This window comes from Thermobia domestica, chromosome 1 (genome assembly GCF_964235325.1).
Source record: "Thermobia domestica chromosome 1, izTheDome1.hap1.1, whole genome shotgun sequence".
In the NCBI taxonomy this organism is placed as follows: Eukaryota; Metazoa; Arthropoda; class Insecta; order Zygentoma; family Lepismatidae; genus Thermobia; species Thermobia domestica.
The window spans coordinates 344,302,752-344,446,930 of record NC_137454.1 but is presented as its reverse complement, the minus strand read 5'-3'; the positions used below and the strand labels follow the sequence as shown (position 1 = coordinate 344,446,930).

Here is a 144,179-nt window from a genome sequence, read left to right as displayed (position 1 = left end):
CCTGTTGTGCTGTATGGTTGCGAAGCATGGTCACTGACTGAGGGAAAGTCGCAGACTGAAGGTATTCTTAAACCAGTCTTAAGAAAACAAGATTTTTAAACCAATATTCGAACTCCAAAAGGAACGGGAATGGGGAAAGGCGGAAACTTCATAAGGAGGAACTGCACAATTTTATACCGTTTACCAAACATTGTTAGGGTCATCAAATCTAGGAGGCTCAAATGGTCAGGTTATGTAGCCAGAATGGAAGAAATTAGAAACGCTTTCAAAGTTGTAACTGGAAATCCAAATAGGAAAATGACCGTTAGGAAGACCGAGGCGCAGATGGAAGGACAATATTAAAATGGTTCTCGCAGAGATTGAAATATAAGGTAGAAACTGGATCCAATTAGCTAAGGATAGAAGTCAGTGGAGAGCTTTTGTGAACGCGGCACTGAACCTCCGGGTTCCATAGGCGTGCTATATTAAGTTGTTGATACATTTAGCTTCTTTTTATTTGAGAGAAATGTTATTACAGGAAGTAAAAAGTTTTTCTGTAGTAAAGAGGATTTCGATTCGAGGTTAGCTATTTACGTTAATATTAACGTAAAACAAATTTGGTGGTGATTTTGATATAAAATGGCACCCATACTTTCTTTCAATGTCTTTCTCTCTTTCTCTCTCTCTCTCTCTCTCTCTCTCTCTCTCTATATATATATATATATATATATATATATATATATATATATATATATATATATATATATATATATATATATATATATATATATATATATTCCCGTTTGTATGGGCGCCCTTTTAGTAGACTTGTCCACCGCCCTCATTAGTATCCCAGCACGGCCCTGCAAAGAGTTGAGTTGATTTTGAGTTTATCGTCCCGTTCAGCAGCGAGGCTATATGAGACGTGGACCTACTGATTAACGTGGAATCCGAACCACATGAGCTCCCGCCGGGAATCGAACCCGGGTCTCCCGCGCCAAAGGCGTTTACGCTAACCACTTAGCCAACATACTATCTGCAATAGTGAAGAAAGTTTGCAACCAGAGGAATATATCAAGCGATACAAATTTTGCAATTCATGCAGAAAGCATTGAACAAAAACGATTTTACTATTCACGTAATATTTAATAACAATATAGTACTTCATCTAAGGTGAACGTTTAACTCCTGATATCCCAATATGAGACAATAGTGCTTGGAGTTAGCGTAAAAATATTCAACTTCCGGCTACCAGTCTGGAATTTTACACAGTTCTTATATGTGTACCAAAGAACAGAAAACCACCGGGAGGCACTCGATTCAAGGTGCAGAACTCATGTGATGACGTCATCAAAATAGCGGAGAAGTCCATTTAAGAAACGAGCTCTACCTCCGTTATTTAAGAACCGATTTTCTTCAAAATCGGTTCATTTTAAAGGAAATTAAATTTGCAAAAAAAAAAAAAAAAAAAAAAAAAAAAAAAAAAAGTTACCACTGCTCTTCCTCTGAAACTAAACTTTCCGAGTTATTAAAGAATTGCTTAATTTAACGAGTAGCTTTGTATTAAAAATAAATAAATAAATAAATAAATAAATAAATCGAAAACTGTAAGATTTAGACAAAACACTTTGGTAGCATATTTTCTTGCAAATTTAATTTCCTTTCAATTGAGTCAAATACGGAGAAAATTGGTCAAAAAATTATTGAGATATGATATATAATGCGCTAATGACGTCATGAAAATGGCGTACAAGTCGATTCAAGAAACAATCTTCTCCTTATTTATGGACCAATTTTCTTCGTTGGTAGCTCATTTTAAAGGAAATTAAATTTGTAATGATTATATTTATATTACGTAGAAAATCGGCACACAAATAATTGAGATATAACGTATAACGTGTTAATTACATTATTAAAATGGCGGTCACGATTTCTAACAGTTAGCGACAAATTCAGACAAAATACTTCACTTCCGTGTACCAGTCCCAAATTTTACACAGTACTTATATACATAATAAATAATTTTAAAAAACCTGGGAGACATTTGATTTAACACGCTGAACTCCTATGTTGGTGTCATCAAAATGGCCGCTGTAACGAAAAACATAGGTTTGCTTAAATACATCTATCTCCGTTTCTGACCATTGTCTTTCAATTATTCCACTTGAAAGAGCATGAAATAAGCTATAAACAGTTTAATTCGATATAAAATGGTTTTTGACGATGACAACGTGCAAGGGGGTGGAAAACAATGATGTTTAAATGTTTACTGTTGGCATAATACATTTTGCTATGACATTTCTGTTACTACAAGAGGCGTTAACTCAAGTAAATTCACATTCATTGCAATGCTGCATGCTTGTATAATTTTTATATGAGTGAGTCATCTTTAATTATAAATTATACCACGAAGAGCGAACATGATAATAAAAATAGTTATTTGCATCTTTCAGTGAGTCCAAGGCCCTCTTTTTCTGATTGGCAAAAATTAAAAAATATTTATTTTCTTTTTGGGGAGGGTAACAGATATTTGCAACAGTTTCTCACAATGAAAAAATGTACAATCCATATGCATCATTACTGAGGAAGGCACAACTGTTGAAAACAATGTAAACTTTAAACAAAGTGACAAAGTAAGATTAAATTTAATTTCTGCATTGACCCCTCACAACTACAAAGTAAAGTTCAAAGTTCGTGTATTTTTACGCATCAACAGCGCGTACACATCTGTTTGCACTTGCAAGCTATCAACTCTTTTAGCTTCTCCACGGTGAGGTTTGGGCTTGTCGACCAGAGGGTCCCATCCCCACTCTCAAGATCCAGGCGTTGACTGTTCCGTTGAAGACATTTCGTCCACAAAGAACATTGTAGGATGGCCCTCTTCAAGTGTTGTAACAGAACGTTGCTGGTTGACGGAATATTTTCAATGGGTCTGTTTCAATGGTTCAATGGATCTGTAAAGAGAATCCGCCTGGCCTCCTTGACGGTCTCTGCAGAACTTGATGAATGGTACATAAGGGCTACAAAGCGCTGAATGAGTAAAAACGTATCGTCATCTTCAGATATGTTGTCTAGAACTTGAGAATATGCCGAGAAAGCTTTGTCTACGTCTCGGAAAGTCATCCACGTTTTCCATGCAGTGGTTTTAGCAATACTTGCAAAACTTGACACAGTGTCAGCCCCTGCAAATGCATGGAAGAAAAGCAAAAAGTCTGAAACTCCTCGTGGAACTTTGTTGCGCAACTCGTTGATCGGAAAGTACTGGAGGTGCTTTCCACTGCCGTATTCCATCCAAAATTCTTCCAGTGTGTTGAGTCTAGAAAAGGCATACATAGCAATTACTACCATCTCACTATCAACAGTTTTCACCATGACCTTAGAACAACCCGAGTATTCTATGGCATGCCATACATGAAATAGGGACGGGCATCGGCTTCTTCATGGAATTCGGAAGAGAGATCTTCAAAAGTCGCCTCCATTTGCGATCCAATTAGCGTGTCTCTGTAGGTGCAAATGATTTGTTTCCCGGCGGGAAGATCCATTTTGAGCAGATTTTCAGCTAAAAATTCTAGTGTGAGTTCTTCTTTGTTTTTAGTGTGAGCAAGGAACTTACTGAAAGATTTGGGAATGACAACATTAGATTTTACATTTATTCTGGGCCCAGATCCTCTCGACTGTCTCGATTTTGAAGCTGCTGTGCGGTAAATGCTATTCACCAAAACGGAATGCCAAAATCATAAAGGTGAAGACAATTATTCTAGTACAGTCATCGACAAAATTTCTTTGAAAGATAATACTACTCGTATGAGACTTATCTCGTACCTCAGTGTTGCAGTTCAGATTATTCCGTAACTGTAATACAATTCGGAGAATTTCTGTTTCAATAAAATAGGACTCCACCTCATTATCAAGATCAACTGCGTCGTTACCTGAGCGAGGAACTTCAATAAATGTTTACAGATAAAATCAAACATTTAATATTGAAGTATGTTATTAAACGGGTAGATAGAGGGGTAAGTTCTATAATGCATTTAAGTAAGTAGTGATGCAACAAGACAAGACTGTCATATAACTTTCGAGACGATAAGTAATATGAAAATTGATTATAAAATTCCCTGCATTACTGCTTTTAACAAAATAGAATTTACTGGAAAGCATTCTTTAGGCAACAATGAACAGAACATACAGAAAATAATTGCATAAACTTTGCAAACAAAAATGAAGAAAATTAATACAGCTGCAAGAGTGGCATTTTTTCTTACTTTGATATCGTGATGAGTTTCAAGCATATGTATTAGATTATTTTTTTCTAACATACAAAACAAAACAAAATAGACTATTATAATAAACAAATATGTGTACAGGGCAGGGCAAGATCGCCTTCAACCACATTTATTGATTCACTTTATGGTTTCGCGCCAAACAACTGCGCTCCTGATTTCTTACACGCTATACTTCCGTTTCATTACATCACATAATTTTCATTATGATTGTGTTCCAATTCGACCCTTTTGATAGATAATTTCCATTGTTTGCTTTATTTATACGAAGTCGGCAGATATAAGAGGTGTTAGAAATACGTATTTGACTAAATGTTTTGTTTGTGGATATGAACAAGGGCGCCCATTAGGGGGGAAGGTAGGGCGCTCGCCCCCCTAAGACAAAATCATACTTGGGAATATTGAAAGCCCATTAGAATTTTTACATTAGTTATAACAAAATTTGAAACTATATTTGAAACCTCGCTTATATTTGCCCCTCCTTGGAAACAACAACATGAGCGCCCTTGGATTTGAATCTACATTGTTCTTACTGTCAATGACGTAGAGCTCTCAGTTCTACGTTGAACTACAAAATTCCGTCACCTTCTAGAAAAATACCGCTTTCAACAAAGTTGGTAGGCTAACTTTTGTAATTTTGGGCAAATTAAGGGTTTTTGATTCTAATTTCTGTTTTGAAACAATATTGAACTCAAGTATTAAAATATTTGTCATTGTTCTTTCCTACTGTGGAAATCTTCCTAAATTTCGAACATATAGAAAAAAACGTGATATTCTAAAAAAAAAAAAAAAAAAACTTCAGATTGAAGAGACCCGTCAATTATTTTGCTCATACCTGTATACAGTTGTGTCACACCAATATATATATATATATATATATATATATATATATATATATATATATACAGTGGCGTATTTAGGGGAGGCTTCCGGGCTTAAGCCCCCCCTTCCCGAAATCTTACTTACTATAGTAAAGTATATGAAATATCTTGCAGAATTTTCACATTTTCAGGCAAAGCCCTCCCCGAAAGTTAGCAAAGCCCCCCCGAAAGAAAATCGTAAATACGCCACTGTATAATATATATATAATAAGCAGAACTAGAGGGTTGCAGGGTGGGCCGGCTCTCCCCAGAAGCAAAGCTGGTCCTCCTCTGAATGTTTCTACTGGACGAAAATAATATTAATTTACCTCGATTTACGCATAACAATTTTAGCGATGCTTGCATTCAACATATATAACAGTGTCTAAATTCGTCCGCCCAACGATTTTTTTTGGGGGGGGAGAAAGATATGATCTGATGCCTGGATGTAATAAAATCCCTGGAGCAATGTGACAGTGGGCAGCATAGCGACCTCTCAACTTGCGCTATATGCGTTTCTTTTTTATTTGATAGCTTCATTAATGTAAATTATTTTCATATTGTTTCAGGTAATTAACATTATTGACGTAGTAAGTTTTTTTGTTTATATATGTATGATAAACCAGTCTTACTGTTATTATGTTATTTATAGTATAGTAATGTTTGAATAGTTAAGATTCTCAGAGCAAACTATTAAGGCACACTAATACACAACAGAAAGGAAAGAATGAAGAAACCGAATTCTTGAACTGCTAAATTCAAGCGATCGTTGCCTTCTATATAAATGCATATAATACCCATTCAAAAGTCACTATTGAATATCGTTTGTTTCTTTTTCTTATTATCATTATTTATGAACTGAAGTTTGTGGTTACGTTCTTAAAGTATAAACTGTAACCAGGAGCTAACCCAGAATTTTTTGTGCAGGATGTCGAAAGATGGGAGGGGTACAATATTGCATGACACATACACGACATTATTCTGTATTATAAACGAGTTCCAAGTAGCGAAAGTCGTGCACTCTAGGAACACTTTTTGTTTTGCGTTTCCTTTAGCCTAACCGAAATAACCGTTGGACGTAAAACATAGATTTCATTTTCATTTATTAAAAAATGAGTGTATGTATGCTGTGGTAAAGAAAAAAAAATATGTTCCTGATAACTTGATATTTTAGTTTCATACATGGGTATCGCAGCAATAAGAAGAGCCAGAGAAATTTTAACCCAGCAAGTCATGTTGTCTCTTGGTACGGGGGCATGTGCCAAGGGACTTAAATTATTGTATCTAGGAACAACCATACAGAAATCATAGTTTGATTCCTCATTCTTACTGTCAGTAGAATGGGAATTTTTGCATTGTCAAGTAACTTTGTAAATACAAGGAATATAAAACAAATAATATTATCACATTATTTACTGAAATAGCATGCAATGAGTATGGAACTAAACATATCGTCGCTGCGCCTCGAAGAATGGCTATGTGTTAAAACCACAACTTTTTAGGTGAAGCAAAAAGCATTCCACGCCTAAAATTTTGCCTAATACGCCTATATACGGAAACACTTGAAAAATATAGTAAAATTGGTTCTGCGTATATTATGCACTGGGCATTGTTGTAGCTTGCTTCAGCAATATTATATTAGTATTTTTGTGTTTATATAGCACATGTCTGTTTATCTTTTGCGCCTTTATAAGCACATACAGGATCAATACGTATGTGATAAGAACTTGAAGTCTTTAATTTCATTCCGTTATTTTTTCATTGTTGTGGCGAAACAATTGAATGTTCACTTACCACATTATTAAGGGGTGTCACGTCAGAAGGGCCCGGACAAAAGGGCGAGGACAAAAAGGCCCGAGTCAAAACGGTCACGCGTCAAAAGGGCCCAGGTCATAAGGGCCCGAGTCAAAAGGGCCCCACGTCAAAAGGGCCCCGCGTCATAAGGACCCGAGTCAAAAGGGCCCCACGTCAAAAGGGCCCGCGTCATAAGGGCCCGAGTCAAAAGGGCCCCGCGTTAAAAGGGCCCGGGTGAAAAGGGCCCTGCGTCAAAAGGGCCCCGGTCATAAGGGCCCGAGTCAAAAGGGCCCCACGTCAAAAGTGCCCCGCGTCAAAACGGCTCGGGTCAAAAGAGCCCTGCGTCAAAACGGCCCCGGTCATAAGGGCCCGAGTCAAAAGAGCCCCACGTCAAAAGGGCCCCGCGTCAAAAGGGCCCGGGTCAAAAGGGCCCCGCGACAAAAGGGCCCTGCGTCCAAAGATGCCGGGTCAAAAGGGTCCCCGGCAAAAGGGCGGGAGTCAAAAAGGCCCTGAGCCAAAAGGGGCCCCGAGTCAAAAGGACTCCGCGATCAAAGGGCCTCACATCAAAAAACCCTGAGATATAGCGTGAAAGGCATGAGAAATATAAAAATGCTTATTAGATTAAAAGTATTCAGTGGACACCACCTGCTTTGTGTTGAAAGGACGTACATGTGGATCTGTATACAGTGTTAGTCAAAGTTATTACGACAGCCCAGTTACGATTCATGTGAACAGAGAAAAGTGTTGCAGGTAGGTATTGATCAGTGCCGTGTCATGGTGCCAGTGAGCGGGGCAACGACCCTGGCTGCCGAAGTAAGGTGGCGCAAAATTCGGGAGTAAGAAATAAAAGGAAAGAAGGAAAGAAAGAGAAAGAGGAAAAATTACTTGGAATATTTTAGATCAATAGCAGATAGTGTCACTCGTGTTAGGAAAATCTAAGTACACCCAACAACAAAAGTCTCTCCACCCTAAGTGCTCTAATTCCATAACTTGGGGTCAAGGTAATTTGCAGATGTGAGAACGCCTGGACAGATGCAACCCAATTTACACGTAACTTTTCTCGGCACTGACAACAGTTGGTAGCACTGAATCCAGTCTTTATGCAAGTAAAATTGTGAGTAGATGACGCACGAAACATTTCTCCATTCTGAGATGAACCTCTCTGGTTTAGAGCGTGTTGTCCAATGAACATCATATGTTAATCTCAATATTGTTGTGTATGTAATGTATTATTTCACTATATACTGTATATTCAAAGAAATAAAAACACTGATCACACATAAATCAGAAAATGCTTGAAAGTAGACGAAAATATCAAATCTAGAACAACTGCTGGAAATAAGTTAGTAAATGATTGCATTCATTGAGAGACCTTCTCCAATTCTCCTCATTCCAATATTTTTTTCTTTCTGGAGGAGAGAAAATCTTGGTTGTCACACTGAGTATGTATTGAAATTGAAATTGAAACATTTGAAAAAGTTAGAAAATGACCGGGATTTGAACGCGGGTCCGCCGAATATTAGTTCAATGCGCTAAAAACTTACCCACCTCGTCACTTCATCTTCCGCCTAAACTATTAGCTAGTTAAAAGCATTGCATGTAAGACTATACACAAAATACCCGTACTAATACTCGTATAAGAAGATGTTCCTTATGAGTGTCACAATGACTTACTCGAGGTTTCCTCTTTTAATTCAAAAACAAGTGATATAGACCTTCGTCAATGAGGAAAATATCGCGAAGCGTTCTTCAAGATGAGGCTACCTCATTGTTTTTAACTGGTCCCGATTTATATTACTGCAATTCTTCCTCACCGTGACTTCTAATTTCTAAAGAAGAAAAGCCGGCAGACATTATTTTCGCATTCTTTGAATTGAATCAACACGTGTAGAAATAGTGTGTGCTATGTTTATGTAACATAGCTACTAGTTAATTTTCTTATCTTTGTATCAAGTATGAAAGCAGAGAACTGCCATTTCAGTGACTCGGGTTCGAATCCCAGCGTGACAGTTATTTTTTCTTTATTCGAAGGTATTGTTTACGTAATTGATATTGTAATTCTGTTATAATTATTGTTATCATTATTAGTATTCATTATTTATTATTATTATTATTATTATTATTATTATTATTATTATTATTATTATTATTATTATTATTATTATTATTATTATTATTATTTTGCGTATAACTGTATGAATTTCGATGGCAACTGTCGCCGAATATTAAAAAGTAAATATGGTAGAACTATGAAATAAAGTAAAGAGATGCGCGTAATTTTATCATAAAATTATATGGCGCAACGAATTTTATCTTATCGTAAACGGTTATCGTCGAATATACGCGGTTAAAGGAGCACTCTGTTGATCAAATTAATAGAAGTCGCTAGACAAGTATTGACCACCGGCAGAAAAAAATATAGAGTAACTGCAAGTCGAGTACGTACTATTGTACAGGAGTATACTCAAAGACCTTTAGAGAACTATCTTCGTGGCTTGGTTCACAATTTTAATTTGCAATCCACGCAAGCAGTTTGAGACAAATGTCAATTGTATTTGGCATTTGGAAAGTTAAGAAAAAATGATAATAAATTTATGTCCAATATAAGTTGGAAGAATTTCAAAACAGATTAAAGTAACCAGAATTTTTCAATGTAAGTTTACATACTTTATATATATCTGCGACTTGGGACTAAAAGGGCTAATGTCAACACGAAGTAGTTTGGAGTATATATACTATTCACATTAACATTTTCTTTTCTTGCAAAAGAAAATATCCATTTATAGGCGTTAAAATTTGACGAACATCTCATTTTTTGTCAAAAGTGACACTGGCCCTTTTAGACCCAATTTAATCGACAAGATATGAAGATTTTACTTTCTAAGGATTCATGTTAAGTAAGTACTTTTCAAATATAATAAATGTAATATGTTTATCTCAAAAATACTTTTTGTTATTAATGTCTTTTTTCACTCTTTTTATCTTACTGTAAGGCTTTATGCAAGATTGGTACTTCTAAAATATAATGATCATAGTGTAATGTTAATCAAAGTCAAGTTGTTCAAAAAATATACTGTAATGCAAAATAGTTATATATCTATAAAATCTGATCAAATGCAACAGAAAATACAAAAAAATTCTATTTGTTTGTAATGTTTGTCATTTGTCTTTCAGCTGTTTTTAAATCCTTATTATAAGGCTTCGTGTTAGGTTAGCACCGTTAATATATAATAAGAATAATGTAATGTTCACCGAAGTCAAGTTGTTAATAATATATATATATCTATATATATAATTTGATGAGATTTAGTGGAGAAAATATATATAATAGTTTTCGGTAAGGATTTTTTTATAATATACTTCTTGTTTCATTATTTTTTATTTGATTCCATGTCAGTAAGGCCTAGACAAAGAACGACGTGTACAGAAGGGGTCGTCCTCAATGCAATATCGTATATCAGTGGCTCCCAATCATGTTTACCTGGTACCCTCAATGCAAGCCCTTAATACTTCATACATTTCTTACCGCTTGTTGGCTACACGTACTTTTTCTGATCTTTTACCTGATTTTAGATACACCATTGAATTTTCAATTCGATAATAATAATAATAATAATAATAATAATAATAATAATAATCTCAATATATTTATATTTCCTCTAGCAAGACTTCTGAATACCTTTGTAGTCCAATAGTATTATTTACCAGCTGTATTCCTAATTAAACCACAGTTCGTATTCAAAAAATATTTTGCATTCCTACTTTTAATTTAACATACCTCTTATATCATTCGTAATATTTCTAATTAAGAATGTAGTTTATTTCTGTCAGTAGCTTCTGCACTTCTGTTCTTCGAAATAACATCCCATCAATGTGGGTTTTCATCGCTCCAATAGTGATAATTTTTTCGGTTCACCAGACCATATAAGGTAAATATCACTTCATCAAAGAATACCGGAGGGAGGGGCACGATGGTTCAGTGGTAGAACGATTAGCTCTGGTGGGTAGGACTACTGATTCGATTCCCGGCCAAGTAAGATCGTGGTGGACAATATTGTATAGGTGAGTTTTCCCGGGGTACCCTCGTTTCCTTTTATTTCACCCGTTCTTTCATCATCATTCACTTGCTTTAATCATCGTCATGATAAAGGGCATAATGTGGGACGTTAAACTGACAGTCTGAAAGTTACCAGAGAATACCATGTCATTTACGACAATATTGCTGTCATCGATATTTCATATCATTACTTCGCAAAACTCAATGCGGTGATCAAAGTCGTCTTCCGTTATTTCATGCACTAAACGCATTCTCTTAGGGTTTCAACTTATACCGCCTTATGCAGAGTCGTTTTGACGTATGATTAGCGTCGTACTAAAGGTTTGACTACTGCAATTAACATATGTTAATCGAACTCTTTAGTATGGTACTAATCATACTTCAGAATGACTTTACATAAAGAGCATAGTGTACAAAAATTCATTGCGCTGAACTCTGGGAAACACCTAGCTTGTTAGCAACTCTGGTTATCAATGAATGCGGAATTTCCACAAAAGATTGTAAATTAAAAGAAACTGCCAAATTGCTACATTGTTTCGGCCTTCCTGATCGCATGCGGTACCTTTCTGCAAAACATTCAATGGTCTCTTAGGCAGTTGACTTCGAAATTGGGTTATGGTCGGAAAATGTAGCATTAAATAACTGTTGTACCTCTGTATAAGATCTCTTCCTATCCTATAACCGGTGTCACGTCAGAAGGGCCCGAACAAAAGGGCGAGGACAGAAAGGCCTTAGTCAAAAGGGCCCCTGTCATAAGGGCCTGAGTCAAAAGGACCCTGGTCAGAAGGGCCCTGGTCAAAAGGGCCCCCTAACAAAAATGCCCCATGCCAAGAAATCTGAGATATAGCCTGCAAAACTTCAGAAGTATAAAAATACTTATTAGATGAAAAATATTACGTGGACATACCTGTTTATTTGTGTTGAAAGAACATACATGTGGAAAAAATATAGGGTTAGTAAAAATGTTACGACAGACCAGTAATAACGATACGCGTGGACGGAGGTAAAGTAAATATTGCAGATGGTGGATTCTGCGATATTTGATATCACACAATATCTTTTGAATGGAAAGAGGTGGGTTTGACACATCAATTTAGGCTAGAATGTTCCCACAGATGAGAAGAACTCATTTTTTAAAATCTATCTTCATTCGTTTGCGAGAGAGGGTGCTACGTTTGATATTTGTATCTAGTAGACCAAAGTATCTGGACAGGCAGAGACACGTAGACGTAGAAAAGTAAAAGGTTGCAGGTTGATGCGAAAACTACACTGAGTGAGGGCGTGGACATAATGACAGCCATCCTAGATTCGCCATATTGGATATCACATAATATTTTTAAATGGAAGAGAGTATGTTTAGCACATCAATTTAGGATTGAATTTTCCTACAAACGAGAAATTGATTCATTCTTTACCAATCCTCATTCTTTTACGAGGAAAGTGTGCTATGTTTGACATTAGTGTGTAGTAGACAAAAGTATCAGGACAATAAAATAATAATATGGCGGAGGAAAAGCAAATGTTGCAAGTGTGTGTTGTTGCAAAAACTACATTGAATGGGGATGTGGACACTGTTGATCACATAAATATTCAGATATTATTAAAAAACTACTATAAAATGTCCTCTAAAATTATTTTATTCCTCCAAGTTAATACAGTTAGTATTTATTAGCAAACACACAATGATTTTAAACTTTCTTTAAGCATTTCGGCATCGTTGTTACAATTTTCCTGGCGTAGTGTGAGGAAATATTGTTCCAATCTGTATGTAATGCTTTTCTCAAACCTTCTTTCACCGTAACTCGTATATATTGACCTTACGTTGCAATTCGCTCCAAAGATTCTCAATGGGATTAAAGCCGGTACTGTGTGGTGGGGTTTAGCGAACTTTTGGGCAGTTTTAAAGCAATATTTTCTTTACAACATAGCTATACTTTGTTTGGGATCAATATCTTGATAAAATTAGAAGTCTTTCTAAGAACGTTAAGATATATTTCTTCTGTATTTTAAAGCAGCCTGGAAGTTCTTGACATTTATTTCTGTATTTACTTCTCGAAACACTATTATTCTACCATCATATTCATGCAGGTTTAACTTAAATTCGTCGATAAAAACATTCCCACCAGTTTTTGGGTTTATTTTCAAAAGCTCTAGAAAATTTAAGTATCTTATATTTCTTAATTTAGGTAATACATGGTTTCTTTCTAGCAATTCTACCATTATATCCTTCCCGTATTAACTCTACATGGTACAATACGCTGACCAGAAGAAACATCGTTATCACCCACTACTATTTGAACGACGTTGTTGAGCTCTACCAAATATTCGAAACCACATTAAAAGCATTCTATTGCTTTATAGACGTAAAGTAACAATTAATCGCAATTATACTTACTATTAAAATATGTTATACATACGTGGTAACTTCTCAATATTTTACAAACGTAGGAAAACGAACAGAAACGTTAAGAACACAATGAAGTACTATTTATTAGTTACCTGTCTAAATACTTTCTTCTACTAGAAACAAATGTCAAACTTAGCACGCACTATCGCGTAAATGAATAGAGATCGGTCAAAAGTCGACTCAGTAAGGGATGCGCACGAGACGAGTCGGGACAGAATTTTTGTCCATTTTTCTCTTTGTTACTGCCCTGTCATACTTTTTTCTATTAGATACATTTGTCAAACACCCTGTCTCATAAACAAATGGTAATGTGTCAAAAATGAGTTCACCTTCACATTTGTGGAAATATAAAGCCTAAACTGAAGTGTAAGATCATAACCTTTTCCATTAAAAAATGTACGATTCGCAATATAGTGTAATTCAAAATGGCTTCCACGATGACCACACTCCAAGCCAATGCAGTTTTTGCAATAACACCAATTGCAGCATTTCATTTTCCCCCGTCCACGCGTGTCGTTATTATTGTTCTGTCCCAATACTTTTGACTAACTCTGTATGGAGATCCACATGTATGTTCTTACACCGAAATTAAAGAAACGTTTTCAAGATAATATTATTCATATAATACGTATTTTTCGGTAGGAGGGAAGATAAACGGGCCCTCGGATTTTCGGTTCAAAATTGATCACAACGTCTTCCTTAGGTCCCAAATAGTGTTTCCTGAAAATTTCAGACCGCGGAAACTTCAAAAAGGTGCCCAAAATTACGACAGAATTTACCATATATGGGCAGGGAAGATAAACGGGCCCTTTGATTTTCGGTTCAAAATTGATCACAACGTCTTCCTTATGTCCCAAATAATGTTTTCTGAAAATTTCAGACCGCGGAAACTTCAAAAAAGTGCCCAAAATTACTATATAATTTACCATATATGGGCAGGGAAGATAAACGGGCCCTCCGATTTTCGGTTCAAAATTGATCACAACGTCTTCCTTAGGTCCCAAATAGTGTTTTCTGAAAATTTCAGACCGCGGAAACTTCAAAAAGGTGCCCAAAATTACGACACAATTTACCATATATGGGCAGGGAAGATAAACGGGCCCTCGGATTTTCGGTTCAAAATTGATCACAACGTCTTCCATAGGTCCCAAATGGGGTTTCCTACAAATTTCAGACTGCGGAAACTTGTAAAAGGTGCCCAAAATTAGGATAGAATTTACCATATATGGGCAGGGAAGATAAACGGGCCCTCGGATTTTGGGTAATTTCAAGTGGTACCCAAAATTATTATACAATGTACCCTCTATACTCGTATAGACAGGTTAGATAAAAGGGCTCGCAGCTTTTGGGTTCAAATTTGATCTCAATATGGTGTTGAAGTGCCAAATAGTGTTTGTAGAAAATTTCAGAACGCTGAAACCCCATTTGAGACCTAAGGAGAACATTGTGATCAGTTTCGAACCAAAAATCCGAGGGTCCGTTTATCTACACAACCCATATAGTAAATTCGGTCGTCATTTTGGGCACCTTTTTGAAGTTTCCGCGGTGTGAAATTTTCTGGAGATACTATTTAGGACCTATGAATGACGTCGTGATCAATTTCGAACCTAAAATTAAAGGGCCCGTTTATCTTTGCCCATATCTGCTAAATTCTGTCGTAACTTTGTTCACCTTTTTGAAGTTTGCGCGGTCTTAAAATTTTAGGAAACACACTTTGGGACCTAAGGAAGACGTGATCAATTTTGAACCTAAAATCTGAGGGCTCGTTTATCTTCCTTGCCCATATACGGTAAATTCTATCCTAATTTTGGGCTCCTTTTTGAAGTTTCCGCGGTCTAAAATTTTTAGAAAACCCCATTTGGAACCTAAGGAAGACGTTCTGATCAATTCTGAACCAAAAGTCCGAGGGTCCGTTTATCATCCCTGCCCATATATGGTAAACTGTCGTAATTTTGGGCACCTTTTTGAAGTTTCTGCGGTCTGAATGTTTCAGGAAACACTATTTGGAACCTAAGGAAGACGTTGTGATCAATTTTGAACCTAAATTCTGAGGGCCCGTTTACCTTCCTTGCCCATATATGGTAAATTATATCCTAATCTTGGGCACCGTTTTGAAGTTTCCGCGGTCTGAAATTTTCAGTAAACACTATTTGGGACGTAAGGAAGACGTTGTGATCAATTTTGAACCGAAAATCCGAGGGCCCGTTTATCTTCCCTCCTACCTATTTTTCTATTTTGATTTAGGGGAGAAATTGAATTTTAGAACTAAGGGAACAGTCATTGATAGATAGTCTGATTGGGCTAGGTCTCGAAAATACAAACTTAGAGATATGATATGATTTTCACTTTAGCATCCCTTTCAGCAGCGAGGCTGTATGAGATGTGGACCTACTGATTAACGTGGAATTCGAACCACATGAGATCCCTCCGGGAATCGAACCCGGGTCTTCGACGTCTGCAAACTCAGAGAGACGCGGTTGAAAGCAAACTTTCATCGAGAAACGACTTAAGCGATAGGGATTGTTGCAGAACAAACAGCAACCAAACAAAATTAAGATCACCATTCAAGTTTCCTTTTTGTCTCTAATAACCACTGATATTCTTCCTTCTATTAGACAATCACTTCTACTTACTAAGGTGGAACTATCCCCTCGTGCATCTTTGATTTCCACTTCTGTTTTGATTTCAGGCTTTCTGGCCGTGGGACTATTTCTACCCGGGCTCTTTCCACTCAAGCCCTTTTGACATGAGGCTCTTTTGACTCGGGCCCTTTTCTCGCGGGGCCGTTTTGAGGGAGAGGCCCTTTAGACTCAGGTCCTTTTGTTGCGGTGCCCTTTTGACGCGGGGCCCTTTTGACCCGAGCCCTTTTGACGCAGGGCCCTTTTGACCCGGGCCCTTTTGACCGGGGCCCTTTTGACCCGGGCCCTTTTGACGCGGGTCCCTTTTGACCCGGGCCCTTTTGACGCGGGGCCCTTTTGACCGGGGCCCTTTTGACGCAGAGCCCGTTTGACCCGGGCCCTTTTGACCGGGGCCCTTTTGACGCGGGGCTCTTTTGACCCGGGCCCTTTTGATTCGGGCCCTTATGACCGGGGCCCTTTTGACGCAGAGCCCTTTTGACCCGGGCCCTTTTGACCGGGGCCCTTTTGACGCAGGGCCGTTTTGACTCGGGCCTTTCTGTCCTCGCCCTTTTGTCCGGGCCCTTCTGACATGGAATCATTATAAGGAACGCTACCTGACAGCTTTGAGCTTTATTTGCCCGGCATAACTTATTTTCGACAAAAATGTCACAAGGCGGTTCTTCGAGGCGCAGGACGATATTGGTTTTAAAAAATATAAGTTCATAAGTTTATTAGGGCTATATCAAATAGCTATCATCATATGCAAAGTATTGTCCCTTGGTACATGAAAATTCGTGTCCCTTAGTACTTGGATCTCCCTATTTATAAATAAAAGTAAATTTAACATGAATGCATAATAAATAAAAGTCATCAGAAAGTAGAAGGCATGCATAGATATCTTAAGTATGCTGAGCTTTACTTGTTACTTCTACTTATGCGCACCAAAAAAAAAAAAAAAAACTTTCCAAGTATCAGGGGAAAAAAATATGGTCTGTGCCTGGATGTAATAAAATTCCGGGACCAATGTAATGTTGGGCAGTATTCGACCTCTCGACTTGAGCTGTATGAGATTTTTTTTATTTGATAGCTTCATTAATGTAAATAATTTTTGTATTGTTTCAAGTAATTAACTTATTCACATAGTAATTTTTCTTGTTTATATATGTATGATAAATCAGTCTTATTGTTATTATTTTATTTATAGCACAGTAATGTTTGAATATTTAAGATTCTCAGAGCAAATTATTAAGGTGTATTGATATATTGGGATTGTGTGTATCGGGCAAAGCGTGTATTGGTATACAAACTTTTTCCTCATATCTATCCCGTCTATCAGTATAAAACTTGATACAGTCATTTCTTATTCCCTATAGTATTTTTCGAGATACATTTGAATTGGTTGATTTTACCCGGGACCACTCCAGAGGGGTCCAAAGTTGATGGGAGGGATTTCTGTTGGGAATTTTCCTCACATTCTTCCAATCTTCCCTGTTTAAGTACGTTATGGACCCTAATACAAAGCACATCTGAAAAGCTTGTTTCATGCTGAAGAGAATGATCTATAAACCATGATACAATAGCTATTTCACTGCGAGTCTACAATTTTCCTTATACTAACAGAGTTAGTGGGCCCAAGGGAATTACTCCGTTGTTCATGGCACCTAATTTTTTGTCCATGAACATATCTTTGTTATGTTTATCGAATGGACTAGGTTTGATTCGGAAGTCCCGATGAGAGGTTCATGTCCCTTCCTTGCGAGAACATGATAGTTAACGTTTACGAATAACGTACAGCACTTCCACTCAGAATTGCACGAGTAAAACAGTAATAGAAAATTGAGTTTTCATAATTTGAGTAGATTTTAGGTAGTTATTTAGTAGCAATTGAATATAGGAAATATACCATTTTAACGAAATGTATGATGTAATATATTTTTACTGAACTGTTACATTACAGTCTCGTATTACGAGAACTGAATAACTTGAAGAGCTTATAATGAGTGTGGAAAAGGGGGACTTAGAATTATATATACAGTGTGGTCGTGCATCAATGATGGAAAATTTGGGAGGTGAATCTACAGGTAAAAACAAGCAAAAAATGTCATATGAACATTGAGTGAATGCGGCTTCGCTTGGACGCTAGAGGCATCTGAAATATCACCTTCCGAGGCGGCAATTTGCGATATCGCAAGAACGGAGAGAAATAGGAATGTCGGGTCAAAAGATATGAAAGGAAACCCCATCCGAAAAATGCAATTATGCATAAGTGATTGCGAAACAGTGGCGGCGCCAGAGGGGACACAAAGGAAGTGAATGAAACGTGGAGAAAAGAGAACAATTTACATTGAAAAATTGTAGGAGGGGATGTTACATGGAACGTGCAGCAACAAATGTTAATGAATAAAAGGAAGCAATGGCTGCGCTGTAGGGACAGGCGGAATGTAGGAATACAGTATCATTGTAACAGAGAGAAATAGGAATGTCGGGTCAAAAGATATCAAAGGAAACCCCCATCGGAAGAGTTCAATTATGCATAAGTGATGGCGAAACAATTATGCAATTATTCACATGTACTGCGGAACAGTGGCGGCTCATGGTAGCTACAAAGAAACTGTTAAATACTTTTAGTGATGAAACGTGCAGATCGTACAAAACATGTATGGAAGATGAGACTCAGTGTACTGTAAAATCAAGGGGTATTATACTTTCCGTGGTCAACGTGATGGCGTCCTACAGAGGGTGTTTAATATGTCCTTGTTCTTCGAGACAGACAGTTACACAATGGGTAAAGATTCTCTGACTAGTGGCAATAACGCTGGCGTTTGCCGTAGTGTGGCAAATGCAGCTCATACACGCTGGCGAAGATTTACAATGTCATGCACGGGCCATGTACACACGAGACACTACATGTAAACCCACAGAAAAAATTTAGGGTATTCAGGTCGGGTGAACGTAGGAGGCCATTCTCGTTTGCTACCACGATCTATCCACTGCGTGGAAATGTTTCGTTCAGATATACACGAATAGTGTGACATGAATGGGCAGAAACGTCATCATGTACAAACCACATACACTGTCATGTCCTCAGTGGCACGTCTTTAAGCATAATAGATAGGCCCTGGGTCAGAAACTGGAGATACGATATTGCTTGCGTTCAATCGCTTTGGAAAGAAGTGTTGTCCAACAACGTTGTCCCAGCCTACACATGCAATTGGAAACGCTGATGATGTTTCGTCTTCACAATTGCATACGGCTTGTTGGTTACCTGCACAGACAAAAATCCGTTCTCCGGACAGCGGTATATTGTACAAATATACGGTATCCTCTTGCTTACTATAGAAATCAGTACGGAGCATACGTTATCCGTATGCTACATAGGCACTGCCCTTAGATGTTACATCATGCCATTGCAGGATGTCTGACATCTAACAGTTTTCCGTATATCACATACATACACTTATGTTACCTTCGTCAGCTATATGTTATATACGTCCATTTGTGTGCGAGATCCTGACCGCCTACATTGTTTCATACAGAAAGTACGTATAGATGGAACACTTATCCAGAAAGTATTATAAAACATGCGTTTTCAGTTATACGTCTGCTGCACGTTAAGTCCAAAAAGTACAGAAATTACGCATGTAACCTATCTTTTTAAGTACGCCACCTACAATGTTTTTCTCAGTGTGTATGAATGCCTCTGTGCTAGAACTTTTCTCCGCGTTTCATTCACTTTCTTCGTACCCCTTGCGCCGCCACTGTTTCGCCATCACTTATGCATAATTGGATTCTTCGGATGACATTTCCTTTGATACCTTCTTATCCGACATTCATATTTATCTCCCTTACACAGATACTGTATTCCTACATTTCGCCTCCAATAGTGTCCCTACAGCGAAACCATTGTTGCCTTTGTTCATTAACATTTGTTGTTGCATGTTTCATGTAACATCCCCTCCTACAAATTTCCAGTGTAAATTGTTCACTTTTATGTTGTTTTGTTGTTTGTTGTTTTGTTAAATTGTACATGTGCTGTTAAGCTATCAATAAGTAAAAAAAAGTGGATAATGTAAAAAGATAGTCGAAGGGCGCTCACCTATGCCGTGTGGGGTTACTGTTTCGATCCCAGATTTCGCCAAGTGGGTCTTAGAGAGAACTATCACAGAGTGCAAGGCTTTTTTCGGAGTTTTCTCGTTCCTTTCTGCTTTCTTCATTCTATCATTGTCATTCATCTCATCATCACTATCTACTTTAGCCTCGTTGGATATTCATGAGATGTTAAACTAAAATTTTAAAATATCAATTTTGCATCTCCATTAAAAATGTTGGTGTTTTCTCAGACTATCAAATAGGCGTATTCTGGAAAATCTAAATAATGGTTCTCCAATATTAGTTTTAATGTATTAGTTTAAGGCACAGAAATACTTCACAATTTTGTATGTTTGAAAGGCCTTATTGTCTTCTTAAAGTAGCGGCTACTCTAAAAACAATAAGGAATAGTTTTAGTTTCTATTATTAATTTAGGGCACTGGTATACTTCACCATTATATGCCTCTTTTAAAAAGTGTTCAGTTTTAGAAAAGCAATCTATTCAGATAAAGACACTACTATCGAGTGGTAAGCATTCATATTAGAAGTCACTCATAGACTGTCTATGGGAACTTGATCTAGAAAGAAATTCAACATGCACAAATTCTCAATCTTCACAACATAACATGCAACAGAGAGCTCGTACAATATATAATCAATTGTAAATGCTCTTTTGAAGTATATTACATGCAGTGTACGAGAAACGGAGGTAGTGTGGAGTAGTATCTTTCGTCTTCCTCTGTTGGCCTTTAGAGTATCCAACTCTGTAACTTGGTTATTTTGGATTTTCAAATTATTAGGAGTAAGTGATTTCGTCACAGTGTGTAAAAATTCTTCTTTTCCAGATTCAAGTCTTCTAAACATATTAGTTAATTAAATAGCCATAATATTCTAAAATTCTACATTTAAATATAGTAGTTATAATGATTTATGTAATTCAATATTGAATTTGTTTCTACGATTTTCTGATTATTAGGACCACACAGTGAGACACTACACACGGTAACTCGAACGAAGCGAATTAAAGAATCACCTTTTTTTTAGGTAGTTAAATAGATTATTTCGGTCGATTTCGTTAATGGAGTTAATCCGTTAACATATTAATGAGTAACGGTGACTTTAATTGTGGTTCTCCATATCCCTTTATGAAAATATTTCATGTGATCCGCACTACTGTCATTTATTTCATATAACATTTGTCACAAGGATCTTATAAAATAGAGGATCTGCCCTTACAATAAAATCCTGAAGCTATACGTCACGGTTTCGAAACCCCTGCTCTGCCCACTCCGCCCAATAGGATCGCAATGTTTTGAGCCAACAATCATGGCGGAAATGAAAGTAGCCAATCAGGCAATGGCAGAAACGAGAGTAGCCAATCAGACGTGCCGATGCTTGGTTGTTTTTTTTGGCTTCGTCGATTTAATAGGATGAAGATACATATGGGCAGATCCTCTATTTATAACATCCTTGATATGTCAGGATTATTTTCAGTCGAAATTAATTTGGGAAATCAAGATTTCCGTAATAACTACGGTTTAAAAAGTTAATATTACTGCATATTTAAACTAACTGAAATAAATGAGTTTAGCTGGAAGAAGCTATTGTAAACTTAAATGTGCGTAAGGAATATGCATCTTTCTTTGTAATATATCAGCGCTCTAAGTGAAAAATGCATTCTTCCGTGCCTGTTCCAAGGAACAAGACTACCGCCCAGGGATGAATTCAGGGGGTAGCCCGGGCGGGAATGTCCCCCCCGAAGAAAATTCATTCCCCCCCCCCGGAGAAACTCCCAAAATTTCATTCACAAATGTAGAAATTACTTCACCCAATTATTTGTTTTTCTTTCCTTGCACGTGCAGACGAAATCCGATCTCTCAATATACATATAAATGACGCAGACCCATTCTATATAAATATTAAACATGTAGTCTAACATCTAAGGTAGAATACCAAATAGTCAATAAAACCTGTATTTCTTAACTCTATGACCCAGTTTGACAGAACATGAAATTGTCAACTGTTGAAGAAAGGTTTGTATTTTAGTAGGTACTATACTTTCACTCAGTATTATATATTAGTAGGTAGCACTAGCACAGATTGAGATAGGAAAGGAAAGATAGGGAAGATCGTTTGATCATTCCATATGATCTCTGATGTCAGCAGACTTCAGTTCTTGAAAATGTACAGTTTTTGCATTATTTGAAATACAGCGTCTAAATCTCATTTCTCGCATCGGAAGTAACAGACGTAAATGTGTTTTACGATTGTTAAAGTAAACATACCTTTCTTTAACTAAAAATAAGTCAGTTAAAGGGTGAGATTCAAAGGGCGTCATTTAGAGGCATCAGGGAGGAACAGTTATATCTTCTGGGTTAAAGATTTAGATAGAATTTATCAATATAATAGTAGTATACAAGTAAAAGATTGCTATTGAAGGTGACGAAGGAGGGGCAAGCGGAGCAACGGCCCCGGGCTCCGAAGAAAGGAGCGCACGATTCGGGAGGGAAAAAGAAAAGAAGGAAAGAAAAGAGAGAGAATGAAACACATGTGCACATGTGGGCATGTGCACATATATAAAATGAAAGGAAAAATGTAATAAAAAAAGCTCAAAATCAAGGAAAAGCAGGGTTTACGAGGGTCACTACGAAAGTTTTGAGATACGCATTGTTGTAGCACAGTATTTGAATTCCAACAATTGCGTTCGGTAGTGGTATCCAGAGCGAAGAAGCGAAGTAAGTTTCAACTAGCCTCGCTTATCAGCGTGGCCCTATCGCCTTCATTTGTTTGTTGATGTAAGCAGTATTTGGCTGTCTAGAATGGAGCTCGAAAAGGAACATTTTCGGGCAATGATCCTTTACGATTTCAAAAGTGGTTTGAACGAGACACAAAGGCTTGACTGTTTGCAGAGGGCATTTGAGGACCTTGCTCCTTCCCGTGCTACAATTTTTCGGTGGTTTGGTGAATTCAAAAGAGGCCGGACATCGCTTAAAGATGAAAAGAGAGCTGGTCGTCCGGCAACAGCTGTGTCAGATGAAAACATTGCAACTGTGGAACAAATGATTCGAGAAAATCCTCGAACAACTTTCAAGGACATTGAATCTATAGTGAACATTGGATCGCCAGCAGTAACAAAAATTCTTCGTGATCATCTTCGGCTCAAGAAGGTTTCATCTCATTGGGTGCCTCACACTTTGACTGAACAGCAGAAACACATGCGTGTGGAATGGTGTGAAGAAATGCTTGCAAGATTTGATGGAGGCAATTCTCGATGCGTCTCTGACATTGTTACTGGTGATGAGACTTGGATCTATCAATTTGACCCTGAAAATAAACGCCAGTCTACAGTTTGGATCTTTCCAGACGAAAATCCACCCACGAAAGTGAAGCGACCGCGAAGTGTGGGGAAGAAGATGGTCGCAACTTTCTTCTCCAAATCTGGCCATGTTGCAACTGTTCCACTTGAAGAACAAAGGACTGTTACTGCTCAGTGGTACACCACTGTTTGCCTAACAAAAGTGTTCCAGAAGCTTTGGGAACGGCGTCCAAGAACTGGATTGCGTAGGATCCTGCTTCATCATAACAACGCGTCCGCACACACGGCCAACATCACAATTCAGTTTTTAGAATCTACGTAGGTCAAACTTATGACTCATCCGCCGTATAGCCCTGATCTGGCCCCGTGTGATTTTTTTCTGTTCCCCATGATAACAGATCGCATGCGTGGGAAGAGATTTTGCAGCCCTGAAGAAGCTGTAGTGGCTTACGAGAATGAACTTTCAACATTTGAAAAACAAGACTTGCATTATCGAAAACCACTTTTGGAAGCAGTGATGCCAAAGTGTGTACAGTGTAATGGATAATATTTTGAGAAAATCTAAGTGTTAAATTGATTTTAAGTATGTAATTTATTTCACATCTCAAAACTTTCGTAGTGACCCTCGTACTTTCTAAAATTTTCTCACCTTTCGCAGCTGGTCTGTGGACCTCACTCATATGTACGGAGGTTCCGTCGTATACTCTCGCCCCAAACGCTGATTTTCCACGACACGGCACTAATCCTACTGAAGATTTCGTAGAAACCAAGGCTAATATACTTGATTTAGAATCAGAAGTGTGAGAAAGAATGATTACTTTTTGTTAAGATATTCCTATGTATGTTTGTTTTAGAACAAAAAAAATATTTGAGTTAATTTAAAAAACTTCTACATTAGTAACAAACAGGAACTACTTAATATAGGGAAAAAATAACTAAAATAGCTACTGTAAATAGCAGTTAAAGTTTAGTTTAAAATATTTTTGCCAGTCTTTATTTAATGTTTTAGATAAAAATTAAACGATTGTTTTTTTTAAAAAAAATATATATATAATCTCACATTGAATATTTATCAGGAATTAGTCTCAATATTAGCTAAGGTGTGCATGTGAATGGAATTGTTAAATATGCTGCTTTCTTGCAAAAATACAGAAAAACAATCTTCCCCCCCCCCCCGAGGAGTTGACCTTCCCCCCCGGGTGAAAATGTCTGAATTCAACACTGCTACCGCCTAAACATGAACTTTGTGATAAAAAGAAGGCATTTATAATTGTGTGTGTAAAATTTGATAGTTTACGATTCTTATCATTCAGTATTTCGTCGTCTTAAACCGCCTATCTCCAATTTTACCGAATTTGAATTTTCGATACCATTAGAATCAGTATAGGATGGCGCACAATCTAGTTAATTTAAGTAGTACACCTATATCACGACAAATGGCTCTGTTATTCCCTCAAAGTAATGCCGTGTATAATGATTCTTAAGCTAGTTTTTTACAGTTTTTTGTTTCTCCTGTAAAATTGGTGAAATATTACTTACACGGTATTGAATCTCCGACGACGATTTCCTATATAATAACGATTTAAAATAATTTTTAAACCAGAACGAATCGGTCGTAATTATTCTATATTTCTTAGCCAGGCAATAGCCAACAATAGCACAGGCAACAGTTCTGCCATCTTATGTTCATATATGCTGACACAAGAATAACAAGTAAAGAAAACAGATGGAAGCACAGCTACCTGTGTAACTGTTGTCAGAAGGTCCGTGAACTTGCCCCCCCCCCACCACTTTGACCATTAACGATAACATTAGTGTCAATCGTCAGTGCATCATTAGTGCTTCTTAGTGCACCAACCCCTAACGTTAGTGCTTAATTAGTGTAGGAGCTACAAGCAAAAAACCTTTGGAGGGGCCAAGTTCACGCTGCCCCCCACTTCAAGCACTAACGAAATAACTAGTGCCATTCGTTAGTGAATCGTTAGTGCTTCCTAGTGCACCAACCCGTGACGTTAGTGCTTTATTAGTGTAGGCCTTAGAGCCAAAACAATGGTACACACTGCCCCCCCCCACTTCAAGCAATAAGGAAAGGAATAGTGTGCCTTTCGTTAGTGCATCGTTAGTGCTTCTAGAAAATACTAAAAGTTTTGTTAGTGCTTCACTATTAGTGTAGATATACCCAATTATAAGTCACGAAACTCCCATAAGAAATGCATGAGGAATTTTTCATTGCGTCAAATTACTGCCAAATTACAAAGCACTATTGACCTCTTCTAGTGCAATCGTTAGTGCATCGTTAGCGCTTCTTACTGCAAAACCCGCTAACGTTACTGCTTCATTAGTGTAGGAGTTATAAAGAAAAAACATTTGAGGAGCCAAGTTCACGCTGCCCCCACTTCAAGCATTAACGATAAAATTAGTGCCATTCGTTAGTATATCGTTAGTGCTTTCAGAAAATACTAATGGTTTCATTAGTGCTTCACTATTAGTGTAGATATAGCCAATTGTAAGTCACGAAACTCCCATAAGAAATGCATGGGAATTCTTCATTGCGTTAAATTATCGCCAAATTCAAAAACACTAATGATCTCTTTTAGTGCAATCGTTAGTGCATCGTTAGTACTTCCTAGTGCAACAACCCTAACGTTAGTGCTTCATTAGTGTAGGAACTACAAGTGAAAACCCTTTGAGCCTAGCGTGAACTTGGCCTCCCACTTTGAACACTGACGAAATGATTAGTGTCATTCGTTAGTATATCGTTAGTGCTTTCAGAAAATACTAATAGTTTCGTTAGTGCTTTATTAGTAGTGTAGATATAGCCAATTGTAAGTCACAAAACGCCCAGAAGAAATGCATGGGGAATTTTTCATTGCGTTAAATTACCGCCAAATTCAAAAGCACTAATGATCTGTTTTAGTGCAATCCTTAGTGCATCGTTAGTGCTTTTTAGTCCACCAAGCCTAACGTTAGTGCTTCATTTGTGAGGAACTACAAGTAAAAAAAAAAAAAAAAAACTTTGAGCCTAAAGTGAACTTGGCCCCCCAGTTTGAGCACTAACGAAAAGGTTATTACCATTCGATAGTGCATCGTTTGTGCTTGTAGACAATACTAATAGTTTCGTTAGTGCTTCACTATTAGTGTAGATATAGCCAATTATAAGCCACGAAACTCCCATAAGAAATACATGGGGTATTTTTCATTGTGTTAAATTCCCGAACGTAATAGTAACCATTACACTAATATATGGTTATTAATGCTTTTAAATTTGTTGGAAGAATTTTACAAAATGGAAAATGCTACGTGTCTAATTTTAGCCCCGCACGCATCTCAAATACTAAAAAAAAAATTTGACATGGTTAGTGCATCGTTAGTACCCATTAGTACACTAAACTCTAACGTTAGTGCTTTGATTCAACTCTATATTAGTGAACACTATTTGCAAGACTAAATTGAAACTTTTCTAATTCTACAATCATTGTCCTACAAAGGTGAGATAGACGTCAAAAGTTAGTGCATCCTTATTGCTTCCCGAAACACGAAGCATTAGTGTTAGCGCGATTATAGTTTAAGAGTTATAAAAGTGAATAACTCACTCTGTGCTAAATTTAATTTTAGCAAATTTTACAATAATTGTCCCACAAAGGTTGAATAAACGTCAAGGATTAGTACATCGTTAGTGCTCCGAAAGACACTAAGCATTAATGTTACTGCTATCATAGTTTAGAGGTTAAAAATGAATAACTCGGAGGGGGACTACTTTAGATCTTTAAATTTTGTACAATTTTACGCTAATTGTCTGACAGAAATGGACCAAACCAGCGTTTAGTCCTCCGCTGAATAAGCACTAATGCTAGTGTTTTAATTTAAGTGTTATTAACGAATAACACGCACGAGCCTAAATTCAAATTTGTCGAAATTTACAATAATTGTCAATCCAAAGGTAGGATAATCGCTAAAGGATCGTGCTTTTTTAGTGCTTCAAAAATACTAAGCATTGACGATAGTGCTATCACAGTTTAGGAGTTATCAGTGAATAACTCGGACTTAACTCAATTAAAATTTATCGAATTTTACAATAATTGTGTAAAAATTGAAAAACCTGAAGTTAGCCCCGCTCGAGTTATTTGGTAAAACTCCTAAATTGTGACGGCACTGACGTTAAGTGATTAGTGTTTCATGAAACACTAACAGTCACTAACCTTCGGCAGTTATCTTACCTTTGTGGGGCAATTAGTGTGAAGTTCGAAAATTTAAATTCAATCCTATCCGGACTATTCATGAAAGCACTAACAAGAATGCTTAATGTTTTATAGCTGTAGCAATGCAGTAAGCGCTTGTGTTTGTCCTAATTTTTTGTCACAATTAGTGTAACTACTTGTGACTACTTTAGTTTTTTCAAACTTTAGTTTTTTCAAACTGTTTAATTTGAAAAAACTAAAGTTAGACCGGGTTGAGTTTTCATTAATAAGTCCAAAAATATGATAGCACTAACGTTAGTACTTATTATTTTTTGAAGCGTTAAGGATGCACTATCCTTTAAAGTTTGTCCTACCTTTGTGAGAAAATTAGTGTTTTTCGATACTTTTAAATTCAGTCTCGTCCGAGTTATTCATTATTAATTCCCAAACTACAATTTCACTAACGTTAGAGCTTTTTGGAGTATTAACGCTGTACTAACCTTTGACGATTATTCCACCTCTGTGAGACGATTATTGTAAACTTCGATAAATTTAAATTTAGTCCGGAATGTGTTATTCACTTATAACTCCTAAATTATGACAGCAATCAGTGTTTAATAGGGTTCTATTAATGCACCACCCACTGGTGTTAGTCCCACTTTTGTGGCACAATTACTAAAAAAATGTGTAAAAGTTGAAAAATTTAAGTTAGCCCCGAACGAGTTATTCATTAATAACTACTAAAGTATGATAGTGCTATCGTTACTGTTTAGTGCACTAATGTGAAATTACTTAGCACTAAACATGTAAATAGTTTTACTAGCACTTGAGAATCGTGCGGGGCTAAATTTAGACATAGCATTTTTCATTTTGTAAATTTCCCATATATTTAAAAGCACTAATAACCACATATAGTGTAATGGTTATAGTATAGTGTAGTGTTAGTACCTCTTATTGCAGAACTCCAAACATTAGTGCATCAACAGTATGGACGGTAGAAAATAAAACTTAGGGAAAGCTAAATATACGCAAGCCAATAAAAGCATTCACGTTGAGAAGCATTAATGTTTGGTCTTGGTACACTAGCAAGCAATAACGAAACACTAACAATGCCATTAGAAGAGACAACTACTGCATTTGAATTTCGTGAGAATTTGACCTAATAAAAAAATCCTCATGTTTTTCTTATGGGAGTTTCGTGACTTAAAATTGCCTATATCTACACTAATAGTGAAGCACTAACGAAACTATTAGTATCTTACATAAGCATTAACAATGCAATAACGAATGGCACTAATCTTTTAGTTAGTGCTCAAGCTGGGGGGCCAAGTTCACGTTAGGCTCAAAGGGTTTTTTACTTGAAGTTATGAAAGCACTCATGTTAGGGTTGATGCACTAAGAAGCACTAAAAATTGCACTCAAGAAGTCATTCGTGCTTTTGAATTTGGCGGTACTTTAACGCAATGAAAAATTCCCCATGCATTTCTTATGGGAGTTTCGTGACTTACAATTAGCTATATCTACACTAATAGTGAAGCACTAACGAAACTATTAGTATTTTCTGGAAGCACTAACGATATACTAACGAATGGCACTAATATTTTCGTTAGTGCTGAAAGTGGGGAGGCCAAGTTCACGCTAGGCCCAAAGGGTTTGCACTTGTAGTTCCTACACTAATGAAGCACTAACGTTAGGGTTGGCGCACTAAGAAGTACTAACGATGCACTAACGATTGCACTAAAAGAGATCATTAGTGCTTTCGAATTTGGCGGTACTTTAACGCAATGAAAAATTCCCCATGCATTTCTTATGGGAGTTTCGTGACTTACAATTAGCTATATCTACACTAATAGTCAAGCACTAACGAAACTATTAGTATTTTCTGGAAGCACTAACGATATACTAACGAATGGCACTAATCTTTTCGTTAGTGCTGAAAGTGGGGGGAACAAGTTCACGCTAGGCACAAAGGGTTTTTTACTTGTAGTTCCTACACTAATGAAGCACTAATGTTAGGGTTGGTGCATTAAGAAGCAATAACAATTGCACTATAAGAAGTCATTCGTGCTTTTGAATTTGGCGCTAATTAACGCAATGAAAAATTGCCCATGCATTTCTTATGGGAGTTTCGTGACTTACAATTGGCTATATCTACACTAATAGTGAAGCACTAACGAAACTATTAGTATTTTCTGGAAGCACTAACGATATACTAACGAATGACACTAATCTTTTTGTTAGTGCTGAAAGTGGGGGGGAGTTCACGCTAGGCCCAAAGGGTTTTTCACTTGTAGTTCCTACACTAATGAAGCACTAACGTTAGGGAAGTACTAACGATGCACTAACGATTGCACTAAAAGACGTCATTAGTGCTTTTGTATTCGGCGGTAATTCGACGCAATGAAAAATTCCACCATGCATTTCTTATGGGAGTTTCATGACATGTAATTAGCCATAACCACAGTAATATTTAAGCACTAACGAAGCTATAAGGGTTTTCTAGAAGCACTAACGATGCACTAACGAATGGTACTAATTTTATCGATAATGCTTGAAGTGGGGGGCCACGTGAATTTGCCCCCCCCCCCAAATGTTTTTCTTTATAACTCCTACACTAATGAAGCAGTAACGTTAGCGGGTTTTGCAGTAAGAAGCGCTAACGATGCACTAACGATTGCACTAGAAGAGGTCAATAGTGCTTTGTAATTTGGCAGTAATTTGACGCAATGAAAAATTCCTCATGCATTTCTTATGGGAGTTTCGTGACTTATAATTGGGTATATCTACACTAATAGTGAAGCACTAACAAAACTTTTAGTATTTTCTAGAAGCACTAACGATGGACTAACGAACGGCACTATTCCTTTCCTTATTGCTTGAAGTGGGGGGACAGTGTGTACCATTGTTTTGGCTCTAGGGCCTACACTAACGAAGCACTAACGTCACGGGTTGGTGCACTAGGAAGCACTAACGATTCACTAACGAATGGCACTAGTTATTTCGTTAGTGCTTGAAGTGGGGGCAGCGTGAACTTGGCTCCCCCAAGGGTTTTTTGCTTGTAGCTCCTACACTAATTAAACACTAACGTTAGGGGTTGGTGCACTAAGAAGCACTAACGATGCACTTACGATTGACACTAATTTTATCGTTAGTGCTCAAAGTGGGGGGGCCAAGTTCAAGGACGTGTTGTCAGATGATTTACAGGTTTACAACATTATTATTGTGACCGATTACTGAAAACATAGAACATTATTCGTTACTTGGCAGAAGTGCCAAAGATATTTCGCAAAGTTTTGCTCATATTAAACGATAAATACCAATGCAAATTTTCTCAGGTAGTGATGTTTTTGATATGCTCGGAAGGCGATGGCTTTGTGCTGAATTGACACACAAGTAACACACTAAAGTGGTAGTCATTTTGTGTTATTTCAACACCTCATTTTTTGCTGTATAGGACAAAGAACTAAGTATCTGACTATAAAAATATCATCAAACGGGAATTCAAATTTTAAGGAGGTGGGTCTTCGTTTTCGTATTAGTTTTTACTGCTACTAACTTCAGTAGAAGAACACTACTAAGATGAAAATTTTTTATTTGGTTGTTTGTTGAAGTTCAGCGTCCCTTTTCAGTTTCGAGCGAGACTATACAAGACGTGGACCTACATTTTAAAGTGGAATCCGAATCATCATTACACGTTCAATGTTTCCCCACTCGGGATCGTGTGCATCAAAGGAATACGCGCTAGCCACTAGACCAGTGGGCAGGGTGGAATTATGAAAATATATATTTAAAAGAAACGTTTGTCGCTTCCTAGTACCTCTTTCGTTCTATGAGAAAAAAATATTGTAACCAGAGATATAGTAAGTATTAATAAGTATTTATCACTTTCGGTTGCATTAAACTTAGAGATGGAAACTACCATTGTGGCACAGAATCCATATCAAAAACTGCTTCCGGCTATCCTTTTTTATTTACTACGAAACCGGGAATGGTAGTTTCTCACTATTTCCCGTTTACATAGAGGGATAGCGAACGAGATGACAATCTTCGAATCCTGGATTCATATATATATCGGGTGTTGCAAAATAAGTGTTACAACTCTTGGGAGGTGATTCCTGCCACTGAAACAACAAAAAAGTTCTCTTGAACTTTCGGCTATCGGACATAGTTTCGGATCTACAAGGTGCCGAAGGCGTGGAAAAATGACTTTCGGACGCCAATAGTTTGGAAAATATCCAACGTAAAGACGACGGGTAAAAAATTCACTGAAGAAGTCATATCTGCTGTATTGAATTTTGCATGTTTCACAATCCTACCATGCACGAGAAAAGGATTCCCCAAAGGAACGTAGGGAGTCCCGGATAATCTGCCAAATGAAAATTGGTCTAAATGGATATGAATTGATAGAGTTTCTACCAGGTAACAATAATTCGTTTGTATTAAGTCGATATCTGGAACAAATACAAAATGGCGGACACCTTCATGCCCGTTGTGTGTGGTTGCATAATCGCCAGGTACGGATGCTGGCCAACAGTGAAGTTCTGAGTATTAAGTGTAGCGAATTTGTACTCAAATGCTCTAGAAAGACATTTCGAATGTCGGTAGAGCACAACAGATGAAGCAGAGTGATTCACATGTGTGGAAACACGTAACGAAAAATGCCCAGAAATGTACTCATACTCAGTAAACGTGAGTTCAAAGCGTCGGAAATGTAAGGATTAGCGTCAAGAACATGAAAGCCAATTCACCAATAATATTCCCTCAAACCGACGCAATATGATGTGTATGGTTGCATACCAATAAGGATGCAACAACTGAGGCCAAGTTGAAATTGTGCAAAGGGACTCACTAAGAAACTGGGTAAACTAAATGAATGTCTCTAGTGAGATCGCATGATCTATATTGAAATGTGGCCAATGTGTGTGTTGATATCGACATGTAGCTAATGGACAAATGTGAACATGTGCCACTACTGCTGGGGCACCGTCTCACGTGGGGAAAATAGGAAAATAACTACTCGGGTCTTGAATCTGAGGCCGCGGGCTCCAAGTAGGATTGGAAACTTCGACCATGCGAGCGAAAGCGAGCGTTCTAGCCCTGAGGCTCGAAGGAGTCTGACTTTCTCTGTATTCATTTCTTTAAGGAGTACCCATTTTGTTTAGCAAGCGTTCTTGTACAGACTCCCGACATGCATGTGTGTTTCATTTTGTTACTCCTACTGCACAGTCGTAAACAATCAAAGGTTTAAGACGTTTCTTCCTATTTCTCATGTCGTTTTATTTTCCATATCTATGGTGTTCCAGTTGTAGTGTTACCTGTGCCAAATTGGTTCATTTTCGTCTTTGTCTTGGCATGTGCAGTGTGTGTAAGATACACATTTCTGGAGGTAATTTTCTATATTTCGAGTACGTCGCGTCCAGAAAACGTGGGACATGATACAAGTTTGTTATTTTCACGCTCTATCAGAATTTGAACCATGGATTAAGAGATTTCTTTTCATATGTGTCGACTGTGGGACAATGTCCCAAACAAAGAGGGACATTGATACAATCGTGTTGTAGTTACGTTCTACCAAAAAGTGCACCAGATATAATAGCAGAATGTACAATCTTATTTTCCTAGTTTTCGCACATGAGACGATGTCCCAGTAGTAGTGGCACATGTTCACATTTGTCCATTAGCTACATGTCGATATCAACACACACATTGGCTACATTTCAATATCGATCATGCGATCTCACTAGAGACATTCATTTAGTTTACCCAGTTTCTTAGTGAGACCCCTTGCACAATTTCAACTTGGCCTCAGTTGTTGCATCCTTGTTGGTATGCAACCTTACACATCATATTGCGTCGGTTTGAGGGAATATTATTGATGAATTGGCTTTCATGTTCTTGACGCTAATCCTTACATTTCCGACGCTTTGAACTCACGTTTACTGAGTATGAGTGCATTTCTGGGCATTTTTCGTTACGTGTTTCCACACATGTGAATCACCCTGCTTCATCTGTTGTGCTCTACCGACACTCGAGATGTCCTTCTAGAGCATTTGAGTACAAATTCGCTACACTTAATACTCAGAACTTCACTGTTGGCCAGCATCCGTACCTGGCGATTATGCAACCACACACAACGGGCATGAAGGTGTCCGCCATTTTGTATTTGTTCCAGATATCGACTTAATACAAACGAATTATTGTTACCTGGTAGAAACCCTATCAATTCATATCCGTTTAGACCAATTTTCATTTGGCAGATTATCCGGGACTCCCTACGTTCCTTTGGGGAATCCCTTGCGCGTGCATGGTAGGATTGTGAAACATGCAAAATTCAATACAGCAGGTATGACTTCTTCAGTGAACTTTTTACCCGTCGTCTTTACGTTGGATATTTTCCGAACTATTGGCGTCCGAAAGTCATTTTTCCACGCTTTCGGCACCTTGTAGATCCGAAACTATGTCCGATAGCCGAAAGTTCAAGAGAACTTTTTTTCTTGTCTGAGTGGTAGGAGTCACCTCCCAAGAGTTGTAACACTTATTTTGCAACACCCGATATAAACATATCTCGTTATCTCTTATTATTTTTGATCTATGGTGATCAATACTGAAACCGGGAGTTGTGGTCAGGGGCGGATCCAGGACGGACTCCTGGGGGGTGGCGGTGGGTTGTAATACTGCTACTTAAAGCTGATTTTAAGAGCTCCAAACTCTGGGATGTGTTTTATTTATATATAAAATAAGAAAGTGTCCTCTTCTGGGGGGTGGTTGGGTGATCGCCCCTGGTTGTCATACATTTTTCCTACTTCCTGTTTTTGTAGAGTAACAAGTGAGTTTCGTTTCACAGTGTAAAACTACGGTAGACTTCCAATCTATGCGAATTGAATACTCAAACTTCAGTACAACAAGTAGCACAACTAAAACTCTTGGTTGGAATAGATTAATAAGATCAAAGATAGAATCTGTTCCTCGTATGCTGAATCCGTATCAAAAAGCCATTATTAGCTATCACTTATCGTTTTTGTTCTATGGCGGTAAAAATTGAAAGCAGGAATGGTTAATTTGAACCACTTCCGGCTTGAATAGAGGCTTAAGGGAGGAGATGGAATCTATTCTTAGGACGCCAAATCGATTTCAGAAAAACCTCTTCACGATATCTTTTATAGTTTTTTCTCTATGAGTATAAGTATTAGAGCCGAAAGTAGTAGTAAATTTCAAGCATTTTCGGTTACAAACGAGTGAAGCAGGTTATGATGATATGTTCTATTAAAATCCTGAATTGATTCCAGAAAATTGCTTATCGTTAACTATTACAATTTTTGTTTTATCGCGACAAGTGTTAACACCGGAAATGGTTAATTTGAACACTTTCGTTTCAAATAAAGCGTTAACGAAGATGGTGGAATATATTATTGGGATGCTGGATTGATTTTTTTTAAAATGCAACTCGACATCTCTCACCGATTTTGCTCTATGAAAATTAGTATTACCTATAAAATCAAAAATAATAATAAACTTCAACCATTTCTGCCCTTGTGGAGTGTTGCGGATTGTAATGGTATTTCCTCTTGAGACCCTGAATCGATTGTAGGTGAAGCACTTGTCGCTATCTATTAACAATTTTGTTCTGTGGCGATAAATGTTGAAACTTGTAATCGTTAATTTGAACCATTTTTGGTGTGAATAGAGATCAAGGGAGAAGGTAAATCCTATTCTTAGAACGCTTAGTCGATCGCGAAAATAGCATCACTAGGGAGGCGCACGAGACGAGTCGAGTCGAGACAGGATTTTCCTGACAAAATTCGAGTCGAGACACGGCTCTTCCAATAGAGAAATATACATTTTTCGAGTCGAGACATCACGTTTATGGCACATTTTCGAGACGAGACAGCCACGAATCTTATCTCGTGCGCATCCCTAAGCATAACGATTTCTGCAAGTTTTTGATTTATAAAAATCAGTATTGAAACCAATATACTAGTAAGTTCAACCACTTTCGGTTTCGATAGTATTGTGGGTTGAGATGATATATAGCTTATATACTCTTGAGACGCTGTATCGATTCGATTGAAAAAAAAAAAAAAACACTTGGCTATCTATTACTATTTTTGTTCTATATCGATCAATGTTGAAACCGAAAATGGTTATTTTAAACAACTTCCGATCTGAATAGAGGATTAGTGGAAAAGATAGACCTATTTCTTGGTAGCTGAATCGATTGCAAAATTTACATCTCGATATCTCGTAATTCAGTATTGAAACCGGAAATAATAGTAAATATAAACAATTTCTGGTTTTGATTGAATGTTGTGGATAGTTGTATGTTGTCTAAGACGCTAAATTGTTTGCAATAAATCGCTTCTCGCTATCTATTACTCTTTTCGTTCTATATAGATAAAAATTGAAACCAAAAAAGGAAATTTGAACCACTTACGGTTTGAATGGAGAGTTAATGGAGGAGATCGAACCTATTTTAGGGGCTTTAAATCGACCGCAAGAAACTACTTCTCAAGTCTGTTACTGTTTTTGCTCTGACACCTGTCGACAGACAGACGGACAAAGCCATTCTAAAGACTTCCGACACTTATGCATAGCTTAAGCTGCAAGTGGAATAAGGGCGAACATTGAATATATTCTTGAGACACTGAATTGGTTCTGGAAAACCGCGTCTTTCTATATATTACCGTTTGTGTTCTTTGGTGATCAACAATGTAGCAGAAAGCGATAGATGTCTACCACTTCTTAATTAAATAAAAGTCAAATGCATTAGATGAATCTATTCGCGTTGCAAAACTATGTATGCTTCTCGCTATTTCTTACCGGTCTTGCTCAGATGCCAGCCGACAGACGAACGGATGGATAGACAGACAGATGAAAATAGCCGTTCTACAACACTTCCTATACGTATGCATAGGAAGTACTAACAAATGAAATGAATTCGGTTTGTTTTGCGAAAATTATCCGTTTTCCCTTTCTCGGCAGTTTTCGTTTTTCGTATTCCGAAAAATCTTCCGTTTTTTGTTTTTCGAAAAATTTTTCGTTTTTCGTTTTTCGAAAAAAAATTGTTTCGTTTTTCGAAAAAATTTCGTTTTTCATTTTTCGTTTTCGAAAAATTCATTTTTCGAAAAAGTATTTTTCGAAAAAATGTGCCCATACCTAATCTTAAGCACTAATGAAAAAATTAGTGTCATTCGTTGTGCATCGTCAGCGCTTCTAGGAAACACTGATAGTTTCGTTAGTGCTTCATTAATGGTGTAACTATGACCAATGACACGTCACGAAACTCCCATAACAAGTACATGGAGAATTTATCATTATGTCAAATTCCCACCAAATTCGAAAGCAGTAATGACCTCTTCTAGTGCAATCATTAGTGCATAGGTACTGATTCTTATTGCACCAACCCCTAACATTAGTGCTTCACTAGTGTAAGTGCTACATGTAAAAAAAACTTTGGGGGCTAAGTTCTCGATGGCCCGCCACTTCATGCACTAACGAAAAATTTAGTGCCATTTGTTAGTGTGTCGTTAGTGTTTCTTAGTGCACTAATCCCTAACGTTAGTGCTACAATTCTACACGCTGACCCCTCACTTCATGTAACTAACGAATAAATTTGTGCCAGTCGTTAGTGCATTGTTAGCGTGGGGAATTTTTCATTGTGTCAAATTCCCGCCAAATTCGAAAGCACTAATGATTTCTTCTAGTGCAATTGTAAGTGCTTCGTTAGTGCTTCTTAGAGCACCAACTCGCAATATTAGTGTTTCAATAGTTTGCACGCTAGAATCAAAAAAGGTTATCGCCCTAAGAAAGTACTAACGATGAAACCTAGTGCAATCGATAGTGCTTCGTTAGTGCTTCTAGGAAACACTAATAGTTCCGTTAGTGCTTCAATATTAATTTAGATATTGCCAATTATGTCACGAAACTTCCATAAGAAAACCATGAAAATTTTTCATTTGGTCAAATTCTCGCCAAATTAAAAAGCAGTAATTATGTATTCTAGTGCAATCGTTAGTGATTGCTAGTGCGTCAACTCTGAACATTACTGCTTCTCATCGTGAATGCTTTTGTGGGGAGGGGCATACATGTAGTTAGCTTCCCCTAAGTTTTATTTTCTAGAATTCATATTATTGAAGCACTTATCATGAGAGTTCTGCAATAAAACCTACTAACGAAGTAGTAATCATTACACTATACATATATGGTCATTAATGTTTCTAAATTTGCAGCGTATACCATTGTTTTGGCTCTAGAATCTACACTAATGAAGCACTAACGTAATGGGTTGGTGCACTAAGAAGTATTAACGATACACTAACGAATGGTACTAAATTTTTCGTTAGTGCTTGCAGTGCGAAGCAGCATGAACTTTACCCCAAAAGGATTTTACTTGTAGCACCTACACTAATGAAACACTAACATTGGGAATTGGTGCACGTAGAAGCGTTAATAATTGACTAATTTTATCGTTAGTGTGTCATGTGGGGGCCAAGTTCACGTACGTAGAAAAATAGTGTTTAGATTCGTGATCATCGTTCTTCAAATTATCGCATCAGGCTCAATCTCCAAAAATGTTCCGTTCACACCAATAAGAAATCACTATGCAACTTTTATGTTAGATGGACCAGTAAATCTGTCCACCATTAATAAAGCAACCAAAAAATGATTTTTTTATTTAAAAAAATACTGATTTTATGCTAAAACTATCGCCTTTGATGGGCCAACTTAATTTATTTATGGTAGTATTACTGTCAGCTTTGATAGAAGTGTCATAATTATAAATATTTAATTAACATTTTTTATAATCACAAACAAAGCGATTCTTGTCCAATTATTTTACATTTAAAATTTATCAATCAAATATTGTTATAACCCACGCCCTCATTCAAATATACAACATCCAAATTTAACCTCTTAACTGCCAATGGCGACTTAACTCGATATACAATTTCTCTTGTATTTGCAGTGTGATGAATACGTTCGTCATAATAAGATTCGTACTGGGCGTGACGAATTAATATGTACTTTCAGTGGGACATAAAACTCAAATATTTAATTGCATTTCATAATATGTATTTTTAACAAATTTATTCCTCATTCAAATGCAACTTTCTGATTCGTAAACTTTCTAGTTAACAGGTTAATTAACATTAGAAATTTGACAATAATAAGATCATATTTTAAAACCATTGTCTCAACGATTAGATTTAGTAAATGAAATAATAATTTTTAACAATAAAAAAAAATTAATTTTACATACCAAAAAAAATAACTTTCTAGTCAGGTTAAAGAATATCATATTCGTATTCTCACTTACGATTGATATAGTTAATTTTGCTAAAAGGTGGCTCTATCTTTTTAAGTATAGCAGCACTAACGTTGGGAAGCTAGCACTAACCAGCACTAACGTAGCACTAACGATTGGTACAGTTATGTTCGTTAGGGCTTTAATTTTTGTATATGTGTATGCTGACTTGACGTCAAGTTGGTATATAACAAAAAGGTCACTCTATTTTTTAAGTACAGCAGCATTAACTTTGGGAAGCCAGCACTAACTAGCACTAACATAGCATTAACGATTGTATACTTTTGGTCGTGTTGGCTAAATGTGTGTACGCTAACTTGACACACGTTACGTAACCGGCTAAATGGCCTTACATACCGAAAGCTCAGAAATCTAAATCCTAAATTCTAAAATTAGCTTAATAAGCACAATGCACTATGAACCAACAGTGTATACCATAAAAGACAAAGATAACACAACATTTAAATGAATTCTAAGCAAAAAATGTTCACTTAAGGCATTCTACCCATTTATCACCGCATCATGCGCCCAATTACCTCGTGGGGTAATTGGGAGGTACAAATTTTAACAAAATTTTAAGTGCCTTACAGTGAGGATTCAAGATTGCTCCTCTTCACGGCATCATCCTTATGAAGTTTTTAAGCAGCAGTAAAAAACCTGGCTAAGATTTGCGATTTATTATGACTCAAACCAAAACATGCACAAACATGAAACTTGGTTTCAAATATGTAATTTCTCAAACAAATCTTTTTTTTTGGGGGGGGTCATTATTACACCCTCACAAAATTCATCTAATTTTCTTTTCTAACATCTACCCACCCAAATTTTGGTGTAAATAAATTCCATAAAAATATAATGAAATGCAAAATATAAATTGTTAAAAAGTTTTCCGCCAATTACCCCTTCTACCCTAAGTTATTTATGTTTCTACGATTTGAAACAAGACTTTCAGTTGGCTTTTAGTACGTAGAAATAAGTTAAACGGGTCCCTCCAAGAAAAAGTTGCTCCGTACACCTCTGTCAGCATAAGCAAGTACTGTATTTGAAACGAAGCAATATTATATCATGCGAAGTCGAACAAGCTTGGTGAGAGAAGAGTGAATGACAGCGGGTTTGGGTAGGTGGGAGGAACACGAGTTGTGATTAGTTTTGACTGATCTCTGAGTATCACAAGACCTTAAAAAACAGTTTTTTTTGGTAGGCCTATTAATAGACCTATAATATGAAATGGCAAAATGCGGCCCGTGACGTGCTTGTTTCCTACCTTCGACCATTAATTAATTTTAACCTTGTGACAGGAACAGGAGTAGAACAAAAAATCTTCAATTTTGCATACAAATTGCTGTTACCCAATAACAACTTTTACGCAACAAGCTCATACGAAAATTTAACGTTTTGCCCCCCAAATTTGTCAAAACAACGAGTCATGAAATACTTGCATTGGCGGCTGGGTAATAAACTTTGAAAACTGTAGGTAATTCTGGAAGTTAATCAACCAATGGAAAGGTTTTGAAATTACGAAAATATATATATATATATATATATATATATATATATATATATATATATATATATATATATATATATATATACGGCGTCAACAATGTGAAAAAGAGAAATAATCCATATTAATTTATAAAATATTAATTGTCTCTTTCTAGCCGAACAGGTTCTTGTTACTTGGATATTTACCAATACATACAAGTGTTCAGTGGCGTAGGGAAGGGGATGCCTAGAGGAGCCGGGCCCCCCAAAGAGGTCCGACAATGTACTTTGGTATTTTGATGTTCGTAATTTTTTATATATTTTTATGTTTATATATTTTTTGTTTGTAATTTCTCTATATGTACCTATAACAGCACTTGCCCCCCCCCCCAAACACAAATCCTGCTACGCTACTGCAAGTGTTACCGTATATTTCCGTGTCATATTCATATGCTCATGCTTCATAAATTTCTTAAATTTCCTGAACAAGAGTGAGAAAAAAACTGGTCCGAAATAATTTGCCGCCCCCGAAACTTACCTCCTCGGGGCGTGACCCACTCGAATCATGTGTGAATATGGACCTCATAATGTAATTTTTTCCCATTTATAAAACACCTCGATTAATCTGAATGAGTAAGAAAATTTATTATCTTTGATCAATACGTGACCAAAGTCATTGACTTGACGTCATAATAGAAGTGTCATTTTATGCAAAATAAACTTCATAATTTCAACGGGCAGAAGATAATGGTCCGCGCGAGAAAGCCTAATGAAAATAATAATAAAATTAATTAAATATACTCGCGTTGATGTAGAGTGTATGACTAATTTCAAGTAGTTTCACGTTTGGTCACTAGATGGCAGAGACTTCAAAGTGAGCATTTGGCTCACACACGAATTACCCACAAGGTGGAAGAAAGTTCTTGTGGTGAAGTGATTTTCTTCTTTTTGATTTCTCTCCGAACAACAGGAGAGAGAGTATATATCGAACCATATCGAAAGAACTAATCCAATCTTGAACCAACTTGTTATAGAAGTAGTTTGATTTAATGAAAATTTGAAATGTTTTCCCGCAGAGGAATTGGAGTTGAAGTTTTGACTTGGGCCACATTCGTAGCGGTTTGCGTCAGCACGTGCAAACTTTGCATTTACTTGAAATAGTTGGCAAATATATTGTACAATTTACTTGTATTATTTGCAATGCGATCCGTAAAATTTATGGAATGGGGCCTGTCAAATTTTCACGCAATAAATAAATAAATAAATAAATACACGGAAATAACTTGTTAAATGATTTGTTTATAAGAACTTAAACTATAATTGGCTATTATGTAAGCAGGCTCATATCGATGGGGCATGGGGGGCCGGGCCCCCTAAATTTTTACTGGCTTCTAAAGTTTTCATGGTAGCTTGCAAATGAACTACAATATGGTTGGATCCGTCTCCCCTAACTTTTACCGGCCCCTTCATTTTTATAGGCTGGCTACGGGCCTGGATGTAAATGCATTCAAAATTAAGAGCGATTTTTTTTTCTTTTATAGGAAAATATACCAGGACGTTATATCATTTTCTAAATGAGAAAAAGTTATAAAGCATTTATTTTTTAACATTATTCTTTACCAGTTGTTACTTCCAAGCTTTCTGCTTCCTGTACCTATAGACAGGCCCGTATTTAGGTAAGTGCTATTCTGTGCTCGAGCACAGGGAGGCAAAATTAAGAGCGCAGGAAAATTTTGGAATTTTTCTAAGATTCCCAATAAAGTAATATTTAAAACTAGCAACCCGCAGAGTCCCGCGCAAGCACGAGAAAATATGTTAATGTGTTTAATTCGCTCTAATTACAGTAGTTACTAATTAGCTAGTTTATCTGATTATTTTCAAAGTCATCCTCTCCCGCCTCCACCCCAAGTGGTGAGGATGAACTTGAACATCATGAAAACTGATATCGTTAAACTCAGCGTCCTCGAAAACTATGAATTCAACACTAGTATCTGTCGTTTTCTATTACTTTTAAAATCTTACCCCCTTCCTGGGGAGTGGAATATGACCTTGAAGTTGAAATGGATTAAAACTGTCGCTATTTATCTCAGCGACCCCCAAAAATATGAATTCAACTCTAATATTGGCCGTTTTCGAGGGGACGGCAAATTACTTATAGCACAGGGGCGCACAATATGTAAATACGGGCCTGCCTATACATCCTAAGATAAAGTGATGTTTAATTAAATACTCTCATTGTTTACATTTAAAAGATATTATTCATTTATTCGTGACTATTTTTATGTTTTAATTTATTTTTCTTTCAATTTACTTATCATCCACTGTAAATTGAACACGATACTTACGCAGTTATTCAATACACAATATTCGTTATACACAATATTGTATGGATTTAAAGCTATGATGAGCAAACATTTCTTAGACAGGACAAAAAATATAGAAAAACGATTGCGTGGACCAATATTTTTTTTAAAATAAAACAACAATGAAGCATATTACAAAATTCTTGCAATACTAAACTCTATTAATGATTGAAGTTTCTCACAATCTGGTTATAACCGGGAAGCACTGACTCCCAAAAGTTAAATTAAATACTCATTTGTCAGTCTATTTCAACTACAACACTTTGGAATTAACCATGTTATTCTCATTCCTTAAATTAGGAATCATGAAATGAAATCTTTAAATTTTACGTCCCACGATTATGCCGGTTAGGCTAAAGGAGACGGTGATTATGAGAAATGAATGAAATGGTGGAATGAAGAAAGTGGGAGAACCCCGAGAAAACCCACCACAAAGTTCACTTGGTGGGAGCAGGGTTTGAACCCGGGACCCCATGCACCAGAGGTAAACGCTCTACCACTGAGCCACCGCTGCCCCAGATTAGAAATCACATCACTGGCCACATCTGAAAAGCGGGTTGTAGTTTGCATATCACTGACTATCACTGACTAGCAAGCGATGGCAGCTAGCGTCATCTATTGACATTACACAGATAGCGCAGTTAGTTATGTTATTAGCGCCACTATTAACTATTAGATATTAGCGCGATGCAGGGGCACACCCACACGGAGAGCCCGCTGGGTCTGTACTCCGCCCCAAAACTTCATAACTCGACATACATTTATACGTTTTCTTAATAGAATTATTATTGTTTAACAGATAAATTATTGATGTAGCACAAAGATTGTTCTTATTCTTCATTTCTATTCTTTCTACTATTATTTCTAAGGATATATCTGGCAGTACTGAAGAATTACTTACGGTTTTTTCAATAGTACATAGACGTGGTGCAGTATTGAACCACATCTATGTAGTATTGGACCGCCCTTTCTAAACTTTGGACCACTCCCAACAAAAATTTCTGGGTGCTCGCCTACCGTGACACAAGACTGAAATGTTTTGCTATTATAAATACGAATTTCTAAGTATTGTCACTGAAAAGCATAGACTACCCAGAATGATTAAATTCTATCAATCAGCTGTTATTAGACATCGCAATGTAGTAGTAAACTCATCCCTATCAGTAAACTACCGTTTCAAGATTATTTTATTTTCTACAAAATAGTAGTGCTGTATTACAGTTATTTACACTTTATTTATCTATAATATACAGTAAAATTTCTATAAGCCGGCCATGCGTTACTCTAACCTCTCAAGTAATCGGGCCCCAGTCTTCGCCAAGTTAGCTTTGTGATGGACAAACACCATGTGCGTGGGTTTTCTCTGGGTTCTCCCGTTTTATTCCACTTTCTTCATTCCTCCATTTCATTTATTTCTCATCAACACCGTCTCCTTTAGCCTAGCCGGCATAAGCATGGGACGTAAAACTTAAAAGATTCCATTTCATTTATAGTAATCGGGCACAGTGATTCTGTGGTATCCTAGAGCGCTTACCTCTTGTGCATGGTGTCCCTGGTTCGATCTCTGGACTAGTAAGCTTGTCAAGTACAACGTTTTATCCGTGGGTTTTCTCGGGGTACTCCCGTTGCCTCCCACTTTCTCATTCCACTAATTTTTCCATTATCATTCAGTTGCCTTAACAATCGTCTCCTTTAGCGTAAAGTGTTTATCCTGGAACGTTAAACTTAAAGATTTCAGTTATTTTTTTCTAGTAATCCACATATTCTGAAAATCTACTGTGGTTTATTTCAGTATGCGATCATATTTCAGTAAAAGTTTTGAAATTTCTAATATTTTATTTTACATTCATATGAGTTTATTACCTAAACTTATTTGACTTTTTGTAATAAGAATACAATCTGTGGTCATAGATGCCGACTTTTAATATTTTCATTTGCTGCTTACGGGTGTGGGACATATAAGGTATACCCTAAATCACAACGTGTTGTATTATAATTTTTAAGTATTTTTTTTTACTGAGCTTTTTTATATATTTACGCTGTCCATGTGTGTCTATTCGGGAGACAAAAAATAAATCCTTCAAGAACTATTGGATGGATCGCCACCAAATTTGGCCAGGGTATAGAAGCAGAAGGTCAAAAGTTGGGTTCCAGTTCTTTAACGGAAGCCATATACTAACAGGAAGTGGTAGAAATCAACCATTTCCGGTTATTACATTGATCACTACGGCCTATAGAGTAAAACGATAATAATAATAATAATAATAATAATAATAATAATAATAATAATAATAATAATGATAATAATAATAATAATAATAATAATAATAATAATAATAATAATAAAATAATAATAATAATAATAATAATAATAATAATAATAATAATAATAATAATAATAATAATAATAATAATAATAATAATAATAATAATAATAAATAGATTGAGTGAAACGATTTTCTGCAATCGGCTAAACATCCCAAGAATACATTTCCATCTCCATCCTTAAATTTCCACTAAAACCGAAAATAATAAACATCTACTACAGCTTCCGTATTCAATATTGATCTACATATAGAGCAAAAACAACACGAAAAAGCGAGTGGCGTTTTTCTATAAATCAATTTAGAGTTCTAAAAATAGCTCCATCTTCTCTTTTAACCATCTATTCAAGCCGGAAGTGGCATAAAACAACCATTTTCGGTTTTAATGTTGATCGTAATAGAATAAAACCCGAAATAATTAGTGAGAAGCAGTTTCCTCTTATTGATTAAATATTCCAAGAATACTAGCCCCTATTTTCCATCTAAACTGTAATATTTCTACTAAAATCGCACAAATCAACAAGCTTTCGTTTTATCGTTTATCGTATAGAATAAAAAAAAACCGCAATAGTGAGAAGTGGTTTTCTGTAATCAGTTAAACGCCCCTCAAATTTATTCTATCTCCATTCCTATTTCTCTACTAAAAGTGGAAGTGAGAGAAATAAAAAAATTCTGGTTCTGATGTTTATTGTAATAGAATTTAAAGAAGAAAGAAAACGGTAACAGATAGCGAGAAGACACAACCAATTAAGCGTCCTAAAAATATACTCCATCTACAATAATGCCTCCATTAAAATCGAAAGTAGCATAAAATCAACCACAACTAATCCGGTTCTAACTGTGCTCGCTCTAGAGCAAAAACGGTAACAAATAAAGAGAAATGGTTTTCCTGCAACTGGCCCGTATCCAGGGCGGTCTAGGGGTCCCGCCCCCCTAAATTTTTACTGCCGCCTCTAAAATTTTCACGGTAGACTTGCAAATGAACCATAATATGGTTGGAATGGGCCCCCCTAACTTTTGGGCTGACTACCGGCCTGTAATGCAATCAATTAAGCGTCTCAAAAATATGGTAGGTCTTCACTCTAATCTCTCTACTAAAACTGGAAATGGTAGAAATATACTACCACTTTCGATTTAAATATTAATTGAGAAAATATCACAACATACAAACCAAACTCCTTCACGCGGTGTACACGTGTCTTGCGTTTGTTTTAAAATAACTTCCAAAAATTAATGAATTTAAATCTTTAAGTTCTATGTCCCATGGTTATGCCAGCTAGGCTAAAGGAGACGGTAATGATGAGAAATGAATGAAATACTGGAATGAAGAAAGTGGGAGGACACTGCAGAATCCCGAGAACACCCACGCACACAGTATTTGTCCACCACAAACTTAACTTGGCGAAGGTAAAAGACCATCAAGGGAGTACAGACTACTGAATTATAATGAACTGTGATATTATTTTTAAATGCATAGATCTCAGTTATTATTATTATTATTATTATTATTATTATTATTATTATTATTATTATTATTATTATTATTATTATTATTATCTAAACGTTAAATTGAACAAAATTCAAGCTAAAAATTATTTTTTAAAATTTCAAATGTAGTAGTGTTGACCAAAGGAAGGTAACAGAAAAATAATAAAATTATATTGATTACAATCAAACTTCTAAAACATTTGAGAATAATTTGATTGAAAATTGTAAATAACTCAATCGTCTTGTATTATATAAATTCAATTTACATAAATGCTTTTTTACATTTGTCAAAAATCCAAGTCCAAGTTATTAAAAAAATAATCCTATAGACTTACCGGTACTTGTGAACATGGATTGTTATTATTATAGCACACATAGTTGTATGAAGGTGTAACTGGTAATCTTCGTGAACCCCTAAGTCGCATTGCAACGAAGTTAAAAAACTAAAAATTTTCTCGCTCCCATCAGGGATCGAACCTGGGATCGCTGTGGCTGAGTGGTGGAGCGCTCACCTCTGCTGGCTGGGGTCCTTGATTCGATCCCAGCTTGCGCCAAGTGAGTTTTGTGATGAACAAACACCCTGTGCGTGGTTTTACTCGGGGTTCTCCCCTTTCCTCCCATGTTCTTTATTCCACCGATTCATTCACTTCTTATTATCACCGGTTCCTTTAACCTAGTCGGCATAATCGTGGGACGTAAAATTTAAAGATTTCATTTCATGAATCGAACATGGGTCACCTATTTGACTTACTAGTGTACAGAAGATCCAAAAGAGAAAAATTAAATTTGTAACTTAACAATTGTGACCTTTGTTTCTGTGGCAATGAATCATGGGCTAGCTAAGCTTGAGATTTGAATATTACTTGTTACATGCGCCTCCGACATCAGAACCAAAATGCCTTGTTCCAAATCTTTATTAACACAGTGAGAATATAGGTGAACATTCGTAGGTTGTAGAAAATACTAGCTCTCATCCCAAAACCTTCTTTCTCTTAACTAGAAAAAGCCCACACAATAAATAACTTCTTTGTTTTTCCTTGACCCTTCGACCCATGATTTTGAATAAGGTATCTCCACCCACAGAAAACTCGGTCATGTTCAGTGACACTCCCTCTGATAGAATGTCTTTTGTCAATGATCGGGAAATGAATTGATCTGTGAGTCTTCCATATTTCAAGGTTAATGCCAAGGCGGGGATTAAAAAAAAAAAAAAAAAAAGAAAGAAAGAAAAATTCGCTTCAAGACACCACCTTATCTCACATACGGTATTTTCAATATTGTATTCTTCTTTATACTAAACAATACAATATAAATAACCGTTACAAAAGAATCTGTGTAAATCCGCTTTAAATTTCTACTGGCTGGCTGGTATAGCAGGTTGTTTCACGCAAAAGCCGTAACACGAATCAAACTTCAGAAGCAGTAAATATAATGTCACGGAAGAGGCAAAACTATTTCACACTATTGTTATACTTTTCCGATCTAATTGTAAATATTTTGTTGTATTGAAATCAAAGAGTTTTTCGTTATAAAACGTAAGATTATCTATTAAGTATCAAGAGTTCATTCAGTGTCACCAGCGCAAATCCCCAGGCAATGAGGGAAATATGTCCCCTCCAATCTTGGAACTGGGAGACTGTCCCCCCGGCCGATAATCCGATTTGAAATGTGTGTTTTTTTTTTTAGGGAGAAATGTGATGATTTGTGTCCGATTGCCACAAAGAAAAGTGAGATTAAATTGAAGTACCCCAGAATAAGCCTCAAAATCTGACCGCCTCTCAATATCAAAGACAACTCTGCTCCCTTGATCCTCCACAACATTGTTTTTTAACTTAATAAATATTTTGAACATCGCTTTATATATATATATATATATATATCTGGGAACAGTCTTACTCGTCCCCCAAAGTTAAAGACAGATATGCGTCGCTCTTCAGTATCCATATGTTGTTCATTAGGTTCTTGATATTTTCATAAATATTTGGAACAAGTATTGGTAAAAATGCGGGTGACGCGGGAGGACGCCTTTCCCCAAATCCAAAAAGTATGTACGGCGTACCCCCAGTTCCTAAAAAACTACAATGGGCAAAGATAGGTAGGGGACGGTGTGACGTCATGGTGTTAAATACAGTCCTCCAACCTTTTCAGACCCACTTTTACCCCTGGAACTAGTGATGATTTTTGATTTTTGGAAAATTGTTTCATTCGTCTGTTGTTCATGCATTGTTCCGTACATTATTTTTTTTCTTTCTTTCTTTTTTTTTCTTTTTAGAATTCACCTTTCATCATAGAAAATCATATAAACATTTTATCAGTATTCGTGTTTCCGTAAGAAAATTTCCCTCGACTAACAAAATTTTCCTTTATCGTGTGAAATTTTCCCTAGTTTATTGAATTTCAATTTCTATGAAAGAAATTATATAATAATATTAATTAAGCTATATTAAAGGAAATGCCAACCACATTTGTTTTGTTAATTTGCTTTTTGCTTCTATTTTCATAGCCTTCCTTCACTTTCCTTTTTTAGCAAAAAATAGATACAAATAAACCCAGCCAACTATGAGTGGGTTATGTACGCTACATTAAAAAAAAGGACACTCATTATTGCTATTGTTTTGATTTATTTTTGGAGAACAAAGAAAAATTTAGTCATTCATATTGGTCAATCAATCTGCACGAGAATTTCCCTCGGTTGTCATGTTTCATCGAAAAAAATTCTTTTTTTTTTTTCCTTTTTCCGTTTTTGATAATTTGGCTACGAAATTTGCCTAGATTAGGAAAGATTCCCTCAAACTACGAACACTGCATTTCATCAGTTTTATGCATGTAATACAATGTTTTTCGATAGCTTTACTAGCCCTAATCGCTCGTCTAATAGTTAGCACGTCTGCCGTTCTATCGTTAATGCACATAGTCCAGGTTCGACTTCCGATGGGAAAACACGAAAGATATTTTCACAATCTTTCACTTCTATTAACCATCTGTCTCCTCGACTCATGGACAACAGAAACTTCATCTACCACGCCTTCGATAGGGAATCTTGTAAATAAATTATCAATTAAAGCCTGATAAACTGATGATTTCTTATTTGTTTATAAATTTAATTTTGTAATTACACATGAAGGTTTGATGCCATTACCAAGTTTCCTACCCCGTCTAGAAAGGGAACGAGGTACCTGGAAAGTGTTCAGAGGTGAATGGGAACTTCCCTCCTTCCCCTTTAATTACCATACTGCTGTTTGCCATGTGCCAAATTACGATGAATTTCAATTAAATTATCATAGTATACTTATTTCCTTGTTCAATTATCAATACTTTTCAGTGGAAAAAGGATGAAATTTGAAAATTCCAAATCAAGGTAAGTAGACCAATGTAAAGGGAAAAAAAGTGTAAAATTTTCCATATAATTATGCGCACACAGAGAAAAATCCGTTCTCCGGACAGCGGTATATTGTACAAATATACGGCATCCTCTTGCTTAATATAGAAATCAGTACGGAGCATACGTTATCGCACTGCCCTTAGATGTTACATCAGAACATCTAACAGTTTTCCGTATATCACATGCATATACTTATGTTACCTTCATCAGCTATATGTTCCTATACGTCCATTTGTATGCGAGATCCTGACCGCCTACATTGTTTTATACAGAAAGTACGTATAAATGGAACACTTATACAGAAAGTATTATAAAACATGCGTTTTCAGTTATACGTCTGCTGTACGTTAAGTCCAAAAACTACAGGAATTACGCATGTAACCTATCTTTTTAAGTACGCCACCTATATTTTTTTTTCTCAGTGTACAATCCAAACTTAAAATTCCCGTGTAATTAAGCTTACAGTACAAATTTTATGCCTATTTTTCTCACAACTTGATGAGTTGATCGCTCTGTGCTGTAAGCGCTCCATATAATAAACTTAAGCTTCAGCAATTCTAGAAAGCAATGGGTATATGAAGCCAAGCACTGTATTTTTTGTTTCTGATTTTTTTCTTAAATAACATCGATCGTTTTCGATCATTTTTACAAACCAACTCCAATTTTCCATATATAGAAAGCCCCCCCCCCCCAGAAAGGTGAATTTTAAAAATTGCTAGGATACATTCTGTTTATTTTCAATAAAGAGTTAATACACTAAATTTCAGCTCCGTAAGATTAACGGCGTGCGAGATACTTTTTTTTTTTTTTCGCAAAAATTCGGAATCTCACTACTTCCTTAGGATATTATGCATTATAATGAAAGCAATAAACATCCCAGTTTGGATTAAGGCCTAACTATATACCAAAAGTAATTTCATTTGACTTTGCAATTTGGCCGTGATGATCAGGCACACATAGTTACATTCAATTTTTTATATAATAATTTATATATTACAGTGATTCAAAAATGTAATTTTTCCGGTAGTTAGCTCCTCTAAAAACTCTCAGATCTCGAAAACCAAGTAGTAGTATAAGTCCTATTGCTATTATTACAATTAAAAATATCAATATCCAAAAGTGCCTGAAGTTCTTTTTTTCACTTGGGTAGATATACTCATCTCAAATAAGTAGACAGAAACAAATGGAAAAGGAAGGGAAATGAAAGTCTTGAAAGTAAAACGAAGACAAATTTACCAGTCTTCAAAAGATACTGTCTACAATGCAATGAGCAGAGTGGGTCGGTATATCATAATGAGTCGGTGAGTCGCAGTGGTCATGGTGGGTGGTGGGTCACAGTGGGTTACTGTAGGTGGTGAGTCGCAGTGGGTCACGGTGGGTAGTGGGTCACATGCTGTTGACCCACGACCCACTGACCCACTCAAAAAACTTGACCCACTTGACCCACTGACCCACCGACCAACTGACCCACTCCATCTCTGGTAAACAAATAATCAGAAAAATGTATGTACTATTTTTTTTTATATTCTGGTTAGCAACGCTGCACCAGAATAATAGCTCAGAGTGCCCCTGCATGTTGTAATACCAAAATTGTTTGAAAGGAAAATAAAATAAATAGCCAAAACACTGAAATATAACAGCGTATGAGGTGAATAGCCTCTTAGTACTACCAAGAGGGGGGGCATCTGAGGCCCACAACACTTTATTTATAAAAAGAAAAAAAGCAAAACACTAAAAACTAAGCAAGTACGTTTTATGATGAATGGGGTCAAGTTTGACAATACCAATTTTTTTTTAGACTTTTTATGCAATTAGAAATGTTACAAAATGTAACAAAAATACGTAATTTGTGGGCCTGCGAGGCCTTCTCCTTGGTGTTCCTGGTGATAGAGAGATGATACTTCTTGCTGAGTATTTCAAAACTGACCAAGAAAAATTGTTATCAGACTTAAGTCTAACAAGCAGATTGTCGATGAGGAGTTGCAGAAATCGGGTAGAAGTATTATCAATTTCCACGACAGAGTGCGAACGGGGATTTCCCCTTATGAATTTACAGATGACTGATATTAGAAATAGACTAAGTGCTCAAACATTGTGTAACTTGTTGTTCATCAATGTTAATGGCCCACTGTTAGACAAGCTCAAAGTAGACGAGCTAGTTATTTCTTGGCTGAAGCATGGACATCATTCCACTGCGGATGATTTACCACTAAAAAGTTACCAACAAGAAATAAACCCGATTTCAGATTTGTTTTAAGGGGAAAATTACGAGTTATGGAAAATGTATACTTGTATTACTAATGGCTTATTTGTGTTATTCAACATTGTACATAATTTTTAGTAAGTCTCTTCTTTGCTTTAGGTAAACTACTTTGAATAAATATTCATAATAATTGCAATTATGCATATTTGTAACTTAAATTTAACGTGGTGTTTTAGTGATTACACAAATTACAATTATGAGCATACTTTATGGAGATGCTCTTACAGAGGGTACCCGAGCACACTTATACACTACGAAAAACTGATTTTTCAAGCCTTTTGTGAGAAAAATACTGTGAACTGAGAAACCATAACCTTTTCCATATTGTACAGGGGTATTTTCCTGCGAATAGAAGTTTTTTATTTTTATTTTTTTTTATTTTTGGAATGCGTTCAGAAATTAACACTTGCAAGAATACTCTCTTAGTACAAGTATATTTTAGGCACACACTAATTTACCCCCACCTCGGACTGTTTCAATTTCCTCACTAACCATATTATATCGTCAAGGTCAGATCCACCGTTATTGTAACAGAGTGGTGCTTGAGCGATTGACTAGAAATTCAAACTCCGATTAGCGACAATTTTACAGTCTTGTTTTATTACAAGTTTAAACTCTTTAGTCAGTACAGAAGAGGCTGTGGATTGTATTCAGAGTTGATGACGATGGATTTTGGTGAGTCAGAGTAGGTAACAGTGGATGATAGTGGTTCATGGTGGGTGGTGGGTCAGAGTGGGTCCCGGTGGGTCAGTGGGTCGTGGGTCATGGTGAGCAGTGGGTCAGTGGGTGGTGGGTCAAGTTTTCATTGACCCACGCCAACTCTGTTTTTTACACCTAAAGAATTTATTTTCTATTAGTTTAGTCATTCAAACCTGCTAACACCTAAATAAATCACTTTATACTATAATCACATAATCACACACACACACACACACACACACACATATATATATATATATATATATATATATATATATATATATATATATATATATATATATATATATATAAAGAAAGAAAGAAAGAAAGAAAGAAAGAGAGAATCAAGTTTCAATAGCGATTGGAAAGAACTATGCTGCTGCACTTCTGGTGTTATCAAGTATTTTAAATCATAGAATATACAAGCAGCAGCCTGCAACACTGACTGAAGACGCACATTTCATAGGAAATTGTCAGTTCGTTTTTCTGTGACTGTGATTGTATGTGGGAATCTGCAGCAGCATTGGAACAATGGCAACTCGTGCTCTTCGCCAAAGTTCAATTGAGAAACAACTTAAAGAACTTCTAAATGAATCTGACATAGTAGGTAGTGAGCTCAAATATAGCAAGGTGGAAATAACACTGTCAGATTTTGATGCAAAAGGCAGTGATTTGGACGTTTTATTGATAATTCAAATGGAACGAATGGAAGCAATGGTACGCTTCTTGCAAGGAATTCCTTGCAATATTCATGATGTTGTAGTGTTGTAGTGTTGTAGTGTTGTATTAGTTTACAAAACTGACAGAGAAGTCGTAACTTGTTTGCTTGCATTTTATATGTTCATTGCATACATGCAAAAATCTGACGTTGTGCTACTAGAAAAAGTGTAACTTATGTTGTGTTGGCAACACTGCTTTTCTGGTGACATCCCCTATAGTGTCCAATGAACGTCCCTCACACTGTTTATCTTTTCGCGGAAACAAAATTTGAAAGAATTTAGCTATTTCAAGGATAACGGGGATGGAATTATAAAAGATGCTTTCAGAAGCCGCCTTTGTACACATACTACACTGTACTAAGTTGCTTTTGATCTGTTTGATAGTTCTTCTTCACAAACAAATAAAATGAATAGGTCATAGTTACTGGCATAAATAAAAAAATGGTAACTTAAACAATTATACACATATAGTTGGCAACACTGTACTTAGAAACCTAGACATCCCAAATTCATACCAGACAAGATCAATTATTTACCGTGAGAAATAATGACCTTTATGGTATTGGTCTCAGAGGCCCCTCCCATTGATGTTCCATGTAACGTCAAAATACCTTGGTTCCTAGGGTCAAAAGCCTAAAGGGAATATCGTGGAGCGTTAAACGAAAATCTCATTTCTTCACTTCATTTCATAGCTTTACTAATGTTCTATTTTTACATAGTTCCACCACGTACAGGACTATTACTGTATGAGGTGTTTACTGTAAGTCTTTGATTTCCTAAAATTCCGAAGTTTCATTGAAGAATCTCATTAAAACAAATACTAAAAATTTTCAAGAAACAAATAGTTATTCATATATTCATTCAGAAAATAAGGTAAATTCTAACTAATATACAGGTTGGCTTGTGTAGTTCTTCCAATTTAAAAAAATGTGTAAAAAAAAGTACAAAGTTGTAAGATGGAATAAGTGATTTCATTTTCATTTACAGTATACGGTACCGGTATATATAAAATAAAAAGAAATTTTTCCTTGTTGGTTATATACCTATCTTTTTTTTCGATTGTATAATTAATTTGTTTCTCTTTATTGTTTTTAATACAATTTATGGATAAACTTTTCTTTTTTGCATTTTTAAATAATATTTAACAAGACCTCTTACTACTATAAAAAATACAGGGTTAGCATAAATGATTCATTCGTTTTAAAAAAAGCTATATTTTCAAATGTACTACACGTACACACATGAAAGGTATATGAAAGAAACACGATCTCACCAAATTTATATATCTTCTACAAATGTTCACCAACATGTGCCACTTTGATGACACGACACACGTCCAGATAATGTCTTTCTTCTTGCTTTACCTCTATTTTCGACATTTACTAACCTCGTACTGGCACACCCGATCGGAAAGATAATGGACTCATCCTGCCACCTGGAATATACAATACAAAACTTGGTGAGTTTGTGGTTCTACTCATATATCTCATCTGTGTAAGTGTAATACTTTGGAAAATATAGCCTTTTTAAAACGAATAAATCATTTATGCTAACCTGTATTTGAAATAGCACGGCATAAGGACAATCTATAAAATTGTCTGCACCACTAAACTGAAGTTAATTGTGTACATAAACTGCAAGATTAAAATTGCGTTATACAAGGATTAATAACTTGATAACACAATAAACAGGGCCGGATTTAGGGGGAGTGCCCCGGTACACATGCAACACCCGTTCGTTGTAAATATACACTATTTAAAATGAGAAGCTAGCAGTGCAAATAGCAACCCCTTCCGAAACTTTCTGCCGTCATGTTTTCGTTTGGAGCTCAAAAGAAAGAGTTGTTTTGGAAAAGCAATAGTTTTGATCGAGTTTCTGAAGGTTGAAGAAAAGGATTCGCCAAGTAAAACAATATAACATTTTTTTTTTTCAAGTAAGGAAGAAAGAAGCCAGGAAGAGAGAACATTTTTTCCTGCATATTACTTGCGACCCTCTTTAAAATACTACTCCCTACCCCGTTTTACGTCTCAGTGTTGTGAGGTGTAAAGAATATTGTCACATGCCACTTTGAGGAGTTTTAGTGAAACTGGTTGTTTCGGTGGTTATGGTGCATCCCCCCTCCCAGAAAATTCTGGATCCGAACCTGATAATAAAGTTCTAATTCGGTAGGTAGTATTTATTAAAGTTGCACTTAGAAAAAAATCGTACGTGGCGTACATAAGCACGTAGGTTACACATGTAAATCCTATAGTTTTTGGACTTAATGTACAACAAACCTATAACTGAAAAGGTATATTCTATACGTACTTTCCGTATAAGTGTTCCGAATAAACGTACTTTCCGTACGAAAGAAAGAACTGTGTATATGTGCCCTGGATCTCACATACAGATGGACGTATGTAACATACGTATGACTGTTAGATTGCCATACATCCTGCAACGGCATGATGTAGCATCTAAGAGAGAAAAGTATGTAGCATATGGATAACGTATGCTCCGTACAGTTTTCCGTAGTAAACATAAGGATTCCGTATATATGTACAATATACCGCTGTCCGGATAACGGATTTTACTCAGTGTGCTAAAACAAGAATATTGACAGAATAAATATTCCATTGTTGTAAGGGTTCATATCTGCACTCGGATGAAAATGACTGGAATCTTCACTGCTTGCAAATATTGCTAAATGTATTGATTCGAATCTTTATTTTACACGCACACTTCAGTGATAAGCTTATCATTTAGTATAGTGAGGAGAAAAGAGGATAGAGAATAAATAACAGAAAGGAGGTAGAAAAGAGAAAATCCCTAGAGATCTTCGAAATTCATAAAACAGCACACTATATTGTCTTTAAATAAATTATCTTCAAATCTATGACTTACTATACTGAGGATAACATCCAAACACATTGAACTTGCTGCTTGCTTACCAAAGAGATTCCACTCTATCACTATCGATTATGCTCAATCTTATAGCTACTAGCATGAGCACCCGAAAGGTGGGGCTCAACCCCCGAGGCTCAGGAAAATGTATTAAATTTCTTGAGATTTTCTTAATACAGATAAAAAATAACAAACGTAACATAGCAACCAGGGACTTGAGCCCTCCTAGAAAGTTTTTTTCCGGCGCCCATAGCAATGTAGTATGAACTATTTCACGACATCGTACTTCCCACTAGGACAGCAGACTGGTTACAGCTGTCCTTGACCTTGGCTGAAATTACAATATGATCTTGACTGCTGTTAGTACATAATACAGTGAAAATTGCATTTCGTTGAATCGTACGGGACTCGCAAAAACTTCCATTCAAGATAGGTTTCCGCTTAATGAAGGTAGACCTAGGCTGAAAGAAAATAAAAATAAGAAAAGCATATGTGCACATACTGAGTATACTGACAGTGATGTAAAGTAAAATGCTGTACAAACTTTATTCAATTACAGTATTTATTTCTGCTACAATTAATACACGCAAAACTTACAATGAACAGACAAAAGTACTATTCTCACGTTTACTGTGCCTTTTCCAATAAGGAGAGTTTTCTGTACACATGTTGCCTGGTTGCTCGACTTTCGATGACTATTTTAGCTTGAGACACAACACTTAAACATATCAGTGTCATTTGACCGTACCGCAAATCATTCCAGTTCCTTTAAACTTTTGATAACATTTTATTGTCTTTGTCTACGCTCTTCTTCCAACTCAATGTCATATTCTTCTTCCCCTGCCTCCTTTTCTTCTTTCCCACTCCTCATATAATTCCCGATAAGGCATCTATATACGTTGTGTCAGTTTCGATTTGCACACCATTGTCTGTTTCACAGACAACGTAGTGTATATACACCTAAAGTCTCACAGGATGTTTAAAACTTTGTAAAATTCTACACTTCGGAACTTAAAATATTCCGTTAAAGGGCGTTTGATTCCGTTGCCCGCACAACACAGTTTTCGTTTAATTAAGGTACTTTTACACATTTTACACTGTTAAATTCTTGGTACCTTGAAATATTTCCGTTTAAAATAAGTTTCCACTTAATAAGGGATCCGTTGTTAACAGTTTTCACTGTATATGGTATAGGAAAATCCTTTATCCGTTAACAGGAAAACTTGTTTCTTAGTTGCATTTCTGTCGAATTTTCTTGCTATTGTGTATATTAATGTATTATTGGAGTCAGAACTAAAGGAAACAATTATCTTACTTTGTACAGACCAGTGCTTGAAGTACAATTAGTGTCCTTTGAGCAAGATAAGTAACAGCATAATTCTAACATCTGAATGGTAACACACACACACACAAATGATGGTTCCTTACGTCATCCATTAAGGTCATGTTTTCGGAGTATCTCACACGGATAAGTGCCGATAAGTTTTCCTTTCTTAAAGTTTTCTACAGGATATGGTATCCAGTTAGAAAAATGCAATTTTCATATGTTAGAACTTATGGTAGTAGATGTCAGGGTAATAACGAGTAACATTTCTCTCATGTATACTGTGTAGAGTATTATATCACAGTATTCTATACATGTATAGGCTATTCCTATTTATTATTTTCATTCTTTGCATTTGCTACAAATTTTAATACGTGTGGCAGAGATGGGCATCCTTACTCAATTTTGCCCTCAAGAGAGCCGGCCTTACGCTCACTCAACAGTAGCGTAGCCAGGATGTGTGTCTGGGGGGGGGGGACAAGTGCTGTTATAGGTACATATAGAAAAATTACAAACAAAAAAATATATAAACATAAACATATATAAAACATTGCAAACATCAAAGTACCAAAGTACATTGTCGGACCTCTTTGGGGGGCGGCCCCTCCTTCCCTACGCCACTGCCCTGTTTCTGGTACATGACTGAGGATGAGTGAGGGTGAGTATGAGGGAGTAGATTTTGTTGTGCTATGATACGGGGGGGCTATCTTGGCGCCAAGATAGCACCCCTAAATGTCATCCCCTCTTTCCCGAAAACTATCAGGGTACAAACAAGACCTTTTTCGGTACAAACGGTAGAAACGCTTTGCTTTCGAATGGTGTATTTCTATTTTTAGGGGCGCCAAGATAGCCCCCAGTTGACTTCTCAATAATTCTATAAGGAAAATGGTGCAAACGAAAATATTTTCGGTACAAACGGAACAAACTTAGTAAAACGAATGACATAGTCATTGTTTCAATTTTCTAAAGTGTGGGGGGGGGGGGGCTATCTTATACGTACATGTCGGTAACCGACAGTTTATATCAAGAATGCCCATTCCCCCGTAAACTATTACAAGTTTCGGGCCGCGGTGACTCAGTGGTAGAGCGTTCATCTCTGGTGCAGGGGTTCCTTGGTTCGATCCCAGCTCGTGCCAAGTGAGTTTTGTGGTAGGCAAACACCATGTGTGTTGGTTTTCTCGGAGTTCCCCCGTTTCCTCCCATTTTCTTCATTTTACCATTTCATTCATTATTCATCATTACCATCTCCTTTAGCCTAACCGGCATAAACGTGGGACGTAAAACTCAAAGATTTCATTTCATTTTCATTACACCATTTCATTCATTTCTTATCATCACCGTCTCCTTTAGTCTAGCCAGCATAACTGTGGAGCGTAAAACTTAAAGATTTCATTTCATATCACAAGTTCCTTAAATTCTACTACTAGTATATGTCTTTCCCCCCCCCCCAAAAAAAAAGAAAAAAAGAAAGAAAAATGATTTCATTGATTTTACTTAGGTGTTTGCAGTTCCCAGTGCAGTTGAACTAGAGAAGAAATGTTAATTCGTTTTATTTTAAATTGAATCCTTTTAAACATGTACAGCTGTTCATCAGTGTTACATATCTATCAAGAATAACAGACGGAAATAATAGTGGTCTGATATCCAGTAACCTCAATTGCTTAGTATTTTTGATTAAAATGTGTTCTTCTTGTCCGGATAATTTAGTTTCCATGGATGGAATACATCCAGCAATTGTAAACACATAACCTGTATATCAATATATTCATTTGAACGAAACAATGAGATCAGTATCGAAATTTGACACTTCCTGCAACCACCGGTTCGCAGTACCTAATTTACTTTCGGACACGGCATACCTAACGATTGCGTGCGTACATGCCACCAATATATCAATCAATTCCTTGATCCCAGAAAGTGATTGACATTGACCTCTCTAGTCTACTTCCAGTACACGCTAACTCGCTTACTTTCCGTTGACAGAGTACACTCAACGAATCCGTGCATGCCACCTACATGTCAATTAACTCGTCTTGACGAAAGGCGGCGATTAGAACCAAAATTGGACACTTCCGGTACACGGTATCTAATTTACTTTCTGGGCAAAAGATACATTACACACATAGAACTTCTAAAGTATACGTACGCGCCTTCAATGCAAGAGACCTGGTTTCGATTCCCATATTCCTTCCTCATGGAGTTCATGTACATTAGTTCATATTCCACATTAGTTCATATTCCACATTCTACATTAGTCCATAGTTCATATTAGTCTCATATAGCCTCGCTCTTGAACAGGACGCTAAACTCCAAATTAACCAACTATAGAACCTCTAGGCTAAATATCAAGTACCTCGCCTGAACACACACACACACAAAAAAAATCGATCTGTTAGTACCGAAAGTGAACATTTCCAATACACGGTATCTAATTTACTTTTCGAGTGTTGGTTATATGCAGCAATTGCGCATTTGAAACTTATTAGGTTAGTAAATTAGGAACCATATACGAAAAATGGCAAGTTTGATACTGGTTGCTTCCTTCCAACAATACACATTAATTGATACATAACACTATGGGTTGTACGTAGGTGATAACTATATATCTATACCTCACCCCCGGAAAATAAATTATTGTCCACTTTTGTATGTACTATACGAGAGCTTTTTTTAACCTCCGATAAGAAATAAGAAGAGAACCACATGATATAACTAAATGTGGATAACACAAATTGCTCAATGAGCATTCTGCAGAGCGATGTCGTTCAATCATTGTGTAGCAGAGAGCATGGAAACATATCGAATTAATCGAAGCGACCGCCAAGTGTGAACTACATGATGTAATTCGATTTCTCGGAGCGACTACTGAGTTCCCTGAAATTCTAAAATCAGTCAATTCAAAAACCATGTTCTATTCCTCTTGTGTGTTCTATCAAGGAGTTCTGACGTCATTGATTTCCATCTTGGCTACTCCCGCCGTATACGTCGGTAATATCTTTAAAATCTGTTCAGCACTCAGCATCACATCAGCATCGGGAACTCATGCTCACAGCAATCACTCATAAAGTTCTCACCATAATCCTTACTCGTTCGACGACAAGCTGACGCTACAATATTCCCTTCTGACTGTAGAAATCGAATTTCAATCACGTAGTTCACACTTGGTGGGCGCTTCGATTGCACTCGAAATGTTTTCACTCTTTGGTACGCGACAGTGATTGAATGGTGGAGTCTGTCTATCGGTGTGAGGCAGGCGCGCACCCAGAAATGTTTGCTCGGAGGGGTCCAAAGTATTTGGACGGGGGTCTGGTATGTCTATGTAATATTGAACCTGTATTATTCTGTACCCGAAAAGACGATAGGCCTAAGTTATTGTAAACTGCTACCTATATTTGTAGAAAAATGATAGAACTAGATTACTTGTATAAAAAGAAGGAGTACAGATTAGGTGTAAAATTACATCTTCAGGCTACATTAATAATTTCTCTACAAAGTCTACAAAGTCTAGTACAGTTAAGAAATTTGGGGCGATCCGGACCTGGTTGACATCCCACGCTGGCGCACTCCTGGTATTGAGGATGGGCGATATTCAATGAATACTTTATCTTATTCCTCTTTGATCATTTCGCTCAGTTTTCTCTGGGCGCTTAAAAAGATAGCCCTCATAGATCTTATACATTTTTTTTATTTTTTATTTATTTATTTATTTATTTATTTTTTGATATTCAGTGATAGAGCGCTTACCTTTGGTACATGGTGTCTTTGGTTTTATCCCACTTCACACGAAGTGGACTTTGTAATTTACAAACACAGTGTGCATGCGTTTTCTTGGGGTTCTCCCGTTACCCTTTACTTTTTTTATCCTACTATTTTATTAATTATTACCACCATCTCCTTTAGCCTGGAAGGTATAACAGTAGAACGTATAGTTGAGAGATTTTATTTTATGCAAACTTTAGTTATGAACTTTAACGATATTAAAGCATTAAAATGTTTTAACTTCTCTCTCTCTCTCTCTCTGTCTGTCTGTCTTCTCTAAAATTTCAATGTGGCATTTCGGATAATAACTCCTACTCTTTCAGGGATATAGTTTTGGATTTGGAGGCCAAAATTGCATAGAAACCGAAATTTACAGGGGAAATGAGTTGATATATTTCAAGTGAAGGTAGTTACGAAGTTCTAACCTAATCTAACCTAACCTGAACAAACAAAAAAAAAAAAAAATGAAAATATAGTGACAAAACTGATCTCTATAAACCGTCAAGGTAACTACTAAATTAACCTAACCTAACCTAATCTGAACTACCCTGAAAAAACAAAAAATACAAAAAATATATTGAAAAAGTACGGATTTTAACCAAAAAATTCTGTGTCCCTCTCCCAAATCCAAAAGTATACCCTTATGGGCAACTCTGCTTAGAGAAGTATCATTAGCGTAGCGAATATAATATTGTACAGTATTTTCGGATTCTATAAAGAAAAGTAAGCAAACTAGACATTCACATTTGTTTCACACGGTAATGGCTTCGTTTTAAACACTACTATGTGTACTGTATACGAGTGAACAGATCGAACTTATGGCATACATTCATAAGTGAACCTTACTTGAAGGTAATTTTCTTGAGTATTTTTTGGCAGTCCATCCCGGAGATATTGTGTACAATGACAAATTAACGGAAGAGCCGGCGCGCAGACATAGTTTATGTTTAGTTTTGAGGTGCTAAAATTTGTATACTTTCGAAGAATGTTGTTTGGAATAAAAGCGGTACTAATTAGTGCTTGTTAGCGTACTCCATGAAGACCTTCTTCCTTTGCCATCTACGGGACTGGCCTTTCACTCACCTTATTGTCTTATTTGCCAAACATGAAAAAACATGTTTTCGGGTCATGTTTATTGATGTCTTGCTTTGTGGAATGGAGCCTAGATAAAGAAACAACTGTCACTTTTTTTTGGTGGTTCTTTCTATTAATTCTAGTAATATAAACAATCCATATTATGTCTCCTTTTACGATGAGGTTACCTGGCTTTCTTTTTTAAAACTCCAGGGGCATTTCTTTTGCCCACTATTATTATAAATCGGGGAGGCGCGGGCAATGGTGATCACCTAAGAAAAAGGATTGTCTCTCACTGATATATTCAAAATTTATTGAACTAAAAACGCTAACATAACCATAGATCTCAGGAGGGTCATTTCAGATTTTGCTTCGGGGGGGGGGGGCAAAATCCCTTGGTATGAGTAAAATTTCGCGTTTTTCATTCAATTACAACTATTTTATTGATAAAATCTATATAAATCTCAAATTCAGGGGGGCAGTTGCCCCTCCTTGCCCCCCTAAATGACGCCTCTGATTAATCTATCTGTTTTAAGTACCCAAAACTCAGCAAGGATACAATCCACAGTCTTTTAGATATATATATATAGAAACCAAACATACTACTTTGATCGGCATTCCCAACACCTCTTGGGAATGGCGATCACTCTAAACTCGTTTATTAACACGTAAAATTTTGATTGTCATAATATTTTGAAATTTGTATGACATTTTTATATTCTTACACTATAAAGTAGTATGTCTTTAGTTTTATTGGAATTATTTATGATTTCGAAACACATGTGTATCCACTTGCAGGATCATAACCAGTACACTCAGCGTGAACTCACATTGAACACGTGGCACAATGGTACCACAACTCATTATCTCGTCCATAATCATCACACAAAAGACACTTGCCATTTTGTTCAACACCTGACCCCTTAGTTCTGAGAATTGAGGTATTTCAATGACCACATGGTATTCCAATGGTATTCTGGAGGAAGCCAACAGTGTTTTGGGGGGTCTTCCACCAGGCCATCCTTTAGTTACGTCTATGCTCAATACGCATTTAATGTTTGTAATTTCCTTCCAATCCGTGTAATCCAGAACCTTCCTTAGAAATGCCAGATTGCAACATTAGTCGTACATTGCTATCGCGTCTACAAGGACAGGAAAACGGGGTAACCGATATTCCCAACTGATCGACAATAGCTGCGTCTCTCCAATCTTTTCTAAATCTAATCCAAGTCATTTGCCATAGAACATATGTTTTATCCTTTGCCCATTTAAAAAGGAAATAATATCTACAGTAATATTAGCGCTTACCAAAAAAAAAAAAAAAAAAAAAAAAAAAATGAAGAAGAAGAAGAAGAATTGTCGAAAGACGAAACATATAGCAATCAATATATATTATTGAACTGAACATAATTATACCGGGTGTATCAAAAGTCCGGGGCCATAGGCCAATGCCGTTATGAGCAAAGATAGGAATAAATGGAAAGAGAGGAAAGTTGTTGGAATTAGGTTATTTTTCAATCTGAAACAGTGTATTTTTTCTAATTGTATCAATCTTTTCAGTTTTACACTGGTAAGGCATGCTATGTTAAATGAGGAAACAAACTTTCCAGTTTAGCAGACTGTTCAGACTGAACGTAAAAAGCATATAAAAACGACACGACCAAAGTGCACATTGTTATGTGAGGAACACCTAATTCATTTCCCACCACCAATGCTATTTTGTTGCTGTGGTGAGGACCCAAGGGAATAATCTGCTGAACTCGTAACTATGCATCTTTATTTTGCCTGGGGCGCCTTACAATGGCGGATCTAGACCGTAGCCGGGGAGACCAGGTCCCTTATGTTTTTTGAGACATTATAGTTTCAGTTGCAGTTTTTCTGTTATTCAATGAGTAAAACAATGCTTGACGCCCACAATGTCAACGTCCAACCTAGTCATAATATCCATCAGGAGAGAGTTAAGTTGAAAACTTCTGCAGGATTCATGAAAAATTGTAAACTCATGATACACCTATCATAGTTTGGGTTCTGACTGAACCCCCTCCCCCCCAAGTTTTCAACGAACTTAAAAAGTTTGTCACTGAATTCTCTATGTCTGCCTGTGCGTATCTATCTGTCTCTTATTTTTGATTATTTCAATTTTGAGCGTTCTATTCGATAGAGCATCAAAAACTGGAATTTTTCGCGTCACTCTTACCGTTCCCAAGATATTGGCCCAAAAAGTTCCGATTTTGGGATATATAAAGTGCCATATTTCGGGAACGGTAAATCATAGAGAGAGATGATATTGGTGTTAATGATTCACTTTTGTGTCCTCCATTCGATACAGCATTAACACTATCTGAAAGAAGTGATGGAATTTAATCAAATAAATTTTACTCATTGGCTACCGAACATGAATCCCCCAAGGTAATGTACCAGATCGACGCCGTTTTCAGGTACATAGCACACGATTTAATATGTGTATCAATTTCATGCACATGGCCTGCCAGGGAAGTCACTGTGTGTATCAATTCTATACACATGTCAGCCAATGTGTTAATATAGAATTTCATATAAATTTCGAAAAGAATAAGTTCTTTTTAAGTTCGTTCTGGCAATAGCTTTCGCGCATTGTCAACTGGTTACCTTCTAGATTCGCTACTGACGCCTTACTACCAGGGTTGTTTTGTTTAAAACAATTTTTTTTAAAACAAACGATTAAAACTTGTTTTAAACAATTTTGTTTAAAACAAATTTTATATACATTTTAAACATTTTGTTTTAAACACGTGTATCTTTTAAGACTTGGTTTAAACATATGTTTATTCTTGTTTTATTTTATTTTTGTAAGAAATCTGTCAAACAAAGAAAATTGTTAAAAAGTAGGGCGACCATACTTCCCATTTACTGGGCCTGTCCCGGCTGTCCCATCAGTAGATCGAAAAAAGTAGTATTTGTCCCGTTTTATGCAATTGAAAGAAATAATAATAATAATATAAATATTAATAATAATAATAATAATAATAATAATAATAATAATAATAATAATAATAATAATAATAATAATAATAATAATAATAATAATAATAATAATAAAACAAGATTTTACGGGCATGGCGAGAGATGTTGGTAGATTGGTACCTGGCGGGCAAGGGCATTAGTTGGATGTTGGCAACACTGGAAAAGTCAGTGGAGATCAAGGTGGTGTTCGTTGTCTCCAGAAGAGTTTTATTCCCGAGAAGTATTTTGTGCAATTTAAATGCGGAACCAGAAATCGTGTATTTGTTACCAGACGTGTGGACGAAGGGCAACACGCGGATAATTTAAAAGTAGTGTTTTTTTAGTTATGACTATTCCTACACTCTTAGTACACTCGCAATTAATTGACTATCCCCCCCATAATGAGCACCTTGATGAGAAGGCAACATTGGACGTCCCAAATTAGTAAACCTGACTTACTGAATGCAATAGGAACTCCAAGCAAGTACAATTGGAGTAATTTATGTATTAAATTAATTATCCGTCTTAGGAACTCTTGAGTTCATACCTTCGTCAAGAGACACAAAACGTTTTAATTACTTCCGTTTGTACGTAATATAGCCTACTGTATATTTGCTCGTCACAGAAAGTAAATTTTAATTTTTGTCTTATAAAAAAAGTTTTATTAAAACTACTCTTCTATGCTACAAAATAGGTAATTATATTACAATAATTTAAAATGAATTTTAAACTGCAAATCTGGAATTAGTTTCACAGATTTTGGTAGTTTATTAGTATATGTAGTTTTTTTTTTCTTTCTTTGTGGTGTAACGAGTTTTGAGTTTTTGTTAGCCCGAAGTCTTGCACACGCAAAAAACAAGTATAGTTAGAAAAGCCAGAAAATGGGTGACAGTTACAATACTGCATGGTTAAAAAAGTGACGACCATGCTTCTAGGCTACTGATACCATAAAATATTGTTGAAATGATATAGCTAGATTTACCATAAAATTGGGGTAAAGGAACTATATTATTGTTCAATGAACAACGGTTTTAGCTGGTATTTCCAACTATATAGACAAGATGTAGCTGGAAGTACAATACAGTATAGTTGCAAAAACCACATCTCAAAAGTAGACAATACACGTAACAATACTATATAGTTGAAAATGCAATGCTGTATTGCTGTGAGGACGATAAAATATTGTAAGACGAACAGTACTGCATTGCTAGAGATACGATATTATTGGAGCGACGATTGTAGCTTCCACCATACTGTATTGTTGCTACTACAATATATTGTTGTTGTCGTGACCATAGAGTGTGGTACACCTGACAATATCTTCGCTGTTTATATCGTGTCTGCAACCATACAGCATGGCAACTGTAACAATACTACATTGTTGGCAATACAATATCCGTGGTGTCCATATTGTATCGTGCACTATACTATATTGCTGCTGGAACGATGTTGGATTGTACTGCCAACTATGTTTGATGGTTGTTCGTACGATCTGTTGAGAGTCCATATTGTACCAGATACTATAATATATAGTTGGTCGAACCATGTCGTGAAAGCCAATATTGTACCCCCTACTAGACTGTATAGTTGTTCGTAAAATCTTTGTAGAGTCTATATTGTACAGTAAGGGACACCTCTGGATGGTACACTTTTGACGTAAATTTCCATATGGGTGTACCATCCTGAAGTGTCCCTTACTGTACCTGTGTCTTATTGTACCTATTACAATGCTATGTGGCTGTTCGTACGATGGCTTGAAAGTCTACATAGCATTGATAGTGCATACGACACGCTTTCGATAGCGCTTTTTCTAGCTTCCATAACGCAGTTTGGTCCTGAGAAACGGAGGCGTGTCTTACAAGATTACGTTACGTATTACCTTGCCCCTGTATAAGAACTATTTTGCTCTATTGTATCCTACCCTTGAATAGCAACTTTTTTCAATTTGTACCACACAAATTTTCAATTTCTTTCATGTATTTTGTTTTCACAATGATACACTGCTATTTGTATCTACAAGGGCAAAAGTATAAGTTTTAGCTAAAAATAAAAAAAAAAATAAAAACTGCACTACGGATGCTTGAATTAGCGCCGTAATTATTACCAATATAATATAAACCTTTATTACATCGTACGAAAACATAGTATAGTAACAGGTACAATATAGCCTCTGAAAAAAAAAACTCTGGAAACTTGAAAAATGCGTTGCTTATACCAGCAATGCAATATACACTTTCATTATATCGTATGAAGACACTATAGTAACAAATACAATACAGACTCAGGACATGCATTCCATTCAAAATAAATTTCAGGTGGGAAAGCAGTGAATGTTCTCCAATTCTATGCATGTAATACCTCGCACTAATTTCCTCTCTTGTATGTGTTCAACAGCGATCTCGGTCCCTAGACGGTATATTTCTTGATCACTTCTTTATTACAGAATCGAATAAGTGAAGTGTAAATGAATGGTTTACGACAAACGATAGGACCATGGTAAAAAAAATGTACAGGGCGTCTCATAAACAATATTAAAAACTCAGACCAGAGATTCCTCGCATGAAACCAAAGCCTATTTAAGAAAGAACTTCAGAAGTGGGAAGCGGCATAGCTATACACCTCCGAAAGTGTGGGGAAAAATGAATTTCACATCTGCCTACCAGATGACGACAGAAGCTACCATAAACTTGAACAAAGCGTTTTTAAAGCAAAAGACCATAATTAAACTTTATTTACAAACTTATTTTCCACACAGGAAAAGTTTTATTATCGAGTGACGGATCAACCGGGAATTCTACTTGATTGCCTTTACAAACTCTGTCCTCCGTAAACCTTGATTTACAATAATGAGGGAAGACTGTAGAGCAGTAAAGAAGATTATGAGGTGGAACCCCCACGTACCCCGAATAAGCAAGGTTAGACGTAATAGAAAGACTCATTTGAGTAACATGTTTTTATGAAAAAATATATACAGAATTTGTTTAGAACTTCCTTCAAAAGAAAAGTGACAATTACGTAACTTTACAAAGACATATTTTACTTTCACTTTACTACCGAAACGTTATAAATGAAACTTATTCTCACAATTAAGTGAATTAACTGAAATATTTATTAAACCCTACTAAATACTACACTTTTGTGTTTTCGTATCAAATACTATACTATTAGCACACAACATCGAAATCAAAAGAAGAGTATTTTTTCTAGATGCTAAATATAAAAACTAAATTTACATTTACCATATAAGTATTTAAAAGGAATGTTTCTCATTGAATATTTACTATACAAACATGAACATTAGCAATCAAACTTTCTGATTACACTCTACTAGAGACTGTTTTACACACTGTACTTTTACCAGACATTTATAGACTTTACTTAGTCAAGAACACATTGTACAGAAACAAAAGCAGAGCATTTTTCCAGATGCTCACAACGAATAATACATTTACATTTACCATATAAACATTTGCATTAAAAAAATAAATTTTTACTTAGTATTTAACATACAAACATGGACGTGTTAATTACATAATGTTTATTACAACCTACTGGGGACTTCCAGTTATTAAAGAATATAACAGACCTCATACACAATTTGATAGACTTTATTAAGAACACATCTGTTGTGTAAAATGTTTCACCAGCTAGTATTATGCAACAGTACAAAAGAATTTGACAATATCTTTAATGTGCTTAAATCACTACCGTCATGGTCGTCCACTAAATTGCACACCACTTGATAATAAACTACAGGATGGCCCAAAAGTAGGTATATAGACCAATATCGATCAACTTTGACATTTTAACTTATTAAGATAATACATTTATTTCCTTCGGTCTGTTCCGAGCTTTAGGTATAAGTGAAAAGAAATTAAGAACAAATAACGAAGAAACTAAGTTAAACATGTATGGATAATAATAAGTAAATGATATAAAATGTCATGAGCCGATCAGTACGGGACTGTATACTTATTTTTGGGCCACTCTGTATACGTAATAAAACTTTCAAATACAAACTAAACATTTATTTGAGACTAGTCAATTTTATATGTAACTATACCAGTATTATGTAGCTTTTAACTAGATTTCAAATAAGAAACAACAGACGACAAGGAAAAGGTTTAACATCGCAGCGGCATGCTTATAAAAGTATTTGCAGGCAATATCCTGAGCTACAGAAACTTCAATAGAAGCCCACCTTCTCCCCATGGTTTACTAATTACATCGCTCTGAGACAGCTTTTGTTGGCATTTTACTTACAAGAATGATCGTATACACTTTGACGCTACAAAAAAATCTTCCATAAGCCACCCAAATCTAACTCACAGCCCCAAAATTACTTGTGAGGGATGGACAGAAGATGTCTGGGCGAAACGTGCAGTGTAACACTAGTAGAAATTACTTAACTGTTTCCACAAGAATTTTATGATAGACGAGACCGTACTAGAAACTTGAATGGTATGACAGTAACGTTAAATCTTTAATTTATTACCAACTGTTCATTAAATTACTATATTGTAACTTGTATGCAATCAACCTTTGTATATAAAATCGTAATTGTAAGACATTACAATCTATCTACATACGTTGCAAAATAACACTTTGCAGAACATCATTGTGCTTTAATGAGTATTAGTTAGTGTTTAAACAGCAACATGGGAACGCGTATATAGGTAGGAAGGTTGAATAAAGAACTGAGAAAGTATAGAATGCAGAAAGCTTTCATTAGTGATTACAGTAGATAATGGAAAAACACAAGGATAAATTGTTACATTCTGAGAATTGTTAGCAGGGTTCTAATTTTTTCACGATGGAGAATTCTCTGACTTTTCCAGGTTCACAATTACAAATTCCAAGATTTATATATAATGTAAAAGAAACAATACCAACCAACTAGAGTTTCTTAATCTACACATGTAGACACAGCTCCAAAAGAGCACCTCCAATCACATACGGACAATTTTAGTTTCTTTTTTATTAATAGGGATACCCATTTAATAATATTTATAAAAAGAGAACTAAAATCGTCCACGTCTAGTTTGTTGTCTAAGTTTGAAGAATGTGCCGAATAAAGGTGGTATTCTCTTTCCAAGCTGTGTGTACATGTGTATATTTTTTGTGTGATTGAAGATACGAAAGATTTGCAAACCAAATTACTTTCTTTTGTAATATATCACCTACCAAATAGCCAGGTGAGGCACAAATAAACGCAGCAGACCTGTAAAATCCTCATATATATAAAGCCTCATATTTCCAGTTTTTGTAGTTTCAAGAATTCCCTGACTTTCTAAGGATTTCCAAGTCAGTGGAAACCATAGTGTGGCTGAAAACGAACACGTTAGTGTAACCATGTTTACATCTTTGCGCCCCCTTTACTGTAATATTAACTTGTGCCTTTCTGTATTTCATACTTCACTTCTTTATGCTTCATAAGCCCTACCTAATTTATCCGTGCCAATGTTGTTTTCTAAACAATAACTAATACCCTTTAAGGCCTAATATCAGTTAGTATTGTCACAGTATTAGTTGTCAAAATCTTTCATGTTGCTGAATAACAAAATACATTACAAACAAACAGAAACGTATAAGGCTCCATTACTCATCTCTTTAAAATAAGTAGGGGGTCCTGAAAGAAAATTATTAATGTCGATACAGTTCCACTGGTCGGTGAAACTTATTTCATAAGCACAATAATGTTCACTGTATCCCACTGTTTTTAAGCATTTACACAGAAGGAAAATGTTGGAATATTCATCCGACAAAATTTGATGTATACAGTAAAAAACTGGACCGTCTTCTTCAATTTCGAAGACAACCATCTGTACGTGAAACACATACCCTTTATATCTACACCAACTTACACTAAGGCATTCTTTATGCAAAGAAGGAGGCAGAGACGTTGAATAGTCGAGAAACTGATTACTTCTCATTAGAAACACCCTTGATCCACGTCCTAATTCGTGATCTGAATGTAATCCGTGGTTTTGACGAAATCGATAACAGAGATGTAACTGATGTTTTAGGCTCAGTGTTTTCAGAATATTTTTTCGGGAGCAGGAAACTCGGGCTACCATTTTAGATTGATGATGTTTCGATTCATAGCGCATACTCCAGGTGTTAACAAGTGGACCTATTTCACGAATTATACGTGCATAATGTATCATGTGATGATGTTTGGGCTTTAGTGTCTCTCCAAATAGCGATACGTAAAGTTCATGGTGCTCCTGAATTTGAACAGCAAGCAATTCTGAACAATTTACGTTAAGGACTCTTGCAGTAGCAATGATTACGATTTCTCTTAGCAATATGTATAAATGCCAAACAGAATTATCTGAAGGAACCAAATCTCCCATCATCAAACCAAAATATCGTACAAGATATAACATTTCTGAAGCAGATACATGCAATTTTTTATTTTGAAGGTGGTCTGAAGATATAGGTGGCGGCTTGTTAACATTACTTGGTGTACTTCGGAAGGTTCCGATTCTGCTGTTCAACATTTCTAAGGTGAAAATTCGTACTTCGTTTACAAAATAGTTTAAGATAAGGCTCATATCGTAATTACATACGCCTTCTAACAGATCGTGCATGATATCTACGCTATAGTTTTCTGTAACGTGAAAATTTGATAATACATGCCACACACACTCTTCTTTTATACCAGTTTGGGAACAGTCTCCAATAACAAGTTGTTCTTTATAATTTTCCTTTGTTCGTAAAGCATCACAGTCTTCTTTTACCTGCCTGTGAATGTCAGTTTTCGTACTTAAGCAGAATCTACATGGAAAATTGGCTGAAAAGGATTCCGTGAAACCCAAAACCGAATGAAGCCCCAAATTGTCTCCCAGTATGGCACATACCTTAAATTTAATATTTATCTCATTTTCACCATAATGTATGAAGATACCTATACGCTCCAGAAAGAGTAATTCTTCAATGATAACAGAAAATGTTTGTTTGTTGCCGTAAGTTTTTCGGTCTTTCGTGTAGAAAAGTTGAGCTAAAAATATGTTTTCCAGTTTCCCCATGAATTCTGGAGGCAAACACGCAACAGTGTAATATACAGCACCAACTTTCTTTAAACCAGCATGGCTTCCCAAAGCATTGTTTGTATCATAATCATCGTAATAAACAAACAAAGGAAAAGTTAATTGAGCGGAAAATGTCAAAATATTTCTCCAATGCCGTCCTTGAACGCATGAGAAAAGCACACTACTCTCTTCGAGAGCTGTTTCTGATAAATGAATCAATGTTGACAAGACGTTAGGCATTTCCAGAAACCGCTTTAGTACATGTCTCATTGGAACAAATTTGCCGAACACAGGTATATTTTCTAAAACTATTTTTTCCTTTTTTCTTTTGTAACACTGCCTTTGTCCTATGATGTAATTTTGAGGCATTATAAGGTCACCAGTTTTTTCCAGGCTTTTTAATCGCTTATATTCGCTATTGAAGTTATGAAATGAAGATCCCACAATGGTGAACATGTTTTCTACTTGTTTGACGATTCTTTCGTCAGTCTGAAATGTGTATAACTTGCTGAAAATGTTATCCCTGAGAAGTTGTACGATACTGCCGTTCAAGAGCTCCTCTACACATTGTAAAATATACTGGATGTGCTTTCTGGTGAGATGCGGTTCACTGTATAGTTTGGCTATAAAATAAAATACTTCTTCCTCCATAGCCTCCTGATAGATTTCAGGTAAGCTGCTTTCTGAAAGTCTCTCATTTGTTTTTTCATCTATGTTTTCATTTGCTACTATAGCAGCATCAGTATCAACACCACAAGTTGTTTTATGTTTAGACACATGTATTTTATTTCGAACAACATGAGACATAGACAGAACATCTGGGAAGCCGTGCTGCTTATGTAAATGCTTACGAAAAGAATTAAGAATATCAAATTCACGCCCACACAAATGTTCTCCGCAGCGATACACACTATTTATGTGCAAATTGTGGATACATTTGAAATGTTGCAACAACAGTTTAACTGACCTGACATTACATCTACATATATAACACCTCGGCATTTTACTTTATGTCAATATTTCACAACAAACAAAATACGCACTATTGATTTCTACAGCAGTTCCTCTAACATAAATTCATTTACAGCTGTATATTTGTCCAACTGCAAAAACATTATTCAAGGCTGCTGCAGTTTATTTGCGTTATTAAACTACTTACAGCTGTGAACTTCTTGTCCCACTGGGTAAAAATTTCGTAGATATGTTGTTGGATGAATATCCAAGCTTGTTCACTTTCCTTCGGGTACTGCAAGTGTAATACATGGAAACACTTGAAGCAGATATCCATGGCCTTCAAAATTGTTTCCATCCTGTATAACTGAGTTTCGATGCACACGAAATATGCTTCTGGATTTTTTATATCCTTCGCTATAACTACAGGCAAAGGTTGAACACCACAGCCGAATCTTTTCATCTTCTCATGATGTGCTTCTAAATTTGCCTGGAGGTCAGATGCTTCCTGCAAAACACAAATATTTGATAAGATTATGTTCAAAAGCTGGAATAAATATCATGCATTTGAAATAAAACCTACTGTAGGGACAATCTTAATGTATGTATTTATGCGGACCCTCTGCTCAATGAATGAGGAAATACTGCAGACAATGGATGTATGAGCATTAGCCCAATGAAAGTGAGTCTTCGCCTTGGAAGTTTCGTTTAGCGAAAAGTATTGGTTCGAGGTGCTAGCTAAGTGATGGTGATTTATTGGCTTTCCATTCTTCATTATAGAAGTCCTGGGGGCATTTCTTATGTTTGCATGTGAGGTTACCGCTATTTTTATGCGCATCAATATGATTCGTGATTCTTGAGTTTTGGACGTTCCAACCAATAATAAAAGAATGTACAAATTACCATGTGGACATGATAATGAAACCTTTCCAATGGGTTCGATTTCGGAATTACATTTATGTAATTATTCACTACTGCGGAGGAAAAAGTTAACTAGCTACTAGGAGTATTTGATCCTTTCGGTCTTTCTTTAGGTCTCATCTAAAATTCGCTTCCTACTACACCAAGAAAAGTCTGACAATTTGTCGCGTGAAAAAATCTTCCTCATATGCTCATATAGTTGAATTTATGTCTGGAAAAGGTAAATTGAAGTTCAACGTATCAAAATGAACTCTTATTTTTTCTTCACTTTTGGTATTGTACCGCAACACGGGAGTGCGTTTAAGGTGATATAGCACTTGACGCAGTTGTTTACTTTCTGAGACAATATAAACACGGTATTAAAATGAAAACTGTGCCTTCCTTTATCTAGGACGAACCAGGGGCGGATCCAAGGGGGGGGGGCAATTGCCCCCCCCCCTAGAAGAGGAAACTTTCTTATTTTATATATATAAATAAAACCCATCCCAAAGTTTGGAGCCCTTAAAGTAACAGTATGGCAACCCACCGTCCCCGCCAGAAGTCGGTCCTGCATTCGCCCCTGGGATGAACTTAAAGGGAAATTGGAAAGAGTAAGAAAAAAAACGATGGTCCTTAAATTCATGCATTTTCTGTAAATTTTCAAAGCCATGAAAGATAATAAGGGTACATTTTACCTAGTAAAATTACAGTCCTTAAACATTACTTATAATTCGAAAATAAAAAGGCATATTGCGTGATTTAGTTGCATTATAGACGGGTTTTAGATTGAGTACAAATATCACAATTCAGTAAAGTAAATGGGTAAATAGTACCAATACAATGATTTTCGTTTAGAACCACATATTCGCTATAAGCAGCATTCAATGGAACTGTGCCACTAAACAAAAAGATAAAATCGCAATTCTAATTTAAGAATTAGAAAAAAAACTGTTCGTTGATAAAAATTACACACACACAAAACACGATTTTCTTCCCCTGCTTTTGGGGCTTTATGTGTAAATTCATATAAAATTATGTTGCGCAATGAGTGATAAGAATACGGTACGAAGTGGGGCGCCAAGCTGTATAAAACTTATGGTGGCGGAGGACGTGACCAACTGATTCAGTGTAGGGGAGTTTCATTTTTCGCAGCCCCTTATCAAGGGCGAAATTTGGAGGTTGCAAGTGATGTAATGTAACAAACGCACAAGAGCCACCTAGTATCAATGCATGTGAAGTGTATTTGTAGCCGACTTGGAAGTGAGTACGGAACGCTTTCAATTTGGCCACAACGACACATTTTATACCAAATTGATATTTGGTAGCTATAATGCGTTTGGACATAAGTAACATCATTTTCTACCTGAAGGTCTCACTATGACTAAGAGATTGCGAAAAATTAGACTCCGTACACTGAACCAGTTTGAGACGCGTTATCCAGCTGTATAAGTTTTATACAAGAAAGCACCGTCCAACTTTATATCGAACTTGTGAGTTTTGACATTACACTGATTTTTCTGCTACGTTCGCTTTAGCTGCAATATGGAAATGATCTTAAAACTTGAGAATCAATTTTCCCCTTTCTGCAGCGTCGATAACGAAACTCACGTTCGCCTGTGCAAAAGTACATGTGAATAATTAAATAGTGCCAACAAATTTAATGTGTCCCCTCAAACTTTCGATGAAACGTAACCATAAAAATTAATTTCACATACATTTAAATTTTGCTGGTTGCTGCTAGGTTACATTGTAAACTATCTGAAACAAGAAATGCGAAGAGTTGAAAAAGAAAGTGACGTCAGACTCAATACTAAAGTGTCATATATATATTTCCTCTGTTCTGACAGAGAGAATGAGTGTTAGTAATTTCTTTCTCTCTAAACCTTCGCATTTCTTCTTTCAGAAAATTTGAAATATAACTTACAGCAATATATATATATATATATATATATATATATATATATATATATATATATATATATATATATATATATATATATAATTCGAATATATATAACTGAATATTTATGGGATTTCGAAAATTTATTATGAAACTTGAAGAAACAGTTACTCGATTTAGACCACCTTTTTGAATCATTTAACAATGTATCTCGGATAAACAATCTTTCGATTGATCTGACGCAAACATCCACTCTTCCTTTGCACTTTTTCATTTTATTTCTTCCTCAGGTTTTATTTGATCCATATACTTCTCTATTTCTACTATACGGTATTTAACTTAAAAAGCAACATACCTTAACATGAAAAAGGAATCCCTGCTGCGCTTCTAACTTTGTTGGCTTCCAGTATCCTCCGCTATCTTTCCTCTTTACCGACGAAGTAACAGGAGGAAAATGTCTACCTAAAAGTAGCAGCAGAATTACATTTCTGGCTCCTGTAAGTATAAAAAATGTAAATGTAATTAGTACAATTGCTTTAAACTGTAACGTCTTAAAAGAATATGCCTATATAACATGAATAATATCACATTACGAAACCTAATGGATACAATGTATTGAATACCAAATACCATATCCTAATTGCATTGGTTTCTAACTACGCATACGTTGGATTAGTTTTGATACAGATCCAATGAGTAGTTTCCATTTTTACTACGATTTTACACTATACGAATGTGACTAAAAAGTGAGGTTGACATTCGGTGTACTTTCAGTTTCTATAGGGTGAAAAGAGAAGTAGACTGACATTTAAATCCATTCAAGTACGATGTACAATTCAAGTACGATCATATTAATTGTTTAATTCACAGAAAATAGCCACAATTTAATCATTAATTTTTACAAAATTTATTGCTGGTATTAAAATGTGGTCGCGTCGAAATTTATAACATATTTGCTGTCATGAGGAAACTATAGACACACGAGTTTAGATATAAATAAAATGTTTACTCCTAGAAGTACATAAAGCTAAGCTAAGCTAAGCTAAAAAAAAATCTGGGTTAAATTAAGTAAAGAACAAGTTTTAAGGTTTCGTTAAATGTCTACCGTATGTTAAAACAAAGTGCTGGTTTTCGACAAGTTGGAACGGAGGGCTGACTTCAACAATTCATAACTTGAATTACTCTCATTTGTTCGAAACCAAACTTCAGCGATGGTGAGTATACGTATAAATGAGGATAGAGGAAAACACACACTATACGTCATACAATGCATGACTTGTGTGCAGAATAGGCGAGGGGGGGGGGACTAAATGCGATTCAAAAAAGTACAAAATTAAATGTTAGATATTGCTCTTTCCTGTGGTTTGAATTCGTTTCCACACATAAACTGTTCGACTGTTAAGTATACTATGCCCATCACACAACTTTAAGAATTTCCACTCCTTATTTCCGTATAACCTGATAAAACTCAAACACGATATGTTACACTTCTGATTTACACACCTTTTTCACACTGCCTTTCCCATAATCATAACAAGTGTACCTCTCCGCTAAATAGTCCCTTTCGCCTCAATAGACACTGCCCCTTACAACATCAAAAACAACTAACAAGAACAAGTATTTTGTTAACTTCAACTATTCCCCTCACCTTACTTTCAATCACCCTTCCACATAAAGCAAAATAAATTCTAGAATTCATCTGGTAAAATTTCTAAGATTGGTCCGCCGATACAGCAGTTAACTCAAAACTAACTATTATATCGGAATTCTTGTAGCAAAAACAAGTTAAATAATACATTAGTTTTTATGAGCTTGAGGTAAAAAGCTCTCCTAAACTCCAACAGTATAAATTACACACACACACACACACACATACACACATACATATATATATATATATATATATATATATATATATATATATATATATATATATATATATATATATATATATATATATATATATATATATATATATATATATATATGACCATAACTACATACCCATAAAACTCACATAGATAAATACAATAAATACAATTCAGCTGCATCTCTCATACATATTACTTACTTCTCACTAAAGTACAAAATTGCAAACTGCATAACCAATCTTATCCACAAAATTGAAAACGTACTAGAAAACTGCAAGGGTTACTAATACCACAAACTTATTTTCTAACATCCCACCATCGAACCGATTTTTATTATTTATAATGTTTGTGTTGACCCTGGCTTAACTTGGATATCATACACCCCTGAGGGCGGGGGAGGGGTATAATCGAAGTAAAAATACCAAAATCGACCAATAGATAAAACATATAGTCCAAATGAACACTAATTTGTGTGGCCAGGCTCGTGCACGTTCACTAGAGAGTCTGAACTTACGCGATCATTATCCTTACCATCCCTTTAATTATTATCGGGTGCGTTCACAGGAGCAGGCGCGTCCGCGGTGGCGAGTATACGTATAAATGAGGATAGAGGAAAGCACACTTTATACGTCATATAATGCATGACGTATACGTCATATTAGTTTGGTGTTGTTAAATATAGTAGTATCAAATTGAAAATAACAAGACAGAGATGTAACGTCAACAGCTAAACGTATACGCGAGTTAGCAAGAGATCGCAATAATCGAGGAAAAGATGGCTCTGGCAGTCTTTTGAAATGGTTAATTATTTCAGAAATATAGGTTTTCTGAAGCTTAACTTTTGTTCAATTGTTTTCCGTATGAGGAAATTAAGTAGCAAGCTCTGCGATCGAGTGCTGAAATATAAAAATTCCTGTAATATTCATCTTGTAAATGAGACTGCCAGAGCCACCCGGTGCTCGATACCACAATGCGCATGAGTTCTGACTCTCTAGTGAGTGTGCACGAGCCTGGCCACACAAATTTTTGTTATTTGGAGTAATATATGTTTTATTTTCTGGTCGTTTCTGATATTTTTATTTCATGATTATACTCCCCAACCCGAGGGGTGTAAGGTATCCAATTTTAACCAGTGTCAACTCAAGTATCATAAATAATGAATCGATTCCAGGATCGGGTGTTAGAAAATAAGATTGTGGTACTAGCAACCCTTGCACTATTGTGGATGGCCTTGATCGTTTCGAATTTTGTGCTTAAAATGGACAAGCTGCATAAGCATGTATGCCACCTAAATTAGAGACATTACTCAGAAAATAACACCAAATATAACATTAGCTATTAAAAATATTCATTTAATCTCAAACATTGCATTCAATTGCGCTCCTTTGGGGGGCGCGGTGGCTTAGTGGTAGAGTCCCGGGTTCGATCCCAGCCTCCGCCAAGTGAACTTTGTGGTGGACAAACACCGCGTGCGTGGGTTTTCTCGGGGTTCTCCCGTTTCCTCCCACTTTCTTTATTCCAGCATTTCATTCATTACTCATCATCACCGTCTCCTTTAGCCTAACCGGCATAATCGTGGGACGTAAAACTCAAAGATTTCATTTCATTTTCATTTTCTGTTCTAAACGTTGCGTAAGATTGACATGTATAGCAAGGAATGTGGAGCGGAATTGAAATGAAATCTGTAAGTTTTACGTCCCACGTTTATGCCGGTTAGGCTAAAGGAGACGGTGATGATGAGAGATGAGTAAAATCGTGAAATGAAGAAAGTGGGAGGAAACGGGAGAACCCCGAGAAAACCCACGCACGCGGTGTTTGTCCACCACAAAGTTCACTTGGCGGAGGCTGGGATCGAACCCGGGACCCCAAGCACCAGAGGTGAACGCTCTACCACTCAGCCACCGCGGCCCCAATACAACTAGAAGAGATTAGTTATATATATATATTATATATATATATATATATACGAACCAAAGGAATAGATTCACTGAATCGAAAAAAATGAATGAATTGCTAAAAGAAAGTATGGGAATTGTTCAGTTTTGGGGACGGGGGCAACTTTTCAACCGAATTTTTGCGATATTCTATTCACATTCGGTTAGGTTAGGTTAATAACATTTCATTCCGAGGTAACGTTAGCAAGTGAAGGCGGGTTAGAGCCCCGCAGTACATATTGTTTTCTAACTTTGTTAGTGTTGGCCCCATCGCTAAACAATTACCGAAAATACATGCCCAGATGTATTTTAGGCTTACTAGTGCAAAATAATTTCAAGTGTTTTACGACGGATAAAATAAGGGAGGGCATACGAAGGATGACTCCCTTAGTTACCCTTTCCCACTGATGTATATTCACCATCGTTCACGCGCCTCATCCCTGAGAACGTAGCTTCGGCCTGCCCTGACTCGGTTACATAGGGTAAACATTTAGGCTTTTTAGTGGCCGCGTAGCACAAGCTCGTTTGTTTTTTGGAACTGTAATTTTTATGCAATACACGCGCAAGCCGTATTTATACACAAATCGTAAAAGATGTATAATTTTTCAACAGTTACTTCTGGTGGCCCAATTGAATTTTATCTGTGCGAAGTAGCTTTTCATGTCGCCCAACGCAAATGTTTTAGGCTATAATAAGAAGGAAATTTGTGGGATATAGTATACGACAGTGCCTCATCATTTAGCGAGGACTCACGAAGTGCAGTCTTTTAAGGATTATTCATTGAGGATATAGGAACTTGAAAATGAGGTAACAAGGCGACTTTCATTTAATTACTGAGTAATATAAAATAAAATGTACGTCGGTTTGCGTTGTGTTATGGTATGCGAAGAATAATAATGTGCCCTTGTACGTAGTGTATGAGTATATGTGGGGGATTTGAAGCACATATCGCATGTCACGTGCACGTGGATGCTTCTTACTACTTCTAAATGTAATAAAATCATTTTTATACGTAGTGCAACAGTAGGAAGTATCCACGCGCATACATCATGAGGTACTGTTGTATACCATTACCAATTTGTGAAAGAATTATATTTTCCCAACAATTATTTCGGATGGTCTACCGAAAGTAAACGTACACGATCCTAAGTACGGGATATACAGTTTAAGGACAGTAATGCTCTTTTTTCCGTAAAAATTATACTTGCTAAGATGACCCGAGTAATTTGCTAAGTGAACAGTTGTTAAGATTGAATAACTTGACCATTTCTTTAATAACATCTACTTTAACATATATTAAAAACTCAAAACAAATAAAGCCCTACCTTTGAATATCTTGATGTATGTGCTGAGATTATTTCTTTCTAAGAATGCCTCCATACTCCTTTCGTCAAGGGTCGAAGCAACATCCCAATACAACAAAAACAAACTCTTCCGCGCCAGGTCAGCCTGGTTGCCTGGTTGGTTCAACTCACAGTATTGCCAAAGTAGCACACTCGCATTTCATGTTGTGTTCAAAGGACAAAATATGAACAATACACATTGTGCACGCAACTATAAAATGATTAACTATATTTTATAATTCTCACAACAAAACCGCTATGATTATTAGAACACAGCACCAGGTTGTTTCACAAATTTTCTCAGTTGGAGCAGCAATTTACTTTGACTATACCGTTTAACTATAATTTTATTGTACACGTAACCCATTTTGTTTTTTGAGTGCATACGAATAAGATTTATGGATTTACTGTTGTGTTCATCTACACTTCGAATTCAGTGAAAAATTTCGATTCCACTACAAAAGTTTGCAGATATATATGAATGTGTCTATTTCCAGAATATATATACACACAGTGGTCTACTACTTTTTTTTAGTTGTCCCGTTTTTAACTGTTAAAATTATGGTCACCCTATCAAAAAGTGCTCCCAATTTAGAAGACTATTTTCTTTCCATGTGAATGTTTTGATTTCTCGTGGCTACAGCAGGTCAATGTGGTATTCTACAATTTGTTTTATCTCTTTTTCACTCCCTATTTTTAATTTTCATTATACTGTTTAAATACTTATCAATTAACTTGCGAGAAAGTGTTGTAGTCGAAGGTTGGACTACTTGTAGAACTGATATTAAAAATAAATAAAAGAATTATCATGGAAACAAATTTACGTGTTGTATTCCGAAAACGAACAAATGGTTCTTTGCTAAATTGCGGTTCTGAAATTAAAATATTGCAGACATTCGTTGATACAGTAGCCCACATGTTGGTTCTCACAAGGCATATACATTCGAGAAGTATCGCCTCGGGATTCGTGTAAAATTCATTCAAATGCAAAGTTCTCCGATGCCTAATGTGTATTGTACTAAATGTAGCTGCCCAGACCTGGTAATTTGCATATTTATGGGCCTTCATATATCCGAAATTCAACCATACACTACTATAACGCAAGGACACAAAATTGCTTTTAGTTTCTTTTGATGTCAATGGACGTGAATGTGGGCATATTCAAAACAAATTGGATCAAGTACTGCTTTTCTGATACATGTTATCCATCCCGACCGCCCATCTTGAATCCGCCATATTGGATTTAAATTTTGGTTTTTCAAATGGGAATAGGTGCATTAAATTCATGTGCAATTTTCTGATGTAGTATATTTCAATGATGTAGTGTATTTTACCGTAGTTTATACAGTTTGGAAGGTATAACATGTTAAATCCCTCCAGGCAGTTCGCGAATAGACATTGCAGATTAATATCAGTTACGCTTACCATTTGATGTTGACAAATCAAAACAATTTCTAATTGTAAAAATACTGTAGGTATAAATAGGGATGCGCACGAGACAAGATTTGAAGCCGTCTCGTCTCAAAAATGTGCTGTAAAAGTGATGTCTCGACTCGAAAAACGTATATTTTTCTATTGGAAGAGCTGTGTCTCGACTCAAATTTTCTCAGAAAAATTCTGTCTCGACTCGACTCGTGCGCATCCCTAGGTATAAACAAACTCTTTACAACATAAGTGTCATTATCTAATTATTACATTTCTGTGAGTGATTGTTATTATTTGCATGTTATACTATAATAACGAAGTATTATATTACGGTCAATATAATACCTAATGTAAATCCAGTACGACCAGATTTGGGTAAAGACATTGACGTATTGACATCTACAGTATGTATCTGTATGTATGTACGTTCAAAGAATATTTCATCAACGATAGGCTAAATCACATACAATATTGCATATACAGACGTAAATAGGCGGATCTATGGGGGGCATAGGTGGGCAAGGCTCCCAACTTTTTGACAAAAAGTAAAAATGCCAGCTATAAGATCCATCAATTCTCATTTGTATTTACCATGCCCCCCAACAGACAAAAGGTTTGCCCCCCAGAAAAAATTCTAAGTTCGCCCATGCACATGGGTCATTGCACAACATTCTGTTTGGTTCAATATTCGTGAAGTGCCTGACATTTAACTTGCAATACCTTGCGAACGGTACAAGCTACTGTAAACCTCACTACACCAATGAATTTCCAATAAAATTTACATTAATTTAATGTATCACTTGCACCTCTTCACATTTGAAAAACCGAAAGTTGAATCCAATATGGGATATCCTAGATGGCGACCGAGGTGGGTAACATATGTGAGAGAAGCAATACTTCATTCAATTTGTTTTGTATATGTCCATATTCATGTCCAGAGACATCAAAAGAAACTAAAAGCAATCTTGTGTTCGAGCGTTATAGTAGTGTATGATTGAATACCGGATAATGAAGGCCCATAAATATGCAAATTACCGGTATGAGCCGATTAAATTAGTGGAATACACATTAGGCCACGGAGTATTTTGCATTTGAATCAATTTTACACGAATCCCGAACGGACACTTCGTGAATGCACCTTGTCAATCTCTGTACAATTTGGAATCGTTTAATGAGAGTTTTAAGGGAAGAAAAAAAGACATCATTTGGAGCAACTTTCCAGTTTTGATCACTGCATTTCCTCCGTATTTGTTCGGTGTAAGGACCTCAAATTTGTTCTGTTGGACTTTATTTATCGAAAGGTTTCTAAAACTGCCTTACTGCCTCAAAATCTGAAATTCAGGATGCGGGTGGGGGCGGCTGCCCTCCTGCCCAACTGACGCCTCTGTGTAGCGGCTGTCATAGGAAACTATCCCAAGCCTTTTCATGTGGTTTTAGTTATATTTATTTCGGACTCTTGACTGCGAAGATATTACGTTTTGAAATAGAATTCATTTGCTGAGCAAACCTCAACCTTATTGAAAATGGACTTGGACCCATTGTGCACTGAACTCCCCAAATATTACTTTTTTCAATGAATTATTCCCTTAAAAAACAACCAATTACCTAGGCTTGCAGAAAACATTCTAAAGTTAACACAACAACAAGTGTGCTTCAAACATTACTTTTCGAAAATTTATTATTTTAATATAATTTTATTAGCATGAGTGTTCAGAAATAGTAATCAATATTTACCAACTAAAATCTCACCGCCTCCACGTAACGCGATCTTAGCCCCTAAGAACATAATTAGGAAACTTTCAGAAGCAATAACTCCGAAATGACTTGTTCTAGGGATAAAATGACCGCACAAGCGTATTTCTGGTAAAGTTCTAGCCTTAATACCTGCAACATGACTCCATTTGCATTTGAAATTCTGAATACCAATCAAAGATGGCCGCCATGATGGTTGATTGCACCATGTGATGTGTGAGACCACTTCTAAGTTTCACCATTCTTCCTCAACCCGTTCTCAACGCACATGCACAAGGGTGGTGAAGATCTTGTTTCATCATGTAAAGGCCCATTGATAGATTGTGTGAAATCTCCATATAGGTAGCTTTTAAAATCTACTTTAAAAGCTTATTACAACCAAGAAAGTACTTATGAGAGTCACTGGCAAGAGGGTGTGATAATAAAGGGGTCGTGATGTGAAATAAGTTGACAATTACTAATCTATACTGAAATATTCTGTACCCAACACAGTGGTCTTAACCAAGATAAAATCAATGCAAAGGTCAGTTGCAAGTAACGTGCAAAAAAGTCTTAACAAATAAGTTATTACACGATTTTAAAATATGTTTAAAATCATATTTTAAACTGTTCAAAATGTTTAAAACATGTTCTTTTCGTCTATATTTTGAAACATGTTTAAAACATTTTAAACATCTTTTTCATTCTTTAAACACATGTTTTGTTCATTTTTTTTTTAAATTTTCAACCCTGCTTACTAGTAAGGAGTTCAAATGACCAGTACGATTGAAAAAATACACGATTTTATATGGAAAACCACGACTCTCCTTTCATTTTTCGTAACTTTACTCATAACGCAGTTGGCTTATGACCACAGATTTTCTATACACCCTGTATATGTTAGTATAAAAGCTTAATGCGTAAGTTTCGGGAATTATCAAGATAAACGAATTTTTCATGAAACCTAAAAATGATGTGCGATAAACGCACTACCGGTACTTATTAAGATGAAAGTAATAAAACAAAGTATACCGACATCAAGATTTTCGTTATGACACTCTTAAGATGTCAGTGTACTGCATGGTTTAATGAGATATCTTAAAAGTTATGATTAACTTCAAAATTTTAATTTTTATTCAACTCCAATGATGTTCAAAAATGAGACATACATGAATCCATAGATCAAATCGATCCAAATAAAGCGATATCCTTGAAAGTTAATTCACATGCATGGTTTTCGAGAAAATCTTTCTTGAGAAATGAATTTTTATAGCGGCATAAAATGTGTCATTCGCTGCTAACATGATTCATTTTTGTACGGTACTGGACAAATATTACTTATGTACTCTAATACTACAGTAGTTTTTGAAAGGGAAAAATGCAGTTAGTGATTAATTTAGGAACCCCCAAAACTATGAATTCGACAATAATATCGGTCATTTTCAATTATTTTTACATGTCAGTATACCCCCTTAACAGTACTAATGGAAGCTGAATTTGGATTTAAAACAGCATTGGAACTGTCACTGTTCATCTCAGTGACCCCGAAAACTATGGATTCGACACTAACATCGGTCATTTTCGATCGCTTTTTTTTTTTATATATATATATATTTCTCCCCTCCCCAACTTGTAACTTCAAAGTGAAATCATAGAAACTATCCCAGGCCTGAACCTTCTCTATGTTGAAAATTTAATCGAGATCAGTCCGGTGGTCGAAGGGTTGTTAAGTTACAAACAGAGTCACGTTCATTTCGTATCTATTGTTTTGTTTCTGCTACCAGTAGCAGACCACACTCATAACCAGAGAAAGGCAAAGTATTAAGAAAGAAAAAAAAATAATAAAATCCAAAGTCCAAAGTAAGAAAAAGATATGATGAAATTTCTATAGTATACTTGATAAAAAGTGTATGTGTCACTTTACATTTATGTCACATATTCACTAACCTTTCTAAAACATAACAGGCATAGGTTTACACCATTATCTAGGATTGTGTAAAAGAATATAAATGATTCACTTACCATCGCCCAGGCCATACGACTATAGGCAAAAATCGTGAAGTTCGGATCGGTGGTAGAGCGTTCACCTCTGGTGCTTGGAGTCCCTGGTTCGATCTCATTGCGTGCCGTGTGGACTTTGTGGTGGACAAACAGTGCTCGTGGGTTCTCTCGGGGTTCTTCCGTTTCCTCCCATTTTCTTCATTCCACCATTTCACTCATCTCTCATCACCGTCTCCTTTAGCCTAACCGGCATAACCATGGGACGTAAAACTTAAAGATTTCATTTCATTTTTTACATTTGCGCTTCACATCTATCCAGTGCCGACGATAACAGACATGTAACTCGATTGAGCTCCCTCGTGGCTGTGTGGATAGCGTAATCGCTGGGTTCGATTCCCGGCAGCTCATGTGATTTGGATAACACGTTAACCGGAAGATCCACTTCTCATATAGTTTCGCTGCTGAAAGAAATGCTAAACTCAAGTCAATCCAAACCAATATGACTTAATTATTTCTTACAATGAGTTGTCTGATGTTGTAAAGCCTGGATTTCGTGGTGGCCATTTCAATGGGGATGGGAGTCAGGGTTGCCAACCGTACCGATTCTGTCGGGACTGTACCGATTTCTGACATATTTGTTCAGCGTCCCGACCGGACACTCGTCGGGACGCATATTGTTTCAATTTATCGATTTTCAAAGTTAATTAATATTTTACTGGACCATTTTTACAAAGAAATAACTTATTCCTTTACACTTACAGTTTTATGCATAGAATCACTTTAAGAAATTTGTGTTATAATTTGACTCATGAAAAAAGTAGCAGCTAGTCTTTAATTTATAGTTATTCCCTAATTGTTTTGAGTTGATAATCCAGCCGATTGTGATGATAGTATATTCCATGCAGCACTAAAAATATTGTTATGCACGTTGTTGTTAGTTTTAATGATTTTACTGTTGAACAGAAATGGATAAGCCTATTCCACAACGTAATGGAAGAAAAGCCTCCTCAATTGCGAGTCATTGTATCATGTACCTTATTCATTCCACCATCAAATTCCTATGTTGAAAGAGTGTTTTCAAATATGTCGCTAAAATGGACAAATGTTCGGAATCGCTGTTCTGTCGACTCAGTGAGAGCTGAGCTACTCATTACTTTAAATTTGGACACGTCTTGTTTGTGTTGACTTTATCGCAACTTATAAGAGCAACAAGAAATTGATCAAGGCTACTAGGAGCAGTGATGCTAGGTCCTCAATTTAAAATTTTCCTTAGGAATGCTCAAAAATTACCTTTTTAAGATAAAATTTCCCTAATTTTCGTTAATATAACAGAATATCAAAAGCAGAAATATATGTTGTGGAGATATAATAATCCACGAATACGCAATAATGCTTTCTTTAAACACACACACACACACACACACATATATATATATATATATATATATATATATATATATATATATATATATATATATATATATATATATATATATTAACGAAAATGATTCCATGTCAGAAGGGCCCGGACAAAAGGGCGGGGACAGAAAGGCCCGAGTCAAAACGGCCCCGCGTCAAAAGGGCCCGGGTCAAAAGGGCACCGTAACAAAAGGGCCTGAGTCTAAAGGGCTCCCCTCAAAACGGCCCCGCGAGAAAAGGGCCTGAGTCAAAAGAACCTCATGTCAAAAGGGTCCCGCGAAAAAGGGCTTGAGTGGAAAGAGCCCGGGTAGAAATAGTCCCACGGCCAGAAAGCCTGAAATCAAAACAGAAGTGGAAATCAAAGATGCACGAGAATATTGAGAAGTTACCACATATGTATAACATATTTTAATAGTAAGTATATTTGTGATTAATTGTTACTTTACGACTATAAAGCAATAGAATGCTTTTAATGTGCAGTTTCGAATATTTGGTAGAGCTCAACAACGTCGTTCAAATAGTAGTGTGTGATAACGATGTTTCTTCTGGTCAGTGTATTCTACCATGTAGAGTTAATACGGGAAGGATATAATGGTAGAAGTGCTAGAAAGAAACCATGTATTACCCAAATTAAGAAATATAAAATACTTAAATTTTCTAGAGCTTTTGAAAATAAACCCAAAAAGTGGTGGGAATGTTTTTATCGACGAATTTAAGTTAAACCTGCATGAATAAGATGGTAGAATAATAGTGTTTCGACAAGTAAATACAGAAATAATTGTCAAGAACTTCCAGCCTGCTTTAAAATACAGAAGAAATATATCTTAACGTTCTTAGAAAGACTTCTAATTTTATCAAGATATTGATCCCAAACAAAGTATATGTTGTAAAGAAAAGATTGCTTTAAAACTGCCCAAAAGTTCGCTAAACCCCACCACACAGTACCGGCTTTAATCCCATTGAGAATTTTTGGAGCGAATTGCAACGTAAGGTCAATATATACGAGTTACAGTGAAAGAAGGTTTGAGAAATGCATTACGTACAGATTGGAACAATATTTCCCCACACTATACCAGGAAAATTGTTACAACGATGCCGAAATGCTTAAAGAAAGTTATAAATCATTGTGTGTTTGCTATTAAATACTAACTGTATTAACTCGGAGGGATAAAATAATTTTAGAGGACATTTTATAGTAGTTTTTTAATAATATCTGAATATTTATGTGATCAACAGTGTCCACATCCCCATTCAATGTAGTTTTTGCAACAACACACACTTGCAACATTTGCTTTTATTTTGTCACATTATTATTTTATTGTCCTGATACTTTTGTCTACTACACACTAATGTCAAACATAGCACACTTTCCTCGTAAAAGAATGAGGATTGGTAAAGAATGAATCATATTCTCGTTTGTAGGAAAATTCAATCCTAAATTGATGTGCTAAACATACTCCTTTCCATTTAAAAATATTGTGATATCCAATATGGCGAATCTAGGATGGCTGTCATTATGTCCACGCTCTCACTCAGTGTAGTTTTCGCATCAACCTGCAACCATTTACTTTTCTACGTCTACGTGTCTCTTTGCCTGTCCAGATACTTTGGTCTACTAGACACAAATGTCAAACGTAGCACCCTATCGAATGAAGATAGATTTTAAAAAATGAGTTCTTCTTCTCATCTGTGGCAACATTCTAGCCTAAATTGATGTGTCAAACCCACCTCTTTCCATTCAAAAGATATTGTGTGATATCAAATATCGCAGAATCCACCATCTGCAATATTTACTTTACCTCCGTCCACGCGTATCGTTATTACTGGTCTGTCGTAACATTTTTACTAACCCTATATTTTTTCCACATGTATGTTCTTTCAACACAAATAAACAGGTATGTCCACGTAATATTTTTCATCTAATAAGTATTTTTATACTTCTGAAGTTTTGCAGGCTATATCTCAGATTTCTTGACACAGGGCCTTTTTGTTAGGGGGTCCTTTTGACCGGGGCCCTTCTGAAAAGGGTCCTTTTAACTCAGGCCCTTATGACTGGAGCCCTTTTGACTAAGGCCTTTCTGTCTTCGCCCTTTTGTTCGGGCCCTTCTGACGTGACACCGGTTATAGGATAGGAAGAGATCATATACAGAGGTACAACAGTTATTTAATGCTACATTTTCTGACCATAACCCAATTTCGAAGTCAACTGCCTAAGAGACCATTGAATGTTTTGCAGAAAGGTACCGCATGCGATCAGGAAGGCCGAAACAATGTAGCAATTTGGCAGTTTCTTTTAATTTACAATCTTTTGTGGAAATTCCGCATTCATTGATAACCAGAGTTGTTAACAAGCTAGGTGTTTCCCAGAGTTCAGCGCAATGAATTTTTGTACACTATGCTCTTTATGTAAAGTCATTCTGAAGTATGGTTAGTACCATACTAAAGAGTTCGATTAACATATGTTAATTACAGTAGTCAAATCTTTAGTATGACGCTAATCATACGTCTAAACGACTCTGCATAAGGCGGTATAAGTTGAAACCCTAGGAGAATGCGTTTAGTGCATGAAATAACGGAAGACGACTTTGATCACCGCATTGAGTTTTGCGAAGTAATGATATGAAATATCGATGACAGCAATATTATCGTAAATGACATGGTATGCTCTGGTAACTTTCAGACTGTCACTTTAACGTCCCACATTATGCCCTTTAGGATGACGATGATTAAAGCAAGTGAATGATGATGAAAGAACGGGTGAAATCAAAAGGAAACGAGGGTACCCCGGGAAAACTCACCTATACAATATTGTCCACCACAACCTTACTTGGCTGGGAATCGAACCAGTAGTCCTACACACCAGAGCTAAGCGTTCTACCGTGCCCCTCCCTCCAGTATTCTTTTCCCGGCGGGAGCTCATGTGGTTCGAATTCCACGTTAATCAGTAGGTCCACGTCTCATATAGCCTCGCTGCTGAACGGGACGTTAAACTCACAATCAACTCAACCTCCGGTATTCTTTGATGAAGTGATCTTTACCTTATATGGTCTGGTGAACCGAAAAAATTATCACTATTGGAGCGATGAAAACCCACATTGATGGGATGTTATTTCGAAGAACAGAAGTGCAGAAGCTACTGACAGAAATAAACTAACTAACTAACTAACTCTATGGCCTATGGAACCCGGAGGTTCAGTGCCGCGTTCACAAAGGCTTTCCACTGACTTCTATCCTTACCTAATTGCATCCAGTTTCTACTTTGTATTCCTATCTCTGCGAGATCCATCTTAATATTGTCCTCCCATCTGCGCCTAGGTCTTCCTAATGGTCGTTTTCCTATGGGTCTACCAGTTAAGACTTTGAAAGTGTTTCTACTTTCTTCCATTCTAGTTACATGACCTGCCCACCTAAGGCTCCTAGACTTGACGACCCTAACAATGTTGGGTAAACCGTATAAACTATGTAGTTCCTCGTTATGAAGCTTCCGCCATTCCCCATTCTCGTTCCTCTTGGGTCCGAATATTCTTCTCAGGATCCTGTTCTCAAATACTTTCAGTCTATGTTCTTCCCTCAGAGTAAGCGACCATGTTTCACAACCATACAGAACAACAGGCATGATTATCGTTCTATATATTTTAAGAAATAAACTACATTCTTAATTAGAAATATTACGAATGATATAAGAGATATGTTAAATTAAAAGTAGGAATGCAAAATATTTTTTGAATACGAACTGTGGTTTAATTAGGAATACAGCTGGTAACTAATAATATTGGACTACAAAGGTATTCAGAAGTCGTGCTAGAGGAAATATAAATATATTGAGATTATTATTATTATTATTATTATCGAATTGAAAATTCTATATCTGAAATCAGGTAAAAGATCAGAAAAAGTACGTGCAGCCAACAAGCGGTAAGAAATGTGTGAAGTATTAAGGGCTTGCATTGAGGGTGCCAGGTAAACATGATTGGGAGCCACTGATATACGATATTGCATTGAGGACAACTCCTTCTGTACACGTCGTTCTTTGTCTAGGCCTTACTGACATGGTATCAAATAAAAAATAATGAAACAAGAAGTATATTATAAACAAAAAATCCTTACTAAAAACTATTATATATATTTTCTCCACTAAATCTCATCAAATTATATATATATAGATATATATAATATTAACAACTTGACTTGGGTGAACATTACATTATTCTTATTATATATTAACGGTGCTAACCTAACACGAAGCCTTATAATAAGGATTTAAAAACAGCTGAAAGACAAATGACAAACATTACAAACAAATAGCATTTGTTTGTATTTTCTGTTGCATCTGATCAGATTTTATACGTATATAATTATTTTACATTACAGTATATTTTTTGAACAACTTGACTTTGATTAACATTACACTATGATCATTATATTTTAGAAGTACCAATCTTGCATAAAGCCTTACAGTAAGATAAAAAGAGTGAAAAAAGACATTACTAACAAAAAGTATTTTTGAGATAAACATATTATATTTATTATATTTGAAAAGTACTTACTTAACATGAACCCTTAAAAAGAGAAATCTTCATATCTTGTCGATTAAATTGGGTCTAAAAGGGCCAGTGTCACTTTTTGGCAAAAAAATGAGATGTTCGTCAAATTTTAACGCCTATAAATGGATATTTTCTTTTGCAAGAAAAGCAAATGTTAATATGAATAGTACATATACTCCAAACTACTTCGTGTTGACATTAGCCCTTTTAGTCCCAAGTCGCAGATATATAAAGTATGTGAACTTACATTGAAAAATTCTGGCTATTTTAATCTGTTTTGAAATTCTTCCAACTTATATTGGACATAAGTTTATTATCATTTTTGCTTAACTTTCCAAATGCCAAATACGATTGACATTTGTCTCAAACTACTTGCGTGGATTGCAAATTAAAATTGTGAACCAAGCCACGAAGATAGTTCTCTAAAGTCTTTGAGCATACTTCTGTACAATAGTACGTACTCGACTTGCCGTTCTGTACAATAGTTACTCTGTATTTTTTTCTGCCGGTGGTCAATACTTGTCTAGCAACTTCTATTAATTTGATCAACAGAGTGCTCCTTTAACCGTGTATATTCGACGATAACCGTTTACGATAAGATAAAATTCGTTGCGCCATATAATTTTATGATAAAATTACGCGCATCTCTTTACTTTATTTCATACTTCTACCATATTCACTTTTTAATATTCGGCGACAGTTGTCATCGAAATTCATAGTTATACGCAAAATAATAATAATAATAATAATAATAATAATAATAATAATAATAATAATGATAATAATAATAATAAAAGAATTACAATACCAATTACATAAACAATACCTTCGAATAAAGAAAAAATAACTGTCACGCTGGGATTCGAACCCGAGTCACTGAAATGGGAGTTCTCTGCTTTCACACTTGATACAAAGATAAGAAAATAAACTAGTAGCTATGTTACATAAACATAGCACACAGTATTTCTACACGTGTTGATGCAATTCAAAGAATGCGAAAATAATGTCTGCCGGCTTTTCTTCTTTAGAAATTAGAAGTCACGGTGAGGAAGAATTGCAGTAATATAAATCGGGACCAGTTAAAAACAATGAGGTAGCCTCATCTTGAAGAACGCTTCGCGATATTTTCCTCATTGACGAAGGTCTATATCACTTGTTTTTGAGTTAAAGAAGGAAACCTCGAGTAAATCATTGTGACACTCATAAGGAACATCTCCTTATACGAGTATTAGTGCGAGTATTTTGTGTATAGTCTTACATGCAATGCTTTTAACTAGCTAATAGTTTAGGCGGAAGATGAAGTGACGAGGTGGGTAAGTTTTTAGCGCATTGAACTTATATTCGGCGGACCCGCGTTCAAATCCCGGTCAGGTTCTAACTTTTTCAAATGTTTCAATTTCAAGTTCAATACATACTCAGTGTGACAACCAAGATTTTCTCTCCTCCAGAAAGAAAAAAATATTGGAATGAGGAGAATTGGAGAAGGTCTCTCAATGAAGGCAATCATTTACTAACTTATTTCCAGCAGTTGTTCTAGATTTGATATTTTCGTCTACTTTCAAGCATTTTCTGATTTATGTGTGATCAGTGTTTTTATTTCTTTGAATATACAGTATATAGTGAAATAATACATTACATACACAACAATATTGAGATTAACATATGATGTTCATTGGACAACACGCTCTAAACCAGAGAGGTTCATCTCAGAATGGAGAAATGTTTCGTGCGTCATCTACTCACAATTTTACTTGCATAAAGACTGGATTCAGTGCTACCAACTGTTGTCAGTGCCGAGAAAAGTTACGTGTAAATTGGGTTGCATCTGTCCAGGTGTTCTCACAACTGCAAATTACCTGGACCCCAAGTTATGGAATTAGAGCACTTAGGGTGGAGAGACTTTTGTTGTTGGGTGTACATAGATTTTCCTAACACGAGTAACACTATCTGCTATTGATCTAAAATATTCCAAGTAATTTTTCCTCTTTCTCTTTCTTTCCTTCTTTCCTTTTATTTCTTACTCCCGAATTTTGCGCCACCTTACTTCGGCAGCCAGGGTCGTTGCCCCGCTCACCCGCACCATGACACGGCACTGATCAATACCTACCTGCAACACTTTTCTCTGTTCACATGAATCGTAACTGGGCTGTCGTAATAACTTTGACTAACACTGTATACAGATCCACATGTACGTTCTTTCAACACAAAGCAGGTGGTGTCCACTGAATACTTTTAATCTAATAAGCATTTTTGTATTTCTCATGCCTTTCACGCTATATCTCAGGCTTTTTTGACTTGAGGCCCTCTGATCGCGGGGTCCTTTTGACTCGGGGCCCCTTTTTGGCTCAGGGCCTTTTTGACTCGCGCTCTTTTGCCGGGGACCCTTTTGACCCGGCATCTTTGGACGCAGGGCCCTTTTGACTCGGGCCCTTATGACCGGGGCCCTTTTGACGCGGGGCCCTTTTGACTCAGGCCCTTTTGTCGTGGGGCCCTTTTGACCCGGGTCCTTTTGACGCGGGGCCCTTTTGACGTGGGGCCCTTTTGACTTGGGCCTTTATGACCGGGGCCCTTTTGACGCGGGACCTTTATGACGTGGGGCCCTTTTGACTCGGGCCCTTATGACCGGGGCCCTTTTGACGAGGGGCTGTTTTGACTCGGGTCTTTTTGTCCTCGCCCTTTTGTCCGGGCCCTTCTGACGTGACACCCGTGAAAAACGGGGTGCGGATATTAACTAAAGGGGTGCATCTGCTTCCTTGCAACAGGCTAACGAATCTTCTGCTTACGGGGATTTGAATTCACGACATCTCGCAACATACAAAGACTTCCGAATCTAAGGGATCCTGTTTCTTTGAATACTTTTCCTTAAAAATATTTAGAAGCCATTTAAAAATTAGAACACCAATGATATGTTACTGAAATTAAATTGTTAAATCTAAGGAAGGAGACAAGAGGAAACGTCAATAAAATATTGAAATCTTTGAGTTTTACGTCCCACGGTTATGCCGGTTAGGCTAAAGGAGACGGTGATGATGAGTGATGAATGAAATGGTGGAATGAAGAAAGTGGGAGGAAACATTAGAACCCCGAGAAAACCCACGCACACGGTGTTTGTCCACCACAAAGTTCACTTGGCGGGGGCTGGGATCGAACCCGGAACCCCAAGCACCGGTCAATAAAATATTGAATTACTCATTCAATATATGTTAAATCGCCTATATGCGTGATTTGTTTACGTTCAGGTTAGTCTAAAAGACACTAAAGAAATGTATCCCAGGGTGAGTACGAACCATCAACTTTATGATTACTATAGTCGGGGAGCCAGGGGTCCTCCATGTGCACCCCCCCCCTGATCCTATGAGACCATGCTTTTTTAAATCTTCATAGTCTAAAGAAAATTTATAGCTATGTTCCCAAGAAAACAAACTGGCTGTACACCTAAAGAATTGCCCTTATTTAGTAGAACCTATGTACGTCTGCCAGCAAAATAAAGAAAATAGTTAACCTTCATTTTGATGGATTTATTTCCCCCCTAAATATCGCATCGTCATAAATGATACATCATTGAAAAGCTTATGAAACACAGATTCCAACGGGGTAATGGTTCCACCTTTCGTGCTTCACTCCTAGAAGAAGAAGAAGAAAAAACCTGAAAATTTTTGAAAAATTCTGAAAATTCTAAGATTCGTGGGCAGTTGGCAACCCTTGCACTTGCTGCACGTCAACGAAATAATTTCTGCGTATGCGCTAAATAGATATGTCAAACATATGCAACAATCATAGAGATCAGCAAAATACAACGTGAGAAAAAAATCAGAACCTCAAATTTCTTTCGGGCCATTTTTATTAGACTTACAAAACAACTCCTATTACCCCTTAATATTATCCCCCTTCTATTAGAACTACGCACATGAATCTTCGTTATTACGTTTGATATCCTCCAATAACAATTCTGATTTAAAAAATAGTTACTTTGCCCAATTGGGGGGGGGGGATATCACCTTTAGAGTGCAATTAGAATGGTACGCTATTAGTATCGAAGAGATTTATTATTATTATTATTATTATTATTATTATTATTTTTTACAATTTCTGGCTTTACCAAACCTTACAGTGCATGTTAGTTTAATTATTTTTATAAGAGTAAGATGCAACGTACCTGTATATGCTGCCGAAGGAGATAAAACGAAATCTTCACTGTACAAATAGACAAATCAAATTAGGGACACTTCTGCAGTTATTCAGCAAACGCAACCACTTTCATAACTGAAAAGGTTTCTCAGTGCAAAAAGTGTATTCAGCAACGGGTCAATTAAACAGGCGTTTGAGGGCGGTAACATGAAAAGTCAACGTTTGCTTCCATTGAAAGGATGAGATCTTTGTCTTGGCATTTGTTTTTTACTATGAGCAGTCTAAGTTCATCAATTGAGGAACATTTTCTAGATCCATAAAGGGCGCATGTAAATTCCTCTAGGAGTGAAACTAATTTGTCATCTACAGTCCATGATGCTCCAAGTTTTTGGAAAACTGCAAGATAAGATTGATACTTCTGAGAGAGCAGCATTTTTAAAAGGTTTGATCTTTCCTTTTCCTTTGAGGGCACATGTTGAATCACACCCTGTAAAGGCATGAAGCCCCAGTAAAGCAGAACACTTCTCAGCACCATAATCCTCTGGCAGTTTACTAACATTAAGCAACCTTTTCTTGTTACCATATCCTGATTGAAACAATATTTTGCATCTGATGTTACTTGCATGAACAAGCAATATCAAAAAAAAAAAAAATGTCACTATCAGGACTTTTAACTCTCACTTCCTCGTAACCCATTTCAGCAGCATAGATGCAATAGATAATGACTCGTATCTATTTCTTCTTGGTTTGATGTCAGTTCTGGTATCAATACGGCTTCTTTGGAAACAGAGAGATTGAAAGCTTCACCATTCTTTACTGAAATAAAATTGCGAGTTCCTATCAAATTCTTTACTTCTTTCTCTGTTGACCAAATATCATGCAGAACATTTACTAACTGTTGCTTATTTTCTTCAGTTTTCAAAAACAATTTCCAGTCTTTTAGGTTTCTTGGATTTCGGGCCTGACACAATCAACTTTTCTGCTTCTCCTCTTCGTTTTCTTTCCAAAGCTTTTACTGATATCTTGCTGTACATATCAGTACTGAAGATGACATCACCTTGTTTAGAAGTCATATGGAAAATCTTCAAAACTATGTCCTTGAAAGTTGGTGGAATTTATTTCAAAATGTGAAAGTATGCATTACCATCTTCGACAGTCAACATTTTTGGATCAGGGGGGAAAAGCCTCATCACAAACATATTTTGCAAAGTACAAAAACGACTTGGCTTTGTTAGTCTTGGCAAGAAATCCATTAGTGGTACCGATGCTGTATGGTATTGGTGACAAAGAATATGTCATAAGCTGTTTCAAATCTATCTTCATGTCTTTTTCTTGTGCCTTCACTAGTAGCTGAGATAGAATATTTCCTTGATGTCTGTATTCTATAACTTTGTTTGTACTTGTTGCCGCCTTGACACTAATTTGCATGTTTGCCATAGTTTTCAGTTTTTTGATGCTCTCAAAAAATTTCTCATTCTTTTTCAGTCGCTCTTCCACAAAAGTATCTCTGGCACCTTTCCCTAGCTGTTCAGCTTGAAGAATATCTTCCTCAATATTTGGAGACACAGAAACACCTGAAGATATTACATATAACCAATCTTCTTTAATGTCAAAGGGATTCATATAACCTTCAAAAGCTTCTATTACTCGCAATACTTTCTTGTGCCCTCTTTCAGTTGTTGATCTTCCTAAGTCTCGATGAATATTTCCTTTTCTACTTTTGATACCAGCCATATGCAAAGTTACTCCTAGCATTTCCGAACGCATATGTGTTGTCAGTATCCATCTTTGATATGCACCATAGTTCCTTGTGATTCCGGTCAACCCTACCCCACTACCTCTAGCACCTCCTCTTGACTTTGCATGCTTCATGAATGTTTCTTCCATGGTTTTATCTACATCTGTTCTACACCCTGGAACCATATTCCTCGCAACACTGAAAGCACCCATTTTTAACAGTTCCTTTGCACCTGGGTGAGTATGTTCAATGTTAGCTATCATAACTGACAACATTGTAGTATATCGTGCATAGTTTTGAGCAGAGTAGCTAAAGAACAAAGGTGACATTAAATGTAAACACTCTGCATACAGATAAAAGTCATTTTTCTTAACAGCTTCATGAAGTTGCAAAACCAGCCACACATGATCCATAAATGACACCCAAAGCTGAACTGTTCTACCAAGTGATCCCTTTTTAACTTCTTGTCTGAAATCTTGATATTCTTTACAAAAGTGAGCAACTCTTTCATTCTGCATGATCAAATTAATGCTGTCATGATTGGGTGCTAATATTGCTTGCTTAAAATAATCTTTCAAATTTTCCAACATATTCAAATCATCTTTTTTATTAAACTGAAAGGTTTTGAGAAGCATTCTTTCCAAAGCTTCAAGAACTATTTTATAGCAATGCATAGCTCTACTGTAGTTCTTACCACTCAATACTCCTTTCATCGATCCCGATGTCATTAGTCCAGCTTCTATCACAACATTATCTAAACCTGACCCTGTCATTTTCTTTCCTATAATTGAGAAATAGGCACATGTTAAATGAAAGGTGCCTAAAAGAATTATGTGCTTCCAGTATTCCAAAGGAGAGTTCCAAATTAATGGAAATGCTTTCATGCACACAGCAAAGTCAAAGGTTATGATTACATAATCTTGCCCAAAAGCTTGAGAACCTTCTTCTGCTAATCTCAAACATTCCTTCACTGTACTGTAGTAGGTGATTGGCTTGTAAATGACTGGATAAAAACCTATGATTGTGAGCTTCTTGGGTGGCTCACCAGCGATTGACTGAAATTCACTCCATCCAGGTATTTTATTCAAATCAGATGTTTCCTGAGACCTTAGCCACACCCAACACAAGTTGTTTTGAAGACTTCTTGAGAAAGCTGATTCCCCCTCTGAATAATGAATTTGTTATATGACTAACTTAGGACTGTTTGGAATGTGTACAAAGCAATCAGGTAACTCATGTTAATTGTTAAATTCAAGCTTCTCTGTTTGGTCCTCACTTCTGTATCTTTGATACATTCACTTCTGATGTCATCTTCCTCTACTTCCTGCAGCATTATTCCATGAGCTGTATGAACAGAGCCAGCACCTGTCAATTCATTCATATGTTGGTCAAAATTATCAAACTCAGAATGAAAAAGAAATTTCCCACTTGGCCTCATTACAATAGCATCAGATACAACAGAAGATTTGTTCAAAACCTCATTAGCCATTGCAGTCTCTGCCTCTAAACTAAACCAATACGATTCACAATGACCCAGTTTGTTGAGGAGGGTTATTAGTTCCTTGCTTCGAAATAAATGTCTAAGATTCAGGCAGAGTAACACATGCTTTGGCATCTTCCATTGTCCATTGGTTGTGGCCCGGCAGATGTCTTGGCCTATTGAACAAATAAGTTTCTTGGTTTTATCACTTTGTTTTTCCTTTCTGTTGGACATGACAATGGACAGAAAATTTTCCAAATTCTTCGGAAGTTTGACATCTTGGTCAAGTTCTTTTGCCGTTGGTGTCCACTTAAGGTCTCCTTCCGCTCTGAATGTTCTAATGATAGAATCATGAAGATTTCTGGCTGCATTCTCAATGCTATTCTCTGATCCTAGTTGAAAAGCCATTTGGTCTGCGGTATCAGTATCAAGGGACTTACTGTAAACAAGGACAGCTTGAAAACACTTGCTCTGAGTAAATGAGATGTGTTGGCTGATTTCATGTTTCAATAATTTTGCCTTTAGTTTTCCAGATCTATGATTTGGATTCCGACAATTTGACTTTTCTAATTCTGCAATGTACAAACCATTCAAATCTTTAAGTTTCATAATCAATTTGAGTTGTATGACTTTCATTCTAACCTCTTCAAGAACTACTTCAAAAGCATTTTTGTGTGCTTCCTCCATCTGCATTTGTATCAGCTTTTGTTCTTCATTCTTAGTTCTCCAGTGGGTATCAATATTACAGTAGAACTTCCTACAAGATGGATGAAATCTGGCTTCAGCTGCAAATAAATCAACATTTCTGATTCTCCTTAAAAACTTTTCATCACCTTTCGCTTCAGCACATATTAGAACAGTGTTTCCACCACCATACTCGAAGAGACATGTTTTTTCACTTGTTCTGGCTTTATTCTTATAAATGCGTTTAGGTTCAACTACATTATGGAAAATGCAATCAGGCTGGAAGAGGATTCGATCTTTAGACTGTGATCGTCGTGACGTTGAGTGACTCCTCTCATCTTGGACTGAGGAGGTAGATGCTTCAGCTTTAAGTCGATCAAGGTTTTTGGTAAATTTTTGATAACACTCCCTGTGATAACCATCTCTTTCTTGCACAGTATCTGGAATTTGGGAACAGATCTCAAGTCTTTCTGTTGGTGACGTTTGTAACTGTCTCTTTCTTTTTACTTCCAGTAACTTATCAATCCGTTCTTGCGCATTGGGTAATTTCAAAATATGAGTGAAATGTCCACCTTTACACGGTAACGGGGGGAAAGCGGTCACTAGGTCTCAACCTGTCATATTCAGACCTTCAAACGCCTCATACAGGGCGATCTTCAGTACTATCGGGCATCCAGCTGTTATCCTGCTTTCTATTCCACCAATGTCTATAAGTTTTGGATACTGTTAATATAAAAATATAATGTACACATTAGTGTAATTTTGTATGCGTAAGATAATAGCAAGTGTTGCCAGTGCAGTTGTTCCCAATATATAAATTTCAATTTCTTGAGTTTCTTCTTCCTCCTCTTCTACAAATATCCTACAAACTGTACAAATGTTACTTCGCTGGACTCTGTGTTGAAAAACGTTTGCAACGAAATGTAGTTCATGGTCCTGTGTTAAATAGGGAGATCACCAGAGTCATCAATGTGAGTACCACTTCTAGCCCTTAAAAAACCTTATTCAGGGCGGTCCTCAGTACTGACGACTATCGAATTTTTATCTCGATTTCTATTGCACCAATGTATATGATTTTTAAATATTATTGACACCAAGGTACAATGTATACATGAGAGTGATTTTGCCTGCGTACGATGGTAGCAAGTGTTGCCAGCATTCCAGGATTTCCAGAAAATGTCTTTTTTAAAGTTTTTTTGCGGGGTTTCTTCCTCTTATTCTTCTACAAATAACGCACAATCTCCTCACTTGTTACCTCATTGGAATCTACGTAAAATAAGCTTTCCAACGAGGTATTATTCATGACTCTGTGATAATTAGGGGAATCTCTAGGACCGTCAAAGTGAAGGTCTACGCTTTCCGTGAAATACCTGTTGGTCTTATAAATTTTAAAAAGAAAGGCCCGCTATTTTATAGTAAAGCCAGTTTTCTTTTTTGGAAACATGGCTTAATATTTTCCTTGGGCTGTGAGCAATATAAAAATATATGTCGCAAAGGATCAGGGGAGGGGTGCACATGGAGGACCCCTGGCTCCTCCCCTACTAGGAGCGTGTACTACCAACTTCGCCACGGAGACGGTAAATAGAACCTCGCTTGTAGGGGAATAAATCATTGAGGTCTTAATTTGGGCAATTAGACAGACCCTTATATCTCGATTCTATCAAGTGGTACCGTGAATCGTTTCAGATTTATTCCGTCTTGGTGGGGTACTATCTAAGTGCAAAATTTGAGCAAAATCGCGGACTGACACCTTCAGTGCCTCTCTTCTTTAGTAACATAACATTTGTTGAAAAGCAAAATTTCCCTACATTTTATCTCATATTCGTAAAATCTCCCTTTTTCCCTCCTTAAAAAATTCTTTGCTAAATCTCCTTATGCTGCGGGAAATTTTCCTCAAACTAGCATCACTGACTAGGAGTACCAAAAAGTACATTATTAAAAAAAATGCTAAATTCTGCATGAAGAACACGAAGTCTCTCTTTCCATTTTTTAATTTAAGTTTACCAAAGGAAATAGATAAAGAAAAGACTTGTTTAGTTGATAGCCTGTTTTAGTCATTCTTTAAAGAAATTCATTTGACTGTGACAAATACCAAACATTCTATACAGTTTTGTTTTCAAACGTTGTTTATGTTAAGTAAATTGGTTTGGTTTGAATTTGTTGTATGATGATAGCCAAAGAATGAGACTTGATTTTGGTAATACTTTTTCTCAGTATATGTAGTTTTCCCCCTAAACTTTGTTCATATTAAATAAACTGCAGTTGTTTTGGTTTGAATTTTTTGTATACATTGCTTATACCTAGTGATGAGCAGTGGGTGGGAAAATAAAAAAAATAAGGTGCTGCATTCATTCAGGTTCGTGCTATTCAGCAGATTATTTACATTGTTTTCAACGACTTGCTGTACGTGTAGTTGTCTCCGGGAAAGGGGAGAGAAGGGAGCTCCAGCACCGATTGTCCCGTCCTGATTTTTTCTTAAGAAATGTTGGCAACCCTGATGGGAATGTCGGAGAACCATGTTCAATCCGACTTCCTGGAAATTGTTAGTTAAGGAAATCACGTATCTAAAGGAGCGAAATGGGCTGGAGTCAGGCCCGTAGCCAGGGAGGGGCTAGAGCGGGCAATGCCCACTCTAAAACATTTTTTGCCCGCTCTAAAATATTTTTTCCGCTCTAAAAAGGACATTGTCCAGAAGTTTCAAATGTTTCAGCAAATCTCAAATAGGAAAATCTTGTGATTTTATTTACTAAATAAAATTGAACTTAGCGTGCATTTACTACTACTAACAAATGAAATTGAACGTGGCGTATATTTCTACGAAAAACAACAGTTATTCTTATTGCTAGATATACTCAATAATCTCCCATGTATTACTTTTCCACATTCCAAGGGTTTGAAGAATCACAACCACGACAAGCATTCAAGATGTTGGACAAGATGCCCTTCCAAGGAATACCCATATGAAAATTGACCCAAAAACAGGCTATGTTTCATTAATGTGAGTGCCTGGCTTGTGTATGTGTAACATTGCAGGTAAGAAACATTTGTTTTGCCGACTTGACAGTACAAGACTCACGTGTGCCTGTAATTAAGGTGTAAAACATGCAACATATCCATGTTCCTTACAGTGCAAGGAAAACGTATGTCTCATATATGAAAATGGTACCGAAACTGTGATGTCTGGAGAAAACTACATGCGCCTCTAGAATAGTCAGATACAAAAAAAAAATCAGTGAAAAATTCGAAAGTTTTGTTTATTGTAAAAGCGGCAACAATGCTATTTTTCACGTAATTTGAGTCTTTGCGCCGTGCACCCACGAAAATAAATCAATGATTGTAAAATGTTTCTAAATAGCAGTTTGCATCGGCTCACTTTGTTTTCTGAGTGGCTCTGAACCATTTTTTTCACGATTTGTTTACAAATATACCGAATGAAGAGAACGTTAACTCCTTATATGCACTCAGAGAAAAAATCAAGAGGCAGCAGAACACCGAACCTATTATTTTAAAAAGATTTTGTCACACACAATTATAATTGCGCGCAATAATAAGTAGCAGAGTGCTTAGCGAATTTCCAGAAGGAAACAAAAACAGTAGAAAATGAACTACAGGCAAATGTACCTCGCCAGACGTTTCCAGCTACTCTACCGACTATTATAATGCCATAAATATGAAGCAGACATCCATCAAGTCATTTTTCGTTGCAAAAGTTATCGAAAATGAAACTAATTCAGAAGCAGGGTCATCTGTATCAACATATGTAGAAGATCTAAACGTCAAACATCTGATTTCCACCATGTTGGTGTTGATTTACACCATCTTCTTTCTGTAATATCAATTACCTGCGAAAAAATAATTAAAGACAGGCTACTTAAATTCACCTCACCTTACATCCATAGTTCTCAGCACGGCTTTCTACCGAAAAGCTCAAGTCTCTCAAACTTAAGTACTCTTCTTTCCTGTGCAGTCAAATGTATGAATAACAATACTCAATTAGATGTTATCTACTTTGATCTCTCGAAGGCCTTTGATTCTGTCAGTCACATTCATCTTCTTCATAAACTCTCCAATAGATTTAATGTACATGGCAAATTTCTCTCTCTAATCACAAGCTACTTGAAGGACCGTAAACAGAGAGTTGTTCTTTCAGCGGCGACTTCTAACCCCCAACCCGTGATCTCAGGGGTGCCTTAGGGGAGTGTACTTGGGCCTCTACTGTTTGTGCTGTATATGGATGATCTCTACACGCACTTATCAGCTCAACCTAGTGGCCTTCTGCTTTTTGCTGACGATTGTAAGTTATACAGAGAAATATCGTGTCTCCATGACACAATTGCTCTACAGGAAGACATAAATTACCTTACAGGCTGGTGTGAAATGTGGCACTTGAAACTCAACAGTAAGAAATGTGACAGTATTACTATTACTTTGAAAAAGTCTCCTGTTCCCTCCACATACCATATCAACGATTCCCCTATCACACATTCTGCTAGTCATAACGATCTTGGTGTCATCTTTGATTCATAACTCACCTTCTCTGACCACATCTCCTCAATACTAAAGAATTCAATGCGCATGTTGGGACTTCTTTATCGATTCACCGAACTACGCACTGTTTCTTCATTAGCAACTTTTTATAAGACTTTAATAGCGCCCAAGATCGAATACTGCTCTCCCATATGGGCCATGGCAGCACCTACACATCTCTCCAGACTTGATTCTGTTCTCAATTTCTTCATTGCTATAGTCCGATTTCGTGTTCCTGCACCTCTTGCGACATCTTAATATTCAGACTCCTGAAGTACGCAGAATTATCTCTGACCTGAAATATCTACATAAAATAGTTAATGGAACCTTAAGATCGGAAATATTACTTCAGGAACTATCCTTACGTATCCCTTCCCGCATCACTCGGAATACCCACATATTCCATCTTGCCCGTCCTAGGTTGGCTGTTATACAGAGGTCTCTTTTTTATAGAATACCAAACAGTTATAATCAAGTAACAACTGATGTGGACATTTTTTCGAGCTACCCAGTGTTTGAAAGAGCAATTAAACGAGCTTTGACTGAATAGTTTTACTTTTACACTCTTTTTTTTCTATGTTGTTGTTATTGTTGTCTTGTTTTTCTTCTTTCTTTTGTTAGCATGTCCCTGTGTAAAATGGCAAAGTTATGCTGTATCTGGGAAATTGTTCAATAAATAATAAATAATAAAATAATATATCAGACCTTGGCGATACAAAACCCGCTCAGCCGCATCTGGCAATTTTTCCAGGTTCCAGCATTTCTGGTTCAATTCGACGATTTCGTCCAATATGGTACAAAACGTAGGATTGGCTCGAGTATTCTGTTATGTTAGATGCTGCCTTTTGCTTCCCATGTCGGAAATATCTGTCAAGAAACAGTGATCCCTCATTTGTGCAGAATGGTTTCAGACTGGAAGCATGCAACCGAGAAAAATAAGGGAGGTTTTCGTCACTCCGATTCTGAAACTCATGGGCACGCTGCGGCTTGCTACTTGGAGCAACGGACACGTGAGGATCTAGGGAAAACTGTCGTGAAGAAGGTGTGTAGTAATGTAATTATGAATAATAGGTACTATGTGAAAAGTGTGATGGAAGTGTGTTATTCAATTCTTGGCTGTATGTCAGTTGTCCTTTAGGCAGTGCCCTCCCCTCATATCCATGACACATCCCCCTCAATTATCTATCCGTAGGTGTTCTTCCATGAAAAACAAATCTTTTCGATTAATTTTTACACCCCATCAAACATATTTATATAGAGTTTTAACCCCCCCAAATATTTCAATGATGCAGTTTGCGTCATAGCCCCCCTTTGTGGGCAACGCTGCTTTAGGGGAGATTCTGGGTGTGAGCAACTCGGAAAACAATCAAGTGGTTTGTTCTTAAATTTGCTTGAATTTAGTATTCGTAAAGATCCGAAATTAGCAAAAATTGTCAAAACTATCCCTGCCAATGCAACATACTCTAGTCCGGATATTCAGAATGAGATAATTCATTTCATGGGAGAATCTGTTAAGAGGAATATAGTAAATAAAGCAAACGAAAATGTACATTTTGTTCATTACTTGCAGATGATACCAGAGACAAGCAATGAATCGAAGATTTGTCTCTCGCAATTAGGTACCTTGTGAATTTTAAAGTGCAAGAAAGATGCGTAGATATACTGAAGTTGGACAAACAAGAAGCTGCCAGCATTAAGAACGCCATTTTAGATTGTTTAAGAAAAGTAGAATTCAAAACCGACACGATAAGTGCACAGTGCTACGATGGAGCACCTGTCATGAGTGGAGAGAAAAATGGAGTGCAAGCTCCTTTGTCTGAGGATTTGAACAGGAACATTTTGTTTGTTTACTGTTTCAATCACCAATTACATTTAGTTATTTGTAGAGCCATTGGCACAATTCCTGAACTGAATGAGTTCTTTGATATTTGTCAACAACTATATTACTTTTTCAGAAAAGGACGCGTTGTAGCAGATTACGCAGGTAGGGGGTTTAAAGCGATTGTTGGAACAACGTTGGACTGGACATCTTCACACAGTTTCTCTAATTCATGACGACAGGTTTCACATAATAATCGCACTGATGGCAATTCAAACTTCTCGTGAAGAACACGCCTCAATGAAAGTTGAAGCTACTGGTTTACTGCATCAGATTTTCACTAAGACTTTCTGTTTCCTTACTGAGCTCATGTTCAGGGTTCTTGGATATCGAAAACCGACAAACGCACTGCTACAAAGAAGAGACTTGGACATTGATGCCGCTATGAAGTTAATAGGATCGGTAACGGAACAGCGCAGGTCTTGCCGGCAAGACGAAGGAATATTTGAAAATATCCTTCACGATGCAATGAAGGCATATGCCTTAAACACTTGGATTCAGCAACCATTGAAACGCAAATGCACACTCCCCAGTCGCTTAGCTGATTCGGTTGTTGATTTGAAAGGCATAAATTTGAAGAAGGGAAAGGAAGACGAGAAGGAGCTGAAAAGATTATTCTGCGAAGTTCTCGATATCTCCGTCGAAGAAATTCGGAGCAGATTCAGTGAGACAGGGACAGCTGTGATTGGTGCCATTCACCACTTACTGAGCGAGAAAAGAAGTGAAGAAAATTTGAAACCTCTGTGTGGTGTAAAGTACAAAGACCTGCATTGCAAAGTGCTTCAGAATTTGCAGCAAGAAATAGATCTAGCAAATCGACTGATCAACAAGACATCATCTCTGGAAGAGCTCACAAAACAAATTGGAAAATATGGCGAGGCTTTTCCAGGCCTAAAGATGCTTACAGAAGCTGCTCTAATTATTCCGTCTTCTACGTCCACGGTCGAAAGCTGCTTTTCACATCTGACAGCTCTCCTTCGACCTTAACGTCTGTCTATGGGACATGAAAGAAAATCGGACCTCGTTCCCCTGGCTTACAACAAAGATATTCTGCGTGCACTAGATCTAGACCAGCTTGTAATTGAATTTGCAAAGTGCTCACGTAAACTCCTTTTGATGTAATTACTTACATAAGAACTGTAAAATATTTTACTTATGTCAGGGTTGTTTTTTAATTTTTATACATAAAAATATTCCATAATCTACTTGTAATAAAAGTATTGTAGTTCCAAAATACTATAATTTAGATAACAGTTAATAAATGTTCCTAAAATAAATTATTATTCTTTACTTTTAGTACTACTTAGTCCATTAAAATATATATTGAATTATATACCACCATTTTAACGAAAATGTTAATGATGATATTTGATAGTCGTGGATTTGGTATTGTAATATTATCACCACAATAAAGTGTTTCAACTTTCTTATAGATTCCATAAATAATATATATATATATATATATATATATATATATATATATATATATATATATATATATATATATATATATATAAATGAAAAATGAACATAGACATTGACAACAACAAGCGCCTCAAAGAACAGAAACTATATATATATATATATATATATATATATATATATATATATATATATATATATATATATTAGAGAGAGAAAGAGTTTTTGTGGTCCCTCCCATTGCCCCCTCCCATTGCCACGATTTCCTTCTCTTGCAGATGAGGTATTAACCGCGTTTGCAATATGAGTAAATGAGAATGTTCATTCATTATTCGTTCAAAAATAATAATAATAATAATAAAAAGATCGAAACAAATATCGTGATATCATTCCGACCCATCCATATTATGAAGCGACTTCCATTTCAACTCTGGCCCATGATGAAAATTTTCTTTAGATCAGATGACCGCATTTACAATGTGTGAACTGGGATAAATCACACATTGATTTAAAAATAGTGCTCGTGATCGAGACACAACATTTGGAAATTGTGTTTAAAAACTCACGCTGGGCTGGAACACGCCACTTCATGTTATCAGATATTATATTCATAATACTTGAACGCAGGAGTACCAGACATTTCTTGAAGGCAGTAATACCACACAGTATTGTCTGTGACTGCGAAAGCAATATTATCAATACCACAACTAAATTACACTGACACAGAAGTGACCCAGAAATACTTGTTGTGCGGGGTCATGCTTTAAGGTAGGTGTGCAATACTACAAGCTACTACGTCTATGTAGTATTGAACGGGTATTATTCTCCACAGGAAAAGACGATAAGTAATTGTAAAATACCTCCACTTATATTTTCAGAGAAAAATGATAGAACTAGATTAATTTCATAAGAGAAAACGTGCAAATGAAATGCAAGATGAAATTTTCATGCCACATCCACAGTGTTGCCACAAACCTAGCTCTGGAGTGGGCTGAAAAATAGTACCAAACTGAAACAAAAAGGGCCGAATTCATTATTTTATGCCATTGTAATACATGGTTCTATAGCACAAAACTAAAAGAGATAAAGTTCTAGAACACTCCCCCTCCCCTCTTCTAAAAAGGGCCGAATTCATTATTTTATACCAGTGCAATACATGGTTCTATAGCACGAAACTAAAAGAGATAAAGTTCTAGAACACTCCCCCTCCCCTCTTCTAAGAATTCAAATCAAGAAAGTGTTCTTTTTAAAAATTATTTTTCTTAAAAACATCCAAATAGGAGGACCCAGTAACGTAACAATGGCCTTTGGCGCCCCTAGGCAAAATCCCTAGTGATACCCCCTCACCCATATAATAGGCCAATGTATGACCAGGGTGCGAATTACCGGGGGGATGAGGGGGATTTTCCCCCTCAATTACATTTTGTTCCCCCCCCCAAAGAAGTCAGCTGAAGTATCCCCACCGGGGATGCTCGCTTTCCCTCTCAAACTATGCTTAGTATAACTCCAAATTTCACTGATTTTTGTTATTTCTTGTAAATTTAATCTTCTAGCTGTATTTTGAAATGATCGATGTAAACTGTTCAGTTTTGGTCATTTCTACTTACCACCTAATTACCCACTATTTTCAACGTTGTTTAGTAGAACTATATTATTATGACTACGGTTGTTACTTGCAACTGTACCTTCGTACCCTTCAGTTCGTCATCGTTTGTGAATTTGAATGTACTAATTGCGTATAACAAAGCCACATATAGATTTATAAATGTTCTTAGCGGTTGGCCAAGAAGAAGTAAACAAATAGCTTCTTCTACCATACTTGGCGAAGTTCGGATATGTCACATTCATCCTCTATATTTGTATCGATTATCATCTTATTTTAATTTTTGTTATAACATGTTATTTCATTTTCCAGTGTACTCTTTGTTAGTACATGGTCTTCATTCCCTAGTAGGTTGTGTGTATGCAACTCAAAAGTTGCATTTAATTGGTGATAATTAGCATAGTAATCACTGCTTTTACAGTTTACGGAAATGAACTTTTGAAACTGTACTCAAAATCTGAGATATAGGTATTCTCTCGTAAGTATATGTTAACGTACACGCTGGGGGATACGCTCCTAGTGAGCAAACATGTTAATGAAGGTGATTTTTAGGTGAATAAGCGAATAATTCAAGATTTGTTTCAGCATTTGTTAATACGACTGGTTCTCCGTGTCATTGTCTGTGTCTGTATAAGCATTTCAACTGGAGCGGTTTTTTTTTTTTTTTAAGTTAACCCTTCATTTTTCCATCTTTTTGCTGTACAGTTTGCTGTCCACGCAATTAATGTTGTCTGAAAAACTTCAGTGTAATGTTTTACTTTATTCAAATAACGTAGCCCATAGTGAATCAACTCATCTTCCACCTAACAGTAAAGTAACTTTTAAGTGTTGACTTTCTGTGCCCATCACGGAATCGATATTTGGAGAAAAAAAAGTCGTGATGAGCACAGCTTTAGCGAGAAGTAGAAGCACAAGCTCGAAATTTGAATTGAGATATTTTAAATATTTGGCCTTCGATTTGACCTTGATGTGAGAAATCGGGACCAGCAACAATCCATTTCTTATTTGATAGGCTAATATCTAGATTTTCTTAAATTAATAATAATAATAATAATAATAATAATAATAATAATAATAATAATAATAATAATAATAATAATAATAATAATAATAATAATAATAATAATGATGATGATGATAATAATAATAATAAAATAAAATGTCCGGTTTAACTGATAATTTTAGTGGTTTTCACAAGACTGAAGTAGGTTTCTTTTCGCAACCTGTATGTATTAATGCAAAGTGGAAGCTTTCAATATGAGTGGAAAAATTAACATATGCTTGTGATCATGACTATCGTTCGGGCCGAATTTTTAAGTAAGTAAATAAATCTCTTATTTATTACAGATGTCACACACACACACACACACACACACACATATATATATATATATATATATATATATATATATATATATATATATATATATATATATATATATATTTGAACCTTCACGTGTGAAATTTGAACCTTCAGACTATGTCCTTTGGCCTAATTTTATCCCCCCCAATATAGATTATCTAATTCGCACACTGTGTATGACCATCTGTAACTTACGCGTACGCGCCACATCCCACATTTGGCTAGCTTTGGGCAATGTTGCCAACACGAAATTTTTCTTTCCGCTAAACAAGGCTAAAAATTCGCTAACTGCAAAAAAAAAAAAAAAAAAGTTATCACGTCTTCAGAAATATTGTAAGTAATATTGTAATCGGTATTTAAGAAGGTCACCTAATTATTATTCCAATAATGTTGAGATTAGAACCTAAATAGCTCAGTATCGTCCTCATCCATTTAACACTACGTCATCTCAGTCAACGTCAGTAGCGGACGAAGGCAAAATTTTCCCCCTGCCAATGAGTCTTTGCCTCCTCACCTAGTCCTAGCCAATACTTTACATTTTATTACAGTGATGTTAGAAAATACGTTCGAAAATTTATTTTGGAGTGCTCATTTGGGCGTCACCTGACGTTAGCGTCCCAGACAGTTGCCCGGTTTGCCCAACCTTTGGTGTTTGTGCTTGGTTCTGTGTAGCCGCAGTACGTGCCTCATGGTAACACTTTTTAACTCGTTTTACTCCAGATCTTATAGGTCATAGAATTTGTCGTTATTGTTGAAAGCCTGTTGCGCAGGGGAATTTTATTCATAGTTAGTAAGCTTAGTACATGTAATATAGGACTGGTATCGAATTAATACAGGAGGATTAATTTCTTAATCATACAGTGCTATAACCTCAACGAGTTAATAGTAATGCCAATAATTTGATACGTAAATGTAATAAACTGCGAGCGAAGTGAGCAGGAATTTTTATTCTTGCCATGTTTGGAAATGAAGACCACGAAAACTTGGGGCTCCATTTATATAATTTGCTTCTGTTTTACTAAAAGCCTGGGGCGTCCCCTAATATATCGAAACGTCCTGAGCCCTTAGGCAATGCCTACCCTGCCTACCCTATTGCTACGCCACTGGGAGGACCCCAAACATCCGTGGAAGTAGATGAAACTTTTGTCGCACGTAGAAAGTATGACAGAGGCTTCAAATTAAAAGAGAAAACAATTATCGTCTTCGGTATGTATTGTACGGAAACCAAACACGCCTCTATTTCAAAGTGACCAATAAACCAAAACGGTATTATATGAAAAAAAAAATGTATATAAAACGAGAAACAAATCAATCATCTCCGAGTTCGCTCCTCATGACATCACACAGTATGAGTAACGTAAGATGTAGGAAAAGTCTTACTGACACTTTTGAAAATGTGACAAGTATTTGTTAAATGGTGCTGAATTGGGCATAATTGTACCAACTTTTTAACAAAAGGGGCTGAAAATGCCAGCGTGGTACCAACGGGCCGACGAATGACAAAAGGGGCTGAATTTGGTACAATTGTACTAAGTGTGGCAACAGTGCACATCCATCATTTCTGTGTTAAGCAGTTTTATTTAGAAAGTACAAATGTATGCTGAGTTAGGAAGTTTTCGGAGGGAGGCCCGGACCCGTTTATTCCAAAATGCCGGAGCCCAAATCTAACTCGTTTTTTTTTTTTTTTTTTTTTTTTTTTTTTTTTTTTTTTTTTTTTACGTAATAGCCCCTATGCAACTTATTATGGGTTCCGGTAGGTTATCGACCGTATTAAATACTGAGACTCAGTTTCTGAAGAAATACTATTTACCTGACATCCAGCGAAGAGTAAACAAACTTTTGCATTTTGCTTGTTGTGATCAACTTTCTGCGTTTGACTATACAGCACATTCGATAATATAGTGGAATATTTTTTTTTTCGAAAACCATTTAATTTTACAGAAGTTGTCTTGTTTGAAGCAAGTAAAATGAATATAGGAGAAATATCAAATATTTTAGAAGAGTACAGTTTAGATCCCATCCGGAAGGTGATATTGATGATTCAGACTTAGATCCTGATGTCAAAATTTAAAAAGCAGGTGAGTACATGAGCCGTGTCGAGCCGTGGAAAATCAGGGCCCGGGACGTGAGTATACGACGGCGCCCTCCCCCCTTCCCGTACATTATGAGCGAAGTCGACAAACCAGCGGCAAAGCGCCAGCATGGTTGGCGGGAAGCACAAGATTTTCAAAAATAAACCCTACTTTTTCTTGATTTTGAACACTTTTTATTACTTTTTCCTTCCATTTTATATATATCTTTTTTTCTTCACGAATTTGCGTCCCCCTTACTTCGGCACCCGGGGCCGTAACCCCGCTCCCCCCATGGCATGCTACTGTACATGAGAAAAATATTTGCATGAGGCCCATTCAGAAAGTAACTTTCCCACGCTTCTTATGGCTAGGAAACCGTATGTGACGCTCAGCGATTACGTTGATGTGAAAGAGTAAGGTCCTACAGTCGGCGAGAACTATCTTGGCAGTGACGTTAGCGCTCTCAGTTGCAAGCCTACCAACTTACGCTATTCACAAATAGTGCTTAGATGGCACACTGAACGCTTCAATCGTCACGTCGTAACTGCAGTTTAAAATAATGCTGGTAGCAAACTAGGGACTTCGGATAACAATGTATTTGTATTTATATAATACTTGTATATCGTGTATTGTTATGACAAAGAAAGAAAAATAAGATTACGCTAATAATTATTAGAATATTTTAAAATGTACACAAGAAATTATAACAATAAACGTAGAAATATTTTACTCTTAACTTTAGTCTATGATTGGTGAGCACCCGAGATCGTCTGAATAGTCACTATAAGTTCCAGGTCCGTCTTCCCGATCACTATCTGTTAAATAACTATCGGGTTCTGCTGAATGGCTTCCAACACTCAATTAAATTGTCTTCTCCGACCATAAGACAGTCCTTTTCCCAGTAAAACTGTTCCCATTTACGCGAGTTTTCAACAGCCTTCCCAGGCCCGTATCCAAGGGAGGGTCTAGGGGGTCGCCCCCATAATTTTTGCTGACCCCTAAAATTTTCACGGTAGGCTTGCAAATGAACTATAATATGGTTGGATCGCGCTCCCCCTAACTTCAGCCGGCCACCTCTGTCGGCCGGCCTAGAGGGGTCTAGAATCTACATTTCTTTGTCTTTTTTGTATATTTGGTCTTGCTTTACCGGGTGTTACAACGGGTTGTCTTGTATTTAGACTTTTCTCCTTCTCTTTCACAATTCGCCACACGAATCTCTCACTGACACATGTTGCTCGGAAGGTTTTACGAAGACTGTCAGATTTATTATTGTTTGCTGCAAAAAAGTTTGTAACGTATATTAGCGTTTTCGTCGAAGAAAAAAATGATTTTTGATGGAATTAAAAACATTGTATATTGAATGTAAAGGTAGGAGTTAAGTAATACGGCTTCTACTCGTAAGATGCCCTTCAACTTCAGTTATAAGTGCTAGTTGCGAGGAGCTCCCTCGAACGTCAAGAGATGGCAGCACTTGCAAGCTGCAGCCTGCTGGGTGGAAGCGCTCGGTGACTCGGTCACTTGAAGATTAGAAAGGATAAGGGATAGTTGTTGAGAGTATTATGGAATTAACTTAAATTTTGTTTGGTATGGGACAACCTAAAAATTCATTTTCTTAAACGTGGTTTGGACTTCTTTAATGATTGGCTTAATGTTCTATGAATTCAATAGCTTTGAATAGTGTGTTAAAAGAATATCTTAAATAATAGTATATGCGTGGAAATTTTTGCTGGTTTGGTAAGTAGAGTGCTATATTCTACCAATTTGAAGAATTGGGCTTGAACTTGGTACTGTGCTGGGGAGTGAAGGGAGGACGAATTACACAGGGCCGCATAGGTTCTGTTGTTTTTATAATTTTGGGTGTTTTATATGTATTTGAACATGCTGAAACCGAAACTGGCACTAGTTTTCTCATATCACGTAAGAATTTCTTACAATTCACGATTTATATATGTTGATTGTGGTATGCATGTTTAAGCGTAATTCAACTGATTGACGCTAGATGTCACTAGTACGTGGTGAAATTATCTAGGCGATAATAAAACTGAAAGTGTTTTAAATGTAAGGAAGTTTAATTTAATTAAATTAACTAAAATTTTGCCTCCATGAATATTTAAAATATTTTTATATCAATCTTTGTTATCTTATTTCAAATAAATTTCATATTTAATTATCGCAAATCTTAGATGTGCTTCAATAATATGAATGTTAATATCTTAGGTTAATTTTCTTTTGTAGTTCGTTGAATACTGAGTTGCCATGGCATCTCGTGGTTGTAAGAATAGACCAGATTTATTTTGTTACATCTGTGGTGAATTTGTTCCACACAGAGACAGAAAATGACAGTTTTTGTAAGAAGGGCATATTTCGCATACTTCCGTATGGAACTTGGAAATCAAGATAACTGGTGGACTCCATACAATCTGTGTAGATCTTATGTGGAATCGTTACGGAACTGGAGCACTGGAAAGCGGTCATCTATGCCATTCGCAGTACCAATGGTGTGGAGAGAACCCAAAAACCACAGCGACGATTGCTACTTCTGTTCCTGTGAAATTGTAGGACACAATACTCGAAACAAGACAAAGATAGTGTATTCCAATATTCCCTCTGCAATGAGATATGTGCTGCACGGCCTAGACTTGCCTGTTCCGACACCTCCATCAAGTCTTGAGTTTGTAAGTGATCCTAGTTCGTACAGTGATTCAGTGGAAAATAGTTTACAGAATAGTGGGAAGTTTACAACCCCCCTAGCGTATCTCGTTACCCTATACCACTCACTCAACGACAGCTCAATGATCTAGTTAGAGACATAAATCTGTCTAAAGAATCTGCTGAATTTCTTGGTTCCAGACTTAATGAAAATAACTTGCTGGCCTGTGGAACATTTTCCTGGTACAGATATCGGGAAAAGGAATTTGTGCAGTATATCTCAAAAGAAGGTTCTGTCGTGTTTTGTTGTGATGTGTCAGGTTTGTTGATTAAGTTAAATTTCCCTTGTCTTTCTAGTGATTGGGGATTATTCATTGGCTGGAATAAAACAAGTTTAAAATTTGTTCTGTTATATAATGGAAATAAGTTCCCCTCTGTTTCTATTGCTAATTCTGTGTAACTGAAAGAAATATATGACAATGTGCAATTTATTCTTAATAAAATTAAATACGAGGTACATGGTTAGGTGAAGCGTGGAGATTTGAAGATTCTGAGCATTGTACTTGGGCAACAAGGTGGGTATACAAAAATACCATGTTACATCTGCGAGTGGGATAGTAAGAAGGGGGAAGGAAACAGTGGCCATTACGGAAAACACTGAACGCGGGATCAGAAAACATCATTCAACAAAATTTAGTCAGTCCTGAGAAAGTTATACTTACTCCCCTTCACATAAAATTAGGATTGATGAAACAATTTGGTAGGGCACTCGATAAGGAAGGCGAATGTTTCAAGTTCATACTCAACAAATTTCCTTCACTTTCATGTGCCAAAGTGAAAGAAGGTCTCTTCCTTGGCCCAGACATTAGGAAGTTAATGAAGGATAAAAACTTCGAGGTAACAATGACTAATGCTGAAAGGGATGCTTGGATAGCATTTAAAAGCGTGGTGATAAACTTCCTGGGGAACTACAAAAGTGCTGATTACAGAGAAGTTGTTGAGAATATGTTAGTTAAATTTCAAGAACTGGGTTGCAACATGAATCTCAAGTTGCATTTTTTGCATTCTCATCTTGATTACTTTCCACCAAATCTCGGAGATTAAGTGAGGAACAAGGCGAACGGTTCCACCAAAACATGGGAGATATGGAGAAAAGGTATCAGGCACTTTGGAGTGTTAGCATGATGGCTGACTAGTGTTGCACATTGAACAGATAAACTTCAGAAGAAAATAAGGAAAGCTTATAAGAGAAAGCGTGCTAAAACGATGTGAAAAATAAGTATGTTATATGACTGTGTTGATTTCCATTTTACAACGTATATATTTATGTATATATTTCCATATTATATGTATATATGTAGTAACCTGTATGTGTAGAGAATCTTATATTCTTTTCTTTGTCTGTCTGCATTAACATTAAACAAAACATGTTCAGTTATTTAGCATAATACGCTCTTTAGTCTGATAGAAGATAAGAAATAAGGTATAATAAAGCAGTATTGAATACGGAAGAAGGCCCAAATTTTAACATTGATTTGTAAGAAAACCTTACGTGACAGGGCAAAACGAATTCATTATTCGTAATCAGCTAGGAACAAAGAATTAAGTTCACCTATTAATCAAAAAACAACATGAACTTTTTTTCAATTTGCGGCCCTGTGTTATTTAACCTCTTTTGGTAGTGGAAGGAGATTTGAAATTTATTCGCCCTCTCGTTATTTTCCGGAACAGTGCATAAGATTCCCAATTCTTAGGTCTGGATCCCATTATATTTGGTTCGGATCTAGCATGCCGGGTTCGGATCCCAATCACCATGTGCGTGGGTTTTCTCGGGGTTCTCCCGTTTCCTCCCACTTTCTTCATTCCACCATTTCATTCATCTCTCATCATCACCGTCTCCTTTAGCCTAACCGGCATAACCGTGGGACGTAAAACTCAAAGATTTCATTTCGGATCCCAATAATCATTTAATATGGCAGAGCTTAAACTTTTACAGAGCGTAATTTTTAAGGTAGAATTTTTCATAGATGAATATACGAGTTGAGACAAGAGGGGACATTATTACTGGTAATTCCTAACCTAACAGAGAAATATTGTAAGTTTTGGGAAAGAGAAAAGCAAAAATTCAATACTTGGAAACAGTTTGTCAATGAGTACCATTAATAAGTTAAATTTCAATACTTGGAAACAGTTTGTCAATGAGTACCATAAATTTTCAATACTTGGAAACAGTTCGTCAATGAGTACCGTAAAGGTGGTTAAATTCAGTATTTGGGAACAGTAAGTCTATGTGTACGGGAAATATTGAATCTTTTGGAAGTAATAATACTTTTCGGGTAAATTTATGTTTTACTGTTTTGGATAATTTCTTGAATCTTTGGAAATTTAATGTTAATCTTTCGTGTTATTACTTGTTGGAAAGTTTTTGAAGAAGTTGTAAAATTTAAACGATTTCCTTCGGGTTTTGGACATTTATTGTTATTGTTGGATATATATTTGGTTTGTAATAAATTTTTCCAGTTGAATTTTGAGAGTTTACCTATATTTCCTAGTCCAAAAGTAAGCTTAATCGCCACCAGGAAAAAAAAATAATTATTTTCAGTGTTTTTACTCTGCAATGCCAAAACAAGAATCGGGGAACGGCTATCCCGTCAAGTGTGCTTGTGATTGATTTGTATGCAGGTAAAGGAAGGAATTGTGTCTGGTTATTGGGAAAGGTTTGACTTTTACCTGTAGACAAGTTAATCGCGGGACCACGGTTGTATGTGTATGCATGCAACGTTACAAGTTGTAAACATTAAAAACAATTGCTCTTGCATCACTATGCAACGGCTTGTCCTTCTTTATGGTACTATCACCCATTCTTATACACAGAATTTCGAGAACGAGAACCAAACAAAGGATTGTCAACTCTCACAAGTCACCATACACTGTATAGCCCTATACAAAGAAGAGACGCGCCTTTCAGTTCATTTCATTTCGCTTTTGTTTTTTGGTTTGTAAGTGTGGGTGTGTGTGTGTGTTTCCTGGAAGCGGTGTTCTTGTGTCCTATCGGTAAATGTTATACTCTTCGAAACTATTCACTAACCCCCACGCTCTGTTTCCGCGACCAGGAAACACGTTCACATATCATCCTCTATCTCAAGGACCGTGATAGGTAAAGACATGGGGGTTTCTTAAAAATAAATGTTGGACTTCCCATTTCGTCCACAGCATGTTCGTGCCTATCTTCAACAAAACGAAAGTTTGTAGCATGTTGAAATCTGAATGTTGTTAGAACAGAATAAAGCATAAATGGCTATCATTTAAAATTATTTTCCACATACTTATAATATAAAATTCAAATATAAAATAACCATATTCTTCATGAAAGTTATATAAATATAATAGCAAAAAATGTAGCATTTATGTCTCCTCGAACTTCAGTTCTCGTTATACAAAGATGACAAGTATATTTGTTAGAAACGAATCTCCCATATTCGGTTCATTTTCTTTCCCTTTCCTGTTGTAGAGAACGGAGCTCGCTTTTAAGTTGGTATTTGTGTTCGCGCATTTTCTCTTTCCTGGGATTGGACATTTAATTGAACGAAGCGTCTGCTTTAACCAGTGGGATGGCATTTGAGCAATAGCGGTGTCCACGTCACTGCCAGGATAATTCTCCGGCACTGTAGCTTGGGCATGCGTCAGTGGAACTTTCCTAGTGCTCTCAGAAGTGTCGTGGCAGTGGTTGACGATGGAAGTGGTTTCCTATTCCAGCTCCCGAAGCGTGTGAAGTACGAGTAGTTATAAAGTTTTTGAATGCACAGTTCGTCAGTTCTGCCAGCTCCATGGACCTTACGTCATAAGCAACCAGACGGTGCGTTGTTGGTGTAGACAATATGCAGCAGGATACTAAAATGTGAATGATGAGGAGTGCAGTGGAAAATCAACCGTCATCACAGAGTACCTTGTGGACCTTGTTCGAGAAAGCATCATGCAGAATTGTCGATTCACAATAACGGAACTCAGGGATCAGTTCCCGCAGATTTCCCGCCTCGTATTACACACCATTGCCACTGCTCACACTTCAAACGCAGCGGGAGAATTATTTTTCTATTGTATTTTTTTTTCAAAAAGTACATATTTCGAACAGCAGTGTAGCGAACCACCCCTTCTTATATCACCATATTATACCTATGTATATTCATAATAAAATCTAGAGTCCAAAAACTTGTTTGTAATGTTTTTAGTGCGGCTATTATTATTTAGCAATGTGTTATAAAATGTTTTAAAAAGGCCTAAAGACTCCTGGATACAGAAATAAACAATATGAGATTAGCCCAAGATCGAAAGTGTTATAATATAAATAACTGATAATAACGTAAGTGAATGTAAAAACAAAATAAATTTTAAAAAGTAAAACTCAAGTAAGTGTGAACAATGATAATCTTCACAACCAGGTGGCGGTTCTAGAGGAAAAAACTGGGGGGGGGGGAACAGGACAGCTCTCGATATTGCATATTATATACTGTCCTGCTGTCCATAATCTACATTCTCTTCCTTTTCTCTTTTGCCTTCCCACAACTGGAAGGGGGAATTTCTCCCTCACGTATTTTTACTCCCTCACACATTATTTTTTATCTCTGGGGAGGAATAGTATAAGGGAGGGGCCATTATTTCATAAAGAATGTCTATTCTACATCTATTATTTTTGTACCGAATTCTAGCGCCCTAACCACAAATTATGCAGAGAAGCTCATCATTGGATGGAATTCATGGAATTTAGGATTATTGATTTCTGGGCTTTCGGCATCTAAGATAATTTAGCACTTCACGATTTGAGGGATGACGTCCCTCGGCGAGCACACAATCCGCGGAAAGGGAAGAAAGAAAGGATTGGGGAAGGAAGGAAGCGGCCTGGGACCTATAAGTTAGGTACCACCCCGGCATTTGCCTGATGTGAACGAGGAAAACCCAGGAAAACCTCATTCAGGGTGGCTGGCCTGAAAAAGCGTGTTACACTTTTTCGACCGAGTGACCCCTCCGGGAATCGAACCCGTGAGTTCATGGAATTTACAGAGGGAAACTTCTAATTAACTGACAAATTTACACTGGATAAAATTACTTGATTAGATTTTACGCTACATAAAACGGGATTAAGAGTTCCACTCTCTACCCCCCCCCCCGCGCGCACAAATTAAAAATCTATAAATACCACACTGGATATATTGGTATGCTTAATTCAACAACAACTTAGACCTAAATGATATGATTAAAAAGATAGCAACAAAGATTTTTACTTTTTATTTTTAGGTCAGACTAGATTTTCCTATACGCCTATTATTTTTATACTAAGAAGTAAGTCGGACAGCGATTAGCGTTCTGTCGTTTCCGGTATAAGCTACTGGTAGTATAATTTCGAAATAACACCGCATTATCTGTAAGCAATAAATTAAACTTTTAGATGTGTGGTTTTCCCGTTGTTACAACGTTATTGATAGTGAAGATTTCTAAAAGGTTTTAAAAACAAATAATACTGTGTTACATAACCAAAAAACAATAAAATAACTACTCGAAACTTGTTCTAAGAAATTTAAAAAATAGTTTAAAACTCGACAAAATGCAGTTTCTAACATACATTGTGACTCTTTCCCCCACCCCATGTTTATAGAAGAAGCTTATAATTATACGCTTCATTTCATGTTCAAGTATCGATAACATTAAACGTCGTGTAAAATAAACATAATTTATACTAAATATTTCAAAACAATTGAAAATTTTAGTTTATCTTAACCGCAAAATGCTGGGAGCCCATGCGCCCACTCCCGGCCCCGATCTAGAATCATCACTACTTCACACCTATCTAATTCTTTAATTTTGCTAGAAGTGTTAGTAGTATTTTACACTGAGAAAAATCTGTTCTCCAGACAACGGTATATTGTACAAATATACGGAATCCCCTTGATTACCACAAAAATCAGTACAGAGCATACGTTATCCGTATGCTACATAGGTACTGCCCTTAGATTTTACATCATGCCTTTGCAGGATGTCTGATATCTAACAGTCTTTCTTATATTACATATATCTATGTATGTTTCTTTCGCCATCTCAATGTTATATACGTCCATTTGTATGTGAGATCCTGTCGGCCAACATTGTTTCATACGGAAAGTACGTACAGATGGAACACTTAGTCTATACTAGGATAACCAACCGTCCCGTAAAAATGAAATTGTCCCTTATTTTTTACTACCATTTCCGGTGTTCCTAAACATTTTCCCCTGGACGCCAAAATGTCCCGTATTTACGTACATTGGGTACAGAAAGACTTTCCAATCTTAAATTTCCTCATTTATATTATTATTTTCTAAGCTATGTGATTATATTGGAATATGTCTAATTATTGAGCATCGTCATTACGACGTTTGCGATATTGGATGTGGTGGCTGCACTGCTTTCCCTCCTAGGCCTCTTCTTCCAAGACTCCCACTCCGCATACGACAGTGTAAGGGACTGGAAATCTTGTTAAAAACAAACTCTTTCGGGCGGTGGAAGATTGAGACGCTGTTCCTGTCATCAGTACAGTACATTGTTTCCGTGATTTGACTAAGATGTGGCATATATCATTTACGAAAGGGGTACAAAACTATAGAACTATAAAAGTGAAAGTAAAAAGAAAACTAATTGTAAATGAAATAACGTTTAAAAGTAAGAAAGAGCCAATAGAGTTGGAATCCGATGCAGAGAGTAGTTTGTTTAAATTCTGTCGGTGACAAATTTTGTTGATTGACAGATATTGATAAATGTTTCATATATTTTTAGTAATGTTTTCAAAATTTCATTTTCTTTTTTTGAGTTGCTGATAGTTATTTGTTATTTAAGTAATTCCACTGATAGTTACTTGTTATTTAAGTAATTCCACAACCTTTTCAATCGGTTTTAAAACGAAAAAATGTAAGTTTGCCGTTTTTTTGTGATATATAGGGTCTATATACATACATACATGTATATATATACGAGGGTTGGGGCAAAAGTCATGGCAACTATTTTTTTCTTGAAGATACCAGTCCGGTTGGAAAATATGATATAAACAGACGAAAGGAGAGGGTGTTAGCTACACGTGTGGACAATGAATAGCACTGAAATATCGTAACACACTAATTTATTACGGTGGTATACAGAGTAATATGGCTTTCGCGGTGCAAAAGAATGACAACACAGTACGCATACAGTTGACACGACAAACCTGGGCCTAAAGACCCTCAAAGTAGTCCCCTGCTACTTGCACCACACGCTGCCAACGATGTGGGAGGCGCTGAATACCATCCGCCTCAGCATTTGCCGCACTATGTGTGAATCGGGTCACCTGTTCGCATTAGCAATGTCCTCGCGTGTTGCAAACCGCCTACCGCGTAGTGGTTCCTTAATCTTTCGAATGAAATCAAAGTCACAGGGCGAAATGTCAGGAAGTACGGTGGATGCTCCAATTCTTTCCATCCCCAACGTCGCAGTAGCTGCCCTACACACTCTGCTTTATGTGGTTTTGCATTGTCGTGCAGGGTTATTGCACTGTCCACAAGATCCGGACGTTTCTCCCGAACGCCACGTCGTACCTGTCGCACCAGGAAGTCCCTGTAGTACTGTGCGGTCATTGTTCTGCTATGTAGAACAAAGTGGCAAACAATGGCATCCGTGACGTCAATCGCGACGATCACCATCAATTTGACTGGGGAAGGATTGTGACGGAACTTCTGCCTCCTTGGTGATCCAGCATGTCGCCACTCCGCGGACTGACGTTTCAGTTCTGGTTCGTATGCTCTGGCCCTAAATTCATCGATGGCGATTATTCGTGACAAGAATTGATCGCCGTCCTGTTGCCAGCGTGCAAGGTGGTTGGAGCATATTGCATAGCGCATCCACCTTTGAACTCTCGTCAGTGCATGCGGTACCCACCTCGATGCGATTTTGCTTAGTTGCAGCTCATTACGCAATATCCTGTGGACGGTGCGTTTCTTGATGCCACTTGCATCCACCAACTCCAGTAGCGTCCATCGTCTGTCTTCATCCAGGAACTGCTCGATGACGGCACGTGTCATGTCGGTCCGCCCACTGACAGGTCGCCTCGAATGTTGCTCATCACTGGTTGACACACGTCCTTGCTGAAACTTTCCTACCCACCGTGCTACTGTCCGGTATGGTAGGGCATTATTCTCAAGGGCTTTCACTAATTCACTGTGACATTCCATCGCATTTCTCCCTCGGAGAACGGTTATTCTGATGTAAGCGCGCTGCTCAACACGGGTTGCTTCCATCTCGCACGACACTCACCAACTGACTGATTTCACAGCCCTCGCTGTGCTACTACCAGCTATCACAGGGTTGCTTCCATCTCGCACGACACTCACCAACTGACTGATTTCACAGCCCCTCGCTGTGCTACTACCAGCTATCACAGAGCATCTGTTGTTCTACACTATGCCTACAGAACTTCCACACGACACATAGAAGTTTGTGATCCGCTCACATATCTGCAAGAAAAAAACATAGTTGCCATGACTTTTGCCCAAACCCGTGTATATATAAAGAGAGAGAGAACGGAGAGGCAAAAATAAATATTTAGGGGAGCAACCTATCCAAAAGTAAAAAGTTGCACCTTTTTTTTCTAGTTGATGATTTGGTTACCCTAGTCTATACACAAAATACTGTAAAGATGCGTTTTCAGTTATACGTTTGTTGTACGTTAAGTCCAAAAACTACAGGATTTACAAATGTAACATACGAATTTGCGTACGCCACATATATTTTTTCTCAATATAGTTAGTGAAAATGAATGCTGCCATCTATAAATGGACAGTTAAGGTACATGCAATAAATTATATCAATTGTGAAAATCTGTTTAGGAGGACAGTTCCTTGTCACCTAGATGTTCAACAGCAATTAAAGTGAATAAAAATATGACCTCCATATGCAACTCGCTGTCACAAGACGATTTCGATTTCTATAACACGAACACTTTTCCTGAAATCTGCGTACTGCTTCTATCTTTCTTTCTTTCCTTTCTTCTAAACGAACACGAAAAATTTCTCATATTAATTGTCACATTGCTTGTTAGCAGCTCAAAGTAGGCTATTTCACACAAGGATTGTCAAATATGCGATCGAGAAGATTACGAATGGTATAAAACAGATACTTTATTAATATGTAGGACAAATAATTCGTTACAGTACAAGAATGAAGTCTAATCGTGATCATGTAAAGTAAATGTTAAATATCACTTAAACTCACTTGAAATGTTTATTGATAGCGTCTGTCTGGGGAAATCTAACGGTCGTAAATTGATTTTAAAAAGAACTTTTGCGATAGGATTAAAAATGAGAATTGTGTCAAATGTTCGTTTTTTGTTGCAGATTAGTGTCTCTTTGAGTCTACATGAGACCTGGAATTGCAGTTTAAGGTGGAATCAGAACACTGTAATTTCAATACGCCCCAACTGGAAATCGAACTAGAGACCATATGCACCAAAAGTACGCGTCATTTCTAAAAATGAAAGCATCCAAACTGGGACATAGTCTTTATCTACTTAATCCAGTGCAACAAGGATATGAACACAGAATCTACTACACGGCAATTTTAAAAAATGGTCCCAACCGGGATACTTCTCTACATTCAATATATCTATAAGAATAATAATTTTAGTATTATTCAGTGGTGGGTCTTAACGGAAGTCACATCCTAAAATATTACACATTTATATGTAAAACCTAACGTAAGAAAACTTACCCAATGACCTAATTCTTGTTCCCTTGCCTCTGGTCTAGTGGCTAGCCCGATCACCTTTGGTGCAAAACGTATCATATAACCTCGTCCAACCGACCAAAACTGAATTTTTCTACACAAGATATTAGCAGACTAATGTCCTTCTCTTAACTTAGATATTTTGCGACAAAATTGTAATTTTTATGGATTTGGCTGCCCTCAAAAGCCGCATTATTTTAAGCTACAGTTACTAAGAGAATATTGGGGTATTTACAAATTACAAATTACACTTTACATTTTACTTAAACACTAGCTGAACCTGCGCTCTCTACACAGCGCACCATTCAGAAATGAGCATGAATTTCTTTGTCATTCCTCACAACATCTGTATATGTCCCTTTACAGACACAAGTGAAGGACATCTTGATAAAAATCGGCAAGGGGTATCATAAAGGGGATATTTTTTCAATTATTTTTTTCAGTATCCCGCACCGTTTGCAAGGTTTGAGCCTACTTCCGCTTGGAGTTTCTAATTCATGTATGACCAGTGGTTTGTTTCTTTTTGCGTGCAGTATGTAATAAGCAAATACATTACACACAATTAATTATATATATCTGTGATATATGGTATTCATTAGGCAAAATACTCCAATCAATAAAGAGTCATATTAGACTGAAGAAATGTTTATCCTTCGTTTTTCATCATCATTTGCTCATGAAAAACAAAGCCGGAGAGATATACTAACCCCGTATACAAATGCGTGGTGTTGGAATGTATAACTCATAGGATACGATGCTTTACTATTTAAAATTTCAATATTGCCAGTGTGCCCCTAAAAAATGTAATAAAGAAATAACGGCCATTTCTTTTATATATTCAATTACAGCTGAACAATCTACTCAAAATTTGCAATCGATCAGTGAAAACGGCAACTTTCTAGAGCTTGTGGTTTCTGATATCATTGTCAAAAAATGGCCACAAACATATAAACTTTACTTGAGCCAGGGAGGCATATGATCGTTTGTTCCCTCTTTCTACTGCGGCACAGATACCAGTGCTGCAGAAGTCTAGAGAGAAAACAGAACCTTTCATCACTTTTCCCTCTCACTACCAGCAGGAGTCCGCCATGGACCTACAATTGTCCAAAATGTAAGATATTTACCTATTAATAGAAATAATTACTCTGAACAAAATTAAAAATGTGAATAATAAAGTGCATGTTAGTTTCCGAGAAAACGGAGAAGAAACTAATTTCTATGAAGACCTAAAATTACATGCTACACGAGAGACAAATCTGCACTTATTAAGTTCTTCACGATGAAACTAGCACAGTGATAACTAGTACATAGCATGGTTAATGAAATGGTTTAGCCTAAAAGTATAATAGACTATTAAGTCTATTAGTTAACTTTCAATTCTTAAATTTTAATTTCTACTTAAGAGTCTTCATCCCGGCGAAATTAAAATACCGCTAATTTTACAGTAATTATGTGATATCTTCAAATAGATAAAAGATAATCGAAATGTGGAACAAGAGCGCCCTAGACAATATTATTTTGCATGAGAAACCGTTATCACGACTCACTAATCTGCTTTCGATTTCGAGCCATTTTGAAAATCGGCATTTATTTTCGCGTTTCTAAACAGCTGAAAACGGAAAGCCACTAGGTGGCTTGTGATAACGGTACCTCACGCAAAATAAAATTGTCTAGGGCGCTCTTGTTCCATACTTCAATTATCTTTTATCTATTTGATGATATCACATAATTACTGTAAAATTAGCGGTATTTTAATTTCGCCGGGATGAAGACTCTTAACTAAGTGCTATCTAAAGGTAAGACATAATTATGAGGTATATCAGACGATAGTTTACATAGTGCTGAACAAAATGATATTTTTCGTGGGTAAACTCATATGTGTGTAATTTACGAGAAAAATGGAAAACAGAAACCGAACTTTTATGACGCTAAAAAGTTATATCGTTCGGTTAAAAAAAAAAAATAACGACAGTTGTTATTTCCTGAATGAAATTGCTATTTATATGTTGTAGATATCTACTTAATTACAATGTTAATTAGCAAATTGTATCTATTGTTGTTCGTCTTTTCCTAACAGAGACACTCTAACTCTTGATATATTGATTTAGATTTAATGAGAATTTCAACATCGGGAATATCTTTATTTTGGATTGATTGAGCTTTAATGAGGACGTCAGCATCCAGAATACCATTATTTTTGATTGATTGATTGGGCTTTAATGAGGACGTCAGAATCCAGAATACCCTTACTCTTGGTTCATTGGTTGATTGAGAATTAATGAGGACTCCAGCATTGAGAATAAGTTTACTCTTGATTGATTGAGCTTTAATGAATACGTCAGAATCGAGAATACAGTTATGTTGGATTGACTGAGAAATAACGAGCACGCCAGCATCGAGAATAATGATACTCCTTTTAACTTAAGAGCTTTAACCTTGATTGATTGGTATTCTCGTCAACATCGAGAATACCCTTACTCTTGATTGATTGATTGATTGAGAAATAATGAGGACGCCAACATCAAGAATATTGATACTCGGTTAAGCTTAAGAGCATTCATCTTGATTTATTGGTATTCTCGTCAACATCGAGGATACCCTTACTCTTGATTAATTGATTGATTGAGAATTAATGAGGACGCCAGTATCGAGAATAACTTTACTCTTGATTGATTGAGCTTTAATGAATACTTCAGAATCGAGAATACAGTTACGTTTGATTGATTGATTGATCTATAATGAGCACGTCAATATCGAGAGTACCCTTACTCTTGATTGATTGATTGAGAAATAATGAGGACGCCAGTATCGAGAATAATGATACTCAGTTAAACTTAAGAGCTTTAATCTTGATTGATTGGTATTCTCGTCAACATCGAGAATACCCTTACTCTTGATTGATTAATTGAGCTTTAATGAGACGGTCAGCATCGAGAATACCCTTACTTTTGATTGATCTATAATGACTACCTCAGCATCGAGAATACCTTTACTTCTAATGATTGGTTGATCTTTAATGAGGACGTCAGCATCGAGAATAACCTTACTCTTGATTGATTGATTGATTGATTGAGCTTTACTACAGACGTTGCCATCAAGAACACCCTTACTTTTTCTACTACTTCTAAAATGGTATTTTCATTTTTTTTCTAGGCTAATAAGAGTTACTTTCTTTCTTAAACACTTCAGCACCATAAAAGATATTATGGTCTGAGTATAATCTTACGTACAAAATATAACTTTGACTTCTCTCTTTGAAAATATAATTTACTCATCACGATATTCCTGGTCTTGTGAATGATGTACTCATGAAACAAGTATATCTTTATATTTTTTTTTTCAATATCAAATTAACTTGTTTACTACTAATGCAACATACATAACTCTTCAATAACAATATATAAAAAAAGGCATGTTCCCATAGACTGGTACTTGACCTATACTACAAAACGCATACATACTAATATTTGTTGTCCGAAGTTGCTAAACTTGTATGATAATTGTTCAATTAATATATAATTGAAAATAATAATAATTTTACTAACCATTCATTGTGTTATTTATTTAGTCAGTTCATTCGTTATGGAAAATGAGCATTTCAAGATTAAATTAACAAAAAGGAATAAATACTAAAAAAATATGTATAAGAAATATTATAGAACCATATGACGTATTTCTAACAAAAATGGAGTTAGAAATTGTTTATAATTTTCACTCCAGCACCCTTGTAGTGATCATCTATCCCGTATATACCATTTGCTCCAAACAGAAGCAAACATGCAGTAATTATTTGAAATGTTTTAGAAATGCTAGTATGTAAATATGGGTAACTATTTTGGAAGTTTTTAAAAGAAAATGTTCAAAAATGTTAAGTTTGAAGTAGCAATTAATTGGATTGAAGTTTAGAGTCTATTGCAGTATCAAGAAGGGGACCTACAGCTTAATGTGGAATCCCAACCATATGAGTTACCATTAACCGGTCTTTGCCATCAAAGGCACTTAACGCGAATAATATAGCCACGAGATAAACTATTGGGATTTGGAAAATATGTTCAAATAAAATTTCGTGGGAGTAGGTCAAATCAAATCGATCAAAAGCAGGGAATTCGTGCTTTTATTCAGTTCAAAATCTCTTGTCGTTGAGAATTCTATCGAGGAATTTGAAGCGGTTGCGAAACATTGTCGCTTACTCTGAGAGATGAACGTAGATTGAAAGTATTTAAGAACAAGACCCTGAGACGAATATTCCTACCCAAGAGGAGCGGGCATGGGGAATGGTGGGAACTTTATAACGAAGAGCTACATAATGCATACGGTTTACCAAACATTGTTAGGGTCATCAAGTCTAGGAAGCTCAGGTGGGCAGGTCATCTTTCCAGGATGGAAGAAAGTAGAAACGCTTTCAATTTCTTAACTGGAAGACCAATCAGAAAACGACCATTAGGAAGACCTAGGCGCAGACTAGAGAACAATATTAAGATGGATCTCGCAGAAATAGGAATACAAAGTAGAAACTGAATCCAGTTAGCTAAGGATAGAAGTCAGTGGAGAGCTTTTGTGAACGCGACATTGTTCCAAAGACCATAGAGTTGGTTAGTTAGGTAAAATGAAAAGTATTACTGAATTTAATAGCCTTAGATTTATATATTGATTTCATTTTTTGTCTTTACAGTCTCTGCTTAGGGTAGATTTTTTAAATGAAAGTTTCAGTAATATGTTTAGTTGTATTTAGTTTGTAATAAACAAAATAGTTTTAACATACAGATATTAAAATTAAATAATAATGTTATTTAAAAAGTAGTTCACAGAATTCCAAAACAATACGATACGTTATCAAATGCAGTTGAGTTCATTCCTCTAGTCGCTGCTTTAACTTAGATTTTGAGAAAAATGTTATTCTGGTAACACTGTAATTTCTATGAATGGCAATATTGAAAATTCTTCGGGTTCATATTTCCTGTTGTAGAATAACATTATCTATGATTGTAGTAAGTTTTATTTCACTATCTTCTTTCACTTACGAAAAACAAGCAGAAGAAAAATGGTAAATTTTGTATTATTTTTAGTATGTTAGGCTCTTAACCATCCATTTTCCAAGAAATGAGTCATTTTCATTATCAGTTACGTCTTTGCTCCACAACAACATACAGTTCCTCAAATCTCACATATTTTCTTTCATTTATTTTTATTAACCAAGTAAGACTATCCATGGCTTTGGATTGATTATTTTAACAAAAGAAACACTGACCAAAGCTTAAAACCCACTTTATTTTAAATTATAATTTGTAACGGTTTCGGATATCTAACATATCCTTCTTCAGACACTATCGACAATAAATGAAAATACAGACATATATATAGTCATTGTTCTTTACTATCCGAACCGTTCCAAATTAAAATTTAAAATAAAGTGGGTTTTAAGCTTTGGTCAGTATTTCTTTTGTTAAAATTTAACCAAGGGTGTTTTCCTTTGTTAAGTAAATCTGTTTATAAAATACGGTACTGTACTTGCATTCAATATTATAAGCTCAATAGTATTTTCTTCAGCTTTTTGTGTTCTGATACACATACATATTAAGCAAGTGTGTGTGTTGTGTGATAATCTATTACGCTTTATTCAGTATACTGCATTCGTCCAACTGAGTAGCACTAGAACAGCTTGTGGTCAAAACTTCTGATTTTGATAACTTAAATTTATTGAAATGTAATACTATAAGCCTTTTCAACTATTATAAAGTTGCTATAGAATTTAGAAACTACGAAATAGTAATTTTCGTTTTAATCTTCTTTTGTTTTCGTTTTTGCCATCATGTTGTCTCGTGATGGACGGTTAACAGAAGTCTACTGTATATTATTAAGAATGAGGAAATCACGAAAATGTGAAATAATTGTTGCTTTGAGATTTTTTTTCCTAAGTTCTATGGCAGAACTTAATTATAGGTAACTGATTTAGCTATCGAAGTCGCCTTGTGAACAGTTGATGTATTGGCTAATTGAAGACTGATACTACTCTGACTGAAAGTGGTGAACTCATGCTCTGTCCATTGTCACAAAACATTTGATAATGTCGCAGGATCTTTTTTAAAGAGAGACAAGTTTTCGGTAGAAATGATGTATCTGTGTCGTTTGTTTTCTTTTGTCAACACTCTTGGAACCCATCGACATGAAACCATGTGCATGTCCAGTTCATCTCTTATTATGTGTCCAACGCGTTCTTGAGAAATGCCCACGCTCTCAGTAATGTAGCATTCTGTCACTCTGCCATGATGATTTCTTGAATTGCAGTGATGGTTTCCTCGGTACTGGCCGTGACTGGACTTCCACTATGAGAGGCATCTTGGACAGAGGTGTTGCCCCAGTTGAATTCTGTCAATCACTTTTTAACAGTAGAATAGGAAGGGGCATCCTCCCCTAAGTTTGCTTCATGTCTTGTGGATCTCCTGTGTACTCATGCCCTTTTTCAACAGATATTGGATGTCCGCACGTTTGCTCGCTTTATCGATTTTTCAAAATGTGGTCACCTTGGCAACTTCAATCTTCAATATCTGAAACACATAAAAATATGTTAATATGAAATCTGGTATGTAAGCTAGCAAAAGTATATACTATTAGTTGCTAAAAGGATATTTGGCTGGGATATGTATTCCATGGGTAGGCCGAGAACTTTTCAGTCATTCCTTGTACACTCATGTCAAAATTATTGTTGCATGTCTATAAATATGTTGTTGTAGGAATATAATTTGATAACGAATTCGCCTGGTATTTTGTATAATGTTAGTATGTGTATAATCGGCAAATTTCACGTGGCAAATTTCATGTCAAAAGAGCAATAAATAAGAACAATAAAACTTTCTTGTTCATTTAGCAACATTTTGGTTTACTCATTCTAATTTTCGTATTTATAATTCTTTTCCTATGAAATTTCCCGATCATACACATAGTATCAGTATTAAAAGTACCCTGCAAAATCATTATCAAATTATTTTCTTACAAGACGACGGTTATAGATATGTGACAATCATTTTGGACATGAGTGTACATCCAAGTGTTTTATATCCCCGGTAGTGAAGAATGACATTAAATCCCAAAGAACCAATAACACATGTTTCTCTCCATCTCTATTCCAATACGTTTAACATTTAAAAATTTTCATCATTCTAAATCAGTGTGTCAGAGAAGAATGTACTCTATTAAAGCAAAGAAGTCATTATAGCAGTGGGAAATTAACTGCTCTGTGCTTTTATAGGGTATAAGACATTGAGAGTGTACGCACAAAAATGAAACACTCTTTTTTTTTTTTTTTCAGTTGTTAACATTTTTCATGATGACAAAGATCAGTGCAATGTGACATAGAGATGACATCAATACATCCACCTCTTTACATGCTTACATGGTGAATGAAGAGCCCAAGTGTGACAAAGCTCTAACTCCGGCAGAAGCTTCCAACACGCAGCCGGAACTGCAAAACAACGTACATTCTTTTAGAGAAGATCTTAAGATTAAACTAAAGGAGAAGAATGTTAAGAGGATTTGTAATTTAGATAATGCATCTTTTGGTTACTATGTTGGTTCCCTTGTGTTACATCTATCGTTACAGTTAACTGACACCTCATTTTTTTAAATCAAACATGAAGTTTTATCGTCACAAGAACAAAAAGTTGTCAGTAAACTTTTACAATCCATTAGAGATTACCCATCTTCCTAAACCTCTGCTAACTATTTTCCTCTCAAATTATTAATTGTGATCATCATTGGTATTCTGCCATTACTGGCAGGTCATTTGCTGCAACTGAGAAGCTTCCATGCTCTACAGTCTTTCGTTAACCTCTCCGTCTTCACGTACGATTTTTCTGTTCTGATATCGTCCATTGATTGAAGTCTCTTCCCCCTTCTTCCTCTCTTTCCTGCTACCATAGCCTCTAGTTTGTCCCCCTCATGATACAGTTCCTTTCTATTCAATGTCCCAACAAGTTTCTCTTTCTCTTTTTAATAATATCTAAAATTGTTCTTTTCTCCCCTATCATTTCTAACACTCTCTCGTTCGTTTTAAGCTCGACAAAGCTAATTCGTCGGCAAAGCCATTCTTCTCCACACCTTTATTTCGTCAGCTTCCAGTTAGTGATGGGTAAATTCCCGGGAAGATATTTTTCGGGAAGATTCCCAAAATGGGAATTTATCCGGGAATTTATGTTCAATCAGAAAGAAAATTGCATTCTATTACTATATTATGATTTCAAAGTTGAATTAATTTTTAAATCACAGCATATGATTACTGTTGTCCACAGAGGATTCTTTAAAATGTATATTCTGAATGGTACTATGTTACTTTATTAACATTTTATTATATTTAGGGAGTACGCATAAATGTATATTTATTTACAATATGTTCTATCAATTAAATATGTGTCAAAAAATATATAGTAAATTATATAGTAACAGTTTAAATTTATATGTAAGTGGATTTGCTCAACTTGACTCTATTAATGATATTGTAAACACATTAAATTTATAAATGTTATAAACCAATTAGATTGGGTAAATGCTAGAAGATATATGTCTCACCAATTTATCAACGTTTGCGCATACATATTTATGTTCACAAGATTTGCAAGATACTTGCTTATCTTTATATTTTAGCACGTAACATTGCCATACACGACCTTTCATTCTATCTATTTCTCGAAATTCCATACGTTAATTCACATGTAAAAGAAGTCCGAGTACTTCTTCAGAAATTCGAGTGAGAGAGAGGAGGCAGACCGACGTCTATTACTAATGGTGGTTCAGGTTTTATTAATAGTACTTCATTTCTATTTCTACATAATTCTAAATTACTTTACAAAATGGTTCCTTTTCGTCATTTGTAAATTAGTACTTTGCTAATTTTGCCTGTTCTTTAGCATTGGAGGCCAGCTTTTGCACCTACTATTTTGCGATATTCTATTCCGATGCGGTTGTTTTATGGTTTCATACGTTAAATTACGTTACCAACATTAAATTCAGACAGCGTTCCAGTGCGAGCGTTAGCGAATGAAGGCGGGTTAGAGCCCCGCATGGCACGTTGTTTTCTATCTTCGTTACCAACAATTCACTTTCTTTTCTCACATAAATCACTTCCACTTGCCTTTCTGTTTTGTATAAATCCCCTACTGCCCTAAAAAAAAATGTGTTCGATACTTTCTTGACTACTTGAACATCACTATCAACTCATTTCTTCCGTAAATCATCCTACTTTTTGCTAGTTTTGGCCCCCAATTCTAAACAATTACCTTACTTTTTAGTGCAAATGGAAATGGAACTTAAAAAATCATATTATTAGTTATATAAAGTACCGTCAAATAATTTTAAATTTTTTAACCTCAAAATTCTTTAAAACCTAGAAGTAAATCATAATATATTAAAATAAAGTAACTAGTCATATGGTTCTTATAATTTGGAAGATAAAGTAAAGAAATGGAAATAAATTCCTTCCCGAGAATTTATAGGCCAGGAAAAAAAAACCGGGAATATTCCCATTTTTAAATTCCTTCCCACCGGGAATATTCCCACTGCCCATCACTACTTCCAGTCATTTCTTATCATTTTTGCATAATGCCCATATTTCTGCCCCATAAAATACAATACTCCAACCGAAGCATTTTATGTCTCTTTTTCTTAACTCTTTATTCAAGGTCTCACAAAATAGTTTTTTCTTCCTCCTAGAGGCTTCTTTCACCATTCCTATCCTTCCTTTTATTTCACGATCACATTTCATATAGTTACTAATAATACTACCCAGGTATCGAAAACTAGTCATCTGTTCTATTTTCTCCCTTCCTACTTCTACGTTCGACACTGACCTCTTCGTTCCAATCATCATGACATTCGTCTCTCTAACTTTTATTTTCATCCCATGTTCTTCACAGCCCTTGCTCAAGTTTTCTAACGTCTTATTAGTGTTCTCTTCAGATTCTGCAACAAGTGCCATATCATCATCAAACCATATGCACCTAATCATTGTACCTCTTACTAAAACGCCGTCTTATTTAGTTAGCAATTATTTTCCACAATCTTTTCTAGATACATATTAAATAATGTAGGCGAGAGACAGCATCCCTGTCGAACTTCTCTTTTAATTGCACTATCCTTTGTCATTTCATCCCCTTTCTAACATTTATTTTTGGTTTATATGTAAGTTTCTTATGAGTCTTTGTTCTTTCGATTCCAGCCCAACTTTTCCAACAGAGCTTTAAACAGCAATTTCAAACTCACGCGGTCAAAAGTCTTTTCTAGATCAATAAATACCACATTTATCTCTTTTCCTTTTTCTATAAACCTTTCACCATCACTCTTAATAATCCAATTGCAACTGTAACCAATAACCGTTAAAGTAAGTGCCTCCTACCATGAAAAATATACGGTTTACCGTTTTTCTAAAATAATAGTAGGAGACCGTTTTCCTGTCAGATACTTGTGTCGGGCATGCCCATCGGAGAGAAAATGCACATGTTCGAAGCGAGGATTGATGGCGCGTAGGTTCGGATATGTCGTGCTTTGTTTTATTTTGTTTCTTTCTTTTGTTTGTGTGTGTGTGTGTTTGTTTGTTTGTTTAGTGTGCGGTTTTCTGGTGTGATATGTACAGTACTACTGTTGAAGATATCCCGGAAATTCAACATTAAGCAAGGTAATGTATGGGAAGGCACCATGTTAATATGTAACTTCGTACGGTGACAAACAAAACTTTAGTTGGCTATCGTGGCAAACAGATCGCTCCAAAGTACAACGATGCGAAACCAAGAAGCTGCTGGATGTACCACTTAAAGTTCTTATGATAATGTAGCCAACTACGAGTGGTGGTGAAGCTAAAATTAGAATCACAACGTTGAAATACTTAAAAAAAAAAAAAAAAAAAAAAAAAGCTTTTAGGAGAAGTGATTCGTAGTTTACCGTACTTAGTACAGCATTACATAAATTGTGTTGCATCAACTGGAATTTTTCATGTTATAGAAATAAAAGTATACTATCACTCATGTGTGCCCGAAGGAGGGGCAGAGGGTCGCTCCCCTAGCAAATGGAAACGTATTAAATTTCTTAATACAAATAAAAAATATCAAATGTAATAGGGCATATATTAATCAGGGAGCTGAGTCCTCTAGAAAATTTTCATCGGGCACCCATGTCACTACCTTTTCTGGATAAATGAATTGTTATATTTGAAAAATATTTCTGTAAATGCTTTTATTTTAAATTTTGTTCTGAGTACCTATAATCTATTCTGGTGTCTTGTTAATACATTTGAGCGTTTAATAAATATGCAAAAGTTCGATACTCTGAAAATTCGGTGATTTTTTTTTAAGCATTGATGCCACTGTTACATAATTATGCAAACACGTATGTATTTATTAATTTGGAATAGCGGATACTGGATACTGTAGGCAGTGTTGTGATAAGTCATATCACAACACTGTCAACAAGGGTTTTACACTTTTTTTTTTTTTTTCGTACTTCTGGTCATTCTCAGCTATGTTGTCAGGTGCCTGCTTGGTTTTCTGAAACCATAATAATGCGACTAATCTAATGAATCGCTGATTACAATATTTGGGGTCTATTAATCTACTGGTACTCATAGTGAAAATACATGCAATAAAGCTAGTCTTAACACTCAACAAAATATCAATTATGAATATCTTAAAAGGACATGGATGTTTGTTCCAACTACATCTTCAAAGCGTTTGAAAACTCAGCTATAAAATTCAAGAAATAGTTTTTTTTTTTTTTTTTTTGTATGTAATATCGAACCCCTCTTCTGGTGTTCTGTTCAATATATGACAAAATTGGTAATTTTGAAAAGAAAAAGCAATGTATATGCAAGATGATATCAGCACAAGGATTCGATATTACAAACTAAGAATTAATTTCAACTTTTATTCTTATGGATATTATGCACGTCGTAGGTGCAACGCTTCTTACGTTCACTTTTGTGTTTTCTTTAGTTAAGTAGTCTTTTAACACCAGTAGACAAGTGTGCACTCTAGTTGCATCCATCTAGCAAAAATTATTGCTAGCCAATGTGTGTACTGATACAGTTTGCAACAATTCGATGAAAATTGGGTCAATATATATTGCCCAACAAGAATTCTTACTGGATCTAGCAAGAGCGCATGCTGGACCGGAAAGGACCTCTAGATAGGGAATTGGTGTGATAATTACCGTAAATCATCTCCTCTCCTTCCAATTGATAGAATTCTGTTTAATTTCTTTTATAAAGACTAAATAAAAATAGAAACACAACTTAACAATTGTTATAGATTCATTTTACATGGTCCGTAGACTATAGGATACTTTATTTGTGAGTTCCTTGCAGAGAGAAAATTGTCTTCAGTAATCAAAGTTGTTTCGCAAACTTGTAATTTTTTTGCACAAGCTATTTCTGTAAAGCTAGTAATACCATACAAGTAAACCAAGTATTATCAATTTTTTTCTTTATCTTATATAGTTTTCTCATTCGGTTGAACACTGTTCACTTACAGGACTCTTCTTAATTGACAATATTGTGTCCTCCGCGACATCTGAGAAACAACTTTTGAAAATAAACTATGATGGTTCACTATCAGATTGAGATTGTGTTATGATCTCCAGTCAAAGAACTTGTGGGAGTGAGGATAGGTAATTCTAACGATAGCTTTAATTCAGGATATCGAATTAAAACTCGAAAAATACAGATAATTATTAATTGAATGGAAACACCGGATAAATTCAACTTGTCATATGTGATGGCGTTGGACCACCGTTGACTTTTAGAACAGCTCTGATGTCTTGGAATGAATATATAGGGACCGTAAGTATTAGCAAGTGAAATACTTCACAATTCTGCGTAAAGTTCATTACTCAGGTGCGCCACAGAGGATAGAGACGGAGATTTTCGCCGTATTTGTGTCTTCAGACAAGTTCAATCATATTCAGGTCTGGAGATTGAGCAGACGACAAGGAGAATGTTCAAGTTCATCCCAATGTTTCTCAAACCACATCGCAAAAGCTCCAGCTGTGTCAATGGGCGCATTATTATTCTCGAATATTCTAGACTGTTGAACAATGTTCGACGTGACCTGCCACTTAGAGTTCTCTTCCGACCATTATTCCACTTTCACCGTGAGTTTAGAGTACGTTTGTTCTATCTTGACACGGTTCCCGCCTAAAGGATGGATCTGTCTGCAACTAATTGTTGCCACGCCATGCTTAGATTGAGAGTTACAATACGCTAGGAAACACATCAAAACGCCACAGCATTCACAAATGACTGTAACACGTTTGTTCGCGTGTGGCAACTAAGCACTTCAAATACCCGCCAAATACACTTCAATGACCTCATTTGATTTGCTATCTGACAACTAACGTCACTTACACGACAGAGCTCATAATACTAGCTAGCAGAAAATACATTAAAGGCCAACCAAATGCACTGGCGGGAAGTGTGCCAAGATAAAACAAACATACTCTAGCAGGTAATTATTCACCTTGGACACTGTCACTTACGGAACATCCAACACACTTGTCACTTTAGTCACGCTCGCACTACATAACCGAATGCCGACAATTTTCCCTCTTTGGAAATCAGAGACGTCTCCAATTTTACCCTCTCATTGTCTGCTCGATTTACTGTACACTGTTGTTTTACTGCTCCTCATGTAATACAGTGTTTATCCTACAACACTACCAACTACAGCCCAGCGCTGTGGTCGCCACCTGATCGTTGCTAACCCAAATATGTGACTTGCGGTGAGAAGATGGTACCTATTCTAAGAATGATAAATTGAATTATTAAAAAAAAGCTTCTTGCTATATTTTATCGTTTATGCTCTATGTAGAACAATGTTGATACCAGACGTTCTAGTAGATTTATATCACTTCCGGTTTTAATAGAGAGTTAAGGATAGGAATGAAACATGTTGGGATATGTAATCGATTGCAAAAAATTGCTTCCCGCTATCTATTAACGTTTTTTGCTCTATAGTGATCAACATTAAAACCAAAAAAAGGGTTGATTTCTACGCATTCCTATTTGAACATCATCTTCGTCAACTTACCCGATTTCTAACTTATGACTCTGTACATCCTTGCCAAAACTGATGCCGGTGAACACCCGGTAGTTTTGGAGATTCATTCCAGGAGAAACTGTTCATATTGTATTATATGGTTGTCAGCGAAATATTGAATATAAGTTTCATAATGTACACGAACATATTAGAAATGAAATTTTTCGAATTACCGTCCCACGATTATGCTCTTTAAGCTAAGGGAGACTAATAATTAAGTCAAGTGAATGATGATGAAAGAGTCGGTGTAATGAGAATGTGCGAGAAAATTAGAGTACCCGAGAAAACCCACGGGCACGATGTTGTTCACCACAACTTATTTGGCCGAGAATCAAATCAGGGATAACTGAACATATTAGGTCACCATTGTGTGTACATGGTTAGCGTTTGCCTCTTGGCGCAGGAGACTCGGTTTTGATTCCTGGCGGGAGATGATGTGGTTCGGATCGCATGTTAATGCTGCAGACTCACTTCTCATATAGCCTAGCTGCAGAATGGGGCATCAATTCCCAAACCCAAAACTTAAAGAATATTAATTTAAGAAAAATAAATAAAGTCGTTAAGAGCTACACTGTAAAAAAATCGTTGTGTTATTTCAATGATATGCGTATGTGTTAACACGGTTGTGTTGAAATATAACACAAACAGGTGGTTAGAACAACTCAGTCACCACTTGTCAAATGCCGATAGTTGAAATGACACACAGTCTGTGTGTTAAATTAACACAAGTGTACCACTAGAATCTTCGGCGTTCTTTTCTGCGTGATTGCCAAATATGCTGGCCATCTAATTATAACGGCTTATGTACTGAAGCTACAGTCAAGCACAGTAGAAAGAAATACTTAACAAATCCAGGTATTCAGAAAATTTCAACGTGCAAACCTCGCGATGTGTTCTCAATTGTTTTACATAATGTTTGTGAAGAAATATGTCAACCGCGAGAAAGAACACCGTATTACTGTGTCACTTTTACATTGCACTAGAGTTCACCAGTCAACATCGGGGACTGTTTCAAAAATGGCGGAAAACCAATAGAAATGATTAAGAGTCAAAAATATTATAAGGATGTAGGTAAGGGTTTCCTATCATTCTTGAACTAGTTAATGGTAAAGGCTGTGTTTCGAACCATCAAGAAATACTTCACAATAAGTGTTGGGAAGACGACAAAAAAGTCTAGGAAGATTTTCTATATGAAGTGTTCTGTAGTTTACTATTCTTATTTTAAAAGTAGAATCGTAAGCTTGCACACCACAAGCGTTTCTAACACTGAAAAATGGTTCCATCAACACCGCACGTGGAGTTATTTCAACATCGAAATAGGTGTCGTAGTAACACAGAAGTAGAGTCGAACTAACACCAAAAACTGTGTTAATCTGGTGGTTTGACCTTGAATTTTAACACAGAGAATATTGAATTAGTACCAAAACGGTGTAACTTACACGGCTTTGACCTTGAGTTATGACACAGATTGTGTGTTGAAATAATAAGAAAATGATGTTGAAATAACACAGGAAATGTGTTATATTAATACTTAACATGGTGTAATATTAACACAAAATAATTAACACACTACATACTGTGTTACTTTCTTCGTGTTGGTGCAACACCGCCACAAGTAACACTCAAAACTTTTCCTCACAGAACCGAGCCAGACATGGTGTCGAATCAACACCGAAAATACTAACCCGCTCAACACCAAAAACACTAACCCGCTAACACCGCGGTGTCCTTATTCAACTAACACCGCATACTCGTAGTGACGTTGGTATCATTGCCCTGTGTTAAATTTAAGTTGAATTAACACAACCATTTTTTACTGTGTAGCCTCAAAGTTTTTTGAGTAACAAAAATAATTGCATAATTATTTATATATTTTTGAAAGTTCATAACAAATGTTGCCTTTTATTATTGATTGGAAAATTTTTGAAACATTAGATATTCCTAGTTCCTGTTAACGAAGTGCGTAAACGGATTTCAAATTAAAAGGATTTGCGTAAACTCATCCTACATATCATAGTCTGGCTTCTGTCTGCCATCTCCCAGTTTTTACCTTCTAGTTCCGCCACTGTAATCACCTTACTTTCTTCTCTATTATCGTCACTCGAAAGTAAAAGAATTAAAACATACGCACAGTGGGACGAAAACGCAAAAAGCTGGCCAAAATATGGTAACTATATTGAAACTGAATGAAATTTAGTATTAAGGGGTTATTGAGGTTGCTGATTACGATTCTGTAACTAAAGTTGAAAAAAACAAAATGGCGGATCCAAAATGGCGGAATAAAATTTGCAAAAGTCGAAAAAGTCGTAGAAATGTTGTCAAAAGTGGCGATAAAGGGGTTATTGAAGTTGCTAATTACAATTCTGCAACTAAAGTTAAAAAAAAAAAAAAAAAAAAGTGGCGGATCCAAAATGGTGGAATAAAAAGAATGTCAACATACTTTGTAATTTTCACAATGTATCTTTAACGACATTCACTTTTTTCACATATTTTGATGAACAATTACTTGTTACTTACGTTCTTATTTGTTAGAAATGTATTATTACTTAAATGACACAAATTATTGGTATTTGATTCGGTTATGATAACTGCAACGGCTTGTCACTGTAACATTAAATGAACAATAATTAACATCAACACGCTTCGTAATTGGCACGTTTTGGCAGCTACGTTTCTGTCGACAGCATTAATTAATATTCCGACTACCATTCTACAAAATATGAACGTGGAGCACGAGGGTGCACATAATGTTTTCAACGCTTTAAGTTAATAAAATATATAAATAATGTGAAAATTTTGCCTGACTTGCGATTCAAATTATAAATTATTACATCATTATTATTAATTTTTCACTTCATACACTTATTCTACTTACCAGTACGATATAGGAAAACTTTACAGATTTAAAAACTACGAACGCGTTCGAAAGTCACAACCGTTTCAACGGACGCGTCACAATTTTTCTATTGTTCTCTACGCATTTGGCCTGCTGAAGGGTCTACTTAAGAGTGGCTCAGATAGTCGGAATAAAGTAAAAGCCCCATTCAATTTATGGATTTGGGCCCTTCTAACATCACTCTAGCCAACTACATAAAAAAATTCCTATATTACTAACTTTCGTTTTTTTTTACTTTTGGCCAGTTTTTTTGCGTTTTCGCCCCACTGTGAGACGTCGAGAAAAAGCAGAAAGAATAAATACGAGTAAATGAAATAAAATGGAATCTTTGAGTATAACGTCCTATGATTTTTCATGTTAGATTAAGGAAGACCATGATTAAAGTAAGTGAATGATGATGGAAGAATTGGCGGAATGAGAAGGTGGGAGGAAACAGGATTATCCTAAGAAAACTCACGAGCACGATGTTGTCCACCACAAACTTAGTTGACCGGAGATCGAAACAGGAATCTCACGCACCAGAGATAATCGCTCTACCACTGAGCCACAGTGCAAATACAAATGAAATAGAAAACAAATAACATAAAAAGTTATTAAAAGAATAAGAAACAAGACATCCAAAAGACAAAAATACATGACGTTACCTATTTCAGTTCCGTAAATAAACGGAATACGGGAATAGAGAGAGATGACAAATTAAATATAACATAATAATTATAATAATTATATTGTGTTAAATATAATTAAACATATTTTATAATACAGGGAAACAATTAGATATTACCAAAATTTTCCTCCGTTTACGTGTCCGTACAGGAGTTTTAATGAAGTCCGAAGTACATAATTACATGTTTAATACTCTTTGTTGTAACATTTATCTTTAGCAGTTCTTTATTGCCACAGCCTCAATTATTCTGCCCACATGATAATACGATACTAATTATCGTATTGGATGTCAATTTCTTTTTTTCACGAAAATTAGACTTTGTCGAATCATATGAGAAGGATATTCATTATTAAAACACATATAAATGTTTTCAAACGGATATACATTCCATTTAAGGCACTAATTTTAGACTGTAGGTGGACACACGCGTAGAAAAATAGAAAGGCACCAATTATTCAACAATAACACACACGATGAATCAAGTAGGTTGTGTTGCGTGTAGATGCGAGATTGTTGCGTCCTTCATACATAACTACCCAGGCAG

General features: G+C 36.3%; 1 protein-coding gene across 1 annotated transcript; it reads right to left on the bottom strand.

Annotated features, from left to right (window-relative positions):
• Positions 1–123,551: 123,551 nt before the first annotated feature.
• LOC145681415 (histone-lysine N-methyltransferase SETMAR-like) lies at positions 123,552–124,517 on the bottom strand. The gene has a single exon (XM_081753062.1). It carries the CDS (start codon positions 124,515–124,517, stop codon positions 123,552–123,554), a length of 966 nt encoding a protein of 321 aa, XP_081609188.1.
• Positions 124,518–144,179: the final 19,662 nt, after the last annotated feature.

What these genes read in the sequence shown, in the direction of transcription:
- LOC145681415 (XM_081753062.1), bottom strand. Translation starts at nt 124,517, where the DNA reads ATGGAAGCAACCCGTGTTGAGCAGCGCGCTTACATCAGAATAACCGTT.